The following is a 106,716-nucleotide window of genomic DNA, read 5'->3' as shown; positions in this document are numbered from 1 at the left end:
CTATGTGTCACGGCTATGAATACATCCGGCATAACGGCGAGAGGACTCGCGCTGCAACTGCGGACAAAGAGAAAGCGTGGAATGAAAGACGGCTCGTCAGTTGTAAAAATGCAGCAATTTATTTTTCTCAATCTGGCCGGTGTTTCTTGCCAGCGAGGGGAAGTCGTCGAGATCTGGCTCTTGACCATTCAAATATGCTTCAGCGCCTCAGATAAATCCCTCCTTTGAGTTTCATTCCACGCAAATCCCGATGTTGTTTCACACGTTTTCATTTTGTTTCGCCGGTGATTTCATCTCGACAGCCCACACTTTGTTGCGCAATCATCCGTCTGCCAATGACAATACTGGACTGTAAGCACGGATAACTGAAACCTCGAGTGATTTCATCGCCGCGTTCCCAGAAGCTCTGAAATATTTGAAGTTGTTGTTGCAGCAGCAGCAGCAAAAAAGAAAAAAGTAGCTATAAAACACATTTCAATTGCAAGTGATCCACATAAGTACTGCTGGCAGTGTGATAGGAGAACACCGCAGCGCTAACCGGGGAAACACTTGAACAATAGATGACGTTTTGTTTTTTAGCATCTTTCAGCTCATTGTTTTGGGTTTTCTTCTCACTGTTTTCAATCACCATCGCACCGTTGCTTTCAGTTGAAAAGCTCTGGTGAACACAGCCTGGTAATAATTAATACTTTTTTATGCTTGATCGTCATTTTTGGTTTGCGAGGACATAGTTCGTTGAACCTGCGAGCGCAAAGTCTAGGCCCGAAGTCTGCGGAGCGAGAAAAAAAACGTAGAAACTCAGAAAAGAAAACTCTCCCAAGTCCGGCCCGACATGAGGCTCTGTGTTCTTGCTCCCTCGGACTTCCCTTTTGGTGATTTCCCGGATATCAGCGCCGCCTTCTCTTCCGGATGCGGCATCCGAACCTATAAGAACGTCGTGCGGCAAAATGTCCTCGACCTTGTCGGGATTATGGTCACGTGTCGGCCTCGTGAGGACTGGAAGACACAGACAGCAAACACTTCAAATGCACTCTTGCAGAACAGCGGCCGCAACAGGCGGCACTAAGCACACGAGATAGACCTGAACACAGGCAGCACAGACAGGCATTTACATAAAGGTGCAATGAGGAATGGTAATTTAAAAACACACACACACACACAGTGATTGCACGTGTGTGCGGCTCAGGTCTGCCATCTTTCACAGCCTGATAGCGGAGCAGCCAGGGGGTCTTGGTATCGCTCGCTCCCTCTATCTCCCTCCTTTTCTCCTTTTCTCTCCGACGTCGCTCGTTCCCATCTCACCCAGCCAGACGCTCCTGTGCATACAGAGCAGGGCTGGGCGGCGAGGCATTGTGAGAAGGTCTCTGCTGCCCCCTGCTGGCTGCGGGCGGGAGGACGGGGACCCTCTGAGGCGGCCGTGTCCTAATGAGGAGGGAAGCACAGTGGTCTCTATGTGGAAGCAGAGCGCACACCCAGAACAAGGTTGCAATGTTCATCTCAACCGGTGTCGGGTTGCAGGGATGCGGAATGGGAAGGAGGCGTGTGTGTGTGTGTGTGTGTGTGTATGTGTGTGTGTGACTGACGGTACCATACAAGGCTATGCAGGTGTTGGTGGGTAACAACCTCCCTGGAGAGAGGCAAGAAGGGGAGATGGAGACATTAAAGGAGGATCCATTTTATCTCCTCTCTGAGGACAATACTCATCTCCATTAGTCTCTCTCTCTCTCTCTCTCTCTCTTTGTCTGGCTCTCTCTGGCCACATCCACACTAAGCCGGCTAAATCCGAAGCTCCGTTGACGCCGCACATCCCCGCTGGCTTTTTCAGCTGTCGCTGTCTTCTGGAAACACCCGACTCCTGAAACCCGGAAAAACCGCCTCGTCCAATCCGTCTTCTGCGATCACAAAGTGACAAACGCGGCGTGCTGCCGCCGCCGCTTCGCTTTCGCCATTAACGATCCACCGGCGTCGGAAACTTGACGAGACGGACCGCCAACGGCTCTTCGCCCTGTGACTTCTTCACTGCAAGTTCCAGCTCGAGTGTGGACAGGGGGCCCAAAACTGAAAGAAAACGATGATGGTGATGAACACACTCCCCCCCCCCCCGCCCCCCTTCCCTTTTACCGTAAGCCGTTATCAGCCGTGTTCATCCAAACCGCCACGGCAAAGAATGAGCTCCGGTGCGATGCTGTCACACCGCGGCATTGTTCCCCCCCGACGTCTTTACCGAAACAGTCTCAATTAGAAAGAAACACAGGATTAATGGACCTGTCTTTCTCTTTTTCCATCTCCCTGTGTGTGTGTGTGTGTGTGTGCTCTCTCTCAGCTGTCACTCAGGATTCAGAGGCCCCCAGTGTGACATCAAAGACTACAACGTGCTCTACGTGGTGCCGGGCTCCGGCAAACTGCACTATGTCCTCATCGCCTCTATCATTGGAGCACTCCAGGTGGTCATCATCTGCGTGGTGGTGCTCTGCATTACCAGGTGAGTCATGCCCTCACACACACACACACACACACACACCCGAACTCCAACATTCAAGCACAGACTACTAATGAGCCTGGCAGCAGTATTTTCCATGCGGTCTGTGTTTGGCAGTCACCAGGGGGGCTGTGGAGCTCCTCAGCTGAAAGGTCACCTTGCTTACACCACAGAGAGAAAGTACTGTCCAACCCCCTGTGGACGCACACACACACACACAAGCGTACACACACATTAGAGAACATGCAGTGTGTTTCCTACAGAGGTATCTGTGTCGGCATACACACTTGTGTTTAAACGGACGCTTTGTATTCACAGTAAAGGCTCACACACACACATATATATAGCCTGGGGCTTGTCTGCCTCCGCCTGACCTAAGCAATTTATGACATTTAATAAAAGATCTTTTAGAGGAGTTTTGGCCGGGACAAAACTGCTCCTCTGAGCAAAGGAGAGGAGGAGGAGGAGAGAGAGAGAGAGAGAGATGCTGTAAAGGGGCATGGGGAGAAGGGCAAGGGAAGGAGACAAAGAAGGGAGGAGGGAATTATAACACCGAATGCAGACACTGTTTAATTACTGTGCCCTGCTGCTCTGCCATATTCATGTTGAGCACAAATGAAAAAGTGCAAGCGTAAAAACACGATCGCGAAGCATCGTCGGTCTGGTGACGGCCGAAATGTGCGGAAGGGGCACAAATGAGTTCACGCAGACGAGAGACGAGCGCCCCCAGCGATTGAAAAAACGTTCCACGTGTCCCCGGTTGCACCGCGTCCCGAGGGTCGCTCCGCTGCAAGCGTCTCCTCGTGCAGCGGTTCCCATGGAAACGCTCCCCTCTTCCATCCATACGCGGCCTTTTCAAGATTAACTTCTGACTTCACAGGAAACTACGACCGGAATACGACGCGCTTTAGTAAGTGTCGCGGCCATTTGTCGTACGAAATAGAACAAAAGTACAAATAGAACCGCCGCTGACGCCCCGTGGGTTTCGGTGTTGACGCATGCAAAAGAAAATAATGTCCATTTCCGGCTGTTATTATTCTGATCATTTATTTCTTAAACCAACAAAAAAGAACAAACAAAATGTTGACACTTCCTCTCTGTGCTGTGGTAAAAAACCATTGGCCACCCTGGTGCATGCTGGTCCGGTGCCTACCCACCTCTACATATAACCACAGGTGCCCAGTGTTACCCAATCAGGGAACCTAAAACTAAATATATTAAACTAAACTACAACTATCATAAGAAACAACTAACATATCAAAATATAACCTAAATAAGCAATAAATAATCAATATTACTTTACAATAAAACCTAAATACAAATGTCAAATTAAATAGCTCCAACAGTAATGTTTAGGGAAAGATCGTGGTTTGGTTTTTAAATAAATTGTCGTATTTGACAAATTAATCAAATTAGACAGCGGCCTCTCGAGTGGAAGACCCTTTTTACCTTCGCATTGAAAATGCGGAAGGTTATGTTTTGATCGCCGTGTATTTATTTATTTGTATGCGTGTTATTCGCATAACACAAAAATGTTTAAACCGAATCGCATGAAATTTGGTGGGATGATTGGTTACTATCCGGGGACCATTTGATTCGATTTTGGGATCGATCGGGTCAAAGGTCAATGTAAAGGTCATGAAAAGGTCAAACTCTTCTTTTTACCATAGCGTGGTCAATTTTTATCCAATTGGCATGCAACTAATGCCAAAATGTTCATAATTCAATGCCCAATCTTGTGATATGCGAAGGTATGCGCTCTACCGAGTGCCCGTTCTAGTTTGTTGTTGTTGTGTTCGACCCATCCGCCTCAACCTCCCGCCCTCTCCCGACGAGGGTTTTCGTCCGAGGCCTTTTCTACTTCCTGTTTCACGAACGCCGTACGAGAGCAGCTATTGGTGGATGTGGGGTCCGGCGACGGCGGAAGCCGTTTGAGTCCAGCGAGCGACTCGCTGCCGTGCTCTAGAAGCCGCTTTCCGTGACGTGTAGCCGCCAGAAGACGGCCGTGCACCGTGGTCATAAAGGGTCGGACGTGGTCCAACACTCGGGTCAACTGTGGCATTTAAATGAATGTGCTCCACTGGTACTGAGGGCGCAACGTGCGCCAAGAAAACATCCCACGCATCATTACACCGCCGGCAGCCGCCTGGACCATCAATCCTCGAGGCAGGATGGATTTTGTACTAAATTCTGAACCCTACCCACCTACACGCTGCTCTCGCTGGATATTTTCTCCTTTTTCGGACCATTAGAGATGTCGGTTGTGCGTGAACATCCCAGTAGCGGAGCAGCTCAACCGCGCCCGCGTTCAAAGACGTTCAAATCCCCGTTCCCGCCCGATTGGGATGCTTTGTTCCGCCGGCAGCAGAGCGCCTTGACCTTGTCCGCGTGCCCGGAGTCGCCGCCGCCGCCGCGCGATTCGTCTGATCACGCGTTGCCGTCGGAGAGCATTCGAGCCGGCGTACCTCGTGAAAGCGGCCGGTTGAATCCGTGTCCCCTTCTCTTTTTATTTGGGCGGACTGAGCTGTATTTTTATGGACGCTGCTCGGGTATTTTATGGGGTTTACACACATTGTAAAGACTTGGCATTCACTTAGAGGACAAACGAAAAGGTCATCTCTTCGCTCCGCCGGCCGTGGACGACGACGTGCCACATGTTGGAAAAGGTGTCGCTCCGGAGGGATTCTGAGCAACACGCCATGTTATATGCGATATTCCATCTCTGCGTTAAGAATCGAACATCGAGAACTCGCAAGTCAATGAAGGACAACAGTCTATCACGAGCTATCATAAAGAATGAAGTCATAAAAAAAAGACACTAGACCTGATATTAACTGATTATTGCATGAATATAACACATATTTTTATATCATATTGGCATTTTCCTAAACTAGCACAATAACCATTACCTTCCAAGTTATGTGTGTGTGTGTGTGTGTGTGTATGACTTCATTGTCAACTAATCAAAAGCCATTATTTGAACCAGAGAACTATTTTTAGCTGTGGACTATGCGGCGCACTAGTGAGTACACGGAACTTAAAGCAGCCAGCAGTGAAGCGGCCGGTCTCCCGGAGCAACGGTGCAGCTCACTGATGTGTTTTTGAACAACAATGCAGCTTCTTTGGCTCAGAGGAACAAGTCATGTGGGTTTTGGTGACGATAAGATAAATATGGCCAACTTCGCAATTTTAAGAAATTATTCCAGGACGAGCGTACGGAGGTCTATGAAAACTATATCCGCGTTGCATCAGAATGTGTACGTGCACCGCTGACCTCTTTCTGGATCTCCTTCGCTCACCTTCTTCTTCTCTCCCGCGCAGGAAGTGCCCTCGGACCAACAGGATCACCCGGCAGAAGCAGAACAATGTCCACTTCAGTACGGAGAACACCATGCGCGCCTCCACGCGGCTCATCTGAGCCCGGACACACCGGACAGGGTCCACCCTCCACTTTACGGAGCGCCGTGGCGTTAGATGTGCGTGTGTGTGTGTGTGTGTCCCGTCCCCCCCCCCCCACAGTCCCATTGTAAGCCAACCCCTTGAAAATTAGGATCTGCCCACCCCCCTCACTCCTCGCTCGTCTTTAAGGATGCCCAAGGAGGATGGCGGTCAACAGCAACGCTGGCGTACCGGCCAGAGGTCCCCACAGCCCGCCACACCGGGTGTGTATCCCCGCACTGTGTCACTCCCCCCACCCCCAGGTTTTTTGTTTTTTTTTGTAACTGAACAATGAGGTGTTATGGGGGGAATGAGGATACTGACTGTGTGTGTGTGGGGGGGGGGGGGGGATGTGTATTAGATGTGTGAGCTTTGGTAGCGGCGGGCTAGCCGGTGTCTGTCGTTTCTAGATGAGGGGTCAGAGCAAAGCGGGGTAGCACAAAGCGGGGTGACGGGCTTCAAATGAGGTGCGCGGTGTTCGGTCCGGGAGGGGGTGGCATATGGGGGGGGGGGGGCTACACGTGATGCCTTTGCACCTTGTGTTATAGGAGACCTTTGACAGAGGGAACAATGTTATTAGAGAGCTGTCTGTTCGGTTGTGACGATGGCGTCGGCTTCTGTATCTTGGGTTCTACTTCAATAGTTATTACTACATTGTCTTGATGGGGTCATTTTTCTGTAAATGTAAATAAATAATTTATATCACGAAATGTAACATGCCGTGTCGCTCTTTGTTTGTGCCGCGGCAAACTTGTTGTACAACTATCCTGCAATGACATTGTTTTACATTGATAATAATATCGAGACTAGTATCTATTATTGTCACAATCATGATGTAAGTATATATTTGGCTAATATATATATATAATATAATATGACATTCTCTGCATTTAATCCTTTTTTTATTATACTTTCTTTTTTATTAATTTGATGATGAAATGTACAAATAAGGCGGTAATTGTTTTTTAACTTGTGGGGAATTATTGATAAACATATTGACACAAAAATACAAAGCGTAGTAAAATAAACACTTGAATGCATATTTTCTTCCACTATCTGAAAGAAGATATTTCTATTCCACAGAAACCTCATCCTTTTACTCCACTACACACTGTGCCTTTTATTCCACTATATTTATTTGACAGCTTTGCATTGTGAGTTAATTAAAGAATGTGTGTGTTTGGGGTTTCTCGTTGTTGTGTCGTTTTAACCGACTTTCTACTTTGTCCAAAGACTTTGAAGTGCACACAAAGAGAAACATGTCAATGCATGCGAGTTGCAATGACCTCCGGGTGTCCGCCGCCACCAGGGGGCGCTGTGCAGCAGCAGCGGCCTCTCTACCACCGGGTCCAGGCTCAATGTGAGCGGAAAGATGATGGACCCGGTTCACTCACCACCAACCGGCCATCCGCAACAAGAGCAGCTGAGATGAAGTTTAACAATACGCTTGTTTAAGAATATCCTTGTTTGAGAATACGTATGTTTACGTTTTTTGAGACAGAGTTGTCGTCTAAGTTGTCGTGGCCGAGTGGTTAAGGCGATGGACTAGAAATCCATTGGGGTCTCCCCGCGCAGGTTCGAATCCTGCCGACAACGAACACTTTTTCAACTTTGTTACCACAACATCAAGATAGTAATGATACTACATAATCCACATACATTTATCGCCATGAAGACTTTATTTGAGAGTTATTAATGTGTCGCTGATTGTTTTGGGGATTTGTGCTGTGTGTGTAACTCTCAAGACCCTGTCACCATTAGTGCTAACACGGGGATACACCGTTGTGTAAACACAAAAACAAGCTGTTGTCCATTTTTGTTCATATTAAACTGAGGTTCAGGACAGTCTGTAAGTAAATCTATTCACAAGAGCTTGCTGTAGGGGGGGGGGGGGCGCCATCGTAACTTTTTTAGAGCAATTAAATCTCATTAAATCTCTTGTTCTGCCTGTTTTGTGATATACATGCCTAAAAGGTGCCAAATATTTCTATAATGAAATAATATCGGCATTATAATTATTATAACTATGATGATTTTTTTAGTTGCTTATTTGTTGGTGCCCCCTTAGGACTTGCGCGTTATGGGAGCGGCGGCACTGACGTTGCTACCTGTCCATAGCATGAGTGTGTACATGTTATGTCGCTAGTACCTTCTACATTTTATTTGTCAGCCAGTTGACAGCTTCTGGTTCTGCGATCAAAAAGTTCTGTATTGTAAAAGATTAAACTTGACATTCTTGAAATCCATGTTTTAAAATTACAATGATGTTAACATATTAGTGCAACTCTTACATCGAGCCAACGATGCAACATTCCTCATGTCCTTCAGCATAATGAGTATTTTTACTTTTTATTAACCTTTTATTTTTATTTTTTCAATGCTCGGTTACATATTAATAAAGCCACCTGAGAATGAGCTGACTGATTATAATGTAGCCTTAAGGGCACAAATACCACCAGCATTCCTCAAGATGTTGTGCTTCTTTTTCTTTCTAAACATCAAAGTGGACTCTTCCATGAAGGGAAATGGTCACAGTTCATATATGAGGCTCTTGGGTGGAAGTGTGCTCAGGGTCATCCACGGGTCATTCTGGCAGACTTTAAACATTTTCGCAGCAGTTTTTTTCTTGTTGATGGACCCGTGGGCATCCAGTGCAGATGTGTTTGTTTGTCTGAAGGTCCGTCTGTTATTTACCTCAAACACCTCATCACCGTGCCAAATGTAACACAGAAACATCCGGCAATGGCGTTTTTAATATCCGGCCTCCGCCTTTCGTTTGTGCTATTAATCTGAAATAAGCTATTTTCTGCTTCCTGTCCTATTCTTACCGGCAGCAGAGCCTCGTTCTCGTCCTCCTTCAAACCCTCTTCAGAACCCCCGGTGGAGAATGTCCCTCAGTCTTTACGCTTCATCTTCCCGCCCTTTCCCTCCCCCAAACTTCAAAAGTAAGAATTCGGAGTTACGTATTAATTAAGTCCCCGGAAGGTGTCATACAGTTCACAAAACCACTCCTTAGAAATCTTTTTTTCTTTAAACAGTATTTGCTCAGGTTAACTCCTCTGCCTCTGGGCACAGGACAACATCTGAACGTCACGGCTCCGAGGCACAATACAAATATCTTTGTGCCAATATAACAATGCTCTGAATCCTGTTCATCGAACATTGTGACTCTATTTGGGAGGAGAGAGACGGAAAAAAAAAAAAATAATAATACATCAAGAGCGTGAACTACTAGTTCCAGAGCAAAAATAAGTCATCTAAGAGCATGGAGCGCTCTGTTGTCGTTTCTCTCGGCACCTCCCGGGCTCCGTAGCCTTGAGGTCAGCCTCTGTTTGTACGTACGTCTGTGTGTCTGACAGCGGCCCACAGACCCAGTCAGTGTAATCCTTTACGTTTCCTGTCTTCTCCTGCTGGTTGTGTGCTCGATCCGCTGGCCCCGAGGCCAGGGAGGAGTACGAAGGAACTCTCCGTGAAGGCCCGAGCTTATCTGCTCTCATCTGAGGTCGAGGAATGTGGCGAATGCTATCATTAGTGGACGGATTTCACATTTACTTAAAGTACACACAACATGTGGGAAATACAGATACATTACCTCAGAAAGCCAGCAAGGCCACCAGCAACCCGAGCATATAGGAAACCCCACCTCGCTTACAGGAAATAGAAGAAGGCTTTACTCAGCAAGTGATGTGATTTCCATTTCTGACATGTGTGGGTGGATCGTGTGACGCTGTTTGGGCTGAACTTGCGTGAACAAGTTTAAACTGAATGAACACAAACACAAAAGGGGGGGGGTGCGCAAGTTACTTTTTTTTCTGCGACGCGCGAGACGGAGAGCCGAGAAGTGTTAACGCGACACGTAGAGACAGAAATGACATGCTGTTGTGTAGATACGATCAACATCAGACGGCTGTTTAGTTTAATAAAAGAACAAAGACGTGCTATAGAGAAAATTACAGGGGGGCGGGCCAATTTATTTTAATGTCATGCGATCTACCAATACTACGCCGCGATCGACTGGTAGATCGCGATCGACGTATTGAGCGTATTAAATAAAATAACATAAGATAATCCTTTATTAGTGGGGAAATTTACAGGATTACAGCAGAAAAAGAGGTAAAGTGGACACAAGACATAGAAGGATAAACAGTAAATAAAACTATAAACAATCTACGGTAACTGAATAATATATACAATTATTATTCACACAGGCAGAATCAATAACTTTAAATAAATGAGCTGAAACCTAAAATCATTGTGGTTTCTTTAGCTTTAAAGGAGCTTTGAGTTCGGCCATGTTTCTACAGTAGCCCAGAAGGGACAAACTAAACACTGTCGTTTCCATGTTAACTTAAAGGCCATCGTACTGTGTGGTTGATGGAATAATCCACTCATCCGTTGTGTGACACATTGCCGATGATGAAATACTTCATTTGAGAGCATTGTAAAAGTTATTGGAAGGAGTTACACTACCGTTCAAAAGTTTGGGGTCATCCAGACAATTTCGTGTCTTCCATGAAAACTCACTTTTATTCATCAAATGAATTGAAAATTGAATGGAAAATATAGTCAAGACATTGACAAGGTTAGAAATAATGATTAATATTTGAAGTATTAATTTTGTTCTTCAAACTTCAAGCTCAAAGGAAGGCCAGTTGTAGAGCTTATATCACCAGCATAACTGTTTTCAGCTGTGCTAACATAATTGCACAAGGGTTTTCTAATCAGACATTAGTCTTCTAAGGCGATTAGCAAACACAATGTACCATTAGAACACTGGAGTGATCGTTGATGGAAATGGGCCTCTATACACCTCTGGAGATATTTCATTAGAAACCAGACGTTTCCACCTAGAATAGTCATTTACCACATTAACAATGTATAGTGTGTATTTTTGATTAATGTTATCTTTATTGAAAAACAGTGCTTTTCTTTGAAAAATAAAGACATTTCTAAGTGACCCCAAACTTTTGAACGGTAGTGTATATGTATTATATCTGAATATCTGAATAAACCTTTGGTTTATAGAGGGGCCAAAGCAGTCACCCTCTCATTTGACTGCGGTGAGGTCGTAAGCGGCCCTACACTTCCTGCCGAGGGTAGGCACAGAGGATCATAAGCATCTCGAAGCGTGGCCGTGCATCGACGTGATCGATCGCCGATGACCCTGGCTTCATTTGTGGTGGACAAAGTCTTTAAACGAGGAATACGCAGACACTCGTCAACCACACACAGAAATAATCCCCCATTCGCCCCACGCCAACAGAGCCCACGACAGATCGGCACTCAGTTTTGGAATCTGACACTTATCTTAGAAATGCACGATCCCAGAGCTGTGTTGTGCACCGACAGATATGCTAGAGAGGTTCAGGTCATTTATGTTCGCTTTCTCTCATTCCAGGCTTCCTGATTGTTTTCACCTGTCATCACACCTGTCTCCTATGCTCATCAGTGTCAGCCCCGCCCCTGATTGGTCCCACCTGTGTCTTGTTACCATGTGCTTAAATTCCCCTGTCTCCCAGTGTTCCTTGTCAGTTCGTCTGGTCTTTTGCCATGATCAGGTCGGGTTATGTTGTGCTCTTGAAAAGTTTTTGATCCCTCACTACGTGAGCGCTTTCATTTTTGTTCACTGCAGAACCGAAAAATAAAGTACTTACAAATACTTTATCTCTGTCTCCCGGGTCGTGCAATTGGGTCCTACTTCCTAAGTGTCTGAGATCGTAACAGAACGAACTGACCACATTATGGACCCAGCCGACCCAAGAACGCTTCACGCCGCTCTGTCGGTACAGGGCGTGACGATTTTCATCACGAGGAAAAACTGGACAAAGTCAGCCGGAAATACAAGAGCTGAGAGGACGCCAGGCCGGGTTCAGGAAGAATTATCTACACAGATGCAACAACTGGTTGCTCTAATGAATAATTTTTCACTCATCAACAGACTGCTCCTCCGGTGACGTCATCCACAGCTGAGAATTTGCCTGTCAATACTCCAGCTGACGACCCAGGTCAGGCTGTTTCCTCCCGTTACGGCTGGCTCTTCCGGAGAGATTTTCCGGAGACTCTTCAATTGCAGAGCCTTTCTGGTACAGTGTGATCTGCATTTTCAACACAACCCAGCAGCTTTTTATCTGAGCATGGTAAAGTGGCGTTTATTGTGTCTCATTTAACGGGAAGAGCTGCAGCCTGGGCTACTGCAGAATGGTCTAGAGACACCGAACTATGTTACTCATTGGCCGATTTCATAGAGACTCAGAGGCGCATTTTGACCACTCATCGCCTGCTACGGAGGCCAGCAGAAGACTGTTTCAAATACGTCAGCTCAACCGTCAGGTGGTTGATTATGCCATCGAGTTTCGTATAGCAGCAGCGGACAGCGGATGTAATGTTCCGGCTCTTCGTGACGCCTTCATGACAGGACTTTCGAACCGATAAAGGACCAGCTGGCTCCACTGGAGACACCCGGGATCTGGAATCCTCATCGCTGTGGCCATCCGGATCGATAACCGTCTTCGAAAGAGAGAGGAGCGTCGACGCAACCGAGATGTTATTCCCAGCTTCCAGAATTCGCCTCGGAGGGTCGCGCCGCCAGCGGAGGATTTCCAGCTCATGTTACCGGACCATCTGAGGACTACACTTCCGAATGACTCCGGTGAACCCATGCAGCTTGGAAGAACCAGGCTTTCTCTGGAGGAGAGGCAGCGCCGTCACGGAGGGTTGCTGTTTCTACTGCGGCCAGCCGGGTCATCATCTCGTTTCATGCGCGGGAAAAGATGGTGCTCACGAGTGTGAAGGAGGTCGCTGGTGAGCAAGTTTGCCGCAGACTTCCCTCCTCGACCTGTTACTCAGGTAGACATTTGTATTAACAATCAGACCATTGACCAGGGTGTGTTAATAGACTCAGGGGCTGACGAAAGCCTTATAGACTGGGGCCTAGTCAAACAGCTAAAAATAAAAACTGTCCCGCTATCTCATCCTGTTAGTGCCAGTGCCTTAGACGGCCGCTTGTTGTTCACAGTTACCCATTGCACTGAGCCCATACAGATTACTATAAATAAGGACCATACCGAGAGCATGCAATTTCATATCTTGAGTCGACTCAGCACCCGATTATTTTGGGGTTTCCTTGGTTGAAGATCCACAATCCTCACATAGACTGGCCTTCAGGAAAGTTAAGGAATGGGGAGAGGATTGTAAGGGCAGGTGTAAACTGCAACCTGTTAATGCACCAACAGACTCTAGTAGGATCATTATAGATCACCCTGACTATCCTGATCTACACAAGGTACCTTCCTGTTACCATGATTTAAAGAAGTTTTTAACAAGTCTAAAGCCTTGTCGCTACCTCCTCACCGAGATTTTGACTGTCCCATTGATCTCTTACCGGAGCCCCCATTCCCAAGGGGAGACTTTACTCGATTTCGAGACCTGAGAGAACAGCAATGGATGAATACATCTCCTCTTCACTCAAATCAGGGATTATCCGTCCTTCATCGTCTCCAGCCGGGCGGATTCTTTGTGGGAAAGAAAGACGGGTCTCTGAGACCTTGCATAGACTACAGTCCACTAAATGACATTACGGTGAAGAACCGCTATCCTCTGCCACTCATGTCATCTGCTTTTGAACTGCTTCAAACGGCCAAGATATTTACCAAGTTGGATTTAAGAAATGCATATCACTTGGTTAGAATAAAACAAGGGGATGAGTGGAAGACTGGATTCAACACTCAGAATGGTCACTATGAGTACTTGGTAATGCCTTTTGGACTGTGCAATGCACCGCTGTTTTCAAGCTTTTGTGAATGAGGTTTTGGAATTCTTGAATATTTCAGTGTTTGTGTATCTGGATGACATACTGATTTTCTCCCCAGACGCTAAATCTCATGTTAACCATGTCCGCCAAGTTTTGCAGAAACTACTGGATAATCAGCTATATGTCAAGGCAGAGAAGTGCGAGTTCCACACAGATGAGGTGTCTTTCTTAGGATACATAGTCTCACCTAATCATATCCAAATGGATCCTGCGAAAGTCAGTGCAGTATCCCAGTGGCCCACACCAGACTCCAGGAAAAGGTTCAGCAGTTCCTAGGATTTGCTAACTTCTATAGGAAGTTTATTAGAATTTCAGTTCTGTTGCTGCTCCTCTGCATGTTCTGACTTCTCCTAAGGTTCCCTTCAAGTGGACCCCCCAGGCGGATCTTGCTTTCAAACTTCTCAGAGATCGATTCACATCAGCTCCCATACTCACCATTCCAGATCCCCAGCGCCAGTTTATGGTCGAGGTGGATGCTTCCAATGAGGGAATTGGAGGAGTACTGTCTCAACGTTCTGCAGAAGACAACAAGATGCATCCATGTGCTTACCTGTCGCGGAAGTTGACAACGGCAGAGCGGAATTATGACGTGGGAAACAAGGAATTGTTAGCTGTAAAAGCTGCTCTCGAGGAATGGAGACACTGGCTGGAGGGTGCAGAGCAACCGTTTTTAGTCTGGACAGATCACAAGAATCTAGAATATATAAGAAAGGCTAAGCGTCTCAACTCCCGTCAGGCCAGGTGGACACTTTTCTTTAGTAGATTCAACTTCACACTCTCTTTTCGTCCCGGTCTCAGAATCAAAACCCGATGCTTTGTCTCGTCTTTACGATCCCGAACCACTTGCGGTAGAGCCCAAGACCATCCTTCCACTTAACCGGGTGATCGGAGCCTTTTCCTGGCAAGTGGAGTCAGGCGTTAAAGAGGCAAATGTCATGAATCCAGCGCCTAGCGAGTGTCCCAACAATCTGCTGTTTGTTCCTGAGGCTCTTCACTCCAAGGTCATCCACTGGGCTCACTCATCTGTGCTTTCGTGCCATCCGGGAGTAGCAAGAACAATGTTCAGGATTCAACAACGTTTCTGGTGGCCATCCATGAAGAAAAATGTGGCCGAGTATGTAGCGGCTTGTCCGGTGTGTGCGTGTAATAAGACCTCATCTCAAGTTAAGATGGGCTTGCTCCAGCCGCTGCCGATTCCCCATCGTCCTTGGTCACACATTTCGATGGATTTTGTGACAGGATTTCCCTCATCCAGAGGCAAGACTACGGTTCTAACAGTGGTTGATCGATTTTCAAAATGGCTCACTTCATCCCATTGACCAAGCTTCCTCTGCCAAAGTCACCGCAGAGGTCATGATGAATCACGTATTCAGGATCCATGGATTCCCTAATGACATTGTTTCCGACAGGGGTCCACAATTCATTTCCGCCTTCTGGAAAGAGTTTTGTCGACTCATAGGTGCCACCGTCAGCCTGTCATCAGGATATCACCCTCAGTCAAATGGACAGTCGGAGCGTCTGAACCAAGAACTAGAGACTACGCCACGTTGTCTCGTCTCCCGGAACCAGACCACCTGGGTGACCACCTCACATGGGTCGAGGTTGCCCACAATACCCTTCCTACGGCGGCCACAGGTCTCTCTCCATTCCATTGTGTCAATGGTTTCCAGCCTCCACTTTTCCCTAACAACGAGGAAGAGGTGATGGTTCCATCGGCACATGCCATGATCAGACGTTGTCGCAGAGTTTGGGCTGGTGCTCGCCAGTCTCTTCTCCAGTTCAGCTCGGATGAAGGCTGTTGCGGACGTTCATCGCAGGGTCGCTCCCTCCTACAGTCCAGGCCAAAGGTTTGGCTCTCTACCAAAGACTTACCACTCCATGTCGCCTCAAAGAAACTGGCTCCGAGATTTGTGGGTCCGTTTCCAGTGTCCAGAGTCATCAACCCGGCGGCACGCTTGCAACTCCCAGGACCTTGAGAGTGCACCCAACGTTTCACGTTAGTAGAATCAAGCCGGTGTGTGAGAGCACACTTGTTCCCGCCTCAAGCCCCTCCACCGCCCCAGTTCTTTGAAGGGGTGGCGTTTACAAGGTCCGTAAGCTACTGGAGGTCCGTAATAGGGAGGGCAAGCAATTCCTGGTAGACTGGAAGGGTTACGGTCCTGAGGCTAGAAGCTGGATAGCTGCTTCATTTATCGTAGACAAGACTCTTATCCACGACTTTTACAATCAGCCTGGGCCATCAGGAGTTGGCCCTAGAGGGGGGGGTACTGTTGTGCACCGACAGATATGCTAGAGAGGTTCAGGTCATTTATGTTCGCTTTCTCTCATTCCAGGCTTCCTGATTGTTTTCACCTGTCATCACACCTGTCTCCTATGCTCATCAGTGTCAGCCCGCCCTGATTGGTCCCACCTGTGTCTTGTTACCATGTGCTTAAATTCCCTGTCTCCCAGTGTTCCTTGTCAGTTCGTCTGGTCTTTTGCCATGATCAGGTCGGGTTATGTTGTGCTCTTGAAAAGTTTTTGATCCCTCACTACGTGAGCGCTTTCATTTTGTTCACTGCAGAACCGAAAAATAAAGTACTTACAAATACTTTATCTCTGTCTCCCGGGTCGTGCAATTGGGTCCTACTTCCTAAGTGTCTGAGATCGTAACAAGCTGTCTCCGTAACATTTCAGACGGCATGTTTGAACGCGCGGTCTTGTCTCTCTGAGGCATTCAGATGTGAATAATGTACATACCACTGAATAATAAAAGGCCCTCTCCTTGGTAGAATCATCTGGGGAAATTACTGCCGGCGTGGGGGGTGTGTGTGTGTGGGGGGGGGGGGGAAGAGTGCAGGTGATGAATGAAATCCCAGCACAATCAAAAGTTTTTTTAGTTGCTGGGAGACGTCCACGCTGTGGGGATCCATCGGGCCGGGAGAGGCTTCGCATCGATTTTACAATCAACAAACTGCACCTCCACTCCTGTGGCAGAGAAGGATTGGCCCATTGGTTTGAAGATTGATGGTGTTGGACACATGAAAACATGGACACAAACAAACAAACACACACACACACGTTGCCCCACGTTCTGTGTGTATAAAGCCCGGCACATCGAAGAGCGGTCCATTAGCTTCGGAATTGATAGCATCACACACACACACCACAGTAAAACACACGGACGCAACCGACACCCACTGTTGAGACTCCGCCCACTCCTCCTCTCTACCTCCATCTGCCTGATGGATCGTGGAGGTCTCCATCGTGGAATACGCCGACTATGAACTATTCATACACTCTGTCATATTCATTGAATGTATTTTAACTCTAAATCTGTCCTTCTGGTCACATGACATCTATTGTTCTGTCCATCCTGGAGAGGGATCCTCCTCTGTTCTCTCCTGAAGGTTTCTTCCATTTTTTTCCCCCTGAAGGGTTATTTGGGAGTTTTTCCTAATCCGATGTGAGGTTTTGGGGCAGGGATGTCTATGTGTACAGATTGTAAAGCACTCCGAGACAAATTCGTAATTTGTGAAATTGGGCTATACAAATAAACTGAACTGAATTGAATTGAATTGAACACCGCGATCGCGGCGCACGAGGCCGCCTTTAAGCGAGCGAGTGTTCGACACACGCTGGTCGGCGGAAAAAGAGTCATTCAAAGATCCATCGCCGTCTTGTTTGGTCCCAGCCGTGCTTTTTTTGCCCCCCCCCCCCCCCTCTGCGGGGGCCTTTGATTTAGCGACAAAAGAGTACCATCGCTGCCTTCCTTCCCACTGTGCGGCCAGACATCCAGTCTGAGGTGGTCAGAGAAAATCAATCGCTGCCAAATCAATCCGTCAAGCCTGTGCGGAGCTAATCACAAGCATCGGGGGTCACATTTGAACACTGATTGGGGAACATGAAGCAGGTGGAACTATCTTGTACAAATGGTATGTGATTAGAATCGTGATAATAACCCATGTATCATAGTTATACTGTACATCCTATTCATGTCATTGTCTTACCCTCCGACTGCAACCAGAGGTATAGAAACTGTATTTATGATTGAGGTATTTTTACACGTTTATCTCGTTCGGATGATTTTGAAACCAATAAAAAGTGAAAGAAATCGCTGCCTGACGAAAGCCGGCGCATTGCGAATGTGCTCCTCCTTTGAGGTCTCCGCGCCGACTGTGCCGCTGCAACCCAAGCCGCCGGCGTGGGGGAAACCATCGTTAAAGTCTTGGTTTCACTTGCATTCTCGGAATCCGCGTCGAGCAGACGCTTCGACAAACACGCGTGGCCCGGGGCGACCCGGAGGAGGACCGGGAGGCACCGCGACCTTCCGAGGACGAGGTGAAACAAAGGCCAGGAAACGAGGCCGAGCAGACCGCCCATGCAGCGCAGGTGATGTTGTGTGTGTGTGTGTGTGAGTGCGGGAGAAGATGTTCCCACCCAGAATAAATCGTCAACCACCTCCTCCTTTTTGTGTGTGTACGCTGCGTCAAGTCAGGACTCCAAAACTAGTTAGAAGACGAACCACCCTGGTCATTTGCCAACAGCCAACGGTTGCAGCAATGCCACGTCTCCTCGCTGGAGGTTTTTCAAACAACTCCAGGAAGGTTTCCCAGGATTCGAAGCTCATTCATTCGACGGCGCGACTTGCAGCGGCATGTTGGCTGTCGACATGACGGAATATGCTGATGGCTGTTCCTGCTGCTCACACATTACTTCTTTATGGGGGATTTTTTTTCATGGTTGAAGATCTGATTATGGGCATGTTCTTTGGCAAAAAACTTCTCAAAACTTGTGTTAGCTTCTAGCAGATTATAAAGGAATGAATAATGAAATATATATATATATATGTATCTTTATACATTTATATATATATTCATATTTTTATATATACATATTTATAAATATATATATATTCATATTTTTATATATACATATTTATATATATATATATATATTTCATTATTCATTCCTTTATAATCTGCTAGAAGCTAACTAAAGTTTTGAGACGTTTTTTGGAATGAATAATGAAATATATATATATACAGGACTGTCTCAGAAAATTAGAATATTGTGATAAAGTTCTTTATTTTCTGTAATGCAATTAAAAAAACAAAAATGTCATGCATTCTGGATTCATTACAAATCAACTGAAATATTGCAAGCCTTTTATTCTTTTAATATTGCTGATTATGGCTTACAGCTTAAGAAAACTCTAAAATCCTATCTCATAAAATTTGAATATTTCCTCAGACCAAGTAAAAAAAAAGATTTATAACAGCTGAGTGTTTGTCAAGGCTCAGGAAACCCTTGCAGGTGTTTCGAGTTAATTAGACAATTCAAGTGATTTGTTTAATACCCTACTAGTATACTTTTTCATGATATTCTAATATTTAGAGATAGGATATTTGAGTTTTCTTAAGCTGTAAGCCATAATCAGCAATATTAAAAGAATAAAAGGCTTGCAATATTTCAGTTGATTTGTAATGAATCCAGAATGCATGACATTTTTGTTTTTTGAATTGCATTACAGAAAATAAAGAACTTCATCACAATATTCTAATTTTCTGAGACAGTCCTGTATATATATTTATATATATATATTCATATTTTTATATATACATATTTATATATATATATATTATTGGCTATTACTCAGTTTTACAAGGGTCTAATTCTGACACTTCATAAGGCTCAAATGAAGTGTCAGAATTAGATCATTCATTTGCATTTCCAGGCCTCCAGAGGGTAAAATAATGTCTGCTGACCAGTGAAGCTGTCCACCCAGTCTGCTCCTATTTAACCCTTTCTCTGGCAGCTGGTGCGCGTGACATCCTTGATGGAAGCGCGTTCTACTAAATGTAACTGTCGGAGGGTTTACTGCAACAACGAAAGAAGGAACCGTGAATAAATAGTGAGTGTAAAACAGGCGAAGGGGAAAAGAAGATCCCTTGACTGCGGCACTGGGAACGTGTGAAACCCCCCGGGCCTTTGGGAACTGCGGGAGAAATTCGGGGGAAAAGCAGAAGATACATGAGAGGATGGGAAAAAGGGAGTGATGGAGAAAAAGTGGGGAGCAGAGGAAAGAAGAGGAATGGAAAAGCAGGAAGAATGGCCGGATAGGAGTGTCAATCCGTCCGCTCTAACCGAGGGGTGAAAGTGGGAAACAGTCGAAAAGGTCGACCCCTCGGAATGGGAGGTGTTTGTGTTTTTTGTTTGTGTTTGTGTATTTTATTCAGTCAATCAAATCAAATACAATACAATATTATCCTATATAATATACAAAAGAGAAAGACTGAAACGGTATAGGTAGAAGCAAAAAATGCTTATAAATTCCTATCCTAAATTGAAATCAAAATAAAGAAAAAAAATTATATAAAATAAAGAAGGAAATAAAACAACAAAAAAACAACAATAAACAAAATAAAAAACATAATATATTTATATATACTACCACATACATCTTCCATATTAATACGTTTTTAATTACATTTATAACTCAAGAATTGGCCGAGACACACCAACTGGATCGGTACCACGCCCCCCCCCCCCCCCCCCCCCCCGCTATGACACGTCAAAATGGCGGGCGCATACATGGTTACAATCACTTCAGCGAATGGTTAAATAGCAACTCAGTTCGGAAATAGATGCTTTTGTTCACGGGGTCTGGCTCTGAGAAGAACTGTGGACTCTGTCAACATATTTCAATGCTGTTCTTCGATGTGTGTGTGTGTGTGTGTGTGCATACAAGCGGTTGCAGAACACCTAATCTCAGTTTAAGGGCGGGAATGCTTTGTATTGATGTTAGATGAGCCTTTTGCCTTATCAGGCCTCAGAAGCCAATAAACGTCAGGTGTGGTCTGCAGGGATCAAACCCCTTCTTCCCTCAACATGGTCTTGAAACACGTGAGATGTAAAGTGACTGTGAAGTTTTGACGGTGAGGCTGACAGGCGGCCTGAGAGGGAAGGGAGAGAGGCGGCCGGGGTGAGGGTGGGAGAGAGGGATGACCTCTTTGTTGAAACAGGGATTTCCACATTTCCATGTTGGTGTGTTCCCTGCCATGAGCCAGAGCTCGGAAACAAGAGGGGAGTGGAAAGGGGCACTCATAGGGCACACACACACACACACACACACACGGCTCTCAATTACAGTGCAGCCCAGAACAATTTGGTCTCGGCTGCAATTCAAAAACACACACCAGCGAGAGGCAGTAAACAAAAGTAGCCTTTACACATATTCATGCTAAATGCAGCCAGGCGTGTACAGAGGGAAACGATTGGCAGTCACACGGAAACACAAAGCAAGGTAACACACACACACACACACACACACACACACACGCGCACACACACTAACCCTACCTCTGTTCTGTCAGTATAGGGCTCGGCCGTCTCCGTGGCAACCACGCCCCTCCCTTTTTGGCTCGAAGGGGGAGGAGTTCTGAAAGGTTCATGATGTGTTTGCGTCGTGCGGGGAAAGAGAGAGAGAGAGAGAGAGAGAGAGAGAGAGTTTGGAAAGGGGCGTGGCCGCGTGGAAGTACCTTTATGAAGTTTTATGACCCTGCCTCCAGTTCTCAGCTGGACCAAGCGGCAGCTGCGTCACGAGGGTCACGGCAGCCACGCTTTTGTTTTTTCGGGGTTTTCGTTGAACTGCACCTTCTCTCCCCCCCCCCCCCCCCTCCCACCACCAGAGCGGGGACCACCGACCACCTGTGAACCATGGAAAACGACGCGTCCCACGCGGAGCCCAGCAGCGTGTCCGGCAGCACCCACACCATCCCGCAGCCCGAGAGCGCGGAGGAGATGCTCACCCCGAGCTTCACCCCGTCCTCCGCCCCGACCTCCCCGAACCCGAACTCGACCGGCACCCTGGCCCGGCTGGGCTTGAAAACCCCGCTCAGCCCGACCGATGCGGTGCCGGGGAGCCCGGTGGACCGCGGCCAGGTGAGCGCCATCACCGTGGTGGCGCTGCTGGACAAGCTGGTCAACATGCTGCAGGCGGTGCAGGACAACCAGCAGCGCATGGAGCAGCGGCAGGCCGACCTGGAGGGCGCCGTGCGGGTCGTGCAGGGGGACGTGACCCGCCTGTCCAGGACCCACGTCGTTACCTCCAACAACGTCAGCAAGCTGCTCGAGCGCTCCCGCAAAGTCAGCGGGCACCTGAAGGACGTGAGGGAGCGCATGGATAAGCAGGCGGTCCAGGTGAAGAAGCTGGAGGCCAACCACTGCCACCTGCTGAAGAGGAACCACTTTAAAGTGATCATCTTCCAGGTGAGAGGGACATGGGGATGATGGGGGGGAAAGAGGGAGAGAGGAACGACACTCAATGTATTAAAAAAAGGGTTTTGTTGCCTATTACAGCCCAAATAAATGTTGCGTTCAAGGGTCACTCCATCGATTTGGGTTCAGGGTAGTGGGTACCCGTGAGAAGGAGCACGACTCGGCCTGTGTGTTCACGGGAGTTCACATATAGACTCATGTGGGTCTCTAAAGTCCAAAAGTAAAAAAACAACAACAGGCGATGTCATTGGGTTGTCTCAGCTCAAGAGTAATCTTTGAAATATTAGATATTTTAATATTAGAGATTAAAAAGTAGGCATTTTAGGGGCCAACTTGACAGCATCTTATGTAAGACATGCATGATGGGAAATGAGCTTGACCCACACGATGCTCCGGCTCTTTCAATTAGGCACTGTTGCGCAACATCAAATAACCTTAGGCATGTCATGTTATTTAGTTTGTTAATATTTGCTTTATTAACTTAATGTGGCCTCTTTCACCTGTGTGTGTCATACGCGTGCGTGTGTGTGTGTGTGTGTGTGTAAGTCACATTTGAATCCAGATTTGACTGGTAGTGGGTGTGTCGGATGTGTGCACATTTCTCGTGTGTCTGGTCGGCACGGACACGTGACGTGCTGGAGGTGAGCAGCACTGTATTATATTTTGAACGCCTGGAACCAGTCGAACAGGACTCCACGGGGCTGCGGCTCTTAAAATCATATTCCCAACACCAGTTCTGCTCAAAGAAGTGTAAAACATCCTGAATATAATGTTTAATGTTAAGTTGTTATACGTGTGCACGTAAGGCCCTTCCCTCTCATGTCCACTGCATATGTATTTCATATATATATATATATATATATATATGTGTGTGTGTGTGTGTGAGAGAGGCAGGGTGTGTCTGGGAATGGAGCTCCAGAGGATAATGGAGGAGGGCTTAGACACTGACTTTGACTAGATCTGTTTACGCCCCCCCCTCCCAGTCATAATTCAGACAAATGGCTTTTAGGTGGATTTACCACTTTAGTTGCCATATCACACACACACACACACACACACACACACACACACACACACACCTGTGAGTGCAAAACTCCAAACTGGGGGGGAAAAAAAGGTGATAAACCTCCTGGAAACCATCGGTGGAAAGTATCCTTACGCAACACATCTCTGCACTTATCTCAAAAACACATTTTTAAAAATGGGTGTAACTTCTGTTTAAACACAAACCATGAGATGACACTTCTTGGTGCGCATGATTACCACGTGGTTGCCATGCAGGAGAAAAATACTGTATTTGACGCATGCAGTTTCACCCCCCCCCCCCCTCCCCGTCCAAAAAGAAGCACAACAAACACGAGACACGGTCTCCGAGTATGATTGAGTGCCAGATTTTGCATGCTTCCGTGTGTGACTGCATCCGAGCGTGTGCGTGCAAGTGTACCCAGGCAGTGAAAAGGATGGTGGTGGGGGGGGGGGGGGGCGTTGTGGACACAGTCAGAGCCACTGAGAGCTCTCAACTACCGTCGTTATCTGGTTTCCCAGGTACTGAGGCTCTGTTGTTTTAAACGTCAACAGGTGCCAAGACCTCGCTCGGTGACCGGGTGCACCCAGTGGGCGAGGCGGCGGGGGATCGATTCGATCGAACCCCCGCCCGTCTTGCTCGTAAAGACCGCGAGAGGCCTCGCTTTCCACGCGTTTCAGAATTCCACACGTCTTCTTTTGGATTTTTTTTCTCTCACGCCGCGTCGCTCTTTGCTGCGATCTCCCTCTGCATCGTGTTGACGCGTGTTTAGCCAGTGTTTTGTGTCTTGATCTGGTATATTCTACATTATTAGAGCAAAGCGTGTGTGTACTGACTACATTAGTACTGCTCAGTTTCTTCTCTTCCTTTTCTGTCCTCTAAATTTGAGTCAAACTGAGAGCGGGGCATGAGCGGTTGGGTGTCGTCGGGCCAGGTATGTGTGGACTGCGTGTGTGTGCCTGCAACTCTCCCATTGGATGCGATGCCGATGTGTCGGGTCAGGTGTATGCAGTTACCGAGCTGATAAATGAGACTTGGCGCGCCCGAGGGGAGCGGGAAATAAAAGAACTGCTCAGCCCTTGTTCCTTCTTCCCCTCCCTGAGCTTGTGTTGACTCTTTTCTGTGTCCCGTCACTTTCTGCCTCACCCAATCTCTCTCTGTCGCTCCCTTTTTTTTTTTAACATACACTACCGTTCAAAAGTTTGGGGTCACTTAGAAATGTCTTTATTTTTCAAAGAAAAGCACTGTTTTTTCAATAAAGATAACATGAATCAGAAATACACTCTATACATTGTTAATGTGGTAAATGACTATTCTAGGTGGAAGTGTCTGGTTTCTAATGAAATATCTCCAGAGGTGTATAGAGGCCCATTTCCATCAACTATCACTCCAGTGTTCTAATGGTACATTGTGTTTGCTAATCGCCTTAGAAGACTAATGTCTGATTAGAAAACCCTTGTGCAATTATGTTAGCACAGCTGAAAACAGTTATGCTGGTGATATAAGCTATACAACTGGCCTTCCTTTGAGCTTGAAGTTTGAAGAACAAAATTAATACTTCAAATATTAATCATTATTTCTAACCTTGTCAATGCCTTGACTATATGTTCTATGAAATGTTCAATTCATTTGATAAATAAAAGTGTGAGTTTTCATGGAAGACACAAAATTGTCTGGGTGACCCCAAACTTTTGAACGGTAGTGTATGTTCTCTGAATCCCTTGTCTGATATTTTAGGGTTTATGTTTGAATGTCCGCCTGTTTTTCACTTTTTCCCCTTTATCTTTTGTACAAACTCCAGCTCGCGTGTGACCATTTTCTTCGGTCCGGCCACCTGTCCCGATTCCCATGCGCCACGCCTCTCTTTGATAACGCACATTTTGCGGCGTGTCCACAAAAAAAAAGCCACACTCTCTACACCGGCCCCGTAGAAGTTGGTCGAAAGGCCCTCCTCTCCCGCCGCTTCCCCGGCTCGACCCAAAAAAGATCCGGAACACTCATCACCCTGTACGTGCCAGCTGAGGTGGAACCACAGAGGGCTTATGGGTAAACGGCGACTGTTGGAGGGAGCGGGGTTCTGTACCCGCTCCAGGCTTCGGGCCGCGGTCGGTCACAAATGGCTCCGCTGCGTTCCTGTACACAACAAGGATTAATGAGGACTTAATTACCGATGCTTGGCCCTTGTTTGTTTGTTTTTTGTGCCCGTGCTTTTCCTGTCCCCACATGGCCCACCCCTCTCTGAGCCTCGTCTCTTAAACACACACACACACACACACACACACACACGATTCCCAACCATCTGAGGTTGCAGTGAGCAGGAATTGTCTCGGTGATTACTGTTTGGAAAGGTAAAGTGTTTTTTTGCGGCGGATTGCAGATATTTTTCTCATTCTGTCGTTTGTCACGCGGATTAAGTTTAGAGGCTCATTACCTGACTTTAACAATAAACATCCACGGTCATCAACCCACCGGGGGATCCTGCAACTTATCTTAATTGCATCGCTCCGCGAAATAGACGACACAATTTTCATTTCCCGCGAAATAAGTCATTTATTTTCTGAGTAGATCCTAATCCCCCCCCCCCCGTCTGTGTTTATTCCACGGGGGAATTTCATCACAGCAAACAAATCGGCCACAATGGCAAATTGAATTTTGAATGCCGTAAGAATCGAGCCCCCCCCCCTGCCTCGCAGAAAGCAGGCGGGCCCCGTTCAGACCTTCGCTGGCTGTTTAGCAGCGAGAAGGGAGTTCCCGTGGTGGGCTGGGAAAAGACTGTAATTTTTGAGATCCCTAATCACAGACTGGCGGAGAGCGACAACAGCCGTGGCACGCCGTCAGGGAACAGTCGTACCACATCGCAAGGCGAGAGAAGCGGGCGAACCTCGGCTGAACTGAACACGGCGGAACGTTTGTTCTGCGTATGCGAGTTGAAATGTGACTTGTGAAACTTCACATCCCGACTCGTCGCAGAGACTTCGACAGGTTTTGAGCGATCGGCTTCGTGGAAGTCATTTGTCAGTTTATTTGTTTGCTTTGCTGCCGATCGTCACGGGGCTTGTGCCACTTGACCAAAGGTTGTGAGACGATCTCAGCTCTAAGCAGCAGGAAGTAAAAGCCGTGTTTCCACACTCCCCTCATACCCTGAGATGGAGGACAAACTGGTAATTCTGTTCCCAGCCTCGCCCCGAGCTCTTACCTTTTTGAATTGTTGACGCGGAGCTCATGATTCCGAAGGTAAACAGAACTTACTGATGGCTGAATCAATAAGTTCGCTGTGACGGATCCCTTTGAGTCCCATCTTGTGCGTTCGGAGCCAGTGGTGACAGAAGTGAAGCTGAACGAAGTAGTTGAGAATTAAACTGAGACTAAGTCTATAAACTTGAATGTAGCACACTTATTCAGCCTCATTCATCACAATATGTTCAACGGCAATGTAATAATTGAATGTAATTATAGTGCACGTCGTGTTCAGTGCAAAATCTTTCGTTATAAAATCATATCCCTTCCCACAGGTTGGAGCAGGCTGCGTGTGTGTGTGTGTGTGTGTGTGTGTGTGTGTGTGTGTGTGTGTGTGTGTGTGTGTGTGTGTGTGTGTGTGTGTGTGTGTGTGTGTGTGTGTGTGTGTGTGTGTGTGTGTGTGTGTGTGTGTGTGTGTGTGTGTGTGTGTGTGTGTGTCCAACAGGTGATAAATAGCACCAGCTTGTAGCCTAAAGCACTGCTTCACTGCATTTAAACATTCTTGGACCACATTTAATCGAGCTTTCACGTTTTCAAGTAATGGGGGAGTTGTTCTCAAAGGTAACTGTAGTTGTACTCTATTGTAACAGTGATTTTACAGCTATTGTCACTGTCCCGAAACATTAAATACAAAGAGAAATGATTGTCTTGGAGCCAGAGTTACATGAAGGGTCTTTTTTATTGTCTTATGATATAACTAGGAGGCCTGCATCACAGCAATGCTACCCAGTGGCCAGAACTTGTTTTTGCTATTGTATGTTTCCTTAAAGCCCCATTATGTAGTTTTTCCCTTTTAGCGCCCCCTTCAGTTTTTGAGGTATTTAACGTTTACTTCAGTGTCGTAAATACCCAGTTACGATAGACGCAGCCTCGCATACACTTGTATTGAGTTGGGATCATGTGTTGTCCTGTATTATAATTATAATTATTATTATTGTTATTATTTGTACATGTCACGGGTTATAAAAGGTGATAAGGGGGAGGTGACGCAAGTTTTTTTTTGTTTGGAGCGCGCTGACAGGCGGCGGACTCAGAACGGCAACAATCCGGCGATTGTTTCTATTTTGGATTTATACCAACGGGCGGGATCACTAATACGAAGACTGCGCAGGAACACTTTGAACTGGGCCCAGCACCTACCGGACTAGGGTGAAGTAGCGCTGGGATTGAACGCGGCGCCTCGCCACGTTTCCGCCTGGTCGGTCAGCTGTTTGCCGGCTTTTGGGGGGGGGGGGGCGTGCAGTCATTTACTTTTGTTTTGGGGGACTGCAAAGACTTTGGGACTGTCCGGATCCAGGGATTATACTTCGTTTTGAGTGGGTTTGATTGTTTGTAGTGTATGTGTTCATTTTGGGGGCTTGCAGATGCATTGAATTTGATTTAATATAATAACATTTGGGTTTCCGCATATCGACTGTGTTTTTCTTTTACGACCATTTGAGCAGAGAGTTAACACCAGAATTTGCAGATCAGCCCATTCCCTTTTTTTTAGCGTATTGTACCTTTTTCCCTTGATTGAGTTGCTAAGGCGGTGTTACAACATAACCAAAAGAATGACAACATTTAGTTTAGATGAAATACCGATCGCGTTTTCAGCCTATATACGTTGTTTTCTAAATGTTTGAATGTGGAGTACGTGTGATCGAATACAATATTGTTGACAACACCAAAAAGCTCCATATTCATAATTTACATTGGAACGTGTAATTCATTACAAGAGACTTCGCTTGCTTCGCCCTTATACTGGAGCTGCGAGCGTGGACTGGGACTCTATGACATTGCGTAATCACTGCCAGAAAGCAGGTCGAAGTACATCCGCCCCGGATCGGGCGGCCCCAGAATCCTACATAGCGGAGTTATTTCCCCACAGACCCCCGCCAGACAATGGCGGAGGCGCAAATCGCCATATTAAAAGTCATTGTAGTGACACAATTTTTTTCAAGCTGTTATTTTAAGGTACAATTGTTACTAGGGCTGTCAGCGTTAACGCGTTAATCTATGCGATTAATTTGGCCGCGTTAACGCACTAAAATATTTTAACGCAATTAACGCAAATTGTTTTTTGTTTTTTTTAAAACCGCGGCAGTACGGTTTGACACTGTTTCCGTTTTTAAAACAATTATTTCTCCGCGAAAATAAGGAGCAGAAATCAGTTTAACTCGTGGATGAATCAGTCGGGTTTCCTCCTGCTCCTCCTTCCTCCCGTCTCCCCCTCTGATACACAGAGGAACGGAGGGGCGACGTGTCGGGTGACGCGACGCGGAAAGAACTCGTCACACGAAACCTTCAACATGATTGGTCAATCCGTTTGTCTGTCAACATTTTGGGAAAAAAACAACCAATGAACACTCAGTAAATCACAAAGGACCTCCCACCTCACAGGTGAGGCTCTATAGCAGCCTGTCAGTCAGAGAGCAGAGAACACGGCGGGAGGACAATGTGCCTCATTGAATAGAGCTGAGATTGTTCTGGAATGTTTGATGTAGAACACGTGGGTATGTGTCATGCAAACGCCTTTAAAAGGTGAATTTAAATTTTTTTGTAAAATGGAGAAAATGCCCCCAGCCTCCAGAGGGTGAACGTGACATATTTGAATGTCAGTCAGTTACCAAGGCCACTGGTTCTGCTGTTCAGTGTTAAAGATGACAGGACCAATGGGGTCTCAATATACTTCTTTTTTTACTAATCTGATGTTTCACTGAAGAAACAATTCATCATCCACAATATTAAATACCTCGCTGGCACTTTATAGGTAGGAGCCTCTTTGAAACACAGCTCTGTGTGAAGTTTGGTCTTTAAAAAGAATGAACTTGTAACTTTTAATTGCGATTAATCGCGATTAATTAATCGCAATTTCAAAATGTGCGATTAATTAGTTAATTTTTTTTAATCGATTGACAGCCCTAATTGTTACATAATGTTACTTTAAGCTACGGTATGCGTTGAATCTCAATGTTTCTGTCCTAAAAACAATGTTTCACAACATGAAATGCGTCACAAAATACGTGAGTATCGGCCTCGCACTTACAGAAACACACATTGACGATGGGTGTAGATGCCCTGATGCTGCGTTCACACCAAAAGCGTTACGAATATTATATCCTATATATGCGTGAGTTTACTCGCCCGACAAGTTGTGGTTTATTGGCGTCATTCGCGTCACTCGCGCCTTAGAGGGGGCGTGGCTTATCTCCGTGGCTTTACTCTGTGGATTATTATTTCCGCCATCCACCATAGAAGAGAGAACCACTATTTCTGCTTTATACTTGTTGTGTAAATCTCAGAAACGTCGGAACATCAAACCACCTCGTGTTTGGGTTCATAACATTAATATCGTATATGTATTTATTTATACTTAACATCACCCGTAGGCTGACACAGCTCGGTGAATTTCACCGACTACGTCTGAATAACTGCCGCTTCCGGCGCTACTAGAGCAGCAGCAGCCGGTTCGATTCACCAACACGACGTCAGTGATGACAGGCGGAGCGATCCACACCTGTTCTCATTAGAGGGCAATTACCTTTCTGCCTTTTAATGTTAATTAGACACCATGTGTTCAAATGTAGGAACTGCATGTCCCAATTCACCCGGTCTTTCCCTCAAAGACAGAAGAAAGCAATAAAACTACATTATGGCTCCAACAAGGTTAAAGTTTGAGATTTCTTTACAGGTACTGGTTCCAGTAACCTTTCATTAATTTAACGGTGTACTTAGTGCAGGGACGTTCACGAGACACGTTAGCTTTGCGCAGGTGGTGGGTGGCAGCTAGCTTCCAAAAAATGTTAAAGGAGTACAAAATGCCAGACTTCCCAAAGGTTGTCTCATTTAAAATGCTGTGTCCTCTGACATTAGCCAACATTCGCTTACATTGTCGGTTTCTATTCAGAGTTGAAGAGTACGTGAACTCTACATCCTCACTGGGCCGAGCTAGCTAGTGAAGCTAATAATGGTCAGTTAATACCTCTTGATCATATATGGCTGCTTGTTTCATCACAATGTCTCCTATTTTAATTCTGCTCGTACGAAATACAAACGTTTTGACCCGTGGTGGTGTCGGCTTTGGAGTTGTGTGAATGCGCCTGTTATTGAACAATCTAGCTGTTTGTATCGCAGCTTTTTTTAGACGAGTAGCTAGCAGCTAGCTACTAGAATGGCAGGAAATGACATTTGAACAGACCTTTTAGATGGCAGAGTGTGTCAAAGTAGAAAATAGTATTGTGTACGGTGGCTCACTTAAAAAGGCTTTTTTTTTGTGGGTACGAACCTTGTCTGATACTATGAGGAGCACATATACAAGCCTGGAGTTTAAAGAATACGTTTGTCACGAGTATCACAATTATATTTCCACAAATTGTGCTGCCACACCAGTGACCACGAGAATGAGACTTTCAGACATTGTGTTCTTCAAAATCTACCAGTTAGTGAGTCCGATTTTAAGCACAATATAATCCCTGAAGAGTGCTGTTTGATTGGAGAAAGACTGGCCTGATGGTGATAATATTCTAACGCGGTTGCACGAACAAAGAGGTTCTTCTGGCTTTGTCACCATTCTTTATGTACCCCTTTGGCCTTAATTCCTCTGAGAATCCTGTTTATTTTTAAAGAGCACAGGAGTGTAAAGGAGAGATCAATATAGGGGAAATAATGATGGGCAGAAGGAAAAAGATTCTGTCTGCGAAAAGAGTGCGTTTGGATAAGAGATCATACTCAGCAAGTACAGGCGAAAGACTTTCATGTGGATTAGGAAGCGTCACCTAAAGCGCTTCCTTTCAGCGTGATGTCCCAATCAGGTTTGACGGGTCTGCTCAACTGTTTCAGTCTGAGGCAAAGGCACGTTTGCAAACAGCAGATTCCTTCTGTGGAAGACTAGTTGTAACAGCTTCATTCAGTGCGTTTACATGATGGTATAATTCTAATCTTGCTTTAGTCGGACTATGCTATCTTTTTGGGGATCTGCTATTATCCCAATATACATGGCAGTGTGGCAGTGAGTAATTCGAATCATTGGCCTTTGAAAGCATGTCATATCCGATACGATAGGTGGCGCTGTTTTCATTACAACTCGTGGTGATACAGCCATTTCCGCTTGACCTCTTCACCACCACCAACAACAACCAACAACAACAACATCAACATTTCGAGAAAGATGGCGAACAGAGAGCAAGGCGAAGCTACATCCCTCTACTATTCTTGCATGATGTTAATAGTGACATTATCGTCTCTTTCGACTCTTTCGACTTCCGGGTCACGACATGGGAGGGAGGGGGGAGGAGGGCGGCGGGATCTCAAGCATGCGCAAAGACGCAAAGTCCAGTTCCTAATCCAATTCACCATTACATGCCGCGATAGTCGAATTATCAACCGGATCGGATCGAGTTATCCAGGGATGTTAATCGGATCGTAGTCGGACCGCACATCGTCGAACAAAGGTGTTTACATGAAACGGATAATTCGATTTCAGTCCGACTAAGCCAGTTATTCGAATGCATGTAAACACGGTCATTGACACAGAGAAGTGCTGCCGGTGTTGCAAAGCGGAGCTAGCTTATGACACGACTTGACTTTTTCTTTTTTAAACCACGGCGGCTTTTATGTCATTTTAATTCGCCTCGAACTAAAAGCTGATGCAGAAAAATGCAAAGTGATAGGCGCGATAAAACCAGGTAGCTCTGAAGATAGTTTAGCCTCCCAGCGTATCCCATGATGCACTGCACTTTCTTTGCTTCAGGACTGCTGAGAACATGTTTTTCGTGACGCCGCGTGCATTGATATGGTTACGACATTAAGCTCACTTCTACTCGCATGCTCTCTTTCACTCTCAATTATTTAGAGTTTTATCTTTTCCAACTCTCACAGCGTTACACGGTGGATGCCGGTTTTGACGTACTGAATGAACAGAGGTATATAAATGGTTAACAAAGCTGCCGGGAGGTTGTTTTCATGCTGGTATTCTGCCAAAGAAGGGCAAGGTCCCATGAAAACATTGGAAGTAAAAAAAAAACACAAAACCAGCTATCCTCTTTTGACTCTTCCGTCACCTCGCTTATTTTCTAACCTCAGCAGACCACCTACGTGTCTGCTCCTTCTTGACGTTTCAAATCTCTGTGTCCGTGATCCAATCTGCTGGCCAAGGCCACGGCTTCCATGGCAGGAAAAGGGGAAACAATGGGCTCGCTGGAACTCGGCGTTCTTAGTTCTCTGGCCTTTAAAACACAACGTGCAAATGCAACACGCGTCGAGATAAAAACTAAATGACTTCTGGGCTTCTCCGCGGACTCTCGCCCGCCTTTTGACCTCCATACAGCGGTAAACATGTTCACAATTGGTGGTGGCCTTATCGAAATTGCTCAGGGTATGTCCACGCAGCCCTTATCAAACAATGGCTCTGATACGTGCAGATGCGCGATTCTGCCGAAACAATGTGCCAGAGAGCTGGAGGAGATTAGCATATCCATGGAGCGGAATGAAAACGGGAGCGTCGAGAACCGCCAACGTGCAGGAATGTGTCGCTGTGACATCCCGCGTGGGAGAGTGCGGGCTCGGCGGCGTGATCGAGCAAACCACGTGGTTTAAAAAAAATGAATACTATGCCATGTATGGAATTCAAGAGAACTGGAGAGCATAGCATGAAAGGCATGGATCCAAGTGCAACACTGCAGTCCTGTAAATTACCGGCTGAGCGAGCAGACGTCCGGCATCGTCACTTACGTCACCGGGAATAATCGGCGCCTCTCTAGCTCCGCCGGCACGTCAGCGTGACCTCGCTCCTGAATTGGTTATTGTGCGTCGTGTGATTACACGAGTGTTTTGTTTTTCGCCGGGGAGAGGGAATACACATGGGAAACGAATGCTTTATGGGTATTGGGCCAAAAGCCCCGAGTCATGAATATTTGCATGAAGTCGCTGATTTCTGATTGGTACGGCGTCGAGCTTGGGTCTCAACATTTAGAATAGAATGTGTTCGTAGAATTAAAAGTGCAAAGCAGCAAATTGGGAGTTTATCGTGTTACCCACTCCCAGGACAAAAAGCAGGATTCCATTTCCTTTCCTTCCTTTCCTCCTTCCTTCCTCTGTCCACAGATGGCTGTGTGTGTGTGTGTGTGTGTGTGTGTGTGTGTGTGTGTGTGTGTGTGTGTGTGTGTGTGTGTGTGTGCCCCCTCTCATTAATGCCGTCCACCGAGGCATCTGACTCACTGTGCCAACACACCTGTACTCACCCGGCCTGTTAGGATTTAGAAAACCTATATTTATCGTCTGAAGGGGCCGGAAAACCCACCTGTTCAACTCGTTCTCTTTAGTATAAGTTACATTTGAACAGTAATAATAGTGTTTATCGAGTCCTTTTGACAGGTGACGATGCTTTTTGTATTCAAAGCACATGTCCCACGCAGTGACGTTGTTTTACATGTAATGGATTCAGTTTTTCCCCTGGTGATAAAAAGACACCGTATACAAGAAGTGGGCGCAGTCATCCGGACGCCACCCGTTGGTTTGCGGACTGCCGCTTTGAGGCCGGGGGGGTTCGACTCCGACGCGGCTCCGTGAGGCGGAACTTCAGCGCAGTGGTGCGTTCAAGCGTTCCAAGGTTTCTTTAACACCGGCCCGCCAGCTCAAATACGGAGCGTGTTCCCCTGCTTCGCTTCGTCTGATGGTGTGCAGGCGTTTTTTAATTTTTTTTAATTAGCACCAAACACAAAGTACACTGCTGAGTCACACGCATGCACATAAACAAAGGCAAAGAGAACAGATGCGGGATAAACTGAGGAGGGTGTCATTTACACGCATGGTGTAAACAGTCACTCACGGAGTAACATGAGCCCGTCTGGGCGCCTGCAATCAAGGATCAGGGGCCCCGCCCCGAATGGAGCACGAGACTGGCTGAGTTACACTGAGCAGGGCTCGCAGTGAGATGGCAGTTCTGCCATGCGACTGTTCATTACGTGGCCTTCCGGAAAATATATCGGTGAAGAGTGTGCTCTTTATCGTGCCGTAAACCGTCTGTCACGCTAAATAAACTTTGTTTGCTTCGAATGTCGTTTGATCCTCTTTCATCTCGCTCGTTTTAAACACTCTTTTTGGTCAACAATGGCCGATGTCCTACGTGGAAAATGCACTCTAGCACAGAGAGATTCAAACACACACACACACACACATTTAAAAGGCTCAGTGGCACTTAAATAGCACTTACTTATGATACTTTTGTAGTTCGACTATGTTGAGGAAATGTTACTTCCTGTATTCTTGTTGTTCTTAGTTTGTACTCTAGGTTGAAATGCACTTATTGTAAGTCGCTTTGGATAAAAGCGTCTGCTAAATGACATGTGATGTAATGTAATGAGTGCTTGCCTAGAGGATGCATTAACCCTCCTGTTATCTTCACATTTACTCACATATTTTACCCGTGGGGTCAATTTGACCCCAGCAATTAAAACCTCCAGAAAATTATTAGAATTAATATTGTTTTCCAAGTTTAAGTGTGAGGTACTTTATGTTTGTTTGTTGACTACCTAAATAGCCCTTTAAATATATAAAAAAGTTGATATTTCTTATATGTTTGACACAGTGAAAAACAGCCTGGGGTCAAATTGACCCCAAAGAACACCGACATTAAACATTGAATGGGGTCAAATTGACCCTAAAGGTAACAGGAGGGTTAATTAACATTGTTCCCAAGAGAAAAGTAACAGAATGTGAGGTCTACACACACACACACACACAACAAACCTGGATCAAATGATAATTAGGAGGATTTAGTTTGTTCTCGCTTGCTTGCCAAGACTGTTGGGGGGGGTTGGACACACTCGCTTTACGCTGTGGTAATATTCACGCTGTCGAACGACAGGAACAGCATTTATTTTTTTCTCGGCCAGTCAAAGCAAATAAAAGACCTTCTACTAGATGCAGGTCTCGTACGGTGTGTGCAAGGAGAGCTCGGTTTCCATCGGAGGGCGTTTGAGTTTCAGCCGTGGCCTCCCACACCCTCCCGGAACCCGCGGTGGTTATGAGAGATTCAACGTGTTTGAGCCAAACGAGAAGGGCCACGGCGTGCCCCGACTGGAGCGGAAGAAGCGCGCGAACGATTGAATCTTCGGAAAACCTAAACGCCTCCAAAACCATGAGGGGAGATTAGTGTTCATCATCCGGGAATGCTCCGCCGAGGGTCAAGAGAGGCCCTATTGGCATTTTCTAATGCCTGACCGGTCAGTTTAGGCGGGTTTTTTAACCCTTGCTCTATTTGGAACTTCGTGTAAGGGCATGTCACCCGCATACTTCCTGGCTCTCCTGCTTTGGTTCTGCATCAACACGTCGAGATCCACACAGCCTTTCTCTTTCTGGGTGTGGCGCCGGGTCGGACCAACAGGGAAAACGGGGGATCCAGATCCTACTCGTTGACGGAAACGGAGGAATTGCAGTTAAACCAAACAGGCAGTGGTAACCAGAGCTGCCCACACACACACACACACACGCCCTGGGGGGTTACCTTTTGTCTTTTTGGGGATTTCAAGTTACAAATCTGCAGTTCATCACAACTCCCTGCTATTTTGTTCACACACACACACAGTGGCGGCTGGTGAATTTTTTTTTTGGGGGGGCGCAGTTGGGCGACGCGGTTTAAATAGCACTCAACAATGAGAAGAAAAGAGGTTTTGAGTAGAATATTGTAAAAACCAAAGCTTTATTTCAAGAACACAGCGTGCTCAACACTGTCCAATAACAACTATCAACACACTGTAACTTTGGGCATGAGAGGTTCAGAGCAGAATTCTTTAAGAAACATTGGGTTGGGTTTTAGAGGTTTGCAAAATAAAAGAGTTTCACCCTCACATGAAAGAGGTTCAGAGCAGATGTTACAGATGTGGAACGGGCATGGAAGAAGTCGGCTCAGATGGTGGATTTTCCCAGCACTTATTTATTCTGCAGAAGACAACAGAACACACACATTTGCCTTCTGATCTGTCTCTGCACTTCCACTTCCCTCAGCAAAATAAAACCATTGTCCATGGAAGACAGGACCACATTAAATCTAAATAATAACAATTCTCATCAAAACCATGACATGTAACATACAAGGGAAAACAGAGACCCTAATGGACAAAATAAATAACTACATGAGCTAGAGTCATTTCAGCAGAAACAGAGAAAATTCTAACTTTGAACAAAAGGAAACACATACCTGCAGAAGACAACAGAACACACACATTTGCCTTCTGATCTGTCTCTGCACTTCCACTTCCTAGACACGCAAAACACAATTTACACAAGGAAAATATACGTCTGGGCGACCGGATGTAGCTAAACAAACGGTGCCAAAGTGGCTCAATGAGACCGCCACCAAACGTATATGTTGACGGTCTAAATGACACGACAGCTGGACGCCGTGATCGTATTTGCGACCATTACTGTATGTAACATAAACGGTTAATTTTATAAAAGAATATAGCCAAAATAGTGCAAAATCGTTTTCACTCAACTCACCCTCAGCAATATAAAACCATTGTGAGCAGGGTTGCCAGGTCTGTGTGACAAAACCAGCCCAATGGCCAATCAAAACCAGCCCAAAACCAGCCCAATATCAGAACTCAAAATATGCCCGTGCCAAACCATATACACTGCTTTTAAAGTCCAACAGCATTGCTATCATTGCCAAATGTATTGTAATATCTACAAAGTAACAACATATGTTTAGTTTGCCAGCATTAAAAGCAGTTTTCCCTCAAGTTATTTCACCTAGGTCCTAAAATGGCCTTGTGTAATTATACAGTATATTATCATAAATAAAATGTGTGTACGTGCTGATCTTGAGTCAGTTTGGTAGGATTTGGGTATGAATAAATTATGTCATTTAAAATATGGATTTTTATTTAAAGATATTCATGTAATTTGCATGCAAAATAGGTCTACCCGAACCAAGGACAAAAAATTCAACCCGCAACACTTCAAAAGTGGCCCGATTCCGCAGGAAAACCGCGGACCTGGCAACACTGCTCTATGGGCTGAGGGAACATACGGGTCTCTGATCTGCCGAATAATCCAATCGCGTGCGCACATTTGTGCGCACCAAGATTCCGGTTTCATCCGCCAATGTGAAGCCGGTCATTGCCAAAACGACTGAAATGTTGTATCGATGCCGTACACACACGTTAGACCAGCGCCTCCAAAAAGGGGAGGGGCTTCTCTCCGTGATAATAGCGATATATTATATTTTTTCACATTAACTTAAGTGGTTGTTGACAGGGGCTTACGGTCTCCCACACACATTTAGCGTGTCAACACGGTATATTTACTATTGAAATGATTTGGCATATAATGTTTTTTGACAGGATTTTTTTATTTATTTTTCTTCTTCTTTTTTTTTCATCTCCAAATTTTAAGAGGGGCGGCGCCCTAGCGCCCCCTATGGACGAGCCGCCACTGCACACACACACACACACACACGGGCAGTTCCTTGATATTTAACCAGTGTTACCTATATGGAGGAACACCAGAAACATCATTTAGAAATGACACAGAGTAAAGGGCCAATATTTGTACCGATACAATGCGCTGTATGTTCTTAAAAGCACACATTCATTTAGTATTTGTTCTCTTCCAGTAAACGTGGCGCTGACAGATGTATTAGCATTGACTGGGAGATACTGAACATGCTTCGCACACACCTGAACTGTCGATCATGCCTGCATGTTTGTGATCAAGGAGAGAGGTATCGAGTGTCTGCAAAGTGGTCGAATGAGGGGGGGGGGCTTTTCATTCACCGTGGAGCACTGTGAACTGCTGTTGACGACACTGAGGTAAAACGGCAGCAGTTGGACGTCATCCGGAGTGCTCGTTGCGAACGGCCCCCACAGTCATCGTCCTAATTCCTATATTATAGGATGGGAGCAAATAACAGCAGTCTAAATTGTTTTAAATTGATTAAAGACAGATTTCAACTTCAATATTTTATTGTTACCAATATGTCCTGTTTGTTTGTTTTGTTTGCTTTCCATTTCTTGTTTTGTTTCGTTTGTCACTGTCTCTTGTCCCCGTGTAAAGCGTCTTTGTGTATTCAGAAAAGCTCTATATAAGTTTGAATTATTATTATTATTAATACCCCAGTCCTCGGAAGCAAAAGAGTCACCATTGAGTGTCGAGTGAACAACAGGCGGGAGGCAGGACTCGTCTAGACCGTCTGGTCGGCCCAGTACTTAAGTATGTGGTAATGACACCCCGGGAAAGACGCACTGCTCGGGCTTCCGACATCCTATGGCGCGCTCAGAGCATTGCTAGAATGTCCTAAGAGCTGCAATACCATGCATTCTGTCACATGCATACTTTAAGGCAGACTCATTCTGACAAGCACAGAGTACAGTCACAACGATTGTGCAACACGTGTGTCATTCCAATGTGCACCGGTGGTGACCCTGGGGCTCGATGTTGACATATCCACACATATGTGGCACCTGTGTGACGACGCTACTGTCATCGTAGCCCATTTCAGGAGAGGACTTTGTCAAACCGCGGACGTCGAGGCATGTTGTGGACCTCAACTTGATAACATAAAAATGTGCTGCACACTGTGCTGTATTTAGTTAACTCCGACTGGTGTAGTACTTACCGATGATGTCATCGAGAATCTTTAACGATGGATCTCAACCATTGAAGCTGCACGTTCACTCTCCACCTCACTCCTGGTTGTGAAAGGAGGGGGGTAGCGGGGGGTAGGAACTCAAGATCATGAATCCCCATTGGAGTGGATGTGTGTGTGTGTGTGTGTGTGTGTGTGTGTGTCTGGATTAAAACACAGATTAGCACTTCAGTGGCACTTAAATGGCTCTTACTTTTGGTATTTTTGTAGTTCGACTAGGTTGAGGAAATGTTACTTTCTGTATTCTTGTTGTTCTTAGTTTGTACTCTTGGTTGATGCACTTATTGTAAATTGCTTTGGATAAAAGCGTCTGCTAAATGACATGTAATGTGTGTGATTGGTTGATTGGGTGATTGGGTCATTGGGCACAGATGAATGGGAAACAAGTAAGAGGGCGGAAGACAAGACTGAGGAGGAACAAATTAATTATGGAACTGTGGATATTGGACTTACTGCTCTCTGTTCATGGCGTTCAGAGCGTTTATGGATGGAGGGTGGGGGGGGGGATAAAGATTGGAGAAACGGGTTGAATTCCTATGGAGAGAAACTTGTTTGACATCATGTGCACGATTTAACTGTAAATAATGAATATAATGAATTGAATAAGCTACCGAAGGCGTGTTTGCTGATTATCAGTTAATGACACCTGACAATCATTAATACCCGAAGGCTGCATGTAGCGTGTGACGGTTGGTCTTTGTGGTATTTGTCTTGTTCCACCCAACGTTGGACAATGTTTAACTCTCTGTGGGCGCCCAGGCGCTCCCTAATGGTGTATTCAAAGCAGACAGACATTTACTATCGCCAAGCCACGTACACAAACATGTTTATCGAGATATGGGTATTTTGACTTGCCATTGAAGTCATTAGAACTCGTTAAGTTGCCTTAAGTCTAATCCTGACCATTCAAACATAAAGGTACTTGGAAAATGGCTGGTTAAAGCAATGATGCTTATTTATAACTGATCCAAATAACCGTCCCGTGTCTGTCCCTCTGTTTCCCAATAGGAGGACAATGAGATCCCCACCAGTGTGTCGGTCAAGGACTCCACCAAGACCCCACAGCCGAGCCAGTACGACGCAGAGTCCATCCTCCCTGCTCCGTCTGTAGCCGGCTCCATTGATGGCAGCCGCGCGAACGACGAGGGTCTTCAAACCATTAGCCTGTCCTCCTCCTCCTCCGATCTCACAGTGCACCACGAGGAGTACGAGATGTGCGGGAGCGAGGCCAGCATGGGTCCGGGCACCTCCCGCTCATTCGAGAGAAGGGCCGACAAGTTCAAGCGCAACAGCCTGAAGAAGGTCGACAGCCTCAAGAAGGCCTTCTCGCGCCAGAGCTTCGAGAAGAAGGTGAACCAGATCACCACCAAGATCGTGCCGCCAGAGAAGCGTGAGCAAATCCGGAAGAGCCTCACCCCTAACCAGCCCAAGAGCCCGACCGCCAAGTCCTCCTCTTACAAGGTATCTCCCATGACCTTCAACATCAAGAAAAACCGAGGCGGGGAGGACCCCACACAAGGCAAGGGGTTTCCCGAGGAAGAAGACCACGTGGAGATTCTTGCTCTGGAGAGCGTCGCTGGAGAGATTCCCTTGGCAGAGGTGTACACCCAGGGAGGAGTTGTGGAGATGGTCCAGGAGATGCGGAGTCCCTCCACCCCAGAGGGCATGAAGGCCGGGCTGGCGATCAACGGAGAGGCGCCGAGCTTCGAGTGCGAGATCAATGGCGACCGTTCTGCCGGCCTCGCAGTTCCCGAGCTCGATGAAGATGTTGCCGAGGAGGAGGAGGAGGAAGAAGAGGAGGAAAAAGAAGAGAAGAAGCACAAAAGCCCCGTTGAGATCGCAGCAGATGCCCAGATTCCCACGTCAACAATTACTGTAGAGCAAGTGTCTTAATATGATTTATTTCTTAGCGAGTAGCAATTCTAGTTGCCCATTCTTTACTTGCCTTAAATTCAGAAATTCGTGACCACCCGGCAGCCACAAATGATTTGTCCTTTGACATTCCTGCCATGAACCCCCACCATATACACGAGAAACGTACTCCCAGCTTCCTAAGGTAGCCCATCCTTGGACCTTTCCCGCCACCCTACCTTTTGATTATCACCAGACCATGACACACACACACACAGTGTAGAAGCTACTGGGTTCACGGCGAGACCTCGCAGTGTATCGGAATCCAGCGCAAGTGCTTCCTAAACCCAAAGAAAGCACCGTTGCACCAATGGACCGAAACTCCCGTGAACCGGTGTCCTCGATAGCGGCCTATCTCCACGGCGCTGGGCCAACTAGCTCCCTACCGCTGTGTCCGTCTGCCTCCGGGGCTTTCTTCCACTGACGAAGAGCCTCGTCCTTCTTTGTGTTTTTACTTACTAAAAAATTGTTCATCTTTGGCAACAGTGGAACTAGCGTTGCCAGGTTGTGCTCGAGTTGGAATGGGGAGGTTTAGGGGTTTCAATTAAAAAACCCTGGGGGTGTTTTGGTGAACTAGAGGTTGTTTACTAAATTCTTTGTACCTATGCTGGAGAGAAAAAACGCCCAGATCTTAACCAACAGGTGGCTGTAATTCAGTCTTGCCTCCCGTCCTTCACCTGCGCACAACACGTTGTTGATTACTTCCGCAGAGACGTATCTAGATTACCGCAAGCGTGTCATGTGGCCCATGGGAATGTTTACGTAATGGTTGCCTTCACATTCAGTCACCAGCAGGTGCAGACAATTAGAGTAGATGGCAATCGGAAAAGAGTCTAAACGTTCTCTGCGAATCACACGAATTAAAAGAGAGATACAAGATAAACAAATACCAGTTAACATGTTTGTGCTTAATTACACGGATGCAAATGAAGGACATCCTTGCCAGAGAGATGCTACTCTTCACGCCGAGACACATTATTGACCAAAACAACCCTGCGTGTTTTATTCCTGACATTTTAATGTCCCCTTTGTCTTCTCCGCGGGGCAAATTTGTATGTTTATGTCCAGGAATGAATCTTTGTTTTCCTCCTCTACTCCCTCGGTATTTACAGCTTAAACACCATAAAATCGAAACTTTACGATAACTGCCTCGAGTGTGTGTACGTTATACAGTGATTGTTGTATCTGCGAATTAATTTTGAGTTACTATATGATACTTTGGTGTTTGTAAGTCGACTTTCTTTCTTTTATGCATATCATGGGACCTGCATGGTGTAATGTTTACTCGGCTTCACGTGTTTTAAGACGTAAACACATATCTTATACATTTGCCAGGGCACCATCACTAAATCCCCTCCCCCTAGATACCTGCACACACACACACACACACACACACACACACACACTCCTACAGTGCCTTTCGCCCTGCACAAGCTGGTATGAGTAACTGCAGTCCTGAAGGCACGGCTTGTTTTTGTAGATGAGTGATTTGTAAATGCTTTTCCTCTTCTGAGGAGCTGTTTGCAGCTAACGCTTTACGGGGAATAGTCACGGGTCGATACCGACTGCTGGAAGAGCTGAGAACGTTTGAAGTTAGAAGGAGGTGCAAGTTCACTCACGACCAACCTGATGTTCGGAAGTAAAAAAAAAAAGTGCCTTTCCTCTTGTTGCACGCCGTTAGCGCAATGCCAGCCTTACGTAGTTACAGGCGTCCAATATGCCAGGACTCCCTAAAAATACTTTAGCAAGTGGTACCAGGTGCCAAGGATCCAGACACTGGAGAGGTCACAGAAGTGGATCGAGGCAGAGGGCAGCATTCCTGGCTCTGACGGATGACTCCTGCTCAGCCCCATTTTTCATGTTCTCGGCCTCCTTGTTGAGGCCGTGCAAAAGAGAGAGGAGACGTTATGTGGAGCCACAGGTGTTCACCCCCCCCCCCCTTCCCTCCCAGGGGGTGCATGAGCTTGTAGTGGAAAGGGGTCATATGTGGGTGTTGGAAAGAACTTAAGTTATTGGGAAGGACGATAAAGTTGCCGTTGGGTTCGCCGTAAAATGTAAGCGTCTATATGAGAGTCTGAGATGCATCAGACCTTTGGGACTAACTATGCAAAATTATATAAATCAGTGAAATCATAACTGAACTCAAAGCCTTTTCCCTGTACCTGCTTTATGCGTATAAATTAACTGGCCAGTTTGCTCAATGGGATCTGTGAAGAGAAAATAAAGGGACGGCCGTGAATGATTTAAAAACAACTTGATACTTATGTGTATTTTTACTTTGTCGTTCTTCAAAGTATTTTCTTCTTTTTAATTCCACGCTGTATAATTCATTTTACTGAAAGGGGATTAAACAATGGGCTTGCGTGTGCATTCTTTGTCCTGTAGAGGTCTAAATGTGACCGGCTTTGAGGTATTTCCTGCTTATTTGTGCAAGTGTGTTACTTTGATATCTCTGTCTGCAAATGGTAAATATGCAATTCCTAGATTTGTGTTTGTGAGCAGAAGTCAGTTTGAATTGTCTTAAAATCAGATCATTTCATCTGCATTCATATGTGAGAGCTGGGGTTTTCTTATTTTTCTTTTTTGTAAGAAAGTTCAAACTCCACATATCTACAGCATTAGTCAGGTAGTGACATCGTGTTCATAGAGCGTTTTGACTTTCTAGCCTTTTAATTTAGTTACCCACTTAAAACAAAGACGTTTCCTTCACAGCAGAAGATTCCCCGCCACTTGAGTGTTTTGAATGAACTGCTCCTGCCACTTGTTTCAAGCATCTTGTAAACATGCAGGCATTGCCTTTCCAGAATGTAGTATTGTACACCAATAAAGATTTTATAACATTCAAGTATGGCCTTTTGTCTTTATTTGTAGTCCTTGAGGTGAAAAGGAGGTGAGTAACACGAGTCACACATTTGACATACATGGAATCATAGTTTAATGATCTGTGGATCATCGGGATCAAGAGTTTTTGACCTCTAGTGTTCAATGAAACAGCAAAACTGGCAGTTGCTTCGGTCACTACAAGTTTGAAGTACCTGTGAATCACACGGGTGTGGTTTTGTAAACCTACTGTAGGTAAGAGGATTCATCTCGGTGGTGGGAGCGGTTCGATTGCTCAACCCCTATTTACATCGCACAGTTTGTAGAAAATCAAGGTGATGGGGTCAGATCCACAACCAAGGATTGCTTCCCCTAAAGTACAAAATAACCTAACTAACATAAAAAAGCATAATAACATAACTTAATCGAATACTATATTACCAGAAACAGAGTCTCCTGTGATTCAGAAGAATGCTCAACATACACTGTAAATCATTTTGACCGGAAGTACTTTCCACAGAGAAAATAGTCCCTCTAAATATTGACAGTTGTGTGAATGGGCTGCTTGATAATTTAATGTATTGTTCCCAATACTATGTGCACCATGAATTTAATCACATCCACCGCCTTAATGGATACTTTTAGTGAAAGAAATCCTGGACTATTTACATTTAGCACCCGGGGTAATGAGAACACATTCGTGTTTTGTGGTCCTCTCTACTGTCACTGTATGCACAACAGCTAAACGATGTACACTACCGTTCAAAAGTTTGGGATCACTTAGAAATGTCCTTATTTTTCAAAGAAAAGCATTGTTTTTTTCAATAAAGATAACATTAAATCAATCAGAAATACACTCTATACATTGTTAATGTGGTAAATGACTATTCTAGGTGGAAACGTCTGGTTTCTAATGAAATATCTCCAGAGGTGTATAGAGGCCCATTTCCAGCAACTATCACTCCATTGTTCTAATGGTACATTGTGTTTGCTAATCGCCTTAGAAGACTAATGGATGATTAGAAAACCCTTTAAAACCCTTGTGCAATTATGTTAGCACAGCTGAAAACTGTTTTGCTGATGAGAGAAGCTATAAAACTGACCTTCCTTTGAGCTAGTTGATTATCTGGAGCATCACATTTGTGGGTTCGATAACTCTCAAAATGGCCAGAAAAAAAGAACTTTCATGTGAAACTCGCCAGTCTATTCTTGTTCTTAGAAATGAAGGCTATTCCATGCGAGAAATTGCAAAGAAACTGAAAATTTCCTACAGCGGTGTGTACTACTCCCTTCAGAGAACAGCACAAACGGGCTCTAACCAGAGCAGAAAGAGAAGTGGGATGCCCCGGTGCACAACTCAGCAAGAAGACAAGTACATTAGAGTCTCTAGTTTGAGAAATAGACGCCTCACAGGTCCTCAACTAGCAGCTTCTTTAAATGGAACCCGCAAAACGCCAGTGTCAACATCGACAGTGAAGAGGCGACTCCGGGATGCTGGCCTTCTAGGCAGAGTGGCAAAGAAAAAGCCATATCTGAGACTGGCCAATAAAAAGAAAAGATTGGTATGGGCAGAAGAACACAGGCATTGGACAGAGGAAGATTGGAAAAAGGTGTTATGGACAGATTAATCCAAGATTGAGGTGTTTGGATCACACAGAAGAACATTTGTGAGACGCAGAACAGGTGAAAAGATGCTGGAAGAGTGCCTGACACCATCTGTCAAGCATGGTGGAGGTCATGTGATGGTCTGGGGCTGCTTTGGTGCTGGTAAAGTGGGAGATTTGTACCAGGTAAAGGATTTTAAATAAGGAAGGCTATCACTCCATTTTGCAACGCCATGCCATACCCTGTGGGCAGCGCTTGATTGGAGCCAATTTCCTCCTCCAACAGGACAATGACCCAAAGCACACCTCCACATTGTGCAAGAACTATTTAGGGAAGAAGCAGGCAGCTGGTATGCTGTCTGTAATGGAGTGGCCAGCAGTCACCAGATCTCAACCCCATTGAGCTGTTGAGGGAGCAGCTTGACCGTATGGTCCTCAAGAAGTGCCCATCAAGCCAATCCAACTTGTGGCAGGTGCTTCAGGAAGCGTGGGGTGACATTTCAACAGATTACCTCAACAAATTAACAGCTAGAATGCCAAAGGTCTGCAATGCTGTAATTGCTGCAAAAGGAGCATTCTTTGACGAAAGCAAAGTTTGAATGAAAAAATTAATACTTCAAATACAAATCATTATTTCTAACCTTGTCAATGTCTTGACTATATTTTCTATACATTTTGCAACTCATTTGATAAATAAAAGTGTGAGTTTTCATGGAAAACACGAAATTGTCTGGGTGATCCCAAACTTTTGAACGGTAGTGTATGTGCGCGTTGTGTTGTACGTACACGTTATGTGTACATTAGTTGTTGTTGCAATATAATATGACAGCGATAAGTTATAAAGTAAATAGTAGCCTCCCTCTATTATCTGAAGTTTGTTTTCAGGACGTCCTCATGTGTGAGCCGAGGCGTTTTGATGGTGTTTGTCTCCATCTGACGTCCAAACTCAAAACAACACTCTGCTTCTCCCGCTGCGTTACACGTCGTAATTATCGATGGATTCACTATCGATGGATTCACTAGAACTAGCAAGCCGAGAAATACGAACACGTCTTCTGTGAGTCAGTGACAACTGACACACGTAATCTTAGAAACCACGACTGACGTGAATGTAGGTCACATCTGGTCTTAAGGTTTTGCAGATAGTCACGGTGGCCGAGAGGTTAAGGCGTTGGACTCGAAATCCAATGGGGTTTCCCCGCACAGGTTCGAATCCTGTTCGTGACGTTTCTCCTTTTGCCTTGATTTACTTTTTCCATTTCATTTTTTCAATACGCGGTAAACCGAAAAAACACAAGGATTTATAACGCGCTGTAAACACGTTACACGTAAATATTAACGTACATTGTTGGGTCATCTAACGCTCCGACTTGTGTATGAATGGATGAACGATTTAATAATAGATGTTGGCAACTCGTAAATTAGCCGTGATGACATAGAGTTGACGAATAATGTGGCTTTATGTAACGCATGTCACACGTTTAGTTTCATCCTCCATGGGATTCATCCGGGTTCATCTTTGACACACACTGAACTCTCGCGCTATGCTCCAACGGTCGCATCTCTTCTCGCGTTGCTTGTGAATTACATTCACTTGGCACAAACCAACTACTTTCCTTCTGTTCTGCAAACAGGTCAGCACATTGCCCACTTGTATGTGGAATTATATACTCTAAATAAATAGAAGCCGGGTAAGTGTCACTATCTGTCCGCTGGATCGTGTATGGGCACACACACAAAAATGGTAAATGTGTAAACCCCTTTCCACTGCAGCATCATAGGACCGACCGGCTCGTATAAATTAGACCTGCAAACCCCCGGCTGACGTAGACTCGGGGTATTCTTGCTACAGGGGAATCTATAGTGAAAGTGAACAGCGTAAACTGATTTTAGACGTTGTTTTAGTGTTGTTTAGACATATACAACCAGGGCTCTTAAGGCTTGCGAAACAACTCCAACGTTACAGAGGCCACAGTTAGACGTAGACACACTCGTCTTCTGACGAAATTCATTTGGCCAGACTCCGTTCTAGCAAAGCTAGCGACAAACAGTTGCTTTTTTTCCTCTAAAGGCACGCAAAGGAAATGCGGTCGCTTTGAAATTATTGGCGTCAATAGGAGTTTAACGTTAACTGCTAAATGGTCAAGGGAGATAACTCATTTAAAAATAGTTAATTGCACCGATAGTATCTCTTAAATTGAAGTAGAAGCATCTGTCAGTATTTGACATTTTGGCCTACAGCATTGCTAAATCGCCAGTTCTTCTACCGTGACATTACTATCGTTAGTTAACATTAACGTGTTTCACGTTAGCTTCGCGGAACCTTTTATTTGACTGACTGCCATGATGGCCTCACTCGTGAACAGAGACGTGCACAGAGACTCGTATCCCGTCACTAAAAGACGGCAGCCAGCTAACTAGCTTGCGGTCCGAGCTCGTGAGCATTTAGCACGGTGTTCCTTAGCAAAGCTACTCGGCTAGCACCCGGCGGTGTGTTCGCCGTGTTTTGAAGCGCGCGGTTCACGTTAGATGTTATGTTTCATCCCTTAACTCCAGCGGCTGTGTTTCTTGTTTTCGCCTCGAATGTAACGTTAGCCGACTACCATCGAAGCCGGCCCTCGTGTCTATAAACGGTTAAATAGCGGGATAGTTTGAAGCGGGGCTACGTTAGCATTTGGCTAACGCGGCTAGCTGAGCCAGAGGTATCGTAACGTCGGCTCCGGCGGCCCCTTCAGAGCAACGACTGACAGCCGTTTGCCGCCATTGGTTTTTAAGTGGCAGTGGGGAAACGAAGAGTTGATTTGACGTATTTCCTCGAGACTTACGATGGCAGCCGTTACAGGCGATGGCCTGTTTTTATTGAAGGATGTGAAGCCTGGGTCGAAAAATCTCAATATCGTATTCATCGTGTTGGAAATAGGTGAGTTGGTTGGCCCGTGACGCCGAAGCGTCCCCATAAACAGTCAACTCGTGTCTTTTTTTGTTTTTGTTTTGTTAAAGGAGCGATAGCGTCACTATTTGCGCACATTGCCGCTGTGTCAGGTGTATTGAGCAGTTTGACCCACGCTGTCCTAACTCGCCTTGTTCTTGTTCTGGCAGGCCGAGTGACCAAGACGAAAGATGGGCACGAGGTGCGCTCGTGCAAGGTGGCAGACAAGAGCGGCAGCATTGCCATCTCCGTTTGGGACGAGCTCGGCAGCCTCATTCAAGCAGGGGACATCATCAAACTGACCAGAGGGTAGGACTGACGTCATGCATGCAGACTGATTGAAGTTGCACAAACTTTCTGAGTTGACACAACACGTTTGCCATTCACTGTGATCAATGCACATGCTTAAATTAGACGGGTATGTGTACTCTCTGTTGTAACTAATACGTTTCTGAGGTTTAATGTCATGTTTCTGTGTTAGCTATGCGTCCATATGGAAAGGCTGCCTGACCTTATACACTGGAAGAGGAGGGGATCTACAGAAGATTGGAGAGTGAGTAGCGGGCCACAAATCCATTTGTACTTTAATTCATTGTCCCTGTTGGGAGTTATCTCCTGCTCAAGCACCAGGTCGTTTTGTGAAATTGATTGGGAACAATTGTTTTAATTCAATAGCAATCACTTTCTCAAAACACCTGAACTATGTATACCCAAGGAATGCAAGTTAAATTAGTCAATTATTTGTTTTGCCTTAATTTAACGCTTATGCTTAACGGTCTGACAATTACTTTAACCCTCCTGTCGCCTTAGGGTCATTTTGAACCGATTCAATGTTTCACCCTCCTGTTACCCTTATATTTACTAACATATTTTACCCTTTGGGTTCAATTTGACGCCAGCAATTAAAACCTCCAGAAAATTATTAGAATTAATATTGTTTTCCAAGTTTAAGTGTGAGGCACTTTATGTTTGTTTGTTGACGACCGAAAGAACACCGACATTAAACATTGAATGGGGTCAAATTGACCCTAAGGCAACACAAGGGTTAAAGTAATTTTAACAATAAAACGCAATGCTTTTTCCCCCTAAAACATGGGCTTTGTCGCCGCAGGTTCTGCATGGTGTATTCAGAAGTGCCCAACTTCAGTGAACCAAACCTAGAGCTCGTCACAAACCAGCAAAACAAGTCTGTGAGTAGCCACGCACCCACTTTCAACTTTGCATTAACACATGTGTTGTCTTCTGCGCAGTAAATAGTAAGTCGGCAGTTCAGTCTTACAACGACGGTGGTAGGATGTTAACGCTAATGTCCTCTTCCACTAACAGGGTAAACCAGACCAGAGCCAGAGGGGAAACTCTCCACCCAATCAGAATTCAGGTACACCTGCAACACCAGGTCAGCTTATTTAACTGCAGAGAACCACTGCTCAAGTCCTGTCGCGTGGTCCACATCGGGGTCCAGGGAGGTCAAATTAGCCACGCCCTCTGCCAATGTTCACACTTGTTCACGATTTGGCATCATCAGGGACATTTTCTATTGTTCCTGGGATGCCATGAGTCTCGTCCTGATCTCTGCGGTACTGTAGGAAAAAAGTGCCGTCACACTTTGTGAATTTTGGCTTCACCTTGGGACCAAGCACCAAGTACACATAAGTGATACCTTGGTTTATTAGAGAAGTAAACTGTTGTGATTGCACACATGACATTTCTTGACGGAAGCAGTTTGGTGCTGTATTGTTTAATTGTCTGAGATTGATCTGACATGATGCATCTCATCTCTTGCCTTTTTTTGTGTTTAGAGAACTGGCCTTTTTCACAGCAGACATTTTGACTTGTCAGCCATGACGGTGTGACCGAGGTCAGCGTGCGCAATACCCGGACCCTGAATCCAAAGCAGCAAATGGATTTCAGCCTTCATTAACATAATTTACACCTGGGATTTTCCTAATGTGACATGTCAAAATGTCTAATGTAAAAAAAGGCTAATAAACGTGAATGTGTCTTGATATGCGTTTTTTTTTTTTTAAACTTGGCACTTACTTGTATTTCTTAACCTCAACCCACAGGTAATGGTGCCATGACATCATTTGCCAACAACAACAACAACCCAATACCCAGTGCAGCCCGTGACACTGGGTTTGGGAGCGTTGGGCGACCCAACGGCCGGTCACCTGGCAACGGAGCGCCTCCAGTGACTGCTGCTGCTGCAGGACCCTCAACTACTGCAAAGTCTTCAGTTTCCATTAGCAACGGCCGGGACCCACGACGTGCCAAAAGATGAAATTGGGTCATGGGGGGGGGGGGGAATTATGTGGGCAAACTATCATCATCCCCTCCTGCCCCTTTCATCACAACCTATTTTTAAATTAGGGACTGCTTGCATAATTTTCCGAGATGCTAACCTAGTGAAATTTGTCGTGCTCTCGGAAAGCAGCAGAGTGACTGATCTACCACCCGATGGTTCACGCCACGGTCCGCCCTCTCAGTCTCCGCCCCCTTCTCTTCTAAATCTCACTGCAAGTCGCCCGCTCCGTGCCAGTGTTTCCTCCCCCGTCCTTAGCCCCTTCACCTGTTCTCTTCTTTCAAACTACACACCCTACTTGAACACTCGATGCACTTTCTTCAATTAATTTACGTCGGGGTAACCTCGGCTGTCATTTAAATCAGGACATGCGTTTGCTTTTCAGCGGGGGAAAAGCCTTACGTTGGTGAAAATGAGTTTTTGGACTGATCACATGAGCGAAGGGTCTCGTCCCTCATAACCAAACTGTATCCAAAGTGAATCTGTGAAAGGAAAGGTGTTAGTTTTGAGTTTTTAATGTTCGATAGGTAAATTGATATTAAACATTTTTGTTTTGTTTTTCATCGGTTGTACGTACATTGAGGTTTGAACCGTTAAATAATGACAATGTACACATTTTAGTCTGCTGCCACGTGTCTGACATACAAGTTGGTCACTCACATGCACACCATCTCAAGTTGGTGATACTGCACTACAGAAGATATACAACTGAGTAATAAGCAGGGTCTACAAACACATTGTCATTTCACATACAAGGACCTTGAGTAAAGATTTTTTATATGGGCTTTAAACCTTTTTAAAGTGAAGTTTGACACAAGTATCAACGGTACGGGAGGAAAGCCCTCCTGGCGACCACTCCAGAAGCTGCCACTACCACGACCCGCGTTTAGACCAGCCTCATCCGTTGCCATGTTTCGGTTCTTCAGCCCCATCTCGTGCCTCTGGGAGTGAACGACACGTTGGTTTACAGGACGCTCCACAGTATGAGCTCTATGTCATTAGTGGGTCCCGTTCTCTCGCTCCCTTTTTTAAATTAGCATGTATTTGTTCAAATCACACAATTTAGCAGAAGTGGAGTTTGCATTATTGAACTTTTTTGTTGACATTTCTACTTATAAATGGACAAACCTTTGCTCAAAGTCTTACATTTTGAAGCAACGCATTGCATACAAAAGAACCTGTTTCTTCATTTCCTTTGTTGCACCAAGCACCTTAACGTGGCCCCCGGGGGCCGATGTTACTGCATGTAATGACGGACACGCTTCTGGCTTAGCGTGTGAACACTGGCAAGAGCGGCGAGATTATTTTACAATTAACACCATGGAGTCAAACAACAGCTGTGCTTGAACGAGGAGGGTGGGATAGAAACAAAACCACCTGTCACATCGTGGTGTGTAGCTCTAGATCCATAACATGCAGAACTGAAATACGTTCAATGTAAAGCTCTCGAAAGCCCCTAATGATAAGTCTTGCCACATTCCACTTCCAACGACAACAACAAATGCAGTACTGATGACACTGGAAGTTGAAACACATGAGACGTGCGGCAGGAAATGTGATGCTCGGCGCTCGTGTGTCAACACCGATGCTTTTCACGAGCTGAGAACTTCCTCTCCACAGCGGCGGTCCATCAGGGATGTTGTCACATGTGTATTTCATTTTTTAACTAGAATGGGCACTCGGTAGAGCGCATACCTTCGCATATCACAAGATTGGGCATTGAATTATGAACATTTTGGCATTAGTTGCATGCCAATTGGATATAAATTGACCGCGCTATAGTAAAAAGAAGATGTTGACCTTTTCATGACCTTGACCTTTGACCCGATCGATCCCAAAATCTAATCAAATGGTCCCCGGATAATAACCAACCATCCCACCAAATTTCATGCGATTCGGTTTCTTACTTTTTTACTTATGCGAATAACACGCATATAAATAAATACACGACGATCAAAACATTACCTTCCGCATTTTCAATGCGAAGGTAAATATCACATGTTCACGAGCCTGTTGGATTCAAACTCGCCAACATGTTTAAGTATATTGCGTTGAACTTTCTTTTCAAACTAAGCGTGTTGAAGAAGCAGAGAGCGGCACGTTTCTGATCCTCTGCATTCCTTGAGCGTCTCCCGGTGTTTATCTTTAATTCATAAAACTGTTTCTTTTTTTCGATTTTGCTTTCAGTGTGATGAGCACATCTCATGACACCGATGACTCAGTCTATGTGGGGCTTGCATTGCGGTCTCGGTTTAACAGAACAATGACTATTGGAATAAAAAGAGTCTGACTGATGTATCAACAAACACTTAGAGAAGAAAGTAGTTGTCAGGAGTTAATTATGAAATCATAATCCTGATAACAGCTTGAAATGTAAGGCAGTATCTGCTCCACTCACAGTGTAAGTGCTGAAGTATAACCTTCATTTGACAGAAAACAAAAAAAATATTGAACAACTTAACTGTATGGGACCTTTAAACACATCTATACCCTAAAGATGAGATGCATTCAATTCTTTAGCCAATCAGAATGTGTAAGTGAGGGCTGAGGTGTGTGTGGGGGGGTGATGGGAGGGGGAGACATACGATGTGTGTGTTCCCTCTCCTTGTGACACAATGCCGCACGAAGAAGACGCTACAATGTCTGGTGAGTTTTTTCATCCTCAAAATAACAACTTACTTATTATTTATCTGTAAAACTGGTATTTTAATAAATACATGTATTCACATATCCAACTGGCAGTTTGACAGGTTGCTCACTGGAATAAGAAATGGGCTTTTTGTGTTTCTATAAAACCTGCAGCATGTAGTCAGTGGATAAGAAAACATACACATATGTTCAACAGGCTTACACAGTCAAATGTAAAGAGTTAATGTCACACTTAAAGATTACATTCTAACACTAAGATAGATAGATAGATAGATAGATAGATATATACTTTATTAATCCCCAAGGGGAAATTTGTCGTCACAGTAGCAGCACCAATAAACTAAACACACGAGAATAAAATATAAAAAACAGGGATGAAAGATATAGATGTATACAAGTAAAATATAAAATACAAAATGAAGTATATATATGTATATAAAATGAAACATATATGTACAGTATATATATATACACACACACAAACAAATATAATACAATGACTGTGCAAAGTATACAAAGTAAAATATAAAATAAAATATATATACAACATTTATGCATACACAATACAATACTAATGACTGCAGTGTAAAATTAAATTAAATGTAAAAATATTAAATATAGACAGAGTGTGCAAAATGCAAAGTGTGTGTATGTGTGTAGTGTAAATAAATGAAATGTGTGAAGTGCAGATCAACATAGTGTAAATATGAAGTTATTATTACAGTTATTGCACAAGGATCTGGCAAGAGGTTAACATATGGTCATTATTATAATAGGCAGTGTTATTTTTCTTTATATTATTTAATAATTATTCTGTAAATATATGTTTCAATACCAAATTTGAGTGTGGTTACATTTACTATTTAATTTTTGGATTTGCCAAAAATGTGTGGTTCTTCTAATCTAGAGGTGTTCTTCACATGGGTGAAAAAACACTAGCGGATGTAAATCTAACTGCACTGACATTTGATATTAAAACATAAAGTTACATAGAAAAGATTTTAAAGTGACATCCCCCCGTATTGTAAAGGTCTTGGTTGGAATCCATCAGTTTCCTATCAGATGATAGAAAGTTGTCTATAAATTGAATAACAATAACTCCTTAACTGCAGTAAATGCAAAATAATCACATTTAGGAAACTACAAATGACATTAACAAAAAGAGGACGTCTGGTCACCCTAGTTAATCCCCAAAGGAAGCTCACGTCAACGATGCTCCCTCTGCCTTCTTCTGGAAGGGTTGGCAGTATCCTGAGGGCCCCAGGATGACTGTATCATCAGGGCCCCAGGATGACCGTATCATCAGGGCCCCAGGATGACCGTATGATCAGGGCCCCAGGATGACCGTATCATGAGGGCCCCAGGATGACCGTATCATCAGGGCCGCAGCACATACACTTTGTTTGTTTATAGATAGATTTATACTTTATTCATCCCCAGGCGGAAATTAGTTTGTAGCAGCAGCAAGCGGAAGGACATATTACATTTAAGAACATTTAATAATAAAGAGAATGAAGAAAAATCCTTAAATAGTATCACTGAGTCTTAGTCAACGTCACATGGACTGTGCTGAAAGAAATCACAATCTGTTGTCCAATCTGTCGGTAAACACAGCAGCGTTGGGCTGCTGCTGCTTCAGAGACGTCTGCATCCGTCTCAGTTCCCGTCTCATCCTCCTCTGATGCCTTCAATGACAGGTTGATGAAAACACAGAGCACTAAGTTGAATGTATTTTAACTCTAATCTGTCCTTCTGGTCACATGACATCTATTGCACCTGTCCATCCTGGAGAGGGATCCTCCTCTGTTGCTCTCCTGAAGGTTTCTTCCATTTTATCCCCCTAGAGGGGTTATTTGGGAGTTTTTCCTAATCCGATGTGAGGTCAAAGGCCAGGGATGTCTATGTGTACAGATTGTAAAGCCCTCCGAGACAAATTTGTAATTTGTGAAATTGGGCTATACAAATAAACTGAATTGAATTGAATTAAGTGATATTTTCAACTAATAGGACACAAACATGTGTCCTCGGAGGTCGTGACCCGACTCATCCACTTTCCTTTTGTCTTTCCAAAGGTAAATAAAGAGCTTCTAGGAGCTCGGTTTCACTGATCGACACATTTCTCTTTATGTTTCAATCCACAAAATGATATCTGTAAAAAAACAGCAACAGGGAAACGTCATTACGAGCTACAGCACAATTCATTCTGGGACGAGTAACCTTTAACACCAACGAGCTGTTGCCGATCACACGTCAGAAGGACTGAACGTCGTGAGAGGGCAAAATAGCTCTCAGGATTATACGCAGTAACTGATTCATATGAAGCTAATTAGCTTGTAAGTTCATTCTGGGGGAGTGTCCATGCAGTCAAAGGGAACAGTTGCAGTGGCTATTTTATATTTAAAACAATGCCGAGCCGACCTGTCAATCCTCTCTTGCACACATTGGCCAGTTTGATGTTAGCTAGTTAGCTTCACTGTGCGAGCGCATTTAAGCTAACTTTAGCCCTCTGCTCCTCAGTGTTTCAAGACCCAACAACTAAAGTGTGTGTTGAACAACAATATAAAGTTATTCTAATGATTCTCTTCTGCTTAAATGCCAACATTTGGTTTCACAATTGATTTAGAGAAACTTAGCACAGTCTTTCGAGAAGTGCAAAATGGCGCGGTGATGCAACTCATGACCTGTTTGAACGGAGAAGGAAGTGAAGCGGAGCTTTTCCAGAGTAGAGTACTTTCCAGAGTACTTTCTAGACTACTTTCCAGAGTACTTTTCAGAGTAATTTCTAGAGTACTTTCCAGAGTACTTTCCAGAGTACTTTCCAGACTACTTTCCAGAGTACTTTCCAGAGTACTTTCCAGAGTACTTTCTAGACTACTTTCCAGAGTACTTTTCAGAGTAATTTCTAGAGTACTTTCCAGAGTACTTTCCAGACTACTTTCTAGACTACTTTCCAGAGTACTTTCTAGACTACTTTCCAGAGTACTTTCTAGACTACTTTCCAGAGTACTTTTCAGAGTAATTTCTAGAGTACTTTCCAGAGTACTTTCCAGAGTACTTTCTAGACTACTTTCCAGAGTACTTTCTAGACTACTTTCCAGAGTACTTTCTAGACTACTTTCCAGAGTACTTTTCAGAGTAATTTCTAGAGTACTTTCCAGAGTACTTTCTAGACTACTTTCCAGAGTAATTTTCGGAGTACTTTCTAGAGTACTTTCCAGAGTACTTTCCAGACTACTTTCTAGAGTACTTTCCAGAGTACTTTTCAGAGTAATTTCTAGAGTACTTTCCAGAGTACTTTTCAGAGTACTTTCCAGAGTACTTTCCAGAGTACTTTCTAGAGTACTTTCTAGTGTACTTTCCAGAGTAATTTCCAGAGTACTTTCTAGAGTACTTTCCAGAGTACTTTCCAGAATACTTTCCAGAGTACTTTCCAGAGTACTTTCTAGAGTACTTTCTAGTGTACTTTCCAGAGTACTTTCCAGAGTACTTTCTAGAGTATTTTTCAGAGTAATTTCTAGAGTACTTTCCAGAGTACTTTCCAGAGTAATTTCCAGAGTAATTTCCAGAGTACTTTCTAGAGTATTTTTCCAGAGTACTTTCTAGAGTACTTTCCAGAGTACTTTCTAGAGTCTTTTTCCAGAGTACTTTCCAGAGTACTTTCTAGTGTACTTTCCAGAGTACTTTCCAGAGTACTTTTCAGTGCACACTACGTCTTGAGAACAATTACATCAACAGTGGGCGGCGTTTTACTCTCGCCGTTGTTGGACTAACTGAAGCCGTCCCTATACTTTGACACTGCATATGTTTAAACCTGGGAATTTACTGTGAATGTTAACATGTTGATGACGTGTTTACGATGGACTAAAATGTCACTTTCTGTTGCTGTCCTGCAGATCCAAACGCATCTTCTTATATTTTCGACTTCGGCCTCATTTACGATGAGCTCAACTTTACCTACAACTACAACGAGTCAATCTTCATCCTGGACCCGGAGACGCAGCCCTGCTACACCTACTCCATCCCAGACGCGGTGGCGGTTGCCCTCGGCGTCTTCTACATCCTCATCTTTCTGATGGCCATCCCCGGCAATCTGGTGGTGGGGCTGGTGATCGGCCTGAACAAGCAGCCGCTGCCCCCCTCCGACCTCTACCTCCTCCACCTGGCGGTCGCCGACCTCCTGCTCGCCGTGACTCTCCCGTTCTCGGCCACCTCCGTCACCAAGGGCTGGGTGTTTGGAGACGCCATGTGCAAACTCGTCACCGTTCTCCAGGAGCTGAGCTTCTACTCGAGCATCCTCTTCCTCACGTGCATCAGCGTGGACCGCTACATGGTGATCGTGAGAGCGATGGAAGCCCGCAAGACGAACAGGCGGCGCGTCAGCCGGGGGGTCTGCGCCGCCGTGTGGACCGTCGGCGCGCTCCTCTCTCTGCCGGGGTTTTTCAGCTCGACTTTCCAGAGCTCCGAACAGACGGCGTGCGGCCAACAGTACAACCCCGGCAGTGCCGACGTGTGGCGTTTGGCCACCAGAGTCCTCCGCCACACGTTGGGCTTCTTGATCCCCCTGGCCGTCATGCTGCCGTGTTACGGAGTGACCGTCCGACGCCTCCTGCACGTCCGCGGCGGCGTGCAGCGGCGGCGCGCCATGAGGGTGATCGTGTTCGTCGTCGTCGCCTTCCTGCTCTGCTGGGCGCCGTACCACTTCGCGGTGATGGCGGACATGTTCTTCCGGGCCAAGATAGTGCCGTACAAGTGCCCCGCCAGGATGGCGGTGGACAAGGCCGTGTTGGGCACGCAGAGTCTGGGGCTGCTCCACAGCTGCGTCAACCCGGTGCTGTACGCCTTCGTCGGGGAGAAGTTCCGCAGGAGGCTGCGGCAGCTGGCGGGGAAGGCGGGCTTCCCGGAGAGAAGGTCGTCGGCGTCGAGGAGGAGCAGCCGGTCCTCGCTGTCGTCGGAGCTCACGTCCACGTTCATGTGAGAGTCGGCGAAGAGACACTGATGATATTTGTCCGCAGCTCACATTGGAGAAACGCAATCATCGAGAGGGAAACCATTTCAAACATTTGCCCTGGAGATTTCATATTTGTTGTGAATATTTATTTTTTCACCTTTTGCCCCATTTCTTCATTTAAGTCGGTTGCACTATTTTATGTCTCAGATTGTCATTTTTCACTTTTTATACATACACTACCGTTCAAAAGTTTGGGGTCACTTAGAAATGTCTTTATTTTTCAAAGAAAAGCACTGTTTTTTCAATAAAGATAACATTAATCAAAAATACACACTAGACATTGTTAATGTGGTAAATGACTATTCTAGGTGGAAACGTCTGGTTTCTAATGAAATATCTCCATAGGTGTATAGAGGCCCATTTCCATCAACTATCACTCCAGTGTTCTAATGGTACATTGTGTTTGCTAATCGCCTTAGAAGACTAATGTCTGATTAGAAAACCCTTGTGCTATTATGTTTGCACAGCTGAAAACAGTTATGCTGGTGATAAAAGCTATACAACTGGCCTTCCTTTGAGCTTGAAGTTTGTAGAACAAAATTAATACTTCAAATATTAATCATTATTTCTAACCTTGTCAATGTCTTGACTACATTTTATATTCATTTGATAAATAAAAGTGTGATTTTTCATGGAAGACACGAAATTGTCTGGGTGACCCCAAACTTTTGAACGGTAGTGTATAAAAAGAGCCAATGTTGGCGGCAGATCTCCGATTTCATTACCAAAGACTGCATCTCTTTGTGCACATGACAATATGAATAACTTGAATATTGGGTTCAACTGCGGATAAAAGGACAATGTTGTTTAAAGTTAAGCTGCATTTACCCATTTAAATCCCCTCTCTTTCCTCAGTCATGTCTTGTTCTGAGGAAACATGTTTGTCAAGTTTCGACAGACCAAACATCCCCTTCTGGTGAACCCCTTGAGACGCAAGTGAAATAATAAACTGTGACACGCCTCCCTCAGCATTAAATATTAGAACTATGTCTTTTTGTTGTTGTTTTGCATATGAATCGGAATTATACTTCTATGATTTAAATATCCACATCAACATCACTGTCTGAGGATGTTGCCTCCAACCCAGAGTGTTTACTGCAGCAAGCAGCAGAAACATAACAGTATATATTTTACAGGACTATAACTCCATATACGTGTTAACAGTGATGTATAAATTAAAAGTATGTTTTATGTGCAGCTGAAGACAGCAGGTCGCCATTCATGTGCCACACAATTACAATCTTTATAGGTATCATTAAAGTTTTACAAACATGTTCATCTCTCTCTTTTCTGATTTTATTATTATTATTATTATTATTATTATTATTATTATAACACCAGCGAGTGACAAACACATTTACATTTGAATTGAACGACTGATAGCAGGTATAGTGATTTCAATTATTCTTTATATTTTTTTAATCATGCTTCCAGCGACAGGAGTTTTTTTTGTGAATAACAGAAGTTGTGATGACTGCAGCAACAACACCGCAGCAATTACTGAGAGGCATCAGAGAGGAACGATTTCCTGCCTCTGTGTACAGAAAAACCACAACAAATCCTTTTAAAAGTACAACCTTTTTCCTGTGTTTATTTGTGTTTTGAGTCCCAACTTTCATACTGCCTATAGACGAAACTTAAAAAATGACTATTACAGGGCCACAGCTGGAGGCCAATCTCAGCCTCCACATTTGACCTACAAATTAGATATATCTGCCCCATACTGACCCCCCCCCCCCAGCCCCCCCCCCCCCTACCTCCGTGCCAAGTGTTGCACCATCTCACATGTTCTACTGACCTCAGGTTGGCTAAAAATGACGCAGACGGATCCCCTGCGCAGCAGCAGCTGTCATTGAAAGGCCTGTGTTGGGCTCTGACTGCTGCCCCCCCCCCCAGACAGACGCCGGCGGACGTAAGAGGGCAGATCATGAGTGGGGTGGTTTAGCTCGTGGGACATGGAGAGGGTGGGGTGGGGGGGGGCGGCACTGTGCAACTTGTTGGAAGGGTCCTACGACTCTCATTCAAACTGAAGCCGAGCCAGAGCGGATGCCACCGGGCCGCCTCGTGGGAACGGAGAGGGGGGACTCTCAGGGGATTCGAGCTCGCGCACCGGAGACGTGACGACAGAAGGCTGAAAAGACCGAGAAACATCACGGGGAAAGAAAGAAGGGAAAAGCAGGGCCTTCACTTCCAGGAGACAAGTCATTGGGAGCTGTTCAGGCAACATGATCCACTGGGTCTTGCCCTAAAAATACCTCCCGGGCAGTAAGAGTCGGAGCTGTTTCTATTCGCCTAATTACCTGGTAATCAACACATTTCTTCTTTTTGTTGTTGTTGCTTTGGACAACAGAGAACCAGCGATTTGAGGTGAATTCTTCCACGGCGGAGCGTGTTTCTGCATATTTTAACTCAACTTTCCAAGTGAAATAAACTCACAGAGTGCCTTCTGTTCTAAAAATGTGTCTTAACTGTAGTTTGTGTGCAAAGCCTGCTCATATAGACTCTCATGCCCTCACTGGATTTTTGGGGCTTAAATTACTGTGAGTGACGTGAGGTCCGCATTGACACGGCCCCCGAACCCATCGTGGGATCCACCCTAAAACCCGTTCAGCCATGAGAAAAGCCGAGGTGCAAATGACCCTGAAAAAGGGGGCGGACGAAGCATCGGCGCCCCGGAGGCCCGCCGTCCCCCCGAAGCGGTCCAAAGCGAGCCCGGAGCAGGTCGCCCCGGAGCCCCCGAGGCCCGGCTATTCCACCCCGACTCCGCCGGCTTTCGCCCGCAAGATGAGGAACGCCGCGGTGGGGACCGGCTGCGACATCCGCCTTAAGGTGTCCGTGGCGGGAGACCCCCAGCCCTGCCTGTACTGGTACCACAACGACGAGCTCCTGAACATGGAAAACCAGGAGTACGGAGGGCTCTGGATTAGGGACTGCAAGCCCAGCGATGCCGGCCTGTACACCTGCATCGCCAACAATCACGTGGGAGAGGCGCGGAGCAGCGCCGTGCTGGCGGTCTTGGATCTCGGTGAAGGTAATGTGAGAGACTCTGAAGAAAGAGGCGTGATATATATATATATATATATACACTACCGTTCAAAAGTTTGGGATCACCCAGACAATTTCGTGTCTTCCATGAAAAATCACACTTTTATTTATCAAATGAATATAAAATATAGTCAAGACATTGACAAGGTTAGAAATAATGATTAATATTTGAAATATTAATTTTGTTCTACAAACTTCAAGCTCAAAGGAAGGCTAGTTGTATAGCTTATATCACCAGCATAACTGTTTTCAGCTGTGCTAACATAATTGCACGGGTTTTCTAATCAGACATTAGTCTTCTAAGGCGATTAGCAAACACAATGTACCATTAGAACACTGGAGTGATAGTTGATGGAAATGGGCCTCTATACACCTCTGGAGATATTTCATTAGAAACCAGACACTTCCACCTAGAATAGTCATTTACCACATTAACAATGTAGGGAGTGTATTTCTGATTAATTTAATGTTATCTTGATTGAAAAAACAGTGCTTTTCTTTGAAGAATAAAGTCATTTCTAAGTGATCCCAAACTTTTGAACGGTAGTGTATATATATATATATCTGACTACAGCACCCACAGTGCCCCTCACCCCTTTGTAATATACCGTAGACAGCCATCTATCTGGTTTCACCACATAATTCAGGCTTCTAAATGGACCTTTGGGTGTTTTTTAGAATATCAGTACTATCCTTGTCCAACTACAAGATCATTCATGATGGTAACTTCCATGAAAATGTCCCAGCATGCCACAGCAACGTAGCACTAACTAGAAAACACAGTGTCTGGCCTCCTGTTTCATTTAGCAGGTGAAGGGTTAATGCTGACTGATATCTAGGATGTATTTACTGTCATTGTCCTATTTGAGTATTCATTTAGGTTATTATGGGGCCAAATGGTGTCTGACATCATCTGGTACGTGGTCATATGCAGATGCTTAGCTTTGTCTTTGAACTGTTTTTTGGGGGAATTCTCAATATGCTCCACGTAATAACATCATCACATTGGACACGGTTCCAAAAAAGGAAACGAGATGCTAAAATATACAGGGGCATAAATACACACAATCAAGTTTGCAATTGTTTATTTACACACATGACACGAGTCGGTTGTTTTTAGAGACACAAAAACACACTTTTGCTCTAAAACATGTATATATTCCTCGTTTCTAATATATATTGCTTCTTTTTTTTCAACACTATGAATATATTGAATGCCACTTCAAACATTTCTTGTGACACGTATATAAAAACATAACATTAGAATAAATTGGAGTTATTGGAAAAGACAAGTAAAGATGCTGGGTTTAGTTTCCCCAAAGTATCTGGAAAAGGGACAACGGTGATAAAAAATAAAAAATAAAAATAACCCGAGTCCCAAATACGGAACAAATTGAATTATTGCATTATTTCAGATTTTATATGCCTTATGTTGTAACAGATATGTATCCAAAATGAATCATTAATCATTAATGAATGAGTCATTCATTTGTTCTTCTGCTGTGCAGAGAGGACAGAAAGGTGTGTGTTGTACCAGAGGCCACACCCCCCTTTTTCTCAAATTTATTTTCAAGTTCTTGAAAAAATAAGACACCGAAATAAATAAATAAAACAACACATACTTTGCAAAAGATTCGGGCAAAGTGACTTTTTGAGTGTGTATCCGTCATATTTCTCCTTACGGCCAAGGAGTCTGGGGGCGGGGTCACCATAGTTCTTCTGTTATGATCAGCACAACCTTCTTCTACCATGCCTTAAAAAGAGATAACCAGCTCCACAAATATTACTCCACGCCGTTTTGCCACTGTGTGCAGACGGAGAACTCACTCCTCCGACTGAGAGCGGCCTTTTCTTCGAGTCCACGTCGAGGCCCATCGCTGCTCGCTTCGATCTGTTTGGCACGAGGAACGTTTTCTGGGCAAATGCAGTACACAAATAAAAAGACCGGGCACTGGGTTCAAGCAACAAAATGCTTTTTGGCAGCACGCGACAAAAAACAACAACTGGGTCCTAAAAGAGTCTGCGCTTTGGGCAACGTGATGACAAGGATTCCTTTTTAGCGTGGGCCGCGACAAACACAAACACAGTGTGTTATGTTTCCTTTACTGTCTAAATATTGGGCGCTTGGACACAGGCCACGTAAAAGACGCAGCATCCAATGTGGGCGCTCAAAAAAAGGGAACGCTCCCCCCACCCTATGAAACGTTATCCAGTTTCTTTCTTCTCGAATTCTATTGTTTTCAACCTTGCATCAATCGTGATGGTGCAAAACAACAGATTAGAAATCGGAGAGAGAAGCTAAATAGGAATTTGTAAGAAGTGTTCACCTAGATTCCCAAAGTTATGTTTCTAGTATAAATTCAATCTGCCAGCTCCGTGCTGGAGTTTTCAGTTGTTGCATATCCACTCAAAATGGAGAGGTGTGTGAGTGCGTATGTGTGTGTGTGTGTGTGTGTGTGTGTGTGTGTGGGGATTGTGGTTGTGGCTGTACAGTGTTTGCAGCATTCTGTGGTCACAATCCTGTCGACTTTCGTCAGAGCCTTGAATGATGTCAAGACGTTTTCCCTCCGACCTCCATTTTAACCTTCAGTTCTATCAGGTCTCGGCTGCTTTGCCATGTGCGTAAAGTCTCCAGCTGTCCCATCACTCAGTGACACTGCCCGGACCATTCTCTCTCTCTCCCTCTCTCTCTTTGAAAATATCTCTCTGTACCGCCCCCTTCCTCCACCAACTCTCCCTAGTTATTTATACAATGGAATGTGCCAGGCCTTAGATTTTTGTGATGTTAGCCAGCCAACGTCTCTCCTATTACACAGGAAGACGTCACTGCTAATTTTAGCCCGGCCCTGTATGACTCCCCCCCCACACATCTCCCCGAAACTGATCAGGGAAAAGGCCATTTTCCACTTCTATTAAACACGCAGAAGCATAAAGATGTCGTGATGTCATGCATCTGACGTGTTGTAGACTGTTTTTACCGCATTCTGTCTCTATTCTTTTTAGTTCTGCATTTGATTTTGCAGTCGGTCGGTCAAATACGTTTGAAAACATAAAGCACCAAAAAGAGCAACTGAAATGGAAAAAAGAAAGAAAAGAAATAGATTGATGGATAAAGGTGAGAAACAAAGTAAAATATTTAAAGATGCGTTTCATTTGGCACCTTGGGGGCAGTGACACAAGACGTAAACGCAACAATGAAATTTAATTTTGTTAGAAAAGTAGACGGAGCAACATTAGCGCTCACTGTTTTGAACTCATCCAACTCCTGAGAAAATGATCTGAAGGTTTTGTCACTCCGAATGAACCTTGATCATTATACAATGTACATTACACTTGTTCTTATGAAAGCACTGGTTAGTGCCGCTTTAAACCTGCATTGACACATCTTTGGCCACTTGAGGGCAGCAGAAACAAGAAGTGAGCTAAAATTCTTTTAGATATTAGCAACTTTTTAGTACACATCGGGTGATGCACAGCGAAGAAAACTTCCGTGTTCCCGGAGATTGAAGAGGGTGATGAGAAGAAACAAAACACTAAACTGCAGGCCATAAAACCAAGGAGCTGAGCTAAAAGACACTAAAAGCTGCACAGAGTTGACAATAACAGTTCAATAACTGACTGATTGGGATTTTATTTGAAAAAACAAAAGCATCTATATTCCCTGTGTAGTCACAAGTGTCCTTGAGCAAGACACTGAATCCCCAGTTGCTCCCCGGGCGCTTCACTTCACATAACTAAGGAAGGGTCAAACGCAGGGAAGAATTTCCCCACGGGGATCAATAAAAGTGTACATTTCTTTCTTTTTCTTTCTAAAGCTTTCAGAGTAATATACTGGGAGCTCTAGATGTCACTACTGGGCCTTACCGACCCCAGTGGGTTTGGATAGTTTCCGAATGTTATCTTCCTCCTGGATCATGAATGTGAGGGAACAGGTGGAGCTGCAGTTACACTGGGGAAATCTCCCCCACGGCGCCATATTGCTTTCATAAGTGGGATATACAAGTAGATCAACAAATGTCCTTCGATGGGCAACAAATCCAGAGGGGCGACTGGATTTTATTAGATCTTTTTAACAACTTTGCAATCCTCATGTTCAGGAGAACGTAATATAGGAGAAGCAACAGTTCAGGACATGGCAAGAAGGGAACGGAAAATCTGTCCCTGGTTATAAATGATCCAGCCTCTGAGTTCGGCAGCTGGGTTTTCCATGTTTCATGAAGGCAGGCGTGTGTCACAGTATAACCAGTGCTGACAAAACTACAGTGAATACAACTTCACAATCTATGCATAAGCTGACACAAAAAATACCTTCGTGTGGAACGACATCCTCATCTGTCTTTGACCACCGGGAAACCAAGCGGCCCGAGTGCTTTTCCAAGATCAGTGTGAATGTTATTCGATACATGATTTGTCGACAACCTCCAAGTCTGAAAAGTGAAGCCAATGCAGAAGTGCCTTAAACGTGCGTTCTCACGAATGGCCACCAGGGGGCGACTCCTCGGGTTGCAAAAACAAGTTGGATTATGTAGAAGTCTAAGAGAAAATGCACCTACTTCTCACTAGATTTATTACCTCAGTAAACATTGTAAATGTTACTCACTGAAGGATGACAATGTCCGTTCAGCATTCCAGATGTTTTTATTGTGCTCTGTAAACACACCAAGACTCAAGTAGTTATGCTAACTTGCGAGAATACAATTAATTGTGAACAGACAACCTAAAACTACACATCATTACACACTACTGTTTATATCTGTCACGGAACACAACATGTAACGATCTAATCTTTTATTAAACAATGTAATTCTCAGGCCAGGTTACTGACGCTACAATGGCGCTAACACGCTAACGCGCGATTAGCACCCATTAGCTAACGGCGCGAGCCTTAGTTTGAGGTCTTCTCTTTAACTACTACACACTTAATAATTTATCAAAATATAGCACCGCAAAAGCGAGCGAACACAAGCAGGTCTTCTTCAATCCAGCAGGGTCTGCTTTAGAGCGCTGTGATCGACAGCTAGCTTCCTCACGCGGTTCCGTGTTTCTTCTAGAACTTTCACCATTCCACAGTCCTCATGCAACTCAGTTCATGCAACTTAATTGCAACACGTTGGTTGCCATTGCTCTTTAGCGCTTCGGATGCATTTAACTCCTTCCTCTCGTGTCACTTCTTGTTCATTAATGGGAAATTAAATAGAAACGTTGGTTTAAAATAATTGGGACCTAAATATTTCTTCGCGGAGCTCTCTACTGTGATTATGGACCAGTCTTATTTGGATGCAAAACGTTGCACAATAGCAGTAAGTTAGTACAACATTTACTATTTAAACATAAAAGATGAATAATTGAGATAAATCGTGTGATATATTGTGATAAATCATCGTGATCTCACGATGTATCCAAATAATCTCGCTTCTCATTTGGACCATAACCGCGCAGCCTTAGCCGTAACCACGATTTACCTCGTATGAGTTATTATTGATGGACCATATAGTTCATTTTTAGAGCTGGGTTCATGTGAATCTCCATGTGTGAGACTCGATCTCTCAGCGTGGCCGCCGTGCCAATTGAAATGTCAATTCTCAGCGTGGCCATTTCCGTGCAGGTGGTGAAATGAAATGTACGAGCAGTAATCCTTGAGGGGGGGGAAACTGCTCTTGGATACCGAATCCTTTAAAAAATAGAATAGTCGAGAATTACGACATCAAATATCAGCAGCAGCTGAGCGTGGCATGCACACGCCAATAGCTATTTGATCTTGTCTGCGCGTAGCAGTGAGCAATTAACTATATCTCTTGTTCTGCCTGTTTTGTGATATACATGCCTAAAAGGTGCCGAATATTTCTATACTGAAATAATATCGGCATTATAATAATCATAACTATGCCGACTTTTTTTAGTTGCCTATTTTTTGGTGCCCCCTCAGGACTTGGCACGCGACGCACAGCGCTGTGTGCGGCCATTAAATCCTCACCCTTTTTTTTGGGACATGTGATTCTCTCTGTGCAGTCGGGTGTGTAGGCAGCATGGCAACACATTGCGCTGCGAGAGCGACCAGCGTTCCGGCAAGGCAGAGGAGCGGGGGGGGGGGGGGGGGGTCCCCGGCGCAGCGATTCTTCCCCTCCTCTCTCCTCCGCCGACAACACAACGGCGGCTCGTTACGGCGGCGGAAGAACAAGACACATGGGGGAGGAAGGGGAAAAGATGAACAGAGAAAATGTCAACCAATGCTGTGTAGGACGCTGATCTCAAGAGGGCTGGATCACTCCCACTGGCGTCTCTGCCTATCGGCGGGCACCGCCTGTGGGGTGGAACACAGCGGGGGAAGATGCTCACACTGTTGCTGGCTATTGTGTGGACAAGGGGGGGCTCCCTCAGAGGGGATGATATGCGTTCAACAGACATTTCCATCTGCGGATGGAGAGCCGCGCTCCGTGCTTTGTTGCAGAAACGGATCCTCTCGGAGGAAGTGCTGACTCTCTGAGGTTGCAACTTGTTACGTCACGGAACCAAAGTGCCTGCTTAACGTCTTTTTTTATTCTCTCTTTGCATTTGAGATGCTTTTACCTGCACGTCGGCAGACTTGCAGTGCATAACAAGTTGGATCTTTTATCATCAAAGTAGTCGGCTTACAATGGCCGATGTGTTCCCCAGAAAATGTCCTGATTTAGGCGTGTAGTAATTTGTCGGAACCCCCACCGTATTTTGGGGAATACCCTGCTGCTGAACGTCAGCCAAGACAAAAAATACCTTTCGTGGACAAACCAACAGGGGCCATAAAGAAAATACAGAGCAAAGAGAAACAATCAGGCAAGTGCTATTTCACGTTATCTTTGCCAGTCTTAGGTATATGTATTTAATACTGATTGATCCGTTTGCTGTTTGTCGAACGTACAAAAAAACTGCAAAAATATCCAACGTTATCATGTTGACAGAAGCATTTGATCAACATCACGGCTCATCAACCGGCAGCACAACTATCCGTGTCAGATGCAATCACAACATTTAAACATCCTTTAAACATCCTTTAATTAAAAGGGAAACGGGCTTCAACCATTGTTGTTGCTGTGGAATATATTATAATTCAGAATTATAAATCACCACGCGCAAGACGCCGCTGGAGCTTTGAACAAACTTCAAAGAAATCAATGCAAGTTTCACTAAAATGCTGATGTCCTGTGATGGTTGTCAGAATAATGTTGCTTATATAAGGGGGGGGGGTATTATTATGGGCTTCTTTATTGATTATTCACTAAAACATCTTCTAACCCGAATGTTACAGTGAGTTTTAAAATAGAAGTGAATCAAGAAGATGATGATAAAGATAAAGCTCTATTTTTGGAACTATTTTTTGAATCGAGTGTTCTTCTCATTATGGAGGTTGTAAGTTGACTTGAGCTATGTGGTTTCTCTGTCGGGTGGCAGTGCCAGTTTCTTTTAGATTATTGTGTGATATTCATACAATGCAATCACTCGCTGCCATCACAGCGTCGTCAAGCCACTCACTCGTTCAGCTGCGTGACGTCTAACAGCTTCCTCTTCTGGAGCACGCTCCCTACTCGAGAGCTTTCCTTCAGAGGAGTTTCAAGTTGTCTTATTTGATTTAAATTCAATCTCTAATTACAATTACAAGTGCCATCCACGTTGTGCGTCTCACAACAAAGAATTGTGTTTATCGTCGAGACCTAATTTGTTGAGTCAAGCTCTGGGCTTCGAAGACAATTTGGCCCCAAAAAACATTTTCCAATTGACTTCCAAGTACAAACTTTAAATCCTTATGCCCTGAAAGTTGGAAAGTGGGGCTGCACGGGGGTTTAGCACTGTTGCCTCTCAGAAAAAGGGGCCCGGTCTCGATCCCGATTGATGTATGTCTATCTTTTGTATATCTATGAGCGTTTAAAAAATAATGTATAGAAAGGAAGTTGGGAAATTAATATAATGACTGGCGGACTATTGTAGACGTTGCAGCAAGATAAATACTTCAACATGACCTTTTCTGATCCTAGAAATGGTTTATGTGATGTGCTTTTGTGTTATTGTTTTGGTTTTGGAACAGCTTCAGCACTTGAGATTTAGAAAATAGTCTTCTGATGCTTGTGAGTCCTTTGTGGAAACAGTTTTGTAAAGGCTGTGTAAAAATGTCTCGTAAACAGTGTGTACAGCAGACTCTGCTATTCTGGGGAAAGTATTGCACTGAAAATGTCCAAGAGAGTTTTATTTTGAAATATGCAATGTAGTCACATGATTTAGATCATTTGTATCGCACATCATGAGCTTGTCACACACACATGTCAAGGTTTTGGTCTTTCTACTGAATTCATACCAAGATTCCCGGTATTTCTCTATCAACATGACCGACGTAATCCTATTGTGTTCTCTTACTGCAAGTGAACAGATAGCCTCTGTTTTTTTATTTTAATTCCACCTACTGTGAAACACCCCATGAGAGCCGCTGGGATGCCAATGACTCAATAGCGCTTTCTATTTTGAGATGTACCAAGAACTGTATTCCCTCAGTAGAGGAATATCTCCATGCCTTTCAGGTGGTACAGCTGGAACAAAGTTTGAGATTTAAATGGGATGAAATGGAAAGAATAAAGTTTTCAACTGAAATACTGAAACATCTTGATTTATTTTTGCCCCAATGTATTCCTTCCTTAATATCAACTTGTATGAGAAAATAATGAACCATAAAGACTCGGCGACTGTTGAGCTACAGCAAATTTATTTCATTTAGCTTCGCTGTGCTAATGAGACCCGATGGATGCAACATTTCAAGTTAAATGACGGTGATAATCAAATAGAGATGAGGGCTAATGCAATGGAAAACTAAGTTTGTAGTGACAGGAGGTTAATGTTTGATATGGCAATTTTGAAATGCATATCCTAATATATTTAGATTGTTTCCCTTTTTTTCTCTACAGCTGGGACAATTAAAATGTCACCTTCAACATGTATTTGTCATTGGATTGTTCAATTGCCTTTAACTAAACACTATTAACGGCTGAAGTAGGTAAGATAATGTACTCTATTGGTTGCCATGGTAACAGTGTTCCTCTTCTTCTTCTTTTTTTGCCCGTATGGAAACATAGTTCCCCACAAAAAGATTGTGCAACATTTCATTTTGTAAACAAACGGATACTACGAATGATTCTTTTTGCACTTTTATTCCAAGTACTGATTAACTTGCCGCTATTTTCTCCACCAATCGTGATCTTTAAACATTGCTCCAGTGAAAACTGTATTCGCTTGGAAATTATTTTGATACATGACATTATATTTATATTTACAGACTCTGAAACAACAGATGATGAAGGTGACCAATTTGAGACCAAAGAAGATGGGGGCAATGTTGTGGACCAGGCCGTGCACAAAGGTATCCAACGTGTTTCCTGCATGCAATTACTCCCTCAGACAATCATGGATTTTCTTTTACACGTCTTTTATTAGCACAGCATTGGCATTTATTTGGAGTAGCATTTGTGTCTACTTGATGCATATGAGTTTAACATTCGCTCTCCTTGTCGCTTTGGCATGCTTGATAACCAAGAACATGACCAGCTTGTCATTTGCCTCGTTTCATAATCAATGCAGCAACCTGATGGCTTACCTGTACAATATGTCATATCTCCTCTTTACATGAGATGCAGTGATGGACACATGTGCAGAAGATGACAGTAGAACACATGGACATGAGGATCACTCTAACACAACCAGGCAAGAAAGAAACAACCCCATGCATATAACCCCAGCAGTTTATAGTACAACAAACACTTCAGTGTAATGATTGTATTATTGCACTCAAATTCCATCCTAAAATACAAGACAGACTGTGAATTCGTAATAACCTACCGATTCCAACATCCTTTATTTCAGGAGCCCGTCAGAGAACTTTACAAGAGAATCTCCGCCACAAGCCCTCCCGCCCCGATCCCCAAGACTCGTCAAACGCTCCTCCACCTCTCCGATGCCAAGTCGCTCTGGTTCAACCACGCCTATCAGCTTGCGGAAAAAAATAGTTACGCCGACTGATTACCAAGACACAGTGCCTGGGGAGTTTGAAGAAAAGGTTAGGCAGACAAAATCCGTCACCCAAGGTAGCACCCAGGACTCCCGACCACAGACCCCTCTGAGCGAGTACTCCCGGAAAGAATTTACCCTAAGACCATCTCCAAAGCTTGCCAGGGTGAGCTCAAAGGTCTTTGAGAAGGTCCGTGGATTGGAAGAGCGGAGACGAAGCCTCGATATTCCAGAAGGTTCCATCTCGGGAGGATCTTGGGCAGGGTTCAATCGTGCCGGATCTGTGGATTCAGATGACGGAGGAAGCCGGCTGGGCATCTCTCGAGAGAGTTCAAGGGAAGACCTCAGTGAGGCTTTGAAAGAGGATGCTGCTGAACGAAGATCTATGTTTAGACATAGAGCCGCTTCGCTGGAGGACAAACCTCGTTACTCCCAAAAAGTTCAAGACATTGAGAACAAGTTCATTGAGGAGCTCCAGCGCATTAAGAAGCTTGTTGGTAGACCTCACATGAAGAAGTCGTTTTCGACTGAACAGCTCACTCTTAAGAACAAGCAGCGCCAGCCTTTCAGGAAGATTGAACCTATTCCTCAACAAGTCCTTGAAAAGCTCCAAGAAAGGGAACGTGCCCAGTGTGCAAAGGAGCAGAGGGAAAAGGAACATAATCAGCAACCAATGCAGCAACAACAACCGCAAGCGCGGCAAGAGCAGCATATGTCCCAACCCCAAAAGACAGCAAGCACTGGTTCAACAAGTGTGACAGTCAATCGATCTGGAGAAGTTGCAGGCACCCCAGAGTCCATGCAGTTATCCGACTTGCCGGGACAACGATCGGTGAGAGAACTAAGTCGGGCCAGTCCAGTAACGGAAATCATTCAGAGATCAGCATCACCAGCACTGTACCGTCAACAACGGGAAGACTCGCCGAGCAGAAATGTTGCCGATCTGACATTACGCAAGGTCGAACGAAGGCCACCAAGTCCGCTGGTGCAAAGGGTATCTCAAATGCAAGAATCCCCGCACATTCAAGAATCTCTTCTGCAAGCGTCGCATAAGGACGAGACTTCGGGGAGAAAGACGCCTGTAGAAGTAGCATTACGAAAAAACAGACCCGAAAGTCCACTGGTACAAAAGAGGGTGCTCATTGTGCAAGATATGCCTCCTCAGCCCCCCTCAAAAGCCCAGAGGATGTCACCAGCCACCCCAACAGAGGAGAGGATGGAAGTGGATCTTTGTAAACCGGCCTCAAAGATAAGAATCCCCACCATTATTGTTGAAGATGAAAAGATGGACAAGGACGTGGATGTGAAGACAAGTGGGCCTCAGCCGATAACTGGCAGCGCCAAAGAGGGGCGACAGATGAAGATCAAAGGAAAGAACCGTCGCCCTCGACCCATGTCTCCAGAGTTAGGTTAGATTTGTTGTGCTTTTGTGTGAACATCCAGTCTGCTTGCTTTTCATGAGTAATCAACCTATTACTCATTCCCTACTCGAGGGTTTTTTCTTCTAATAGATAACCGGAGGGCGAAAATGACTTCAGGCTTGTCTTTTGTCAAACTGTGCAGATTCATCGGATGATTCTTATGTTTCTGCTGGAGAAGACCCAATGGAGGCCCCTGTGTTTGAGGTTCCCCTGCAGGACACTGTAGCAGCTGCTGGTGCAGATGTGCTACTAAAATGCATCATTGCCGGCTCCCCAATTCCTGAAGGTAACACGTCGTGCTTTAACCCACTAAAACATCGCGGGTCATTTTGAATTGCGTATTTGAGCAAATCAATAGAGAAAGAACATGTTGTGTCATTTTTTTCTTCTCCGTTGTAGTTACCTGGATGAGGGAAAACACAGAGATCACCGGCAATGCAAACCACGCGGTGAAAGTGGAGGGGGAACGTCATACCCTGCTCATCAAATCAGCTGGAATAAGTGATGGTGGGAAATACTGCGTAACTGCTGTTAATCAGGAGGGAAGGGCGTCCAGCTGTGCCACCCTTCTAGTCAAAGCAGGTACGTTTGACTTTGGGGAAGTCCTATGAGATTGAAGTGAGTATTTGTTTTGTTTTGTTCGTTATCAACATTTAAAGATACAGTACGTCTGCCCATTTAACATGAAGTTAAATGAAATTCAGTTATTATCATGAACTGAGAAATGGTACTCTGAAAAAAGGAAGAATCAGAGGCACTATAAATGTAACACAATTAAATCTGTGGTATTACCAATTCAAAATTGAGTTTGCATCTCCTTCCCAAGCTCAAACCCTCGGATGGTGCATGAGGTTTCCATGACCCGACCCTGTTCAACTACAGTCAGGGTTCGGGTGGAGAAAATCTCTCATCCACTGCACCACTTAGCTGCAGTGGTAGTAATTGTCCCAATGTTGAAAATATATTACTAATAATAACAAAATACTCAAGCAACATTTTCAAAAATGAGGCTGAAAGCATTGTAAAATACTTCTTAATTTCCCTAATGACACAGAAATTAATGTACAAATAAAGTCCTGCTTGATTTACATCATAATATAATGTTGATTTGCCTTAATTTTAATAGATCAAGCAGGATATTTCTTTATCAGTGAATTATAGTCAAAAATGGAAGAGGCCACTTCTTTCCCATAGATGGATTTAAAAACACCATACATTAAAAAAAAATAGACCATTGCACGTAACAATAATTTAGACATTCATAATCTCTTATTCTCCACCTTTAAAACACAAGCATCTTGGTTATCTCTCCCCAAACAGGGCATTGTGTTCCAGCTGATTTCTCTCCTGCTCCCTTTTCATTATCTGGCTGAGATGCCTGTGCCATATATTACAGCTGAACAACCTCACTTATAGTTACCATAGTAACTAAGAGGTGAAACTGAACCTATAAATTGCCCACCGACGCTCACTGTGAATCCACTATTGTTTGGATTTCACATTTGACATCTCAGGCTCTATGTTTTAACTCCTTCTTTGTTCTTTCTGAGCTGCATTGTTTACAAGCGGGGCGGTCACGCGGTAAACCCCACACACCGAGTGTGACCTCGTTGCTTTTACAGAGTCTGTGCAGGAGCCCAAAGGAAACCTGGGTGTGCCGAGGGACATCAGCAGCCCGATTACATCAGATGAGGAGTATCTCAGCCCCCCGGAGGAAAGCATGGATTTCGGAGGGCCAGAGCTCAGGCGCACTATTGACACCCGATTCAGGAAACCGCCTGCATTCCTGGTGAGCAGAGCTCAGTCTAATTGACTTTCCCCTTCAGAGAATGACTTTAATATGTTCCCCAGTGACACATACTTAACCCTCCTGTTACCTTTAGGGTCAATTTGACCCCATTCAATGTTTAACCCTCCTGTCACCTTTATATTTACTGACATATTTTACCCTTGGGGTCAATTTGACCCCAGCAATTAAAACCTCCAGAAAATTATTAGAATTAATATTGTTTTCCAAGTTTAAGTGTGAGGTACTTTATGTTTGTTTGTTGACTACCTAAATAGCCCTTTAAATATATAAAAAAGTTGATATTTCTTATATGTTTGACACAGTGAAAAACAGCCTGGGGTCAAATTGACCCGAAAGAATACCGACATTAAACATTGAATGGGGTCAAATTGACCCTAAGGTAACAGGAGGGTTAACTGCATTTCTGAACGTGTTGTCCCCCGTGTGGTCATCCCATCAACACGTCTGTGGAATAAAACATGGACGGGTGAAATTCTAACTTACATTGCATTTCACACAGGTGACGATAAGTGATCAAGCTGTCATTGAAGGACAGGAAGTCACCATGTCTGTCCGAATAAGTGGTCAACCCAAACCCATGCTCTATTGGTAGGTCCCCCCTCCCCCACACACTTCATCAAACCACTTATTCCTTGCATGGGACATGGAGGAGACTTTACCCGTATCACACGCCGTGGGCATGCCGGTATGACTGCAGAGTGCCTTCCAGAGCTGCTTCATTGCATCTGTTCAAGGAAGTGGAAGATGAATGTTTACTTAGCGATCTTCAGTCAATTCAATTTATTTCAGTTTATTTGTATAGCCCATTCTCACAAATTACAAATTTGTCTCAGAGTGCTTTACAATCTGTACACAAAGACATCGCTGTCCCAAAACCTCACATCGGATCAGGAACAACTCCCAAACAACCCTTCAGGGGGAAAAAAACCTTCAGGAGAGAACAGAGGAGGATCCCTCTCCAGGATGGACAGAACAAAAGATGTCATGTGTACAGAAGGACAGATTAGAGTTAAAACACATTCAATGAATATGACAGAGTGTATGAATAGTTCGTAGTAGGCATGGACCATGATCCAGACCTCCATGATCCATCAGGTAGATGGACTAAACTCTAAATACCACTCAAAAATCAAAAACTTGAATTTTAGATGGGCCTATGTTTCTAAATAAATGATGTTTTGCTGCCCCGCCCACAGCTATAAATTGCTTAGCTTCCATTCCTAAACTGGAGGCGTGCCGACCTTCATCAGGTAGTGCACTGACTCTGGATAAAATCATGAACACTTCCACAAAAAAAAATCTGAACTATCCCTTTAATATACCGCAGGAGACAAGAATAGGCTGAATCAAGTTAGTCGTGACCCCCGAGAGACAAAAGCAGAAAAGAATGTGCCAAACATAATATTGGCGCTCCTGGCCACCGTATCCCACCCTCCACCCCCTTCACACCAGCCAGATGAGAGCATGTGCTCGTGCGCTCGCCGGTCGCTCATCCTTCATCCTTCGAAGCGCATTGCGTGATTCATCTTCATTTTTAAAACCGAGCGACAGGTTGTCGTGTCTCGTCGGTTGTGTTAAGTTTTAGGTTTAAGTCCTGTTTTCCATGTCCGCTTTTATTTTGTAGTAACTGTCCTCTCTCATTTCAGAAACTTTATTTCCTGCGCCGGTGTTTCCTCGTTGATTGTCTGCTCCACCCCTGATTGTGTCCACCTGTTCCCCATTTCCTCATGTATTTAAGCCTGTGTCTTGTGTCAGATCGTCTTGTCTCTTGTCTGTAGTCTTTTGTCCTGGTTTACTCTTCCTGCATAGTTGTGATTTTGTTTTGTACTTTGTTCAAGTCATTTTCCAGCATAGCTGTGATTTTCTGTTTTTTTATAAATCCTTTTGATTGCCCTAAACATTGGAGTCGTGCTCTTGGGTCCTGTTTTTGAGTCGTGACACAGGTGTTCCCTCGACTCTCCTATTTTGCAGGCTGAGGGACAGAGTCACGGTGAAGACCGGCCCGCGTCACACCGTGCGAGAGGCGGACGACGGCGCCTTTGAGATGATCGTCAAGTCGGCGGCGCGGTCCGACTCCGGCGTTTACACCTGTAAGATCATAAACGAGTACGGGACGAAGCAGTGCGATGCGAAGTTGGAGGTAAAAGGTACGCTTCGTTTCAAAACGCACAAGTGTGTGCGTTAGTCCACATTTGACTCGCACAATAATGCAACATACACTACCGTTCAAAAGTTTGGGGTCATCCAGACAATTTTGTGTCTTCCATGAAAACTAATTTTTATTTATCAAATGAATTGAAAATTGAATAGAAAATATAGTCAAGACATTGACAAGGTTAGAAATAATGATTAATATTTGAAGTATTACTTTTGTTCTTCAAACTTCAAGCTCAAAGGAAGGCCAGTTGTATAGCTTATATCACCGGCATAACTGTTTTCAGCTGTGCTAACATAATTGCACAAGGGTTTTCTAATCAGACATTAGTCTTCTAAGGCGATTAGCAAACACAATGTACCATTAGAACACTGGAGTGATAGTTGATGGAAATGGGCCTCTATACACCTCTGGAGATATTTCATTAGAAACCAGACGCTTCCACCTAGAATAGTCATTTACCACATTAACAATGTATAGTGTGTATTTTTGATTAATGTTATCTTTATTGAAAAAACAGTGCTTTTCTTTGAAAAATAAAGATATTTCTAAGTGACCCCAAACTTTTGAACGGTAGTGTATATTGATACCACCATCTAAAGGGAGTAAAAACATTGAGTGCGACCAGTAACCAGGCCGACGTTTAAGCACCGCTCCTAAAAACAAAGTCCTTCCCTTCCACCCAGCGGCTCCGGTTGAGCCGGGCCTGGCCGTCCTCCGCCCGGTCAGGGACCTCACGGCCAAGGCCGGGGAGACGGTTCTGTTTGAGTGTCACGTCCTTGGGCCGAAGGACATCGACGTGGACTGGCTCGCGGACGGGAAACTGATCCAGCCGGCGTTGCTCAACTGTAAAATGCACTTTGACGGAAGAAAGTGCCGACTGCTGCTCAACTCCGTGCACGAGGACGACAGCGGGACGTACGTGTGCAAGCTCAGCACGGCGAAGGGTACGAAAAACATCACAATGCTTCTCGGATTAAAATGAATTCATCTGTTACTCCTGTTGGTCTCTTCTGCTATTCTGAATGGATTCTGTCTTTTTTTTTTTTTGGGACTCTTCAGAGGAAGTGACTTCATGTGGCAAACTCAAAGTCATCCCATCAATTGAGCCGCTCTTCACCCGCAAGCTGGACGTTCTCGAAGTGATCGAGGGGCGCAACGCTCGCTTCGACTGCAAAGTCAGCGGGACGCCGTCGCCAAAGGTCATCTGGAGCCACTTCGGTAAGAGCGTCCTTCGTTGTTCCGGCACACGGGCGCATCACGGGACCGCTTCAACCTTTAAGTGGCAATCCAGGTTGACTTGGCTTCACCCTATTTCCTGCTGGAAACAGCAAATGTTCAGGCAACAATTGGCCTTTTTACCTTCGCATTGAAAATGCGGAAGGTTATGTTTTGATCGCCGTGTATTTATTTATTTATTTGTATGCGTGTTATTCGCATAAGTAAAAAAGTATTAAACCGAATCGCATGAAATTTGGTGGGATGATTGGTTATTATCCGGGGACCATTTGATTAGAATTTGGGATCAATCGGGTCAAAGGTCAAGGTCATGGATAGGTCAAAATCTTCTTTTTACCATAGCACGGTCAATTCTTATCCAATTGGGATGCAACTAATGCCAACATGTTCATAATTCAATGCCCAATCGTGTGATATGCGAAGGTATGCGCTCTACCGAGTGCCCGTTCTAGTTTTCTCCATGATTCTGTGAGCAGCATCTGATTGTTAGTCTGCAAACGGGGAAAGTGAAAATCGTTGACATCGACTGCCCCCAGACTCCTTCATGAAACTTGTGTTTCACTTTTTAAATGCAGGCAGTGTGAAGCTGCAGCAGCGGGAGTTGTTCACTTTGCAGAAGCAGCGATTTAATTCAGCTTTTCTTTATTACTGCAAAAGAATTCTAACTAATAATATAAATAAATAATAAGTAAATAATAAAGTAATAATGAAGTCACTATCAATTACCTGACTAACAGACATTTATCGAAATGGAAATCCTCTGAGCCTTTGTGAATGGGTCTATTCTTAAAGTTGTCTTTATATCCCCCTTATCATTCATAGCACACTTTATAACGAAAGAAAACATACAAATACACTTTTTTTTCTTTTTCTTTAGACCATCCGCTTGTTGAAAGTGAAGACATTCGTGTTCTTCGGGAGGGCGGCCGCCACTCTCTTTTCATTTCTCACGTGACCAATGAGGATGAGGGATTTTACACCGTCACTGCCTGCAACAGTCACGGCGAGGCGGAGAGCTCCGCCGAACTCTACATACAAGAACCGCGGCCGGCCATCTCCTCACAGATGTAAGAGCAGTTTTACTCTGCCTCAGAGCTCTCGCGTGTCTCGCGGACTATCCCCGATTCTGGTGATTACAAATTGAATTGAATTTAAATCTTTCGTTCCCTTCAGGGCTAAACTGGAGAAGATGCCGTCGATCCCAGAGGAGCCGGAGGTCCCAGAGAACGAGGTGGAGCGCTTCACCATGCCCGACTTCATCAAACCCCTTTACGACCTGGACGTGATCGAGGGCAAGGAGGCCGTGCTCAAATGTAAAGTGGCGGGTCTGCCCTACCCCACCATCGTCTGGTTCCACAACGGCAAGAGGATGGAGAGCAGCGACGACCGAAAGATGACACAGTGTAAGGGTTTCAGAACGGGATAACATTCAGCCGATGGGCAACACGTTCATCTGGCTTTTTGATTGAAAGTTGAAATAGTACAGCGACAGGGAGCAATTCAGAGATGAGTGTATTGAACCGCAAACACACTGATTGAAAGACGGACCTGCTGACCACTGACCCACTGTCGCCCTGAGTGAAATGTATATGTTAATCACAGTGAAAATGCAAAATAACTTGTGGAAACGACAGTCAAATTCGGACATGCGTCACTGTGACAACATTACGCTACTTCCACCTCGCTTTCAGATACACTACCGTTCAAAAGTTTGGGGTCATCCAGACAATTTCGTGTCTTCCATGAAAACTCACTTTTATTTATCAAATGAATTGAAAATTGAATAGAAAATATAGTCAAGACATGGACAAGGTTAGAAATAACGATTAATATTTGAAGTATTAATTTTGTACTTCAAGCTCAAAGGAAGGCCAGTTGTATAGCTCATATCACCAGCATAACTGTTTTCAGCTGTGCTAACATAATTGCACAAGGGTTTTCTAATCAGATATTAGTCTTCTAAGGCGATTATCAAACACAATGTACCATTAGAACACTGGAGTGATAGTTGATGGAAATGGGCCTCTATACACCTCTGGAGATATTTCATTAGAAACCAGACGTTTCCACCTAGAATAGTCATTTACCACATTAACAATGTAGAGTGTATTTTTGATTAATTTAATGTTATCTTTATTGAAAAAACAGTGCTTTTCTTTGAAAAATAAAGACATTTCTAAGTGACTACAAACTTTTGAACGGTAGTGTATTTAAAACAATTTAAAAAAAAATCATTCAGCGAGTCAACGGTCTCATTTTGTGGGCAGGGACTGGGTTTAAATCGACATTGGTGCGGTCAGCGAAGTGGCGTGCAGACGGCAACTGGCCAGTGCTCCTCCTATCTGTGCCCTCTGCTCCCCCCTGTAGTTCGTGATGTCCACAGCCTGGTCGTCCGCTGCGTGCTCCACGCCCACGCTGGCGTCTACAAGAGTGTCATCTCCAACAAAGTTGGCAAGGCCACCTGCTACGCTCATCTTTACGTTTCAGGTGATTTTCATTTCATTTTTGGTGCGCACCTTGAAAGGAACACACAGACAATGGGATTCAAACAAGAACTCATTTGCTCAGACAAAAAGAAGGCAGATCAGAAACATTCATGGACCTCTAAATTCCATTGTCGTCATTTTCAGATATCCTGCCGGACCCTCCTGATGGGACTCCAGTGATAGAATCCATCACTGGTAAAACCATCACCTTGAGCTGGAAGAAACCAAGGAGGCTGGACCCTTCCATTGGTAGGAAAGAATGATATTCACATTAAAAAAAGGACACAATATAGAGATTATTTAAAAAAGGGTTTCATTGTTAGCTTCCTAAAACAAAATTGTTGTTTTTTTGTGGAGAGAAAATAAGTCTTTTCAACACAGTGGTGTAGTATTTAGCATGAAACCCTTTATTCTTTTCAGATGCCAGCTCCCTGATGTACGCCATCCAACAACAAGCCCTGGGCTCCATCCAGTGGACCATCATAGCTTCGGGCCTGAAGGAGACTTCCTACACCATCACCACCCTCTCCAAAGGCGTGCGCTATGCTTTCAGGGTCCTCACCATCACCGCCAAAGCCTTCAGCAAGCCCTCGCCCACCACCGACCCGGTGCAGCTCCTGGACCGAGGTGCATTCAGGTTTTTCAGAACATCCGTCTATCCATCCATCAGTGTGGATGGTTGAACTATTTGTTAAATATTATCTGTCTGTCCATGCACTTTCAGGTCCTTATCTCCAGGAGGCTCCAGTGATTGTGGATAAGCCAGATATTGTCCATGTGATGGAAAACCAGTCTGTCACCATCACCGTCACCCTCAATCATGTCAATGCTGCAGTCCTCTGGAAGAGGTCTCTGTGTCAAGTATCTGTTAACATCTTCTATTTTTAAATGAATGCCTTTTCCTGTGACGTCTTCTCCGGCATACAGTCTAATACTGGTGTCAAACTCATTTTCACTGTGGGCCACATCAGCATCATGGCCGCCCTCAAAGGGTTGTTACAGAAACACAGTATAAACTCCTCAAACATATTGTTAAATAACTTGCATTTGCATTGGATTATTGATTATTTTAGTGTAGAAATATTGTACATAAGAAAAATTTCTCGGATCATAACATAAATCCATTTAATTTGAAACCTTCAAAATAAAAGCACAGGATATTTTTCTTCATTTTCTTAAAGAAAAGGTGATCGTATGTCTTTCAAGCCGTCAGGGGCCACATAAAATGATGTGGCGGATGTTTGACACCTGTGGTCTTATATATATATCGGCATGGATTTCATTTTATTCACATTGAACAAAGATTTAAATGACTCCAGCTGGTATTTTCATAGGTTATGTTTTGATCAGTGTATTTATTTGTTCGCATAACAAAAAAAGTTTTAAACCGAATCGCATGAAATTTGGTGGGATGATTGGTTTTTATCCGGGGACCATTTGATTAGATTTTGGGATCGATCGGGTCCAAGGTCAAGAAAAGGTCAAAATCTTCTTTTTACCATAGCGTGGCCAATTTGTATCCAATTGGCATGCAACTAATGCCAAAATGTTCATAATTCAATGCCCAATCTTGTGATATGCGAAGGTATGCGCTCTACCGAGTGCCCGTTCTAGTTACCTTCGCATTGAAAATGCCGGAAGGTTATGTTTTGATCGCCATTTATTTGTATGCGTGTTATTCGCAAAACTCAAAGTATTGAACCGAATCGCATGCAATTTGGTGGGATGATTGTTTATTATCCGGGGACCAGTTGAGATTTTGGGATCGATTGGGTCAAAGGTCAAGGTCAAAGGTCATGAACAGGTCAAAATCTTTCGCAGAACTCAAAAAGTATTGAACCGAATCGCATGAAATTTGGTGGGATGATTGTTTATTATCCGGGGACCAGTTGATTAGATTTTGGGATCGATCGGGTCAAGGTCAAAGGTCATGAACAGGTCAAATCTTCTTGAATCACATGGAATTTGGTGGGATGATTGGTTATTATCCGGGGACCATTTGATTATATTTTGGGATCAATTGGGTCAAAGGTCAAGGTCATGGAAAGGTCACAATCTTTTTTTTACCATAGCACGATACATTTTTGTCCAATTGGCATGCAACTAATGCCAAAATGTTCATAATTCAATGCCCAATCTTGTGCCCGTTCTACTTTCCAATGTAACATCCATGTTGTCGGCACAATTTAAGTCAAGCGGTCTCTGATGGAAAGGATGCCACCTCGTTGACCCTGTGATACCCAAAGTTATGATGATCGGACGTCCACGAGAGCAAGAGCCCAGTGTCGTCCCGCTGTTCTCCCACCTGTCCAATAAAAGCACTCAACGTATAAACCCTTCTCCGCAGGAGGGGAGTGGTCCTCTCCGGCAAGCCGGGCCTGTACGAGATGACCATGCCCGACGACGACCAGCAGACGCTGAAGCTGCTCAAAGTCAAGAGTGCCGATGTCGGAGAGATGGCGTTCGTGGCGTCCAACAAGTACGGCTGCGACAGCTGCGCCTTCGCCGTGGAGATGGCAGGTGGGCGGCGGATCGATATGTCCCTCCGTTCAGCCGTCCACAGATAATGTCGCTAAAGGTTTTGTACCTTCGCATCTCCGTCCACAGCTCCACCAACGTTTGAGACCATCATGGAGGACTTGGACGTGTGTGCAGGCGAGACCCCTCGCTTTGCTGTGGTTGTGGAGGGCAAACCCATCCCCGACATCCTCTGGTTCAAGGTTTTTACCCATTTTAGCAGTCAAAAGTCATCAGCAAGATAAACCCAACTAGACAGTAGGGTACATATTGTCAAATATAAATGAACAAAGACAGATCATTTTGCTTTTTCCACATCTCAGAAGGAAAAATACCAAAACTTTCAGCGTTTCTCTTTCAGAACGACGTCCTCCTGTCGGAGAGCAGTCATTTCACATTTGTGTATGACGATAATGAATGTTCCCTGGTGGTCCTGAATGCCCGTCCAGAAGACTCTGGGGTTTACACCTGCACTGCCAGGAACTTGGCAGGATCTGTAACCTGTAAAGCTGAACTCACTATTCATGAAGGTGAGAGGTCTATCTGTCGCAGCCACAACCAAAGTCCTCAGTCCCTTAACTGCATGGCGAACGAGCCAAGTGAAGGAACTTGCAATTATTTGGGGTCAGAGTTCTCTTTGTCCTCGTAAAACATGCTCATTACTGCAGCCAAACGCAAAGAAGATCCAATGGATGACGAGGAGACTATCCGGAGGAAGATGCGCAGACTGACTGACAACTATGACATTCACAAGGAAATTGGAAGGTAAGGCATTTTTAAACACACATCTCCTGTCGCGCCACTATTAGAGTGGACCCAAAAGCACGACAGACAGGAGTAACAAAGAATACTGTCTTTGGTTGGAAACAGGCTGGGTCAAAACCGGGAGATCAGACGAAGAAGCAAACAAGTCCAAAAAGGGGCGGGGCAGAGAATCAGAGGTCAGGGCAGGCAGGTCAGGAATATACACCAATAACGCTGGAGAACTTGGCTCAAAAACACAAGACAATCTGGCAGAGGACAAGTGGAAGTGAGGGAGCTAAATAGTGAGGGACTAATGAGGGGATGGGCTGCAGGTGAGAAGGGCGTGAGGACCAGGTGAAGGGAATGAGGGACTAACGAGGTGATCAGAGGCAGGTGAGGGGAGTTGGATTGACGAGATGGTGTGACAGGATGAAAACAACTATTACAAAAAGGAAGGCGTGGAGCGAAACTGTTACATCTCATGTCATTAAGTAGAGCCAAATTGTGATAAATCAAGTTGTCTTCCCGACATTTCTCCTCCAGAGGTGCATTTTCATATGTGAAGCGCGTGACCCAGAAGGCTGGCAAAATGGAGTACGCTGCCAAGTTCATCTCCACACGGGTGAAGGAGAAGGTGTTGGCCCGGAGAGAGATGAACCTGCTCTCCAAGCTGGACCACGAGAGGATCCTTTTCTTTCAGGATGCCTTTGAGAAAAAGAATGCCGTCGTCCTCGTCACTGAGCTGTATCCTTACTACTCCGTGAAAACACAGAGTACAAAGGAGCTTTTTATGAAAATGTTTTTTTCTTAGTAAACGCGTATACATGCATACGCACCGTGAGTGTATAGCAAAGTTGTATAGTGCATCTAAAGTCCCAGAAAGAATAGCTTTAACTCATCTTTAAAGATGCCACGAGGAGCTGCTTGACAGATTTACAAAAAAATCTACAGTGATGGAGTCTGATGTAAGTCTAACGATATTCACACATTTCGACATCCATTTCACTGGAATGATCAACTGCATGCACTTTAATACTGGGATGTTTGTGTTTTGGAACCACCAGGTACGCTCATGTGTCAGACAACTGCTTGAGGGCGTGGACTACCTTCATCATCAAAACATCATCCACCTTGACATTAAGGTAGATACTCATGGACCCCACTCTTTCACCATCGTCCTTTGGATACATCAAATATATACATATTAGAACTCGAATGGGCACTCGGTAGAGCGCATACCTTCGCATATCACAAGATTGGGCATTGAATTATGAACATTTTGCCATGAGTTGCATGCCAATTGGATATAAATTGAAGATGTTGACCATGACCTTTGACCCGATCGATCCCAAAATCTAATCAAATGGTCCCCGGATAATAACCAATCATCCCACCAAATTTCATGCGATTCGGTTTAATACTTTTTTACTTATGTGAATAACACGCATACAAATAAATAAATAAATACACGGCGATCAAAACATAACCTTCCGCATTTTCAATGCAAAGGTAAATATATAATATATATATTTTAAGTGCACTGGAACAGTATTTGTTTCAAGCATATGATCATACTAATGGGAGTATTCTGATGGCAGAACATGGATTAAATTAACTTAAATTCTTTCCCCAGCCTGATAACATCCTCATGGCGGACTCCCACGGGGATCAGATACGAATCTGTGACTTCGGCAACGCGGTGCAGATCACACCCGATGATGCTCAATACTGCAAATATGGCACACCGGAATTTGTGGCACCAGAAATTGTCAGTCAGACCCCCGTCTCAAAAGCAACCGACATCTGGTAGAGTATCGCCTAGATTTAATGTTTATTTTGCCTTCATACAACACCTCTTTTCAAATTCTCTTCTTCATTCTCCTAGGTCAATTGGAGTCATTGCATATCTGAGGTGGGTAGATTTTCTTTGATTTATTTTCATTATTAAATGTATTCCAGGGTGCTGAATATCAGTGAGTTTTCCGATGTGGGTTTCTGGTTCGTAGGCTTGTCATTAACATGTGCCCGGTTGTTTCTGGTACCAGTCTGACAGGAGTTTCTCCATTTGCTGGAGAGAATGACCGCAGCTCCGTACTGAACATCAGGAACTATAACGTGGCCTTCGAGGAGAGCATGTTCGCTGACCTTTGTCGAGAGGCTAAAGGGTTCATCATAAAGCTTCTGGTGGCCGACAGGCTGTGAGTTTCACCGCTGGAGCCCTTCACCAAGATCTGGTTTATGTCAAATGATCGTCTGAAATACACGTTTAACTTATAGTTAGTGCGAGCCAGGAAATATATGACATTGACTAAACATGAGGACATATTTTCACAAATGTATGCCAACAACAATGAGGCATTCAATAACAGCTACGTTCACTTGTCTTCAATATTTTGTCATTTTCATGCTATATTCATACTTCTTTCATTGAGAATTTCCAGAATTTTATTTGACAGTTATTTCCTTTGCTGCCTTTTATACATATTTTAATATAGGTATTTAATTCAATGTTTTAGTGTCTAGAAGATGTCACAGCTTTCACCACATTTTCCTTACGGACATTTTTCTATATCAAGCAAATAAAATAAAAATTGTCAATGAATTGATGATGATAGATAGATAGATAGATAGATATATACTTTATTAATCCCCAAGGGGAAATTTGTCGTAACAGTAGCAGCACCAATAAACTAAACACACAAGAATAAATAAAAAAAACACAAAATATAAAAAACAGGGATGAAAGATATAGAAGTATACAAAGTAAAATACAAAACAAAATATATATGTACATATACAACACACATGCATACACAACACCAATGACAAATCAAATCAAATTCAAAAATATTAAATATAAAATATATGATGATTATGATAATAAATTAGTCTTATCAGACAACCATTTGGTTGGATATTCCACTATTCTTGTGACCCTGTCTGCCACTCACATGTGTTCTTCCTCTGGTGCTTCTCATTCAAGACTGCACACTTTATTAAAATAACAGAAGAAATGTTTTTGCTTTTCTCTAGGAGACCTGATACTCAAGGATGTCTCCGTCACCCCTGGTTCAAGGTAAGACCAGACTCCTCCGCAGCCTCTTTCTGCTATTCATGTGTAATTGTTCATCTTGAACAAGGTCTCATTGCTCATTCCTTTTATTATATTCACTGTACAGACTCTTGGCAAGGGGAAGGCCATCAGCACAGAGTCTCTGAGGAAGTTTGTGTCTCGCAGAAAATGGCAGGTGAGGCTTTTCTTTCCTGTTCTGTTCTATTTAGCATTACACAATGATGTAATTATGGTCCCAATTTTAAACAGTTTTTTCCAAATTAAATCATATTTCCACTTTTACAGCGCTCCCTAATCAGCTATAAATCGAAAATGGTCATGAGGTCCATACCTGAGTTGCTCAATGATTCCTCCAGCCATATCTCCATTGCCGTTCCCAGGCACCTTAAAGAAGGTTCACCTCTGCCATCATCATCTTCAGATTCGGATGAAGACATTGATGAACTGCCGTTCATTCCGATGCCGCTTCACATGGAGTTTTCTGGATCGAGGATGTCACTTAATGACATCCAGACAAATGAGCTGGAAACAGGAAAACAGGATGGAACAAGTAAATGGGCCGTGTCTCCTGTTCAAGCCCAGGAGGCGATGGAGTGTGACCCACAAGAAATGGATAAAGAAGGCGTCGAAATAACAGCCAAAGGCCGCCTGCGGAAAAGGTCGTCACAGGACAATGAAAGGGCTTCCTCAGATGAAGAATCACCAGCTGAATTGCCGCAAAAGTCACAGCTGACTAGAAACCCCCTGCGAAGGGGTTCAAGCATGGAGTCGGACAAACCGGAGGGCGGGCGTGGGAGAGGAGAGCTAAGACGTGGAGTGTCTGCCGACAGTGCATTGCTGCTCCGGATTACACCGGAGGAAGGAGCCGGAGAGGGAAGTCCAGAGAATGGAAAGAGAGTTCTCAAGAAAGCCGTCTCTATGGAATTACCAAGAAGGAGCACCAGCCCGGGAACCGCCAAGATGAGTCAAGAGGACTACGCTCTTAAACTGGAGCTGATGCGACAGCGCCTGCTTCGTGGCGGCTCCGTGGACAAAAAGATGAGTGGACTGAGGGGACCGCTGCTGGAAACATTAGGAATGGGAGATGAAAAGCGTTCCTCTCGTGCACCTCGTTTGGGCCCACCCCCGCTAATTAGAGCTGCATCCAGCGATTCTGCATTGGAGGAAGTTCCCAAACCCAATGTGTTGCGCAAAACTGCTTCGTTCAGTCAAGGTGATTCAGAACCAATAGCTTTACACCGCCGATCAGGAGCTCCCTTGGAGATCCCCTTGGCACAGGTAGAAAAGAGAAGGCTCAAAGAGGCCATATCTATGTCGGCTCTTACTGAGCAAATCAAGCTGGATTCCCGTCCGGTGACTCCCAGGGACCCTTCGCCAAAACCACCGGCACCGGAGTCTGTTGTACAGGGAAGTCCAACCAAAGCTGAAAGTGAGGAATCATTAATGGAGAAAGAGATTAAGCCTGATGAGACTGTAAGCGAAAAGATGGAGGGGCTGACTACAGATAGTAATTTTGACGAGAGATCGAGCACTAGTGGTTTCTCAGAGAAGGACATGAGCACATCAGAAGAACCGATGAATGAATCAGAGTCTACGGGCCAAAGGATTCCTTCACCTCCTCTTGTGGTCCAAAGCTCTGAACTAGAAGAGAAAATGGAGGAAGACGAAGGAGAAGACGAGAAAGAAGGAAAAGTACAGATTATGAAAGTAGAAGAGGAAAGAATTGTAAGTAATGCTGAATCAAACGCTGAAGGACATTTCAACGTCTCTGAAAGAAGTGCAGAAGAAGAAGTACCTCTGCCTGCTAAATCTTCCGATATGTCCATAACCACAAGCTCAGTTCTGGGGAGACCGACGCAAGAATATTCCCACCCATCAACAAATGTCGTGTCAACTTACGTGACACCCTCGCTTCCTGCCGTGGTGCTTCTTCCAGATGGAAGGACTTCAGCATATGCAAGTATAATGCAGACCATCATGGTCCCTGCAGTTCAGACTGTAGGCCCTACACCTGTCGGATCAACTGAAACGCCCACATCTCCACATGCCAGCATGTCCTCTGCTCTACCCGGGTCACCAAAGTCAGCCAGCACTGAGCACGCCGCCGTGTACTCCAGGGTAGCGTCGCCAGAGATGATGACAAAGGAACCGAGTCCACCAAGGACTAGCCCACATCCCTCATCCCAACAAGAGCGCTCGGCAGGAGTTGACTTTGAGGACATTACCTCTGAAGAAGTCTTCGAGGCCCGCTTCAAAAAACGTGAGTCTTCCCTCTCAAGAAGTCTTAAATTTCTGTCGCGGTCAAAGAATGAGGACAAGTCCCAAGCGGCTTTATCGGACTCGACGGAGTTAGGTGAAGATGTATACAGACCCGGGCCAATCGGTGCGCCATTGGAGTTGGCAAGCAGAAGACTTGAGGAGAAGTCAAAGTCGGTGCAGGATCTTCGTGAAGCTCAAAAGGACCACGGCTTTATGAGAAGGCTCTCGATGCGCCTGAAGCGAGCGCCGTCAACCGAGCGCAAGGAGGACGTCAACAAAGAAGAAGACGCGGTTCCTTTGAGACGTAGACTTTCTTGGAATCTTGGCCGTAGGGAGCCACAGGAAAAGAAGGAAGCGGAGGTGGTTGGCGGAGGTGGTAATACATCGGTGGAACGAGATGAAAAGGAGCTCAAGAAACCGAACGAATCACCGGTCTTGGCGATGCGCAGAAAGATCGAATCGACAGTGGCTGGGATCTCCACACGGATCCGCAGCTTCTCAGAGGAGAGGAAGGCGTCGGAGGAGAAGGAAACCAAAAGGACGCCCATTCTTTCCATGCTTCGGCGTGCGACGTCCGAGAGCCGTGCCACGAAGGTTGCAAGTGTTCCTCAGAACCAACTGGCATCTCAGACCAGTAATGGTGCCTCATCAGAGTCTATAGACTCCATGTCCAGCCTGAAGTCAGAAACATCAAAGGGTATGTCGTGCATATATACCTTTATTTCAAAATATATAACGTCATGGTTCGAGAGCATTATCAATTGCACTTTCTTAAATGCACAATGGTTTATTCATGGAGTCAATTGTTTAATTCTTGTGAAGTTGTGGAGGGTGAGCGCAGATCCCGCTGGGATCGATGGGGCCTAACCAGAGGGAGGCGAGACAAGACGGTATCCCAGCCCGACATACCAACAGCAATCTCCAGAGATAGTAGTTCCCTACGTTCACGCCAGTACTCCAGATTGGCTTCAGGTAAGTTACACGAGAGTGGACATAAAGAGATTGTGATCGCAAGGGTACGGCAATTGGAGCTAAAAACAATAGCTTGACCCTTTGGGAGATTTACGATACCGCTGTTTGACCGAGAGTTAGATAAGAAGACCACTCTTGTGTCTGTCATTAAATATAAGGCGAGAACCAACAGCCATGTCGCCTCGCTTAGCAGAGAGTCTCCCTGTGAGGGTGCCAGGCAATCAGAGGATACATCAGGAAGGGATTCCACGCCAAGAAATCAAGGAACTAGAACGGGCACTCGGTAGAGCGCATACCTTCGCATATCACAAGATTGGGCATTGCATTATGAACATTTTGGCATTAGTTGCATGCCAGTTGGATAAAAAGAAGATTTTGACCTTTTCATGACCTTGACCTTTGACCCGATCGATCCCAAAATCTAATCAAATGGTCCCCGGATAATAACCAATCATCCCACCAAATTTCATGCGATTCAAGAGGATGTTGACATTTTCATGACCTTGACCTTTGACCCAATTGATCCCAAAATCTAATCAAATGGTTCCCGGATAATAACCAATCATCCGACCAAATTTCATGCGATTCGGTTTAATACTTTTTTACTTATGCGAATAACACGCATACAAATAAATAAATACACGGCGATCAAAACATTACCTTCCGCATTTTCAATGCGAAGGTAATAACACATGTATCACACACTGGAGAAACTTAATAATGGAATATATGTCAATGGAAAAAACTAACCTTTTATCATCTACAATACAACGGAACACCACTCCATCTGGTCATCGTTCACTTTGTTTTTACAAACATGACACCACGGTGCTAGTTGATTTTGGTTGAACAGACTGGTCACAGATGAGGTTGGAGTCAATTTAGTAGAATTCTTTATTGAACATGAATCATGGGAGGAAAAGCACAGTTTGCTGGACTGCAACATTTTGTAAACTCTCTGAAGAAACCATCTTGAGACCCTATCCCACATAGAAGTGGGGGTGAGACATACATGGGTGTCCTCTTTATATCCATTTATGGGTGTTAACCAGCTTAAATGTAGGTTTTAACCTATAGGTCAGTTATTTACATTTCAGGGAGGGATGCTGAGCACAGGCATACGACTCATAAGTCCATTTATGGAGAGGGTCTGAACAAAGGCATGTAAGACATTGATCCTGTATGGAGCAGAGCTTCACCTGTTCGACTAGAATGTGTCCAGTCATACTGAATATCAGTGTGGGTAATGATACAACAAAGCTGGAAATATATACTAACACATTGTGTTGAGAGTTGAGACCTCTCATAAACTGCTTCAATATTACAGACAATGTTATCAATCTTAACAAGTATACAGGAGATGTAAAAATATCTCCGCAGCAACAATCCTATTAATATGAAATGTGTTTTTTATTGGCCTGAAAACCAATTTAAACCCACGTATACGCACATACTTTGTTTCTTTGATCTCAAAAAGGCTCAGGCACACACGTGCGCCCACACACACGTGCTCCCACGCACGCGCACACACACACACACACACACCGTTCTCCCATAGCCTGACTATATGATGTTTTGCTGGCTTGTATCTCACTGTTCTGTCGTCCTCTTGGTGTAATGTCTACGTGTTTTCTCAAAATAACAAAACATTTTTTAAAGGAAGTGATTCTTTGTAAAAACCAAAATGTTTTCAACTCTGGTTTTCCTTCTTTTTTTTGCAGTTCAATCAAACAACATGTAACATGTCAGTTAGCTTCATGCCTCGTTAACACAATAAGACTTTCTCGCTCGAGAAATTTTTCTGAGCTCTCAGACAAAAGTCCCTAGTGGATCTTGACATAAAAGTACATGCGATGTCTTTCTTTGACTTGCCTACACCTCTTCATAATAACAGCAACAATCAAGAGGGATAATAAACAAAATAATCAGCTGATCCTTGGCCATAACCATCACTGTGTTCAGTAAAGTCATAACTCTAAATGTTGTTATTAATACATAATACGGATAATACGGATATGATTTAAGTGGTGTGCTGTCCTTTTATCCCAGACTTCCCTCCAGTATTCCACATCAAGCTAAGAGATCACGTCCTGCTGGAGGGGGATCCAGTCACACTCAGCTGTCTGCCAGCAGGCAGCCCCCAACCATACGTCACCTGGATGAAAGGTGGTGTTAAGTTGTAATAGTTTATTTTGATAACATCTGCAGAGGTCTTATGTTTTTAATTAATACATATAGAAAGATATTATAATAGAAAATATTAGGGAGAATATTGTTATTGTTATTAATGTATTATGAAGCATAGGGGTAATGTTTACTCTATGCAAATGTAAATGGCAAGAATTAATGTATGTTGCATGAGAGTGACTGTATGTTCGTATTATAGATTGACGAGGCCGGTTGAATTCCGTCAAGTGACTTACAATAACAAGGGACTTTTATTGTGAAAGTGACTTTAATGCGGACAATAACAAGACGGGACTCTTATTGTGAAAATACTTGTTTAGCGACTTGACCGGAAGTGAGATCTCGCGGACGTTGCATCTCGTGACGTGCTCACATGTGTTACCATGGGAACATACAGTGCAAACAAACTACTTTCTCTCTTACTCTTGGAACCTTAACGACCGTAACGCTCTTCATCATTTTGAATTTCTGTGTCGCTCACAATAAAAGACCATCGTATGTACGTTGTCCCCAGATAAGAAGCCCCTGGAGATCGATGCCAGGATGAACACGATCGCCTGCCCTGATGGCCGGCAGCTGCTGATGATCATGCAAACCACCAAGAAGGATGCCGGGGTCTATGAATGCGTGGCTACCAGCCCCCTGGCCACAGTGTCCAGCTCCTGCACCATATCTCTGGCCCGTAAGACCTGAGACATAAACCACTTGAAAAAAAAAGTCCATCAGTGAGGAGCAGTACACCGTGTTAGACGTCCTATGCACGATATACAGCGTCCGTGTATCGTACTGCACGTAAACGCATCACGCAATGAGTACCAGGGAGCCAGGGAAGGAGCTGGAGGGCATGTGATAGGCATATAAATTATAAAATCAATACATGTTTGTACAGGTCTGCCTAATCGTCCCGGGACCCCTGAAATACCTCAGATGTACAACAACACGGCCCTGGTGCTGTGGAGGCCCTCGGACACCATGGCACCCTGCACGTACTCTCTGGAGAGGAGAGCGGAGGGTCAGTGCTTCCTGGCGAGGATTCAATGTTTCGTAACACTTTATAAGACGGATGATTATTGTCAAATTGCAAACTGTATTTTAAGAGAGAAAATCATTTAATTTGTGTGAATAATGTGAAGACTATTTCCAAAGACAAACCTGAATTATATTGTGGTATAGATACAAATATCAAGATACTATCTATAAGCCATATCACCCAAGCCTAATGGATGATGGACATAGATTCAAGCATAACGGCGTCTCTCACTATATGCCGTGGGTTGCGACAGGAAGATTTATGAGGAATCCCGTTTTTGGCCAATATATCGCAGCGACTCATATCAAACTAGTTGACACACAACATCCTTCTAATGCAATTCAAACTAGAACAGGCACTCGGTAGAGCGCATACCTTCACATATCACAAGATTGGGCATTGAATTATGAACATTTTGGCATTAGTTGCATGCCAATTGGTTAAAAATTGACCGCGCTATGGTAAAAAGAAGATTATGACCTTGACCCGATCGATCCCAAAATCTAATCAAATGGTCCCCGGATAATAACCAATCATCCCACCGAATTTCATGCTATTCAAGAAGATTTTGACCTTTTTCATGACTTTGACCCGATTCAGTTTAATACTTTTTGTGTTATGCGAATAACACGCATACAAATAAATAAATAAATAAATACACGGCGATCAAAACATAACCTTCTGCATTTTCAATGCGAAGGTAATCAACAAGACCACATCAGCAATACAAAGGGTCTTCAGGTTTCTATGGCAACGCGTGAACTACTTATTAACGGCAGATGAGATCCAAAGATCCGAAGCATAAATACAGCGTAGCAGCCGCACAACAAAGAGACCACTTAACAGAAGGGACTCCCACCCCCCCCCCCTTTCTCTCTCTCTAATGTACAATACGTTACCATGTTTGATAAATTAAACTTGCATATGGATAATCAAAACAAGGTGTTTGCATTTTATATATAATTATAATACGTGTTGTATAATACGACAATAAACTGTCTCTTAAACAAAGCTGGACATGCTGATGGATGCTATTTTTACTCCCATAGGTGAGACCAACTGGCTGATCGTGGCTACGGGGGTGGCAGACTGTTATTACAACGTGGTGGACTTGCCAGCAGGGGGCTCCTTCAGGTTCAGGGTGGCATGTGTCAATAAAGCCGGCCAGGGCCCCTACAGCAACCTGTCGGAGGTCGTGAGCCTGAGTGCTTCAGGTATGTATCGCCCCAAACACACTCGCTGAGACCTTTGTGACTTTATTTTAGACAAATAGTTGCTTTCATTGTGTCTGTATCCTGATAAATGGACAAATCCTGAAAGGGTTAACATTTTTGTTTCAGTGTATTTTTCCCTGTTATATCAGACAACGTTTTTGAGTCCTCGCTTCCCTCCTTTCCCCCTAGAACCAGCTAAATCCACTGCCCCTGTGGTGATGAAGACTGTCCCTGCAACCACTCCTCTCCCTGTGGTGATGAAGACTGTCCCTGCAACCACTCCTCCTCTCCCTGTGGTGATGAAGTCGTCCATGAAAGTGCCTCCCATTATTAAACCAGCTCCGAGCAAACCCGCCGCAGTCGCACATGCCCCGCCTCCGGCCCCCGCTCCATCCGTGGCTCACCCCGCTCCCGCCCATCAAACCGTCAAACCCGCTGTGCAGGTGGATGCCAGCCGTCCGGCCGTTACTCCGCCCGCGAGCGCGGCTCCCTCGGGACGAGCTGCCGCTCAGAGCGCCCCTCCCGTCAAAGCCAAGAGCACCCTCAGCATCAGCGTTGGCAAACCCCAAACCAAATTGGCGGCTCCCCCTGTCGTCCCACCCAAACCTCAAAGCCCTGCACACGCGGTCCCTCAAACAACCAAGAAATCCCCTTCTCCTGCACCAACACCCGCGGCTGTCATCGGTAAGCCCATTTCATCGATTCCGATGTATGTGCCAGCTGCGACCGTGCGGGTTACTCCACCCTCTCAGTCGACCGCCACCCTGTCAGTCACCCCCGTGGCGGTCCCAGCACCCGCGGTTGTCTCGCCGCCCGTGGTGGTGGTGGTGCAGAGCTCGACGCCGCTGCTGCAGGAAGGGGACAGCCGGAGCACCCCGACCGGGCGGGCCACGCCCTCGGGATGCCGGACGCCGTTGGGAAGGCCTGGAGAGGGGTCTCTGCGCCAGGGAGTTCCACAGAAGCCGTACACCTTCATGGATGAGAAAGCAAGGTAACGGCAGATTCTCCCACTTGAAAAGTTGACTCGCGGATACCGTAAACATCTACGGCAGTGTCATGAAATGAAAATCATAATCTTAGAATGAGCTGCTTATATCTGCGCAGAGAGTGGCTCCTCTTCACGGAGTCCACCTTGTTTCTACGGTAACCCAGAGCAGACAAAAGAACACCCCCCCCCCCCAGTTCTCCTGCGTGCCTGGCACGAGGGAGAAGTTTGTCGGTTGCAATCTACAATTTCACCACAAGATGTCGCCACATGCGACACACTGGCCCTCTTAAATCAACTTTTAAATGTAGTGGAGTATTTTCACAGTATGCTATTAGAACTTAAGTAGAGGATCTGAGTACATCTTTGGTGATGTAAAAACAATTTAAAGAAGTGTTTTATCTTTTGGAGCTGTGGACTATTTAGTAGAATGTTCTGCTGAATTATTTTTCATTGTATGCCCCTAATTAATTTGAAATTATAATTATTGGAATATGTCTTTTGAATGTTTTTCCACCAGCCAAAAATATCATCTTTGTTGTTATTCGTAGCTGACCGTCAATCTCTCCGTTTGACACGTGGCATTCGAAGGAGGGAACGATTGACCTTTTCTTTGTCCCGCAGGGGTCGGTTCGGTGTGATCCGGGAGTGCCGGGAAAACGCCACGGGCAACCTCTTCATGGCCAAGATTGTTCCGTACGAGGCGGACACCAAGCAGACGGTGCTGCAGGAATACGACATCCTCAAGTCCCTCCACCACGACCGGATCATGGCCCTGCACGAAGCGTACGTCACCCCGCGCTACCTGGTGCTCATCTCCGAGTACTGCAGTGGGAAGGAGCTCCTCTTCAGCCTCATAGACAGGTGAGTGCTCGTCGTGGAAGCGGTGGCTTCTGAGGCCGGTTTCCTGTTCGTACCGATACCGGACTACGATCTGCCCCGGAGAGTCCTCTAACAAGCGTTTTTTTCTGGTGTGATCCAGGTTCCGTTACTCAGAGGATGATGTGGTCACCTACATTGTGCAGATCCTCCAGGGTCTGGACTACCTCCACACCCGACGCATCCTCCACCTGGACATCAAGCCGGAGAACGTCATCGTCACCTACATGAACGTCATCAAGATCATCGACTTTGGCAGCGCTCAGACCTACAACCCCCTCTTCCTCAAGCAGTTCAGCCCTCCTATCGGAACACTGGAGTACATGTGTAAGGGTTTGCATTTCACACACACACACAAACAAACTAGAACGGGCACTCGGTAGAGCGCATACCTTCGCATATCACAAGATTGGGCATTGAATTATGAACATGTTGGCATTAGTTAGATAAAATAAGATAATCCTTTATTAGTCCCACAGTCGGGAAATTTCAGGATCACAGCAGCGGTGCACATTAGAGCATTAATAAAAATAAAACACTAACAATACTAAATACGAAACTAAAATACTAAATATACAGAGGAAACTAAATATACAAAGGGAAAACAAAGTAAAGTGTTGAGTTGCATGCCAATTGGATATAAATTGACCGCGCTATGGTAAAAAGAAGATGTTGACCTTTTCATGACCTTGACCTTTGACCCGATCGATCCCAAAATCTAATCAAATGGTCCCCCGATAATAACCAATCATCCCACCAAATTTCATGCGATTCAAGACTTATTGACTTATGCGAATAACACGCACGCACGCATACAAATACACGGCGATCAAAACATAACCTTCCGCATTTTCAATGCGAAGGTAATTACTGGGAATGGATAAGTGAAGATGTTCTCATCAGTGTTTTTATGTAATGCCATCGATCAAACCCACATTCCCTCTGCTCTACGGCGAGTTTAAAGCAGAGATAACATTTGACTTTGTGCCTGCTGGATGTTTAAATAAATAAAAGCTGTCGGCCATAAGAACCTTTTATGAGGTTTTAATGGTTGTTACACCTCAAATGGCCGAATCTATGATCCGATGTATGGATTGTTCAAGTCAATACAAATCCTGTACTGCAGTCACGGAGTTAGTTGAACTTCAGGAGGATCGTGAGGATGAAGTACAAACACACACAAGGTCGTGACCAAGTTGATTTCCCCACACAAAGTTATTGTTCCACGCAGAGCCGCGTCCGAATATTAAGAGACGTGACAGAAGAGCGAGGTGTTCTGAGTAGCTGATGATGTTAAAGGGAAATACGTGTTTTTCCTCTTCCCTGCGGTGTTATTTATCGATCTCGATTGTTTCGGCGTGCGTTTCCTTGGTTTGGAGATATCGGTCGTAGAGATGTCTGCCTCGCTTTAATCGAGGAGCTGCAGTTGAAAGAAAGTAGTTCCTACATGAAACTGCTCACAAGAAGGTCTGTGGATTATCTGGAGTAACCGGGTCATGATTTCTGGACATACGCCGTTGGGTTTTTCCAGATTATTGTTTTATTTCTTGGCGCTTTGAGTATGAGAAGCTAAGTGCCACATAGTCACATTGGTCCATCCCAAACTAGGCAACCCACGCCAAAAGTAAGCTAAGAAGTTTTATTTTGTTGAACCACAAAGGTTAAAGTGACACCTTCAAGTGTAACATGTAATAATTTATTGGGAAGAAAATTAAACGAAAGACACTCAATGATACAACATTTAAAAAGAGTAAGAATGAAACCTCTTTCTTTGTTTATTTGGTATCGATTGTTAAGTACAAATTATTGTCACAGATCTTCTGCAGTTACTGTTGACATGTACGGTTGTATGCATCTGTGTTGTGAGTGGGTGTGCACACAGGAGATTAGAAGCAAGCTCAAAGTATCCATTCACACATTTAAAAAGACGACACCATGTTTAGTCATTACACACAGTTTATGTGGTACAAAGACTAATTGCAGGTGTAATTAAAGTCCAGTGTAATATAATGACAGCTGCACTTTCCCTCTTTCTTCCTGCAGCTCCAGAGATGTTGAAGGGGGACGTCGTGGGTCCCCCGGCTGACATCTGGAGTGTGGGCGTGCTCACTTTCATCATGTGAGTACTGCTTTCACAGCTTCCTCCCAGGGAGCCCTCTTTAGACATGAATCTAGTCGTGCTCTTAATTAGAAATGAGGCTTATGCATTTCAGAGATCTCTTTTCTATACACTGTAACGTTTCCCTGGTGCGGACATCCAGCCACTCTTGTGATATTCATTTCATTCACAACTTGCCTAGAGAACAATCCCAGATCGCCGAACCTGGAACATCTGACGATCTCATGCCGTCCATTCTACCTTCCCCGGGAGTTCAGCTCGGTCATCACCACAGCCGTCTACATACCACCACAAGCGGACACCGACGTAGCACTATCGGACCTACACGATGTGTTATGTCGGCATCAGAACAAGTATCCCGACGCGGCTGTGGTGGTGGCTGGGGACTTTAACAAGGCAAACCTAAAAAGTCATGCCGAACTTTCACCAGCACATTACGTGCTACCAGAGGAAAGAACGTTGGACCACTGCTATACGCCATTCAAGAGAGGCTATAAGGCTGTCTCTCTCCCTCCGTTAGGGAAATCAGACCATGCCGCCATTTTTCTGCTTCCGGAGTATAAACAAAGGATCGTGGAAGCGGTAGTGACGAGGACGTAATGCGGTGGTCTGACCAATCAGAGGCTGAGCTACAGGGGCTTGAGCTGGTATATCGACTGGGACATGATCCAATCCAGTTCCAGTGACGTCAGCGAGTTTGGAAGTAGCAATGAGCCTCATAGCAACGCTTAACGGACACCATCGTCCCCACGGTAAAAGTTAGGGACTTTCCTAATCAAAAGCCGTGGGTTGATAGATCCATCCGTGAAGCTGTGAACGCCCGCTGCTGCCTATAACTCCGGTCTTGTATCCGGCAACATGGACGAGTACAAGGCAGCGGTCTATGGACTGAGGAGGCGGTGAAGGAAGCCAAAGGAGGTACCGAGACAGAGTGGAATCACAGATGGAGCAGCGACACCAGGCGCCTATGGCAGGGGCTACGGACTATCACAGACTACCAGAGCAGACCCAAGCAATGGTGAGTGCCGACGCATCCCTAGCGGACGACCTGAACTCATTTTATGCGGTTTGAGGCTAGCAACAACAGCGCTAGCTCGCTTGACTAACAACAACACCGTTAGCGTAGCCGGTGAGTTCTACCGCTGGGGATGAACACACACTCTGTGACCGAGCACAGTGTGAGGAGGGCTCTGTTGAGGGTGAACACCAGGAAAGCTGCAGGTCCAGATGGCATATCTGGGCAGTACTGAAGACCTGTGCTAACCAGCTAGCTCCAGTGTTCACCACAATATTCAACCTCTCCCTGGCTGAGTCCGTGGTCCCCGCCTGCTTCAAGAGATCCACTATTGTCCAAGCGTTTTCTGGTGTGATCCAGGTTCCGTTACTCGGAGGATGATGTGGTCACCTACATTGTGCAGATCCTCCAGGGTCTGGACTACCTCCACACCCGACGCATCCTCCACCTGGACATCAAGCCGGAGAACGTCATCGTCACCTACATGAACGTCATCAAGATCATCGACTTTGGCAGCGCTCAGACCTACAACCCCCTCTTCCTCAAGCAGTTCAGCCCTCCTATCGGAACACTGGAGTACATGTGTAAGGGTTTGCATTTCACACACACACACAAACAAACTAGAACGGGCACTCGGTAGAGCGCATACCTTCGCATATCACAAGATTGGGCATTGAATTATGAACATGTTGGCATTAGTTAGATAAGATAAGATAATCCTTTATTAGTCCCACAGTCGGGAAATTTCAGGATCACAGCAGCGGTGCACATTAGAGCATTAATAAAAATAAAACACTAACAATACTAAATACTAAACTAAAATACTAAATATACAGAGGAAACTAAATATACAAAGGGAAAACAAAGTAAAGTGCTGAGTTGCATGCCAATTGGATATAAATTGACCGCGCTATGGTAAAAAGAAGATGTTGACCTTTTCATGACCTTGACCTTTGACCCGATCGATCCCAAAATCTAATCAAATGGTCCCCCGATAATAACCAATCATCCCACCAAATTTCATGCGATTCGGTTTAAGACTTATTGACTTATGCGAATAACACGCACGCACGCATACAAATACACGGCGATCAAAACATAACCTTCCGCATTTTCAATGCGAAGGTAATTACTGGGAATGGATAAGTGAAGATGTTCTCATCAGTGTTTTTATGTAATGCCATCGATCAAACCCACATGCCATCTGCTCTACGGCGAGTTTAAAGCAGAGATAACATTTGACTTTGTGTCTGCTGGATGTTTAAATACATAAAAGCTGTCGGCCATAAGAACCTTTTATGAGGTTTTAATGGTTGTTACACCTCAAATGGCCGAATCTATGATCCGATGTATGGATTGTTCAAGTCAATACAAATCCTGTACTGCAGTCACGGAGTTAGTTGAACTTCAGGAGGATCGTGAGGACGAAGTACAAACACACACAAGGTCGTGACCAAGTTGATTTCCCCACACAAAGTTATTGTTCCACGCAGAGCCGCGTCCGAATATTAAGAGACGTGACAGAAGAGCGAGGTGTTCTGAGTAGCTGATGATGTTAAAGGGAAATACGTGTTTTTCCTCTTCCCTGCGGTGTTATTTATCGATCTCGATTGTTTCGGCGTGCGTTTCCTTGGTTTGGAGATATCGGTCGTAGAGATGTCTGCCTCGCTTTAATCGAGGAGCTGCAGTTGAAAGAAAGTAGTTCCTACATGAAACTGCTCACAAGAAGGTCTGTGGATTATCTGGAGTAACCGGGTCATGATTTCTGGACATACGCCGTTGGGTTTTTCCAGATTATTGTTTTATTTCTTGGCGCTTTGAGTATGAGAAGCTAAGTGCCACATAGTCACATTGGTCCATCCCAAACTAGGCAACCCACGCCAAAAGTAAGCTAAGAAGTTTTATTTTGTTGAACCACAAAGGTTAAAGTGACACCTTCAAGTGTAACATGTAATAATTTATTGGGAAGAAAATTAAACGAAAGACACTCAATGATACAACATTTAAAAAGAGTAAGAATGAAACCTCTTTCTTTGTTTATTTGGTATCGATTGTTAAGTACAAATTATTGTCACAGATCTTCTGCAGTTACTGTTGACATGTACGGTTGTATGCATCTGTGTTGTGAGTGGGTGTGCACACAGGAGATTAGAAGCAAGCTCAAAGTATCCATTCACACATTTAAAAAGACGACACCATGTTTAGTCATTACACACAGTTTATGTGGTACAAAGACTAATTGCAGGTGTAATTAAAGTCCAGTGTAATATAATGACAGCTGCACTTTCCCTCTTTCTTCCTGCAGCTCCAGAGATGTTGAAGGGGGACGTCGTGGGTCCCCCGGCTGACATCTGGAGTGTGGGCGTGCTCACTTTCATCATGTGAGTACTGCTTGCACAGCTTCCTCCCAGGGAGCCCTCTTTAGACATGAATCTAGTCGTGCTCTTAATTAGAAATGAGGCTTATGCATTTCAGAGATCTCTTTTCTATACACTGTAACGTTTCCCTGGTGCGGACATCCAGCCACTCTTGTGATATTCATTTCATTCACAACTTGCCTAGAGAACAATCCCAGATTGTATTGTGTTTATTGTGCATATTGTGGTTTTTTTGTGACGTGTTTTGAGGGATCCGTTTTGAGTGTGCCAACCCCCCCCCCCCCCCCCACCTTTCCCTCCCGAATCCACCCTCCGATTTTCCAGGTTGAGCGGCAAGTCGCCTTTCATTGAAAATGACCCTCAGGAGACGGAGGTCAGGATCCAGGCGGCAAAGTTTGACCTCTCTAAGCTCTACCAGAATGTGTCCCAAAGTGCCTCTCTGTTTCTCAAAAAGATCCTGTGTAGCTTCCCGTGGTAAGCCGAGTCCTCTGTGCAGTTCCTGTGTTGTACATATGTTATAACATTGCTGATGGCTGAGTGCAAACCAATCACTGACTCAATTGGCATCCCCTTCATTTTATTCGATTTGAAAATCTCTTCCGCAGGGCCCGCCCCTCCATTAAGGACTGCTTCAACAACGCCTGGCTCCAGGACGCCTACCTGATGCGCCTCCGCAGGCAGACTCTCACCTTCACCACGACCCGGCTCAAGGAATTCTTGGCCGACCAGCAGCGCAGGCGAGAGGACGTGTCCACCAAGCACAAAGTCCTCCTGCGGTCCTACCAGAGCTCGCCGCACACCCCCACCAGACCCGCCACGCCAAATGTGCCCACTCCACCCGCCACACCTGTCGGCCAGTGAGAAAAGAAAAAAAACAGGCTTCCAAAACACCACTTGTCCAGATTTGACGGCGTAGGGGGAAACATCCTCAGAGGCTGATCCCTTCAGGTTTGAGTTGTTCAACTTGGTCAGATGAACAAAAAAGAAAGAAAGGACGGAGAGCCACAGTGGCCGAGGGCTGCTCTTCTTCTGTGGTTCTTTAAGTGAATCTCTTTGACACATGAAGGGAACTCTGACAACGTTGGAGTCGTTTTTTTATACAGTGGACCTCGTTCTTTAAGGCAGGATGACATCTTAAAGTTAGTACCTCAAGGTTTGTAACTTTGCATACATTTTGGATAAACGACTTCCTTTCTTACCGTCAACTCTCCAGTGATTAGAGGGAATGCATTGTTGATACGCTGTAGTCACCCACCATGCAAGGCCTAAACCTGCTGTAATAGAGTTTAGATGTGAAAAACATAGAGTTTACAAACACTGCTCACTTTAAAGACAAGGAGGGCGAAGAACAATGGATGCCTTTTCCCCAGCGACACCTCTGCTTCATGCGTCCAGTTTCTAAATGAAATGTTTTTATGACCAGACGTTGATTCTACGATGATCCGTACACTAAGTCCAACATATTTGTGCGACAGTACCAGAGTTTTTGTAGCATTATCAATGATTGTCAAGACTGTAGCAGTTCCAGTTCACTTCTTTTCTTCAGAGTTTTCAGTTCCAGTTGAGTTTGGAGGAGACATCGGAGGAATCTCCACAAGGGCTATTAGAAAAGGACTCTTACAATCGGCACACGTTTACTCCCTAAATGTAACTTAACATGGCAATGACTCAAAATCACATTTAGTTTTGGAATTTGTTTCGAGATGATCATTTCAGGACGGCCGCTGCGTTGGCGCCGAGCGGGCACTGGTTCCTTCACCACGAGGGAGCTAGCGGCCCATTGGCTTCCAGTTCAGCTAAGCTCCTCCCCTCAGCCCAGTGGATCCACTCACTCTCATCTCTGAGTGGACGAAAGGTGCGTTCACACCAAAAGCGAAACTATTTTTTCGCGCGACCAGATCCCATGAAAAGTCAACGTACAGACGCGTGTGGCTGCGATAGACGCGATATTTTTCCGGGCGGCGCGTTTGGGGCGACGCGATGTGGCCGACGCGTTTACAGCGGCGCAATTTACGCCCCGAGTTGAAATATTTCAACTTTGAGGCGGTCATCTCGCAACTCGGACCAATCGGCTCTTGAGTTCCGCTCTCGTAGCGCTGGAAGCGGAAGTCTTTCAGACGTAACAGTAACTTCATCGGTGAAAGTGACCGAGCTGAGTGAGTCTACGGGTGATGTCATGAACCCAAACACGAGGGCGTCAGTGTGTGGGACGTCCTCGACAAGTATAAAGCAGAACTAGTGGTTAGTTATTCTGGTGGATGAAGGAGATGATAACGGTCTTTACGGAGACGAGACACGGAGATAAGCCCCGCCCCTCGCGTCTCAACGCCTATGGCGTGAACACGGTGAACGGTCGAGCGAGTAAACACGCATTTTGGGCGATGCGAAAAATCGTTTTGCTTTTGGTGTGAACGCACCTTTAGTGACGTGAGCCTGTGTGTTCTTATGAGTGTGCATACAGCACATTGCCCACGCTACATCCGTTATTTAATGGAAGATTATCTGGTCTTATTTTAGCTGTAATCTTTAACTGCCAACAGCTATTAGTGTGATTTATTTGTCTTTAAATGTCCATAATTTTCATTTTTAAAACTATTGAATTGATTATAATTCAAATTGATTATAATTCAGATTTGAGTTAGTTATAATTCAATTCTTATTAATTGATTGATGCAGCATCGAGCACCTTTTTGGTTCCTAGCCCGTACAAGCTGACAAGAAGGCCGAGATCAAAACATGAATTCAATACGCACAAAATATCGTAGAGCGTGCACAACATGAAATCAGAAACGTTAGGACAATCGACACAGCGATTTATTAAAAAATCAAATGTAAACATTTCTTCTTATTCCGTGCTTTATATGCGAGATATTATGAGGTACGTCTTAACCCCCCCCAAAAAAAACAAGTCTCGGATCTTCATCAAGAGATTGTAAATGTGACGATACGTTACGATTTGCAAACCATTTCACAATGCTTCAATCATAACTGTTTCTTTGACAGTTTTAGAAATGGGGCGAGAGAGAGAGAGGAGAGAGGGGGGTGGGGGGGTGGTGGTCTGTTGTTTATACCGCTTTGCTCTTTCTTTGAGGGCAAATTCAGTTTTCAGACTAGCATGTGAAACACTTGCACAGTTTTTTGGGATGGCTTTTTCCCGTCACGTGTGTCGATACCCGACACTCGAGGGGTCACTTCTGTTCACTTTAAAAGAAGCGTGGAGGACTTCTACGTCTCCATCTCACGTCGCGCCACACATTGAGAGAGAGTGTTGGTAACTCTGTGAAACTATTTTACTACTTATATATATATTCGGATGCTATTGCTGCATTAATACTGTCCCTTTTCCTATGCAGAGTGGAAGTTAATCACAGAGAGTTGTTGAATGCAACCAACGTGCAGTCGATTGTGTTATTTAAAATCATATCAAATGAAATTACAACAGTTTGAAAGCAGCCAACAGGGATTTTGGGTAGGAAAAAAAAAACAGAGAAAAAAAAGATGCCGACCGCTCCACGTTTTGTATTTTATCTCCCACGCCGTATTTTGTGGAATGTGTTGCAGTGCCTCCTGATGGAGATCAGACCCACGGAGAATTTAAAAAGAGTTTGTTCAATAAATGACAAGTCACTATATTTTGATTCTACGAATGTGACCGCTTCTGTGTGTGTTTTGCACCTTGTTTATTTATTGAGTGACTGTGTTTGTCAAAGCCGCTGCTTTTTATCTGCGTGACCTTTCTGAACCTGGCATGGAGAATGGCATGACAACTGTTAAGGCTGTGAACAATAAAGGAAATGTGACACATTGCGTGGGACACGGTGTTTCAATCTGTCCGACGCGTGGCTCGGCCTGCATCCTCGTGGGAGCCGTGAGCAGACGTTTTGTTCTGTGTACTTTACATGTTCGCTTGATTCGGCACGGGCGGAGGAATCAGAATGTGTCAAATATACTGTCACGTCACGGGCTGTGGAGTAAAAACAGGCACAATTGATAGGTTTAGATAGATAGATAGATAGATACTTTATTAATCCCCAAGGGGAAATTTGTCGTCACAGTAGCAGCACCAATAAACTAAACACACGAGAATAAAATATAAAATATAAAAAACAGGGATGAAAGATATAGATGTATACAAGTAAAATACAAAATGAAGTATATATATGTATATAAAATGAAACATATGTATATATATATACACACACAAACAAATATAATACAATGACTGTGCAAAGTATACAAAGTAAAATATATATGTATACACAATACAATACTAATGACTGCAGTGTAAAATTAAATTAAATATTAAATATAGACAGTGTGCAAAATGCAAAGTGTGTGTGTAGTGTAAATGAAAATGAAATGTATGTGTGTAGTGTAAATAAATGAAATGTGTGAAGTGCAGATCAACATAGTGTAAATATTAAGTTATTATTACAGTTATTGCACTAGGATCTGGCAAGAGGTGATCTGTTATAGAAGAATATATATATATATATAAAGGGGAATGTTTATTCATCAAACTAATAAAAACAAGTCAATGCTTCAACAAAAAGCATCCCGGGGGAGAAAAAGGTTGTTTAAACAAAAAACTTATCGTAACAACGTCTTCGTGACTTTAACTTTCTTGTTAGTCCAATTAGATGCCCTAAGCACCTGCAGCTGGGTGAGTGGTGAGGCAGTCTGGGAGATGTAGTTTCAGCCACTGTGGCCATTTTGTAGTGTGGCCGCTGTCATTGAGTGGGAATATAGCGTCCCTCCACTACCTGTCCCCTTGTGATGCCACAATACACTTGTTAACTTTGGACCGCAGCAGTTTCATCTTATTTACAGTCTTTATGCTAAGCTAAGTTAACTAGCCGCTGGGTGGATAATTCCAGGAGCGATATGAGAGTGGTATCGATCATCTCCCAAAATATCCAAGGCCAAGGCGTCGCTCTACTCTGCTGCTCTGGTGATTACGAGCCTCTCCCAGCCAGCACTTGTGATCATTCCACACATCGTGTGGCTGACGGAGTATTTGCATCATGCTTCCCTGGTCCCTGCTAAGGTTCCCAAAGGCCCCGACAACAT

The 106,716-nt window shown here is 44.7% G+C and overlaps 5 protein-coding genes and 2 non-coding genes across 10 annotated transcripts in view; all 7 read left to right on the top strand.

The window, feature by feature from the left end:
• Positions 1 to 6,632, top strand: part of tmeff2a (transmembrane protein with EGF-like and two follistatin-like domains 2a) — a 115,005-nt gene extending 108,373 nt beyond the window's left edge. Inside the window, 2 exon segments of the mRNA XM_056437766.1 lie at positions 2,324 to 2,482; positions 5,801 to 6,632. Of these exon segments, the coding sequence (XP_056293741.1) occupies positions 2,324 to 2,482; positions 5,801 to 5,897 (256 nt within the window). The 3' untranslated portion in view covers positions 5,898 to 6,632.
• Positions 6,633 to 7,431: 799 nt separating this feature from the next.
• On the top strand, positions 7,432 to 7,513 carry trnas-aga (transfer RNA serine (anticodon AGA)). Its single transcript has one exon. It is a non-coding gene; the product is annotated as a tRNA-Ser (tRNA).
• Positions 7,514 to 21,368: 13,855 nt separating this feature from the next.
• Positions 21,369 to 43,631, top strand: cavin2a (caveolae associated protein 2a). The gene is made up of 2 exons (XM_056435102.1): positions 21,369 to 21,977; positions 39,884 to 43,631. The coding sequence occupies exons 1-2, from the start codon at positions 21,426 to 21,428 to the stop codon at positions 40,766 to 40,768; spliced, it is 1,437 nt and encodes a 478-aa protein (XP_056291077.1). The 5' UTR covers positions 21,369 to 21,425; the 3' UTR covers positions 40,769 to 43,631.
• A 2,724-nt stretch (positions 43,632 to 46,355) lies between these two features.
• Positions 46,356 to 46,437, top strand: trnas-cga (transfer RNA serine (anticodon CGA)). The gene has a single exon. It is a non-coding gene; the product is annotated as a tRNA-Ser (tRNA).
• A 609-nt stretch (positions 46,438 to 47,046) lies between these two features.
• On the top strand, positions 47,047 to 51,004 carry nabp1a (nucleic acid binding protein 1a). Of its 4 annotated transcripts, none has more exons than XM_056428246.1 (6): positions 47,047 to 48,130; positions 48,310 to 48,448; positions 48,621 to 48,692; positions 49,251 to 49,329; positions 49,466 to 49,517; positions 50,206 to 51,004. In XM_056428246.1, the coding sequence occupies exons 1-6, from the start codon at positions 48,037 to 48,039 to the stop codon at positions 50,418 to 50,420; spliced, it is 651 nt and encodes a 216-aa protein (XP_056284221.1). In that variant the 5' UTR covers positions 47,047 to 48,036; the 3' UTR covers positions 50,421 to 51,004. The 4 variants fall into 4 exon arrangements, with proteins under 4 accessions (XP_056284221.1, XP_056284213.1, XP_056284237.1 ...); XM_056428238.1 differs by having other exon boundaries at positions 49,466 to 49,535; XM_056428262.1 differs by lacking the exon at positions 50,206 to 51,004 and adding an exon at positions 49,939 to 50,145.
• A 2,052-nt stretch (positions 51,005 to 53,056) lies between these two features.
• LOC130202378 (C-X-C chemokine receptor type 2-like) lies at positions 53,057 to 59,374 on the top strand. The gene is made up of 2 exons (XM_056427871.1): positions 53,057 to 53,087; positions 56,984 to 59,374. Exons 1-2 carry the CDS (start codon positions 53,057 to 53,059, stop codon positions 58,063 to 58,065), a joined length of 1,113 nt encoding a protein of 370 aa, XP_056283846.1. The 3' UTR covers positions 58,066 to 59,374.
• Positions 59,375 to 60,128: 754 nt separating this feature from the next.
• On the top strand, positions 60,129 to 105,453 carry spegb (striated muscle enriched protein kinase b). Its single transcript, XM_056433398.1, has 41 exons — positions 60,129 to 61,129; positions 70,436 to 70,519; positions 70,794 to 70,860; positions 71,020 to 72,572; positions 72,727 to 72,870; positions 72,984 to 73,166; positions 74,207 to 74,373; positions 74,894 to 74,982; positions 76,366 to 76,541; positions 77,236 to 77,496; positions 77,612 to 77,770; positions 78,666 to 78,855; positions 78,962 to 79,191; positions 80,156 to 80,275; positions 80,419 to 80,523; positions 80,695 to 80,901; positions 80,999 to 81,122; positions 82,622 to 82,794; positions 82,882 to 82,994; positions 83,153 to 83,321; positions 83,460 to 83,556; positions 84,079 to 84,279; positions 84,443 to 84,500; positions 84,600 to 84,677; positions 85,169 to 85,341; positions 85,421 to 85,447; positions 85,581 to 85,733; positions 86,569 to 86,611; positions 86,715 to 86,783; positions 86,894 to 89,564; positions 89,690 to 89,839; positions 91,889 to 92,005; positions 92,541 to 92,708; positions 92,916 to 93,038; positions 94,106 to 94,270; positions 94,460 to 95,261; positions 95,880 to 96,119; positions 99,629 to 99,852; positions 101,574 to 101,649; positions 101,971 to 102,120; positions 102,252 to 105,453. The coding sequence occupies exons 1-41, from the start codon at positions 60,712 to 60,714 to the stop codon at positions 102,505 to 102,507; spliced, it is 10,773 nt and encodes a 3,590-aa protein (XP_056289373.1). The 5' UTR covers positions 60,129 to 60,711; the 3' UTR covers positions 102,508 to 105,453.
• Positions 105,454 to 106,716: the final 1,263 nt, after the last annotated feature.

This window comes from Pseudoliparis swirei, chromosome 2 (assembly GCF_029220125.1).
Source record: "Pseudoliparis swirei isolate HS2019 ecotype Mariana Trench chromosome 2, NWPU_hadal_v1, whole genome shotgun sequence".
Lineage (NCBI taxonomy): Eukaryota > Metazoa > Chordata > Actinopteri > Perciformes > Liparidae > Pseudoliparis > Pseudoliparis swirei.
The sequence above is the reverse complement of the archived record's forward strand: the minus strand, read 5'-3'. Positions and strand labels throughout refer to the sequence as shown.

Coding starts and splice junctions, on each gene's coding strand:
- cavin2a (XM_056435102.1), top strand. CDS start 21,426: ATGGAAAACGACGCGTCCCACGCGGAGCCCAGCAGCGTGTCCGGCAGC. Junction 21,978..39,883: donor TTAAAGTGATCATCTTCCAG/GTGAGAGGGACA, acceptor GTTTCCCAATAG/GAGGACAATGAGATCCCCAC.
- nabp1a (XM_056428238.1), top strand. CDS start 48,037: ATGGCAGCCGTTACAGGCGATGGCCTGTTTTTATTGAAGGATGTGAAG. Junction 49,330..49,465: donor CAAACCAGCAAAACAAGTCT/GTGAGTAGCCAC, acceptor TTCCACTAACAG/GGTAAACCAGACCAGAGCCA. Junction 49,536..50,205: donor AGGTACACCTGCAACACCAG/GTCAGCTTATTT, acceptor CTCAACCCACAG/GTAATGGTGCCATGACATCA.
- LOC130202378 (XM_056427871.1), top strand. CDS start 53,057: ATGCCGCACGAAGAAGACGCTACAATGTCTG. Junction 53,088..56,983: donor AGAAGACGCTACAATGTCTG/GTGAGTTTTTTC, acceptor GCTGTCCTGCAG/ATCCAAACGCATCTTCTTAT.
- spegb (XM_056433398.1), top strand. CDS start 60,712: ATGAGAAAAGCCGAGGTGCAAATGACCCTGAAAAAGGGGGCGGACGAA. Junction 80,524..80,694: donor GAGGCTGGACCCTTCCATTG/GTAGGAAAGAAT, acceptor TATTCTTTTCAG/ATGCCAGCTCCCTGATGTAC. Junction 84,501..84,599: donor CTACAGTGATGGAGTCTGAT/GTAAGTCTAACG, acceptor TGGAACCACCAG/GTACGCTCATGTGTCAGACA.